A 144,179-nucleotide genomic window follows, 5' to 3' on the forward strand; every position below is an offset into this window, starting at 1 on the left:
AATGATCGGAGTGAACGACAGCAAGCCTGCTCGCAGAAAAACAAACCTGAGAACAACATAGAGTCAACTGAAGAGCAGGTGGCTGAGCTACTCGAACAGATAAATCTGTCAACTTATGACGATGAAGCATTGTCTCAGGATATCGAACTGTTGGAGTCCGTAAGGTCTAATGCAGAAATGGCAGAAGAAGAGTATTTCTCAGATGACGGGAAGATCAATCAAGAGGAACTGAAACCCCAAAATAATCAGCGCAGTTGTATAATTATTATGGAAGCCGATATCAGTGCCGTAATGGCAGTGGCTCACTCACCTACATTCTTAACAATGGAGGAAAAACGAAACAGGTTATCTAAACTCAGCACTGCTAAAAAAAATTACACGAAAATCGCCACGGAAACGGCCCACGAAAAACTACACACTGTCACCAATCCCCCTAAAATGACACCAAGCAGTAACAAGAAGAGATACGTGGGCCCCCGTAAGAATGCCCAGCAAGCTTCAGTGGACAAAACAGAATGGTTCAGCCCTCATAAAGTGATCCTGGAAAGAATTGAAAATGTAGACAACTTGATTTTAAACCGGCACAATGTGCTGTACTTGTTCCAACTAATTCCTAGCTTAAGAACGATTCAGTCTGAGGACTTAAAAATCGTGGAATTTTGTGATGAAAAAAGGAACGACAAAGTGATTCTACATACGCAATCAAAAATAATCTCTGAGATCATATTGGAAGCCAGCTCCACTTTACTATCACTGGGGTTTGATACTTACAGGACTTGCGAGCAAGGCGACGAGGAAATGCAACAGACTGTTCAAAGGTCTGCGCACAACAAGTCTATCTTTGAAAGAACCAATGTTAAAGGTAACAGCAAAGACGCACAAACAATCACCTCTGAGACTTACAACAAGGAAGAAGTACGTCTGAAACAAAATCGACAAATACAAATAACAATTGACGGGTCATCTATTGTTAAGGGTAATTTAGAGGTAAACCAAAAAAAGATTGATGAGAGGAATGAATGGGATTGGATGGCGGCTGCATTAAATGACAAGTCAAACTTATAATGCCAGGCGTGTGATAAAAAAGAGTCAATTAAACTAGGATCTTGGAACACAAGAGGTTTTAGTCACCTCTTTCATACACCCTGGACACATGACCTGGACCTGATTTGTCTGCAGGAAACGTGGCTATCCGACACCCCCATTATGCAGGATTTTGAAACTGTAATCAATCCCGCAATAAAACAAGACAAAGGAAGACCAATGGCTGGGTTGTTGATTGCGGTAAGAAAAGCAACGGGCCTGCAAATCGTCTCAACAACTAATGTTTCACCATTCATTCAGACAGCCAAGGTCTCATTCCGAAATGATACTAATAAAGAACCAGAAGTTCTGAACATCATCAATATCTACTGGAATCATGTTAGGATAGAAACACATCACTTTATCGATCAAATAACAACTATAATAGACGCCCTCTTTGAAGCTATAGAAACTCCAAATTTGATTATTTGTGGAGACTTTAACATAAACTGCATAAAGCAGGAAGATGAGAAAGAGGAAGAGAAAGTAATAACTAACGGTTGTAAAAAAATAGCGACAAAATGGTCGCAGGAGATGGAAGCGAGAAGCATGTTTATGCTGAATGGAAACACGACAGGTGACATTCCAGCGAATGCTACAAGGAATAGACTAAATCAACAATCCGTTTTGGATTACATGTTTGTGTCAGAGGCCCTTCACCTACGAACAACTAGATTTGAAGTTAAACCAATGGCCTACAGTGATCATGATATGGTGGTAATGAATTTAAAGGTATCACGTATGACACTGCCCGACCACTGGTCATGGCCCGTATTAGTTCGATCGAGTAGAATACGGCTCGAACTTGCAGACGCAGAGGTAAATAAAATTGTGTCTAATCTAAACTTGGCATTAAATGAGGTCGAATACTGCCACCTACTGACCGACTTTACAGAACACAAACAAGGTCTGAGGAATAAAAAATTTAAACATACACACAGCTTCGACCTAAAAATGCAACAGCGCAAAAGATTGATGCGTCATGACTTGCGAAACATAGCGACGGGGGATAAAGAGGCAATGGCCTTAAAGAAAAAAGCAATCAAACAAACTTATAAGAACTGGTGTAAGTCTCACAAAGCAACTATGCTTCAAAACGACTCAGAGGCTATGATGACAAATCTACGAAACAAAAATTCGGCGAACTTTTGGAAAACTATAAATAGCAAATTTGCCCCGCAGGATGCTATGCAGGCAAACTGTATATCAGAAGAAACTTGGACTTCCTTTTACACCAAAATGTTTAGTGCGAATGGGCTCGTGAAAGATGACGTCCACTCAGATTTAGTCATCTGGGACTTAAAGTTTGATCGACACGATATTTTAACTACAATAAAGCGAGCAAACGGATCGAGAGCACCTGGCCCTGATGGCCTCACGAACTATACGATCAAGCGTAACCCAGAAGCTTGGTCCAATTTTTGCATGACCCTGTTCCAAAGAATAGTCGATAAGCGACTATCTCCAACATCGTGGAAAAGTGCCATAGTGGTCCCAATATTTAAAAAAGGCAATAGAGCCAACCCTGGGGATTACAGACCTATCGCCTTGTTAGATGTAATTGGTAAAATCTACGCGACACAGCTACAGCAGATGCTAGTAAGGTGGGCAGGAGAAAACAACCACATTGATCAAAGGCAAGCCGGGTTTGTGAAGGGCGTGGGGTGTGGCCTAAATTTGTTAATATTGAATCTGTTTAAGATGGAAGCAATAAGACGAAACACAAAAATACACCTGGCTCTCATAGACTTTTCCCACGCCTTCGACAGTATTGATCGAGGAATTCTATGGAAAAAATTAAGAGCTTGGAAGTGTCCGGAAAGTTTGGTCGAAGCAATTAAGGAATTGCATTCTAACACAAACATCAGAATACGTTTGGACCGACAGGGGACTCTAACAAAGCCTATAGAAACCTTTAAGGGTGTGAAACAAGGATGTCCTCTGGCCGCAGCTATTTTTAATTTGTTTTTGTCCGACGTAGGAGAAGCCTTTAGCGAAATCTCCTCTTTTCCACCAAAGATGAACGGCACGCATGTGAGTTGGCTTGTATATGCGGACGATCTCATACTTTTATATATGACTTACATCGGTCTTCAACGAAAACTAGATGCCCTGGAAACATACGTACATCAAAACGGACTGGTGATTAACAAACAAAAGTGTGAGATAATAACACTTCAAAACTTAAGATCTGTGAAGAAAAAACAAAGTAAACAAAATTGGTATATAGAAAAGACAAAGCTAAACACTGTCGGTGACACACGATACTTGGGCATGAGAATAAGTTCCAAACTAGATGACGCACCTTGGGCAGAAGTAGCAAAATCAAAATGCAGACAATTAGCATGTCAAGCAGCTATCATTAACAAACAGTTTGGAAAATTTTCGCTAAAACCAACAATCGACTTCTATCGACAAAAAGCTATGCCAGCAATAATATATGGGGCTGAAAACGCCCTAGGATGCTCCCACAAGCTCTGGAACACTCTAGAAAATATTTTTTGGGTAAAAGTCTTACACTTACCCCGTGGCACGCCAACAGTCTGTATAAGATATGAACTGGGGTTAATATCTATCCATGCTAGGGTGTGTTGGAACATTCTATGCCTCCTTAGGAAATGCTCAATAAACACACCTGCGCTGCAGTACGAAATACTAAAAACAAAACAAGATCTTGGTTGCACCACCTTAGTACTATGGAAAAGTACTGTACTGAGATACTAGACCTGTATGACATTAAGTTATCAATGCTATTGGAAAATCTGATGTTAGCGAAGAAAAAAGTATGGAGCACAGACTGGCATTTAACATGCGAACAAAGACGGAATTGCAGAATGATGGCAGATGTACCAGGAGAGGCCAGAGCGCACGGGAATCTGCAAGCTTACTTGACGCTATTTCCTAATGCGTCATCAAGATCTATCTATCTAAGATTTAGACTAAACTTAATGGACACTAAAGAACGCCGCTACGCACACAACTCTACCACAGAGTTATTGTGTCGCATTTGTAAAACTGGAAATGAGACGTTGAAACACCTTACACTCTTTTGTTCTAATCTAAGTACACTGAGAACTCGCACGTTCGGCCCGGTGTTTGCAAAAATGCAGACACAGTGTGCGGATGAGTGGTGGAAAGGGATATTCGAAGGATCAAACTGTCCATTGATGTTTGCTTTAATAACATTTCTCGAGGAACTGAATAAACGTCTAAACACAGACTGGGTTTCAGTGGTCTCGGAACCCTATACTCAATGACACTTCAAGGAGAAATCACACCTATTTTCTGTGTAATGATGATAATTTTGTACCAGTAAATGACTTATCATAGGAGACCGAAGAATTCCATGGAGAGGGTTCAATTCGTGGCCAGCTGTGCTGTGTGTTGAGTGTTACTTCACTAGTCTTTCCTTGTGTTGTGTTGTAGCTATCATCCTCTTTTTAAAGGTTTGTATAAACCGTATAAAAATAAAAAAAAAATAAAAAAAGAAATCCATTTCAATGCCTCTCGTATACACACTCTTAGTCGGTCACCTGTCTGTCTTGATGACGATAAATATCGCTGCTGTATATATGGCTCTACCGCTTCAGTTCTGTCTCTCCTAATATCTCTACTCCTATATCCAGGTGTGGCAAACATTTCAGCATACTCATTATCAAGTTCATTCTTCAGTTCAAAAAGCCGATCTACATGTTCCCTCATCTCTTCATCTCTCCCTCTACAACGTGCCAATGCATTCAAATCTAACAATCGTTGTGGCGGTAACTTCCCAGTCAACTGTTTCCATCTAGCCACTAAATATTCACCCATGCATTCCAACACTACCTGTCTTTCGTTGCTCCTCCTGAAGTCAAATATTGAAGCCATCGCTGCCGTTTCATCATTCCCATCTATATACATTTTGGCCTGTTCTTGCATCTCTCGCTTCCTCTCCTTGCTAATCGCACTCCGAGTCACTCTCACACATCCACTCTGTCCAGCCCCTTCTTCTGTTTCAACAGCTTTAAGTGCAATCACGGGAGGGGCAGATGAGACAGAAACGATCTCTAGAGAGGGGCGTGCGGATGGGATCATGGGAACGGGCTGTATCTGTTGCGATGTTGATTGGCTACCAGGAGGCACTGCATGTGCAGTCTGTGGCTGTGCTAGGATATGAACAGATGGAAGGGGCTGAGCAAAAGGAGGGGGTTGAGCAATAGCCATTAACACTGTCTTTTGAGTCTCTCGCCTTGGACCTTGCTTCGTATCAGTCAATATTTTTTCTATCAATTCATCTGATGAATGCAATTCTCGTTGTGGATATATTTTTTCTATACTCAACTGGTAGCGTCTATTTGATCTTCTCAAACTATTACTCCACTCCTCCTCCTCTTTTTCTTCTGCCCTTTCTGACTTCGATTTATGCCTGCGCGCATGTTTCTCTCTGCTTCTGAAATGAAGTATAGCTTCCCTTCTCCAGTCCCTAAGGACATCAAATGCCACAGGGAGTGTTTTCTTTTTTATTAAAACCTTCTCCAAATTATCTATCCTCATCATCTCAAAACTCCCATGATTCGGCCTCTGAAGATCTTCCTGCTTTCTGGTTTGCCTATTACAAATCTCACAAAACATTATCGCTCCCACACCATATTTCACATACATCTCATATGCCGGCTTTCCCACCGGTGGCACGACCTGGCCAGTTTCCAAAGATTGTTCGCTGCAGCGGAAAAACCCTGCTAGGGTGGAAAATACCCCAGGCTTGTTTTAACCTTACCCTTGGCTAATCAAACTTACTCTGGGTATTTGATTTTGCAAAATCAACTCTCAACCAATATCAGGATTACTTACGAATCGGGCCACGACTCACCTGATCAATCAATGTGTCTTTTCAAGACACAATTCGTCTGTATACTGACGCAAACAATAACGTTGTGTCTGCGTATCTTGGCTCACTCTGCCTCGTTTCGGGACCTTGCCTCCTTGTTCTCTGGCCGGGCACGTCGATCAGGGATCAGATGTGTGCAGATCAGCATAGGAGTCTCATCGCTTACGCAGGGCACCCCGAACACCTCTTGATCCCGGCTCAATCGATCCCGTCCTCGCCGTTCTTTCCGCCTTCCTTATTTCACAACGTAGACGATGGAACAAGTGGGGGAGGGTCCCTATTCGGGCGCCATCTTGAAGGGGCCCAAACACCACACATGAACTGATACGCCAGACACAAGGTTGTATTCCCAAAATCTAGGGTTTATTGCAAAGTAAATAGTCTCAGTTGGCCAACTGGTCCCACGCCCCACGACGTGTGTCTATTAGACCTCAGGGGACGCAAGAGAGTGAAATTCAGACAACAGTTACATATATACAAAACAAGCCTCTAGTAATCAGTAGTGTCACAACTTATACCTCCCCTATTGCATTTCCTTTGAACTAGGCACAATGATTGACAATGGTGACGAGTTTGACACCTTCAAACATTCATTGTGTAACAGTTTGCAATTTTGTAAGCCCACAGACACTAAGTCTGTTTTTTAAAGAACACAATGCTTCTGTTTTATGCAAGCAAGCTGTGCGTAGGGAGAGACACATTCCTGGCCTTGCTATCTCCTAATTGCTATTCGTGTGCCAGGGGGTCAACTTGCTCTCCAGGGTTGTATCGGGCTCAGGGAGGGGGGGGGCGCAAAGGAGAGCATAATTCAAGTCATTTAATGTATGCTTCGGTGTTCCCACCTGCTTACCGAGACTAGCTGGCACCTGCTGTACTGATTAAAATGCCTTGTTGCTCTCTTTCCAAGGATATGCGAGGGAGGGGACCGGACATTTCTCTCTGAGTTACTGCATTATGTTTCAACATGCCACTCGCGGCCTTGCATTGTGCACCAGTGAAGCAGAATAACATTTCAGCAAAGCAGTTTTACATGAGGCAAAAGCAAATGTTAGAGAGAAAACAAAATGGCAATTTCAGTCGCTTCAAAATGGCCGCACCTCAGTCAAGCTTATGGCTATCTATTTCTAATACTAGATGCATGAGACGGTTGGTCTTCGGCCAACATAATAAATAGCCTTATGATCAAGGGGTGTTTATTTTTTCTAGATCGACAGAGTTAGTAATGTGCCCTTGGATGGAATTGGATGGCTGACTCAGTTACATTTATTTCCATGGTGGATACTACATGCCAGCAGGCGCTGACCTCCTGGGATGCATGCATTAATCAGACCTAGAAAAATATGGCATATCATGGCTGCTTCAGTGCATGTAGCTACGCATTTTCAGTTTACACCTCCGTGTGACGGCAAACATAAATAGTGTTGTCTGGCCTGTCAATTTCTTGTGCCTACAGTGGTGCAGACAGGTAAGGGTGTTTCAGTTCAAGTGAGTGAGCCTGACAAACAGCCACCACATCTAAGGAAGGCAGCAGGCATGATAATTGGCCATTCCCAATTTGGGGAGACAGTGATTTGAATAGATGTCACAGGATTCTTTCCATTCCCTGTGAATAAATGTGCTCAGTTCACATCCTGTAACAGGAACCATTGGTGAGAAAGTCTGGTGGCAGCAGCAATGTTGAGTCCATGTCCACATGCATATGTTACAGTTGCTGCACTTGTTATTGGCACTAGTTGGATGGTGTGATGGGGCTGGTGGTCTTGCACAAGGCACCTATATGCCTGTCCCAACCCTGGCTACCGACAACATGTTAATGGCCATCATGCTGCCATAAAGCGTAGCAAGCAGACTTAGAGATCAGTGCACCGGGAACACATTTGTTGTGAACCATGATGATCTTGTTGGACTCCCAAGTGTGGATGCTGAAAAGGGCATGGATCCATCTTGTCATGCGGACAGGATGGCTGGTGCTGCCTCCCCCCAGCCTCTCACGAACTAGCAGGTTTGCTGACAATTGGATGGATGTAAGCTGTCTGTAGTTCATGTTGGTGGATCACTCAGTTAATGCATCAATGAAAAGATGCAGCTAGCAGCAATTTGTATGTGTGATCTGTATAACACATTGACCATCTTGACTTCAACCTCACCTTGCAGCTCCATTTTCTTCCTGTGGCTATGCCGGTCTGAGTGTCAATGTAACATCAATGGCCCAAGGGCCCTCCCCGGGGTGCAACGGTGGCTGTCATAGGGTCCCTGTTGCGTTTGTCTCCCTAAACTCAGACCCAGATCAGCACCGTCACTGGATCCATGGACCTGGTGCAGTTACTTGTTTTGCAGGGACTCCTGCCCTCACAGTTTCACTCCTCGTGGAGTCAGGCGAGGCACGCCCAGAGCATGCAACTGGTGGGGTTGGTGGTGGGCTAGACCTCCCTATGTACATCCCGCTCCCCAAGGGCAGCCAGCTGTGACACATGTGGCTGTGTTGTTCCACAGCTTCCAGCATGGGATGTGTGTAGGGTGCAGCCCTTGTAACCACATCCATCAGGTGGTGTTTGTTGCAGATCAGGACAGCACCCACTTGACAATGCAAGAGGTACCATACACCCCAACAGAGCCAGGATCAAGCCCAGCCACCCATGTTTCTGCTCTCCCAGTATGGCTTCAGAACATATGTGGGTAGACACAGAATGTGACCATCTTGCTAAGCGGGGATGAAATAACTGACCAGGATTACCCAGTAACTGCACATGGGAAGGTAAGAGCCCAGCAGTGCATACACATCCAGCGACATGTGCAGGGAATGTGGTGTGCAGAGACTGACTCCACTGCATCACTCAGAGGGCCCAAGTCCTTTGGTTTAGGGCACACCACATGGATGCTCTTAAGCTGGATAGCATCCACTGGTACAGTGTTTTAACCACAAAGAGCAGGTGGGGTAGTAAGCACCAAGTGGGGCACAGACATGTTCCTTACACACTGTGTACTGTAATCCTGAGGAAGGTGAGTGAGCTTTCTTGTATCATATGTACCATGGGTGACTTTGGGGGAGTACTGGCCAGAAGCATCCTGCCTCTTTCTGGACCCACATTGAAATTGAATTTTTCAATTGACAGCCATCTGGAATTCCAGAAGAGGCCAGCCATCTGGTAGTGCAATGCATTCCAATGGTCCTGGGCAGGAAGGTCCATGTGGTCCACTGGCCAAGGGACATCAAGACCCACTAGGCAGGGGACACAGCAGACCTGTATGTGATTCAGGTGTACAAGGGTTAGGAGCTAGGAGTTGCAGCAGTGGTGCTCTGGCCAGGGAGCATTTGTGCTTTTTTCTCCATGAAGGGACAGGGACCCCAGCAGGATGCCCCAGGTCTGCTGCTGGCCAAGCAAACGGTCGACCCATGTTTGAAGCAGGATCTCAGGGGAGGAGGCAGCACACCCAGCCATCATCAAGCTCAGGGAAGGGCACAAGATCGATATTCCAATTAGCTGTATAAACAGGCACAGCTCCTGACATCCTGGCATAGAACAACCCCCTCTGCATGAGCCCAAGAGTGAATGCCCATGTGATTTTATGGTGCAGGGGGGTAGCTGCGGGTACCTTGGAGAGGCAGGCAGCTGCTAAACACATTGGAGCTTTGCAGGGCCAGTGGCACACCCAAGGGACACAGAGGGCATACCTAGATAAGCCTAGGCGTGTTGGCAGAGAGGTGTGACAAGCCATGCCCAGGCCTCTTCAGATGGCGTGGCTCAGATGTGTCGCAACCAGTGCCCTGGCCATCCAGGGGTGCTAAACCAGACATGCTTCTGATGCAGTGTGCCAGCAACTTTACACTGCAAAGATTCTCAGTTGGTACCCTGCCCATCTGGAAGGCAAAATTCAAAGGCATCAAGGGCAGTTCCCTGGACAGCCAGGGGTGCTACCCCACCCTTTGGTGCCACTGGTAGACTACAGATGTCAAGTTAGATTGTTCCATACGCGACACCTCAAGGCTGTCCAGTTGGTTTACTTTCACTCACTGCATGTCTATGCAAGCTGAGAAGGTGATTTATGGTGAAATGATGTGGATGGGAGCCAGGTGTGTACTGTGTGCATGTTGGTTCATGCCACTCAGAGGAGCACAGGGTATGATGACATTGATGGCCCGGGATGTGTTCAATGTTTTGGGTGTATTTTTGTGCGCTGACCAGAGGTTAGCAAGTACAGCTGCATGGCTGCAGCACTCAGGGGGGCACTCAGTGGTGGTGTTAAGGGTGAGGATGCTGTCATGGTGTGGGGTGTTTTTCAGTGTGTTGGCTTGAGGTGAGCAGGTCCAGGTGCATGGGTACAGAGGGAGACATGGAGCTGGGAGGCTGGCGAGTTATTTCTTGCAATTGTTCCATGGCACTCAGGGGGCTCACACAGTGGTGGTGTTGTGGGCAGGGATTATATCACTGTGTGGGTATTTTTCAGCGCATTGGCCTGAGGTGAGCAGGTCCAGGTGCATGGGTACAGAGGGAGACATGGAGATGGGAGGCTGGCGAGTCATTCCTTGCAAGTGTTGCATGGCACTCATGGGGCTTACACAGTGGTGGTGTTGTGGGCATGGATGATGTCACTGTGTGGAGTGTATTGCAATGTGTTGGCTTGAGTTCAGCATGTCCAGCTGCATGGTTGCAGAGGGGGACATGCAGATGGCAGGCTGTTGAGTCATTGCTTGCAGTTGTTGTATGGCACTCAGGGGGGCCCTGGGATCAGTGGTATTGGCAGCGGGTGCAGGGATGTGTTATCTGCTCGGACATTTCTTCTGAGGAATTCTGCTAGGGGAGATGATTACCGCAATTCAAGGACATGGGGCTGTGGAATGCCTGCCTTGGCAGTGTTGGCTGATTTGAACACCTACACAGAGAGGCATTTCTGAATAACTGGGGACAGCTGTAGCAGACTCTCAAGGGAAAAAGCTGAACTGAGATGGGCATCTTTCATTGACACTTTTCTCAGTCTGTACAACTATTTACATGCAGATGTGTTTTATGAGCTCTATTGTTGGCACTCCACCTGTAAATTGGATGAGACATGCCAAGGGTGGTCAGAACAGTCCTCACGAGTGTCTGTTCCTGCTTACATTATATGTTGTGCCTTTCTGCCTGTGTTCTTTTGTGTGTTGTTGGGTGTCTGAGTTCACAATTGTTGGTGCTGGCATGTGGAAGTGATTAAAGGTTTCAATGACTCTGTTGTGTGCTTTTGCGTGAGCTACATGGATACTGTTGTTTCCACTTGCTATGACTGTGCTAGAGGTCTGTGCACTTGAGTTGATGGCTATGGACAAACACAGTTTGCTTCTCCTAGACATACATTCTCAGGGTGTTTTGTGTGCAAGGGGGATTAGCCCCGATACATCAATGAAGGGCACCAAGGATCTGGCTTCACTGTGCTCCACTGGGGCTGGTACTCAGGTGAAGTAGGTTTGCACTACCTGATTGCATGCATCCTGTCCCTGTGCCGTTTGGCCTGCCAAGGGGATGAGTATTGCCTGTTGCTTAGAGTGATGTCCATCCTGCAGCTCTACTGGTATGCTACGCCCTGCGTCAACAAAGTGCAGGACACAAAATGTCACGATGATCTTGCATACTACTAGTGGCAAATACAGCAATACACTGTCAGAGTGGTCAATGGAGCGGAAGCGTGACTTAAGCACCACAAATGTGTTCACCACTATGCATCTAGTGGCTATGTGTGCTGTGTCGCGGATAGCACTGACCTTATCTCAGCTGGGCTGGCAGGATTCCTGAATGGCATGAGCAGGAATGGTGAGAGTGGGTAGGCACTTTCCCCTGAAAATGTGGAAATGGTTGTTATTGGTTTTGATTGTCATGGTCTGTTATTCTGTGTTTCATGTGACTGTTTGCATGTGCGTGATAGTTTATACTCACTGATGAGCTAGATGTTGCCAAAGGATCCCGATGCCAGGGCCTGGAATAGTGGTGAATGGCGGTAAATGAAGCTATCATCTGTGACTCTGTAGAAATTGGCATTCATATGCATTCTGACTCCCTTTGCATAGCAGATGATCTGTGCATTGATTGAATGCCAATGCTTTGGATTGCGGTACATGTTCTTGGTCGCTTGGGGTGGGAGGGCCTGCGCTGTAGCTCAACATGCGTGCAATCAACCACTTCCAGTACCTGTGGGAATTGTGCTATGCCATACTCCTGCCACACTCTCTGCCTTGTCTGCAATGTGCGTGGCATGTATATGGCCTGCGTTATGCACCAACAATGGCATAGGTGTGCTGGAATGAGCCCGTAGCCAAAACATGTAGGACTGTCAGCACCTTCTCCAGGGGTGTGAGTTCATGGGAGCAGATGGTGAGTGATGCAAGGTCTTCCTCAAACTCCTTGACTAGGGCCCTCATTACAACACCGGCGCTAAACCATGGCGCTATTAGCACCATGGTTTGTGCCGGTGTTGTAACGGGTCAGCCATGGTTCAATGGGGAATTACCACCCCATTCCAAGGTTGGCGGGGCGGTAATTCCCCATTGAACCATGGCCCTTCCCGATTCCCATTTTTGCCCCATAGGGCTCTATGGGAATGGGGAAGGCGCTAAGTACGGTACCGCAATTTGCAGTACCGTACTTAGCACCAAGGTCCCTTTGGGGGTCCCTACTTTAACAGTTGGTCTAGACCAGCCGTTCAGGTCGGGTCCCGCAAAGGGACCTCGTAGTAAGGCGCTAAGTGTTTAACGGTGCTGCAGCCTTTTACGGTGCCGTTAAACACTTAGCGCCAGGGTCCTAATCAGGCCCTAGGTCTAGGATGACATGGGGAGGGAATATGTACCTTGCACACGCCTTGTCAACTTTCATCCCAAAAGGTGTTGTACAAGGATGGAAATGATGTGCATTTCATGCTTATAAATGTATCCTTTGGGCTTTATACGTTGCGTTGCACATCATGTGGCGGTGAGATCATTGCATGTGTCTTTTTTGCTCTGGGAAGTTGTAGTTAGTGATCCATGAATTGGGTTATGATTGTGCTGGATTGGGCATGTTAGCTTTTTACGTGACTTGTCCCTTAACACACCAACGTTATTCCTCGTTCTTCCTCATTTTACGCATCGAATGGGGAATATGCATGCTCTGCCTTCTATTTATTTCTTTGTGCTGGCCCTTCCCACACTTCATGCAGTGTGTCGCGGAAAGCACCAACACCATGCAAATTAGGGAAGAACCAGCGCAAAGTGAATGCAAACCCCCGCAAAGTCCGATCCATGAAGCAGCAAAATGAGTTTTTCACACAGCGAAGTGCACTTTTCCAGTGCAAAGTGCCTTTGTGGCGTGCAAAACGTTCAATTAATTGAGCCCCATAGATCTGTAGGTGTTTTCCTCAGTTCTTCATATAGGCAATGATGCTTAGGTTGATCATGTTGGTGTCATTGTGCTGTAGCTGGCTGAAACTGGCTGACTTCTTTGTTCCTTACATTGGTCGTCTCTGCCATGCAGCTTGTGATTTTCTTAGGACGTTATGTTAGCCAACACTATCTTTGATGGCTGATACATCAAAATGGCTGATACGTCATAATGGTCATAATGGATGATACTTCATAATGTTTGCCCTGCTTCTGTGACTGGTGCCTGGTCCGTTATGAGTCTTAATGGAGCCAGGCCATCCTCAACCAGTCTACCTCAGCACACCATCAGTGCATGTGCCCTTGGGCACCCTGCCCAGACTAGCCTTCCGTAGTCCACCCCGTCCCTGCACTGGCTGTCCTATACCCCTTGTTTCCCCCTCACCTGCCATCCTTGGGCTACCCTCAGCAGTTGCCCAGTCCCTTGGGCACTGTTGGGAAGGAAATTAACCTCTCTCATCCTGGGGACTGTTTTCTGTAGCCATACAGTCCCCTACCAGCACTTATCTGCACTTACCCTGCACTTGGCGCCTTCTGGCCATTACTATCTTGTTATTCTACTATCCTATGTACTGCACTTCCCCTCTCCCCTCCCCCTTGCACTTTTCCCTTTCCCCCCTCCCACGCACTTGCGCGATCTGAATGACACTTGGCCTAGTAAGATCGCTGTCTGTCTTCCCCTCTTCCCCCTCCCTTGCCTCATCGCGCCTTGAAACACTTGTGTATAGGCGCGTTATAAATGCCATATCATATCATATCATATCATCCCCATAGGCGCTTTAGAGTGAGACAAATCCCATAGATAGACTTGCAATGTACCAGGGGGCGTGCTAAGAAACCTCGCACAAACTCAATATTACATGAAACACAGATGTATAGACCTAGTGCGCGCATATAAGTGCCATTTTTTGTATTGATGGTAGAAACAGTCGACCCACATGGCCAAACTGTAAACACAGGCCCAATGAAGAAACTGCAACCGACACAAGCACTAATGGTAGAAATACTTATGCTGCTAACTCCCATAGAAACTTCTCTTTCTTCTTTAACTGTTGCAAATACTTGTTATCCCAAGAAGGACTGTACCCTGCAAGGCCCCAAGACAACACCAGGCCTCTCCCAATTCACGTTTATCACAGCAGGCCAAAAGCAGTACTCCAACCCCCACCTAGGCAACCATGAGCTATAACAACCACAACTGCTCGAGTTGAAGACACCTAAATTTCACGGTAGTAGGTGACCCCAGACCACCAACCGTAAACCCAGTGGTCATAAAACATCTAAGATAACACAGCCATTCCACCTTATTTCATAATGAAATACTTTGTTATACGAGGTATAGGGAGGAAGAAATTATAGCCTGAAGCGAGAGTGGAAAACTTGGGTGTGGATAGTGCGATATGGAATGAGAGAAGAATGTCTGGGTCAGCATGATCTTAACCCTCTACCTGTGTCAGTCTCAGACCTTCCCAGGTGCCTGCCATAATGATAGAATAGCATTGTCTTGCAATAGTAACTGATGAGGAACGTGACCTTCATTCCCTGGAGACGTTGAGCCCAGCTGACCCCACGTGATGGAAGACAGACGGAAAAGGCTGGGACCAATAGCAGCCTGGCATCCCCTATGGAGCAGTTCTTTGATGGCCTACCTATTTTTTGTGTGATTAAAACTTGTTATCCTTGCAAGAATCTCTTGGTCTTTTGTCCCTAGCTAGTTGTATCTTTTTTTTCGTCCGTAAATTTTCAGGGTCGTGCCTTCAGCACCTCCCTCCGGCACTCCCCCATCCCGCTCTCACCTACCCCTGCCTTTCTGCCTTTCTGCCCTCTCTCCCCCCCTGCACTTTTATTGCTGCACTTGCATGGGCCGAATGTTGCATGGCAAAGTGTGACCGCTTATTGTTGTTTTTCTCCCACTGAACCCACGCCCCAACCTTTGTCTTGTGGCGTCTGGAAACACTTGTGTATAGGGTCCATATAACTGTCCAATAAATAAATAAAATAAATAAATAAGCGTGAACGTTGCTTTGTGGTATCTGGCAGAGGAGTGCAAAAGGAGATGGACAAACAGGTGTATGCAACAATCTCTAATGTCTCCAGGATGCATCCAAGATAGCAGAGTCCCCTAAAAATGGCATGTTGTTAACATAAGGGCAAGCAACCCTTGCAGTGTTAAAAATACGGTTCAAACAGTTAAAATAATGGTTGAAATACGCTGCATCAAATATCTTAAATAAATATCTTCGGGGAAGGGTGGATTTGCACCAAACATTAAAATACTCTCATTGTCTCGTGTGAGGTAACACATAGTTGGACGAGATGAAGCAATGGACAACTACTTTGTCAAATCAGATTTGAGTCAAATTCAAATTGATTCAATAGGAGAAAATGTGTCCCTTATCAAAATAAAACAATGTGAAGACAAATAAAAACAAGACAGAAACAAAGAACAGAAACGTTGACAAAGGTTTGAGCCACGCTGATTCAGCAGGTACTTATTCATTTATGCGCCTTGACTGTGGCTTCAACTCTTTCAAATCTTTTCAAGTTATACATCCAAATGGTTTGAACTATGATGAACCCCCATTTTTTAGATAGGCTCGAATGAGAATCAAGCTGGATCACACATCCCTAGCATACATCGAATCAAACATCTAATGAAGGGCAAACATGTTTGTTGATAACGAACCACCTGAATGTTAAGTGCTTTCTTTTCCTGCTGCTTTAAGACCTTTCCAGAGGTTTCAGGGGGTCCGGGAGGGGTTCGGGTGCTACAAAGTAGGGTCTTTGAAGGAAGGGCAGTCTCCCACCATCCCCCACTGGACACTAAGATAAAGAATGCGATTGAAAAATCTGCCTGCCGTTCTGCCTTATTGTGGCCTGGTGATGGGGTAGTTTAAACGTATTTCTCTTTCACTGGAAATAGAAGAAACAAAGTTAAATCATTTTTGGGTTGCTGCTGGGGAAGGGAGGCTATGGGAAACATTTATGGGTTGGAGTGAGGCATACATGTAGTTTTAGGAGGAGTAGGGGAGCAGGTGTGAAACTTCAAGATGGCGACCACTCATTGCAGTTTTGGCTCTGTGCCCTACGAATGTTTGCGAAGCATGTTTGCCGAGGTTTCGGTAAGTTCGTCCAGCATTAGCATTTACTAAATCGTCAGTAAAATAAACATGCAGTTGACAGCTGTCAATCAAATATCACAATGTTTTGTTTTTTTCTCCAGCTTTAACATTTTTCACATAAAGAAAAAGGCCTTGACATTGCTGGCTGCTTTGTTTGATCAGAATTCTCGACAGCTTGCCTGTGAATATTCCTCTTTTTGGATGATCAAAGCTCAGAGTCCGCCCAGTAAACACATATTTATCACGCAGAGTCAAGGGAGATTTGTATCCTCGACGAGAACATGTCGGCAGCTTGGATGGGAGGGAATCCCCAGCTTCACACATTTTTGAAATAAAAAAGGAGACTTGCTTTCTGCTCCTGCCTAAATTAGGAAGATAAATCTTCAAGGACAAGCAGACAGTTAAAAATCAGCTCACCAACGTTTTCCAGAGGTGTTTATTTTTGTTTTTAATTGAGCAAAATCTCTGCCAGCTGTGCAAAGTCATGATTATGTTAATTACTTATAATTTATCTCCCCACGACATGATTAATTTCGCCTGCTTCTAGGGGGCTATGCCAGAAGCCTGTTGGTTATGCAATTATTTTAACCCGCGTTTGTTTATTCTGGGCCCTGACAAAGGATGGTGCCATTTACTATAGCTAGCATTTTTGGGCTCATGTGGAAGAGGTTTATTAGAAATTGCCCAAAATCCAACCACTAGTTAAATCTAACATGTTAAGCTAAAAAGTGCATGCAGTCAAAAGTCTCTAACTGCGTGTTTGCTTAAGAAAGAGTTTGGTATATTTTTTCTTTATATTCCTGACAATTATAGGATTTCCTTAAGACTTTGAACGACTGTTTTGACATGTCTTTGCAATCAACTATTTGGCGCCTCAACAACATAAAAATATTCAAATTCGTGAAATCGTCTCCGCTATTTCTCCTCCACTGTTTTCTAGAGAGTTTGTAGCTTCTCTTTCAGAGGAACCCCTACTATGTAACATGTTACGTAGGTGCTGTGTCCGTGCAGAACAAGGACCCAGCTGAACTCGCAGGAATAATAAATACATCTTATAACACTGCATCGAGCCAGCTGGTCCACATGGTTTGGAGTCTGCAATTGAAAAGTTGCATTCCTGGCTGCCCTCAGACATATCCCTCAGCCCACACCGTTCGGCTGCCCTCTGGTCTATGCAGGCAACAAAGTGTCTTCAATCAATTAGAGATTTACCAAACAACCCACAAAGCCCTTTCATTAATGTGTGCACAACTTTAGGAGAGGGTGGGCCTCTAATATAAATGAATTTAGCAAAAGACGATTGCCTATAGAGACTTCTGGGAACCTGCAGGTGCTGTGCGCAGATAGTAAATGGTTTAGACACATATGTCAAAACGTAGCTACAATTTCGGGTTCTCAGTCCTGGTTTGTGGGAAATGGATTGAGTCGATATAACCCTCAGGGTCGGTTCTGCCATGCCGTTACTGTTGACGATCATACGGCCCCCAGTGTTATATCGCCATTACAACCCGTGTATTTGATATGTAAGTGCTAATGTTGTGTTTCAAAGAAAAAATAAATCTTCCCCTGCAAGATCGGCATGCAAGGTAATTCTCTAGTCCATTTTCCATATCGATGACTGTGATGTCATTCACATGGAAAGTGGACTGGAGAAGTAAAGTGCAACTTCGGCCAGCAAGTTAAGATTTGTTTACATGTTTTTTAAACACACCCTTATCACCCAGGTGTGATCTACAGGGGTGAGCGAGAAGAAGGGGGTAGTGGAAATTGCGGCAGACCAGCAGTGCTCAGGTTGCTCAGAACACAGTCGTATACCGGAGAATACAGCACACGTCCTGAGCTTCATGATTGGCCAACACACCCTTCCAGGGTGCTAATGTATATTAATTCTTGTCCATCCAATGACCCTTAAAGCATTGTTCTGAAATGTTGAACAAAAATAGTAAGACATATTTATCTCCAGTATATTGAGTAATAAATTATAATATTGTCCATGGTCATGGGTGGTGGATGTTGTCTAAATAGCTATATATATATATACATATATATATATAGGATTCATATACTGGAAGAAGTGTATTTCATACGTTAACTATTGTGATTTTAGTTTTAGGGCTATATCTATGATAATGAAGGGTATATTTTCTGGTGTGATCTTTTTATTGCTATTGTTTTCAGTCACTGAATCTGCCATGTATTTTGTTGATTGTTGTGATTTTTGTCCTGTTTTTATTTTCAAAGCGGGTGGTTGCTGGCATTCTGTTTCTTCTCTTTATCTGTTATAGGGTGTGACAACTTGTATTTTAGTTCTTAAGAGTTATTGCAATGGCTAATGAAATTCTTCTTTATTTCTACAGTGTGGGAAGGTCTATTTCCAGCTTGCATTGTACTTGTTCTTCCATGCCTTAAAGCTATAGCTTGCTAGCATTCCAGTCCACTCATTTTTTTATTATTTTTTGTTCACAGATTTTTTCTGTTGGCATTTTGCTTCTTTTATTTCAATGGTACTGGCAAGTGCTTGTGGTCTAGTGGGTAAGCGTCTGTACTTGGAAGATGACCACCACATTAAATTCCTGGTAGCCAAATACTTGAGCAAGCTTGCGGATCTCAAAAAAAAAAACAAGGGGCTGTGTCCACCCTCTGAAAAAAGTTACACTGTCCGCCCACATGTGTCCTTTATTTGTTCCCTTAAAAACAGCTACAATCATCATTTCCCCTCCTAACCCCAATGTCTGGCTTTCAATTAAACTCTGCTTTATAAAGATAACTTAAAAAGTGCACATACCATATTGTCACTCAAATATATAAAACCTTATAGAACTGTGTGAGGCAAACAGTGTACAATGGTGCCATTATTCCCCCGACCCCTCCTCCTTTACTGGGAGACTACAAATACCAGAATTCAGTTCAGTAAAAGGCAAACAATTAGATCCTCAGAGCTCACTGGGAACATAGATCTTGGGGCAAAATATATATAAATCCAATTAAAAACTTGGGGAACAATATCAAAGCATTCCAGACACTTGTGATCGAACATCTAAAGAAATTCAGGAGAAAGAAAAGATCGAGATATAAAGACAATTTATCAGTTGCGGACAGGGTGGCTCTGAAAGAATTACAGACCCTCGAGACCTGCATTATAAAGCCCTCAGAAAAAGGACGTAATATTGTCCTCATGGACAAAGAAGATTATATTAAGGGGGCATATAAGAAACTTAACGATAAGAATTGTTATGATAGAGTGCCAAACAACCCGAGTCAAGAATTGAAAAACACACTAAATAATTTTCTTACGAAATGGGAAGAGAAGGGCATCTTAACAGATGAAAATTGTAAATTCCTTTCAACCCCGAATGCAACAATTCCTACAATATATTTTCTCCCGAAGATGCATAAGGACATGAAAAAACCTCCAGGGAGGCCCATAGTCTCATCTATAGGTTCAACGTTTGAGAATATGTCAAGATGCATAGATGAGACCCTCTTTCCCTTCGTGTCATCTCTTCGCGCCTACTTAAAAGACACAACAGACTTTCTCACACACATTGAAAATATACCTTGGGACACAAACTATATACTGGCTACAATGGATGTTGTTTCTTTATACACATGCATAGGATACGAATATGGCATCAACGCATGTGAAAGCTTTTTAAACACCAGATCATTAAATTACCTGGAACACACATGAATGATTCTTGAAATTATCAATTTGTGCCTCACAAATAATGTTTTCTTATTCAACAATGAATATTTTAGACAGGTGCAAGGCACCGCAATGGGCACAACATTTGCCCCATCGTATGCGAACCTGACAATAGGGGCTTAGGAAGCAAAAGATGTATGGTCGGACAAGAACCAAATATCCACAGAGATGTTGTATTATGGCTAAGATACATTGATGACCTTTTATAATTTGGAAAGGGTCAGAAAAAGCCTGGGTAGACTTTGTGAAAACTCTCAACAATAATGAACATAATTTAAGGTTCACAGAGACACATAGTCGTACCATTCTAACCTTCCTAGATGTGAATTTAAGGATTTTGAACCAGACCCTAACAACTGAGCTGCACAGGAAACCTACTGGAACCAATACTCCTCTGCATACAAAAAGTGAACATTCCAAGAACTTGGTGTGGAGCATCCCGTATGGGGAGTTTATAAGAATTAGGCGGAACAGCTCTACCCTAGCGGCATATGATCAGGACAGTAAAAGTGCAGCATTCGGCTTCCTTGAACAATGCTACCCCAAAAAAGTTATAGAGAAGGCATACATAAAAGCAAGAAAACAAGAAAGATCGAAACTCCTCACAGGATCACACAAGCCAGCCAAACCAATAAATGAAAACAAAACTAAGAGAATCATTCTAACCTTCGATAATGAGGTAACAGAAGTAAAACGAATATTCCGTAGACATTGGAGGATCTTACTGGCAGATAAGGATTTGGCTGCAAATCTGAAAATGAATCCCAAAATAAGTTACAGACAGAATCGATCCCTGAAAGACAGTTTGGTACAAAGTTTCATGGATGGGCCATCCACAAAAGAAACATGGCTAAAAACACAGAAGCCAGGCTTCTGAAAGTGCACTTGATGCAACATTTGTAAATTTGCAAGAAACTGTGTGTCCTGTGAACATCCGGTGCTAGGCAATTCCATCACCATTCAGGAGAAGATCACATGCGAAACACATTTTGTGGTTTATGTACTGGCATGTGCATGTAATAAATGGTACATCGAGAGTACTAAGTGTAAATTAAAAATTCGGATTCAACAGCATGTGAGGGCCATTCAACACCAAGATCCGAATTACCCCATGGCCAAACACTTTAGTGATTATCATGAGGCTAAGATGGACAGCTTTTACTTCTTGGGATACACAAGATAGAGATCGATCCCAGAGGAGGTAACAGAGAGAAGAAACTTAGATAAAAAGAAACTTGTTGCATCCTAGATTTTGAAAGCAAAACACCCAGTGGGCACAATACAGATGAAGAACTATACACGTTACTGGGTTAATATTTGAATTGTTATGATGTAATGAGGCCGATATAATTTTAGCCGGAGTACTGGTGTGGACCATGATATGCAAGCGAACTTGCTCTCCCGAGTAGATTATATCCAGTATGAGAAGAAAGGATTTCCTATGTTATAATAAGTCCTTTTGCCCTTTTGGAGATGTTGTCTGCCGTGTTGGTCTTTTGTTTCCCACCTTCTCTCTTTTCCAATATCGGGTTAACAGTAGAGACTGTGTAATTTTAATTCACTTTTGGGATTTGATGGGTTTGGGTGATCCAATTCACAATGATATTTGTAGGGTTTTGATTAGATGTGACATGTGGCCGTTCATATTGAGATTTTAAAACTTTTTATGATTTTAATCTGTATATAGAAATTGGTACCTGTCCTTGGTAGAACTATAGGCACTTGCAATTTCTGGAGGGAGAGATGAATAGCACTTTTTTCAAAATTGCTGCAAGCACATTGCACTTTGGACCAAGGTACGAGTACCATGTGTATACATAAACCGAAGGCCATTCGGTGACGGTTTAGCTAAATAACTGCCAACTTTTAATATCAAGTATGGCAGGCTTTTTGAAGGACCATTTGGACTTAGCAAATAGGGGCACTATGCACTCTATGGCTATGTTGCTGACATTATGCACTTTACAGCTATGCTGCGAGCAATCTGCAATACTTTTTTGGATTAAGCAATATGTGCACTATGCACCTTATGGCTACGCTGATAGCACTATGCACTTAATATGATAGCATTGTATTCCTACCACCATTGGAATTACCAAAGAGTATCATCTGTACAGGGTTATGCAGCAGGTCATTTGATCTCCACCACATAATGAAGAGGCAACCACAAGCACTAAGCTGGGATACACAGACCTTATGTTAATAACTGGTACCTTCACCAAGCTTTATGACATGCTACTCAAAAGGAGGGCCAAGATATATATAATACGGGTTAGTAGCCTGGGTTTGGCAAAACCATATGATAGAACAGACTCGTTCCAATATGGCCGACACGTTTTTCCGACAGATAGATTGGGTAGTCCTCTCTCTATATCTGTCCAAATGTCACATGGGGTATTTTAACCCTCTACAATGTTTGGCTCATTAGTTGTGAACAAGCGGTCAGTGGACCATGAAACGTGAAGACTCGATCTACTATGCGCCAGCTATCTTGGGAGGGCCACAATGTGAGTGGCTTGTGAAAACTTTTTCTTGCCATGAGGATGTGCAATGATTTTATGGATTTTTCCTTTTTGATACCTAAATACCTAAATAAAGTTTTTGCATTTTGGTTTCCTGATTCTGTAAATGATTCTGTAAATTCTTTTGGGACCAAGGAGTGCTCCTCCACCAACTGCAGAAACGACAGCTGAAGTAAGATATATATATATATATATATATATATCCACGGTAGTGGCCATGTAGTTATGGTTTGGGCGGCTTATAACTTCACTCTTCACTCTCCCTGGACGAATCCTCACCAAACTTTGCAAAAAAAGTATTTGGGTCACTCTGAATTTTTTTTCCCATAGACTGAATGGGAAAACATTTTTGCTTGCATCTACAGCCCAAACCGCTGGACGGATTTTCACCAAATTTGGACCAGGAGCAGCGGCTTGGTTCCGTGCTTTTGCACATTTGGTGAAAATCCGTCCAGTAGTTTTTTTTAAAATGACCAAAAAGTAGGTAAAAAAAATTAGTGATATCTGTGTTCGGTCCGCGGACGGACTTCCCTGTTCACTCCGCGGACAGTGGCCTGATTGGCCAATCGGCTTGCGTGATGTTCGCGGACATGCAACGTGTTCGCTGATTGGACAGCGTGGAGCGTAACGCACGTCCGATTTTCAGTGGCGCCCGCCATCTTGGATTTGCGTTCGTCCACGGACAGCGCAGTGAAACTTTGTTAAAAATTTGTATTTAGTAGAGTGTGTTGGTGTGTAGGAGTGTTTGGGGAGGGTGGGAGTGTATGAGATAGGATGAAATTTGTGTTTTTTATGTGTTAGATGTTCTTTTTGTGTTCGATTTGTCTGCGGACATCACAGGTGTTCTCAAATGTTCTAAATAAACTGAATGGGGGGTGTTCTGAGGACTCAATATGTGTCCGTTTTGTTCGCAAGCAAACTGAAACTGTTCTAAGAACACTCGCAGTGTCCTGAAATGTTCGCAAATAAACAAAATGGGGGTGTCCTGAGGACACTGTCCGTATTGTTTGTTGTCAAGTTGAATATGTTCTAAGAACACTCGCGGTGTCCTGAATTGTTCGTAAATACACAAAATGGGGGTGTTCTGAAGACGTTGTCGAACATTCTCTGTGTCCTGAAATGTTCGCACATATGAATGGGGTTGCGGCTGACAAGTTGAATGTGTTCTAAGAAGACTCGCAGTGTCCTGAAATGTTCGCAAATAAACAAAATGGGGGTGTCCTGAGGACGCTGTCCGTATTGTTCTCTGTCAAGTTGAATGTGTTCTTAGAACACTCATGGTGTCCTGAAGTGTTCGCAAATAAACGAAATGGGGGTGTTCTGAGGACACTGTCCGTATTGTTCGTTGTCAAGTTGAATGTGTTCTAAGAACACTTGCGGTGTCCTGAAATGTTCGCAAATAAACAAGATGGGGGTGTTCTGAAGATGTTTCTAAGAACACTCCCGGTGTCCTGGAATGTTCATAGGGGATGTCCTGATGGCGTAGTCCGTATTGTTCGCTGGCAAGTTGAATGTGTTCTAAAAACACTCGCAGTGTCCTGAAATGTTCGCAAATAAACAAAATGGGGGTGTCCTGATGACGCTGTCCGTATTGTTCTCTGTAAAGTTGAATTTGTTCTTAGAACACTCATGGTGTCCTGAAATGTTCGCAAATAAACGAAATGGGGGTGTTCTGAGGACACTGTCCGTATTGTTCGTTGTCAAGTTGAATGTGTTCTAAGAACACTTGCGGTGTCCTGAAATGTTTGCAAATAAACAAAATGGGGGTGTTCTGAAGACGTTTCTAAGAACACTCGCGGTGTCCTGGAATGTTCGTAGGGGGTGTCCTGAAGGCGTAGTCCATATTGTTCGCTGGCAAGTTGAATGTGTTCTAAGAACACTCGCAGTGTCCTGAAATGTTTGCAAATAAACAAAATGGGGGTGTTCTGAGGACACTGTCCGTATTGTTCGTTGTCAAGTTGAAAGTGTTCTAAGAACTATCGCATTGTTCTGAAATGTTCGTAGGGGGTGTTCTGACAACGCTGTCTGTATTGTTCGCTGGCAAGTTGAAAGTGTTCTAAGAACACTTATAATGTCCGCGGACATTAAAAGTTTCCATAGACCATAGTTGAAATGTTTGACTCTATGCCCTGGCAACAACCACGGCAGCATATCACATTCATATTTGCTTATAACTTTGGGTGAAAAACAAATGTATAAGGAACAAAGGTATTAGATACTATGGATGTGATATGCTGCTATGGTTCTCCTTATTATTGTATACTTACTGTTTGGTCTAGTAACAGGAGTCCATGTTTTTCTTGTTAATATCTGTGATAAAAGAAAATAGCATGTTAGTATTAGTATTTTGTAATGACTTATTACATTGTATAATCAATATCCTTTTTTTTATGGACCCTTATATTTAGTAGATTACAAATCAGAGTACTGTGCAATTTTCTCAGTTTCTGTATTTGTTGCTAAAATCATTGGGTCTGTGGGAAAAAAAAAACATGTTGGATTAAAAAAAACCTTTTTCTGTTATGCTACAGTTTGTTTGTTTGTTTTCAGTGTTCACTTGTTGTTTCTGGCTAATGCTTTATACTTTGGCTTGTTGTATTTTTTTGGAGCAGTAACATATTATTTATTTGTTTTGATATCATAAAATTTTGGAGCAGTTAGATACCAATTGGCGTATTCTAACTGTCTATTTTTTTGATGTATTTTAGTGGTATTGATTTATCTATTTGGATATTGTTAATTTTGGGACAGTTAGATACCAATTGGCGTATTCTAACTGTGTATTTTTTGGTCTAATTTAGTGGTATTCATTTATCTGATTAGTTGTTGTAGAATCTTTGAGCAGTTAGATAGCTTTTGGAGTATTCTAACAGTTTATATTCTTTTAACACAAGTTTACTTAGGGTTTAAATACAGTTTAGTTATCACATTTTGGTTTTAAGAACATCAAATAAGCGTTTGTAAGATTTTCTGGTAATCTCTGCTTTAGAGTAATGGTACTATCATTACATTCAAACCATCCACATTTCTTTTTTATATATGCAGTGTAGTGCCCTGAATTGGTTGTGGCTCCTGCGTGGTAGATTATACCTATTGTTGTGAAGGTTTTCTTACCAAGTGATATTTGACCATGTGTGAATCCAGTCAGCTTGCAGTTGTTTTTGGTACCATCTGCATTGTAACGTAGAAGCATTAGTACTATGTATTTACTATGTGTTTGTATTACTAACGTGGAGCGATTATCTGAATTGCAGGTAGAGCATAATCTACCATGGTTTGCATTTTGTACAAGTTGCTGAAATGGAACGGATTCAAAATTAGGTATTGATATATACACAAAGCATTCATTGAGGATTTGTTGTTGTGTCACATTGTTGCAGAGAGTGCATGTATGTTTCCACATGTATGAAATATGGAAGATTTCATTTATAGTTATGTTTTTGTTTTCCAGTACTAATAGTAAGTACATTAGAAATTCTTGTGGATTTATAGTATAGGATTTATAGTGAATTTCACCATTCCAGCACAGTAGTCCAATTGTTGTCTTATTCCATGAACACTATACGGGTTGTCAGGATTGTTTGTTGCGTTTCTATGAAGTACAAACATTTGCAAACACAATGGGTCTGTACTGTGTAAGTAAATGTTGTCAACAATTGGTGGTAATTGAAATAGAATATTAATTGCTACATTTGCCTAGCAACTTACACCAACTAAATTTGAGAGTTTAAATGGACCAGGTAGTTCTGTATCTAACTGCTTTTTTTGGAGTTTGTCTTCCTTCTTTGAAGAAGTACCTGGTTTACTTTCCCTAATTGATTATTTTTAGCTTGTGGTATTTGATGAAGTATTACTTTCTTTTACTCTCTTTGGAGGATTTGCAGTGACATCCTGTTGCATTTCTGTTTGATTTATTTTTCTTTTATAACATTTTACTTTTTGTGGAACAGAATAATTGTTTAGATGGGGTATGTATAGTGAGCAAAGTCTATTGTATTCTAAAATGCAAGGAATATCAGCGTTTATTTTACTTGCATCAAAGTTGATTAGAAATAGACCGTCAAGTGTACGTAAGCGTGATAGTGCTACGTAGCTCATGCCTTCTTTAAAGACTGTGTTACCCATGTCTATCATTGCTTTGTCTAGGGTAAGACCTTGTGATTTATGAATGGTGACTGCGTATGCAAGAGTTAGAGAAAATTGTTCTCTGCCTACATACATGTCTTTGAAGAGAAGGAATCGAGCTGTTGAGCATCCTATTCTTTTTACTTCTGAAAGTTTGTCAAAGAGAAAATTGACAAACTGAATTTTGTTGTCACGTGGGTATGTTTGAAAGCCAACAACTGTACCCAGTGCTCCATTAACTAGTCCTTGGTCCACGTCAAGGTTACGTTTCAGCATTACTCTGCAATTTAAGGATAATATCTTTTCCAAGCCTGCTGTGTTTGAGATTGATTTTTCTAAACTATTTAGTCTTGTTGTGGCTTGGTCACACATGGGTAGTGTCATTCCATGTACATCTAGTTTGTCTGTGGCGCTAATTTCCATTATTGGTTGCATTTCTTTACTTAACAATATTTGTTTGAATTTGAAACAGCTTACAAGAGTTGGCATTAAGGCCATACAATTGACATTTTTGTGGGCTAATTGTTCCATAACATCTGTAGCACATGCATTATCACCATAAAGTGCATGAATGTGCTGGGTTTTCAATATTGCTTCTGCTTCTTTAGAAAGTATACCAACTCTGATACTTTTTAAGATGTTGTCATAAGTGAGATCTGCAGATTGGCGCATGTTTTCTGTTAATTCTCTGTATTGGAAATATTGCCAAAGGTTGACATTTCCAATGCGGCCAACAGTTTCATGGCAGAGTTTGTGTCCTAATGTTTTAAAAACAGGCTCACCTTTTACTGGTATCAATTGAAGAAGATCTCCGAAAACAATAATGTGTTTTCCTGCAAAGAGCTCTTCATAGTTTGTTTTGAGTACTTCTTATAATCTGAGGTGAATCAAAGCCAACATTAGCCACATGCTCACTTCATTTATTAGTAGCATTTTCATTTGCTTCAATTCTCTGCGTAGTTCCATTGCAGCTTCTGCAGAAAGTTTGTAATAATCTAATTGGTTTTGGTGTTCTACTGGCAAGAGTAGTAATCAGTGTAAAGTGACACCACCTATGTTGTAGGCAGCTAAACCTGTGGGAGCAGTGACAACAGCTGACAGTTTGTTGTTTGTCAATTGTTGAAGGAACGTACTGATGATTTTGATTAGGAATGTTTTGCCAGAACCAGCTTCACCACTGACATACACTAGTATAGGTTTGTCATTTTGACAGGTGCATTCTTTGTTTTCATGTTGTACACCATGTGCAATTTCTTCTGTTACTTCTTGAAAAATGCTATGTAGCTCATTGTTTAGCTTTGATTGTAGTATAGTTAAGTCTTCTTTATCTTCATACTGACACATGGTGTTTTCTACTTCTATCATAGCTAATTCTGCCTCATTTGTTATTAGTGGGTCTCCCAGTGGTTCTTGGCTTCCTGTGACTGAAGGTTGACTACTGTCAGAAGTATCCTTATCTAGTTGGGCCTGGAGTTCTTCTTCGTGTTGCTGTTCATTGTGCAACATTGTTTTGTACTGTGCAAAGTTTACATCAGTTATGCTGCTTTCATTTGCTTTGTAACCGTCTTCATATGAGTCATAGTTATCTAGTATTTGTTCTTCTTTTCTCCATGGTTTAAAGAGTTGTAGCAGGGGCATGTAATATATTTCTTTATGCTGAGGAGTCTTTAATGACAATTTGATATGATTAATTAAATTTGGTTTGGTGAGTTTTACTAAGCTGCCTTCACAGTTTGTCACTTTGTATTTACGGTTTTGTTCATCAGGTTTTATATTATTTTTGTATGTGTAGTTTTGGGCAATGCAGTATTGACACATGGTTTCCAAAGTGGTACTCCTGTTTGGGTAGTATGTGTCCAATAAATTGTTTTTTAAAATGCCTTGGCTGTTGGGATCATGTTTGGCTATTGTTTCTATATCTCCGTATGATTTTAGAACTCTTTTTCTAGATTTAGCTGGACCAAGACTTAGTCATACTATATTTTCAGATTTACCATACAATGAGTACCAGTTAATCGATCAGCTGCTTCATAGGATCCACATTCTCTATGGGACAGCATTTCTATGCCCAAGCTGTATAATTTCTGAGACACTGTTTTATCTGATGACAGGTCATTCCAGAGGTCTTAAAGCTCTGTCTTTTCTGATTTGGTTAAGTATGCTGTGACATATCGTGCAACTGCAGTAGAATTGTCTTCAATGTACTGCACATCTATGTTTGCATTCCATAAGTGGGCAATGATTGCATTGTAATCATTGATATATTTTTCTTCTTCTTTTCTTTTTATGCAATATGTATTTTTAGGTGACTTACCTTTAACACTATGTCTACCTGAAGACATGAGGTTGTTCACTTGACCTGTATTTGTAACTGGTCGAGGGAAACCAAATCGGCATTTGGTGTAGTATTTCCCTTTGTTTTTGTATTTGTGACAACAGTATTTGCCACATTTGTGTCTTTGGAATTGTAAAATGTTTGCATGAAGATCACTACTTGTGGATTCTGATGGAATTTCACAAGTGACATATTTTTCAATAAACTGTAAAACAGTGGCATCACTGTCTTGACCAAATTTAGGAACATTGTTAATCCATAAAAGCATGTGGACATGTGGTGCTCCACTGGCTTGGTATTCTTTTCTCCAAAAGAAGTGTTGCACTTCTCCAAGGGGAGGAACCGTTTTATTACAAATAAAGTGTAGCATAGCAATGAAGTGATGGTGAAAATATCTTGAAACATTAACAGGATCCTGAGAACAAAGTTCTCCAGGTGTTAGTATATCTATGTTTGTTTTGTTTTCATTTGATATGCGTAGGAAAGCATGTAAATCTTCCCATGCATATTCTGCACAAATTAATGTAACAAACCAAGTGGGTGGGCCAAGGTTTCTGATCATACAACGTACATCTCCATGACGTCGAAACCAGTACCCTTTAGTACCACGCATATTTGCTAATAGATTTGTAAGATTTGCTTGTAAAACCTCATCTTTTTGTTGAACTTTTTGTAATAATTGTGTAGCTGTCATATTTTGAAAGTATAATCCTGATTTTAATATGTGTGCAACTCCGTAACATAAAGTTGCTAGTTCACTTTCAAAGAGTAGGTGGAATATGTATTACACATTTTGTCGAAATCTGGAATCTTCAGAATACATTCTTAATGAGCGATATTCTGATGCTGATATTTGAATAGGTCTATCATCGTATCTTCCTCCTTTGCCAGTAGGAAAGAGTAGAGGAAAAGCACGTGCTTCTATACTTTTTTCCCATATGCTGCTTGGTGATCCTTTTGTTTGACCATTTGGTACGTTTCCAGTGCATCTTCTATGGTGTCATTAGAGTGCAATGGATGCATTGTATAATAGTCTAAAGTTTTTGATATTGTAGCAGGATCTAGGAGCTCAAATTGACCAGCTTTTTGTGTCTCTTGAATTATTTCAGTTGTATCTTTCAAGTTTTCTTCAATATTAATTTCTTTGTAATATTCATTATTCTCTTTAAGATATTGCAGGGCTTCTCTAACTTTATGTAAATCTACCAGTTGTTGCCAATTTTTTTTGTCTTTTGTAGGTACTCCATTCACCAAGATAATTAAAGATTGTTGCATTGGACGTTGCACTCCTAGAGTGTGCACATTTTGTTTTAGATCTAATGGTAAATACACTACTTTTCCACGAATACCTTTCACTAATTCAGAGGGAGGTAATTTTGCAGTTTTTGGTTGAAGGCGTATTATTGATTGTAATGGGTGCACTGTTTGAATTATGATGCTCTCATATATATTAAGTTGTTGAAGGGGTTTTGGTAGTGGATATAATTCCAAGACATTTGTGATAGCACGTGAAGGAGTTTGGTTGTTGTCAAGTTTTGTAGTGCAGTAACTGCAAAGTATTATGGGGTCAGTTATTTCGTATTTGTTTTCTGCTATAAGGTAGAGAGCTAATTCAAACCATTTAGAATCTTCATTGTCTTCTATTTTGTATGATAGGTCTACAGTTTTTGTGTTACTTTTCTAAAAAGTTCTGCGGCAACATACACACACGTGGTTTGGTACTTCAGCTGAAGTACATTCAAATTTTAGTATTTCTTTTTTGTATGTGTGTAGTGAAAGGTTGCCATGTGCAGAATTGTTACAAAGTTGGTTTACAGCTAATTCATCTTGTAAGTGGGTTTCACTTCGAAAATATTTTGTCTGGATATTGTCGATTTCTTCTAGTAGGTCTTTTGCTGTACCATGTAGAAGAATGTTATTTAAATTGGGTAGTGCCAAAGCAGGACTTTTAGCATAGTACAGTTTATAAACTAGATTTCTTATACTTGCATGATGTGTTGATATCCTTTTGATATCATGGAAGGTTGTTTTGTAAGTAGGTCCTCTAATGCAGGCCAATGAGTGTCCTTGTAGACCTGTGTACTTGCGTACTGGACAAGCATCCATATTTTGCAGTAGTTTAATTTTGATTTTGTCTTTGCTTTTCACATATTGATTGAGGAATTGGCGTAAAGACTTAAACATTTTTTTGGGAATGTTACACATTGACGTGCATGGCCATTTGTACACTAGATGTTCTGATTCAGTTGAATGGAGGGGTAAATCTACGTTTTCAGGGCATATTTTTGTAAGGAGTACTTTTTGTTCCATTATGGTATTATTCACTTTTTCATAACCTCGACCACTGCTATGTATGGCAATTGTATTTGTTTGCTTTTGTTTGTACGCTTCTTCATTAAAGTATGGTTCTGTGCTTGTAGTGTGACTCCATTCACCTCCACAGATATTGAAGAAGTTATTTCTGTTGACATTTCGTTTATTGAGAAGTCTTTTTTGTAATTTAGTTATTAGTTTTGTTTGTGGTTTCATTCTGTTTAACACTAAAATAAATAACTTTCTTTTGAGAAGAATTGCACTGTCTATCAACGCTTCTAAGATCACTTTCCTACGATAGGTTTGAATTGTTGAACCTGGTTTCTCTCCTGTTTTTATAAGATTTTGAAGGACTTTGTGATGGAACATTTTGGCTAAAATACTTTTCTTGCTATGCTTACTTTGTACAATATCAAGATTTGTAGAAGTTTTATTTGTAGTGATAGTTGATTTTCTGTTAATTGTTTTTTGGGTTGTTTTACTTTTTGATATAGGATGCAAAGTTTTTGTACTAGAAACTTCTTCTGTTTCACTACATGACTGTATTAGCTGTTGCGTTTCAACTTTTTTTTACAAATTCTGCTATAGATGGATGTTTATGTTGGAGACTTTTCTTTTCATTTGCTCTACTTCTGCGTTCCTTTCTACTGAGTTGCTTTTTGGTAGGCATTCTTTAGGGTCTGTTGAAAAAAATACAGAAGGTATGGGTTGGGGTGTTCTGCAATGCATGTTTGTTGTGTGCATGAGTGTTTGAGTAAGATGATAAAGATGTATGTAATGGTGTGTGATTGTGCATTGGGAAGTACAACTTCTAGGGATGGGTATTCTTGAATTAATGTGTTACTAAACTGGGGTTCAGATGACAGAAAGAAGTAAGCCAGTGGTGTGGAGAAGTATAAATAGTATGTCTGAAGCTATACAATTAAAACAGTTGTTTGTTCTACAACATCTCAATTCTAGCGGCTGAGTTGGGTAATTTGTGTGTCGAAAAATAGGAATTTGTCGGCCATTCTGCCAGTAAATCACTGTTTAAGACGGGGGGATTTTTGGTCAGAATGGTGCAGAATCTCTATTTTTAGGCACAGAAATAGCATGAATTAAACTTACAGTCTGTTTGAGTAATAATTCAAATATTATTGTAACATTCTACTTACTTTTTTTCTAAAATGAGCAGTTTGCTTCTTAGTTGTTCTTTGTACTTCAAATTCAGCTGCTTCTTTTCAGGAGAGTGGTCTTCACTGCAATTGCAAAAGAAAGAAATTAGTAATTTGGTTTGTATATAGCACTGTGTTTAATTTAGACATAGATTTTTTTTAATTGAAATGCTCATCACCTTCCTCAAAACCATTAAAACTATCTTATGACTAACTGTAGGAAAGAAAATATCTTTACTGTGGCTTGTGAAATTCGTAATGTACCACTATAACACTATTCCTGTAACTAAGCTTTTCCACGTAATAGTGAGTCAATGTCATAGCCTGCTTTTCCATGTAATAGTGAGTCAATGTCATAGCCTGCTTGTCCTATATAAATGTAAGTAATTAAATAAATTAAAAAATTAAAACCAATTATGTGTTTGTAAAAATATTATTGTTTGAGATTTGGTCATAGAGTGTGCTTGTAATTTTGTTTGATTATATGTAGTCTATATATTTTATTTCAAAAATGTTAGTTTAACATTATTTGCGTGTGTGTATGAAGAAATTAAACGGTATAAAGGTTTGTAAGTCACAGTTCATTTTAGGACAATAAAAAAATGATCCTAGATTTATTTTACAGATTATACAAGGGAAAAGTCGGTTAGAAAATGTGTTCATGTACTGTATAGAAAATATGCATACCTGTAGGTTGTGTTCATGCATATGGATATGGACGAAGCTGCAAGTAGAAATCTTGGAGACCTGTATAGTATTTATCGTACATCGTGCTTGCCAATGGTATGAGACTTGTACTCCGAGAGATTCACCGTACATTTGCAGTGCTGATCTACGATGATGTAGTTACATGTAGAGGTCTTGGATTTGATTGGTGGATGGTCTTGTGATTTCTTAGCTACATCCAATGAGGGAATGGCACAGAGAGTGAAGTGGAAATGGTAGAAGGGCTGTCCATGTTACGATATGTTTGCGGACATGGCGGTAGTTCTAGGACACCGCATATTACATCCGGGAATTTGGGGTGGGGAGGCATGAAAATGAGAATGAATGTAGCAAGGGATTGGTCAGTAAAGTTTAGTGAGTGTGTTGTGGTAGGAGAGGTTTTCTCAGATATTCTTTTTGCTGAGAGAAAAACAGATAGCTATGGCTGAGTGTTTCAAAAAACAGATTGTGTGGATTTTACTAGACTCGTGGATACATTGGTTGAAGGTGCATGCAGAAAGCTGTGGAGTATCTATAGATCTTGGATTCGCACATGTGGAAGTGCACTGGCATGGAGTGTGTGGAATTAAGTGGTTGGACTTGCAACCTCTCTGTGCAACTTTGAAGATAGAGGAACATCCATACATAATTGTAATTCATTGTGGAGGGAACAGTTTAGGACATGTGTCTGGAATTTCTTTGCAATTTTCAATGAAAGAAGGACTTCAGAAGATCATGGACATGTTCCCAAACTCCAAAGTAATTTTTTCACGGATTGCGCAGAGAGACAAATGTGGCTTCTTTCTTTCTCATGTGGTCCACAAATGGAGAAAGCAAGGCATAATGTTAATAAGGCTGTTTGTGCCTTCCTAAGAGATTTTGGCATGTCCTCTTTTCACCATGAAAATATTATGTTTCGTAGTACATACATTTTTCGCAGAGATGAAGTCCATCTTACTTATGCTGGCAATCAGATTTTTCTGAGAAATGTACAAAATGCATTGCAACCTTTTTTAGAAATACAGCATCCATTTTGAAGTAGGTGTTAAGTATTTATAATTTTTGACATACAAACACCTCCCAAAGGCTCTTTTCACAGCCACCACTTCCTCCCAGAGAAAAATGCAATGGTTACAATAGGGTAGCACCCCAATTTTTTTTATGTTTGCGAACTGTCCCTGGACTTTCAAGAAATACAAAGGGCCTGCTTTATTTATCTTCACTTCTATTTTTTAACTGTGAAAGGCGGCTCTGAAAGAGCCTTATTTTTTTTGGATTTTTGTTATTTTGTATTTTTTTTGTTTTTTATACACGACACACTAGGAGAGGAGTGAAAAGGAGGGTAAAGGGGGGACACCAACCAGAGGGATAAGAAAGGGCGAGCTGAGAGAGGAAGATGTAGAGTGGGTTTTATATGGGTAGTGAGCAGGTCTTCTCGTGCTGTGAGACGATACTCTCAAAAGCACTCCAAAGTCGCTCCCCCCTGCAGAGTACTGTGTCACAGTAGATACATACAACTGTGACCCTCGAAAGGTAAGGACCATCAGAATTCTGCATGGCCTGTGAGGCAGCTTGAGGAAGACGCTGTCTCACAGAGGTGTTCCTTGTGGTGACAGGATCAGAAACGGAGGATGAAGTAGAGGCAATCAACCTACTACGCTCTTCGCAAGGTACAACCTGGCAAATGGCCCCAGTGTGGAATGAGTTAAGGTGTCGCTTCATGGTAGTGGTCCCAAAGCTATACGAACCATGTCTCCCGCGGCTGAGTACCATTTTGCACTCATTGCAGGTGACACGGTTCGCACGAGCCTTAGGACCATTCCCATGAACGGTAAACAACCGCCACACCCAAGAATCCGCAAGACAGATCCAACACCAAAAAGCTTCAAAAAGTCACAAAAACTGTGGAAACTTAGGATTAGTATGTGGGATTTGTGGTATGGTGAGTTTTTAATGAGAAATGTTGTGGATTACTTGGAAATGTACTTTTAAACTGTTCTGGGACACAAACAGTGTCCGCATTCAGAACACGTGATCAGTGTGGGCGCGGTCACATGATTGCTTCGTGAGCATGTTCGCTAAGGAAGCAGCCGTCCGCAGGACACCCAATGTACGGACATTGTTTTGCGCATGCGCGTTGATGATCTACGGACAGTGTTCGGGTCCTGAACTAATTAAAAGTGCGTCACACGTAAAACAAACAGTTACGGACAGCCGTTTGTTCTTAGCACAGTTTAACTTACTTGTGAACAATACGGACAGAAATAGCGTCCCCAGCACACCTCCATTTTCGTTTATTTACGAACAATTCAGGACACCACGAGTGTTCTTAGAACAGTTTCAACTTGCTAGCGAACACTACGAACAGGCATAGTGTTCTTAAGGACACCTCCATTTTCGTTAATTTATGAACATTTCAGGACACTACGAATGTTCTTAGAACAGTTTCAACTTGCATGAGAACATTACGGACAGATATAGTGTCCTCAGGACACTTACATTTTTGTCTATTTACAAACATTTCTGAACAACCGCGCTGTCCGTGGACCCCTAAATTGGTTTTAACAAAAATAACTGAAACTAATTACAACACAATATAAAAAAGTAACTTTATTTGACATATATTAACAATTTATGACTGAGAAGGTGGGGTAGAAACGGAAACAAAAACAGGAGAATTAGGGATTTCAACATAATTGGGATCAGGTGAAGAAGGGATGGAAATGTCATCAAAACGTTTTGGTCCATGGAGAGGGTTTGGGGCTAAATGAGTGGGATATGGTGAGGGGGGTCAAGTACAGGTGGGACAATGGTATCTTGTTGTTAGTTTTAAGTGATCTTCCACAAAGTTTTTTAAATTGGTAAAATTCGCCATAAGTTGGTCAATTTTTTCGTTTATGTGTTCCAGAGTGTTATCCACCGCTTCTTTTTCTGTAGTAGTTTCAATTTTTGTATGGTCTGTACAAAATAAAATGTATATGTTAAATGTATACAAAATAATATTTATTAATTGGTTTATATAGTAAAGTGTGTACCATTAGGTGCACTATCTTCTGACATTTCCTCTCGTGGGAAATGCTCCTATAGCCACTCCAGAGTACTACACATTTCTGTGAGAAAAAAAAAAGTAATATATTTTTTTTATCTAATACAGAAAGTTTATAAATATATGAGTAAAATGAAGTACACTTACTATTTCAGGTAAGATATGTGATGAGTAGTCTGTACGTCTGGTCTTGCTCTTAGTTGTGGAGTGTCTGTGAGGTAATTATGTTGGAAGCCACTTTATCTTCTTTTGGTATATTCCATTTCAGAACATATTGTATTTAAATGAATGGTTAGTGTGTTACACATATGTGTTACATTTCTTAAGTATTAATACATATACTTTGTATGTGTGCTGCTTTGTGAATGTGTTAAATGTTCCTATGTTATGATATAACAATTACACATACCCCCCCAGAGTTTTTAGGTGGTGGTAATGTAGATTCAGATAAAGGGTTCAGTATGTTCCATATTACATGTACATAAAGTCAACGTTATTATTGTTAAGTTGTGCTACTAAAAAACTATGAAATTCAGTAAACAAACTTTGTTAAAGGGACGTTATGGTTCAGTTGCGCTACGAAAACCTATGAAATTCAGTAAAAAAACTTTTTTAAAGGGACATTATGGTTAAGTTGCGCTACTAAAAACCTATCAAATTCAGTAAAAAAACTTTGTTAAAGGGACGTTATGGTTCAGTTGCGCTACGAAAACCTATGAAATTCAGTAAAAAAACTTTTTTAAAGGGACATTATGGTTAAGTTGCGCTACTAAAAACCTATCAAATTCAGTAAAAAAACTTTGTTAAAGGGACGTTATGGTTAAGTTGCGCTACTAAAAACCTATCAGATTCAGTAAAAAAACTTTGTTAATGGGACGTTATGGTTCCAAGTAAAACCGAAAAACCCCTGAAAATCGCCAGTTATGGTAAGCTAAGCAACCATAACTCGCGCCACCACCGTTCACTGCTAAGACTAACACCCAGGACATCAAAGATGATATATATATATATTTCTTAGTGTGTTATCAGAAAACTTAGAAAACACATGGCATCGGGTCATCAGGACTGCGGGCTGTTTCTTGTGCAGTAATGGGGACTGACTCTGCTTAGCTTCATAGTGAGGAAATGGCCACCCCCCTCAGGCCATGTTGCACTAAGTGGTCTTGTAACTTGTGCTCATAATATAATACATTCACTTAAAAAAAACATGTGTTAAAATGTAGTTAAGTTACTCAGATTTAACACAACGCAATTCAGTGGAAGTGGGAAGTCATGAGCAGCTTAACTCGGTTCTATGTGATTCTATTGCAAACAATTACAGAGAGGGATTTTTTAACAAACCCAAAACAGTGGAAAAAACCATAGAATTTCTTTTTTATTTGTTGGGGTTCCACTCAGCCCCCATTTCCATATGAGTTTAAGCCCAGCACAACCCCCTCTCCATCCATGTTATCCTTTTACCACACCCATTATATATACTTTTGAAAAAATGTGCTTTTTTTGTTGCTGTTTAGGGTTCGATAAAAAACCCCTCTGTTTTTTTTTGTTATAATCACTGGATACCGCTTCACTCTGTGTGATCCTGTTACAAAGCCCATGAGCACATACATATTATTAGGGAAGAGAGTCACAATGAAAAGCAAAATGATATCATGGTTGACATAGCATTATGGGGGACATCAATGTGAATGCAGTGAGTAAAGCTGGTTATGACTTCCCACATCGACTGAATTTCAAGGCTTTTTTTCCGTTAAATCTTCTCAAATTAACTACACTTTAACTAGAGATTTTTCTGTGAATTTCAAGAGTTTTGTTATACCATATTTCTTTTCTTACAGGTCATTAGCCATGGCCTTTGGCCAAGTAAATTGAATATTTTCCCTCAATATCTTTCTGTTGGGCTCACTAATATACATTTCTTTCATGCCAACCAACCAGGGCCTTTGGCCCTGGCCAGTGAGTACGGCCATCAGTCGTGCCCACTGTATCTTTTAAAACACAACCTTTCTTTCCCACTCACTAGTCGAGGACTTTATCAATGACCATTGGCCCCAGCCTCTGGCTGAGGCCCCTTTACATGTTGCCCCAATAGCTTTCTTCTGGTCCCTTCCATGTCCAGTGCCCACTTGCTTCAGCCTTGGCTACTCCTAATATTGCTCCAATAGGTTTCCAAAACCAGCCCACTTACTGTGGCCTTTAGCCATGGCCAGTGGCCCAGTCCTTCGGCTGAGGCCACACCACTAGCATTTCTCTGTGGTCCCTTGACATGTTGCCCTGCTGTGTCCATTGTACATGTTCCACCGATATCTTTCTTTCAGACCCATTAGATGGCCTCAACTATACATGTCTTCCGGGCCACTGCTGAGGTCATATCTTTTAAAAAACAAACATTCTTTCCCACTCACTAGCCATGGCCTTTGCCATGACAATTGTCCCTGTCCTCGAAAGTGGCCCCTTTACATGTTGCCCCAATATCTTTCCTCCGGCCCTATTAGCATAACCTTCGGCTGTGGCTAAACCCTAGGTTTCTTTTGGGCACACTAGCCACAGCCTTTCGCTGTTTCCCCATGATTGTTGCCCTCTAAGTTTCATTTAGGCCCACTAGCCATGCCCTTTGGAAGTGGCCACTTTCCATATTGCAACATTCAGTTCCTTAAAGTAACCCAGTAGCCATAGTCTTCGGCCAAACCCATTACCACGCACATCACTGTAGCAGTAAAATAATTGTTTCGTCTTTAGCTCGCTTTCTCTCTCTTTTAAGAAATTCACCATATCCACGTTATCAATGTACTAAAGACAACCACAGTTATCCGTAAACATTCACAAATAATGGTAGCTATCTGTCAAAAGCGTACATTCACCAAGTACTCCTCTCCTCATGCCATGCTCCCCCACTCCCCTTCAGTTTTTTCCCTCCCTACCCCTCTCCCATTCCCCCAACACTTATCCATTCGTCAGACACACTTTCATTCCTGATCTAGTTTTCTACCATAACAGAGGTTATCCCGCCGGATAACCCCAGTTATGCAAAAACGTTTGACCTCTGAACTTGGTTCCCACTCTCCCCTCCCCTCAAGTGCCCAATTTCATATAGTTTGCTCTTTGCCCTTTCCCACCTCTAGTCTCGTGCTATTTCATTATATTTACTCCTCCAAATGGCATTTTTCTACTTTTCGTTTTGGGCTACCCATGTTTATACCTGTTATAACCACGGTTATGCCCATTATAACTGCGGTTATCTCTCTTGACGAGCACAAACAAATGGCAGCTTTTTAATTTCTGTAAAGCCTCACTGAGGCACCACCTTCTCCTTCAAACATTTTAACAACTACTGGACAGAATAACCACCGACTCCTACAGCAAATTGTATTAGCCTCTCTGCTGCAAAACACCAATATAAAGGCTTTAAGAAACAGGGGGCACCAGTTCTCTGTCGAATATTTTAAACACTACTGGATGGATTTACCCCAAACTAGGCAAGTAAATTAAGTCAACACTTTGTGCCCATATAGTTTCTTATTTGGTCGAAATCTGACAAGCATTTTTCACCCTAGAGCTGTTCGAAAAATGCACATTTTCTCTTTGGGGAAAGGAAAGGGAGTAGGCTGACAACTGTGTTTTTCAATTTTATTCATAGCTTTTTGACAAATTGTTCCCAAAATGTCAACTCCTTGGTTTAGAAAATGTCCTCAAATCCATCCCGCAAGTCAAAGGTTATTAGCCTCTCTGTAGCAAAGAACCAAGACTGATATAAAGGTTTTACAGGCCGATTCATGGCAAGCGTGCGAAAACGTGCGATTCGCAGTGAAAGAGCGAAAATCGCAGTGCAAGTGCGATTATCGCACAGAAAACAGCCCACATCTATTCATGGAAGTCCGTGCACGCGCAAAATGTGGGATGTGCGCTGAAAAAGTGCACGGCGCACGCTGGCGCACAGGTCATTGAACGCCGTGCGATAAGGCCACAGCGAATTCGCACATAGCGCGGCGCACATAACAAAAGAAGGCGTAATACGGGGCGTTACACGCAGAATGGGGAACAACTCGTGAACATGTGGGCATCACGGGGGAAGTACAGGAGGCAAGTGCGTGGAATGCCCACACGCTCGCCTACAACACGTATTCATGAAATGGAATAGGGAAAAACAACGCACGGCCAAAGAAGCGCACAGGCCCATACATGTCCACCACACGAAAGCAGGCGGTAGCGTCCCTGCGCAGGCAAAAAATGTGCGCCAAAGTTCTACACGCGCGAGAAGTTCCACACGCGATCGGGCCTGGGGGAGCGTGTGCGTGTATTTCAGGGGTGCGCGAGAAGTACCACACGCGATCGGGCCTGGGGGAGCGTGTGCGTGTATTTCAGAGGTGCGCGAGAAGTTCCACACGCCATTGGCCTGTGCGCGTGTATTTCACGGGTGCGCGAGAAGTTCCACACGCGATTGGCCTGGGCGCGTGTATCTCAGAGGTGCGTGAGAAGTTTCACACGCGATCGGGCCTGGGGGAGCGTGTGCGTGTATTTCAGGGGTGCGCGAGAAGTCCCACACGCGATCTGGCCTGGGGGAGTGTGTGCGTGTATTTCAGAGGTGCGCGAGAAGTTCCACACGCGATCGGGCCTGGGGGAGCGTGTGCGTGTAGTTCAGAGGTGCGCAAGAAGTTTCACACGCGATCGGGCCTGGGGGAGCGTGCGCGTGTATTTCAGAGGTGCGCGAGAAGTTACACATGCGATCGGGCCTGGGGGAGCATGTGCGTGTAGTTCAGAGGTGTGCGAGAAGTTCCACACGCGATCGGGCCTGGGGGAGCATGTGCGTGTATTTCAGAGGTGAGCGAGAAGTTCCACACGCTCCCCCAGGCCCGATCACGTGTGGAACTTCTCGCGCACCTCTGAAATACACGCGCCCAGGCCAATCGCGTGTGGTACTTCTCGCGCACCCCTGAAATACACGCACACGCTCCCCCAGGCCCGATCGCGTGTGGAACTTCTCGCGCACCTCTGGAATACACGCGCCCAGGCCAATCACATGTGGAACTTCTCGCGCACCCCTGAAATACACACGCCCAGACCAATCGCGTGTGGAACTTCTCGCGCACCCCTGAAATACACACACCCAGGCCATTTGCGCGTAACACTTCTCACGCACCTCTGGAATACATGCGCCCAGGACAATCGCGTGTGGAACTTCTCGCGCACCTCAGAAATACACGCACACGCTCCCCCAGGCCCGATCGTGTGTGGAACTTCTCGCGCACCCCTGAAATACACGCACACGCTCCCCCAGGCCCGATCGAATGTGGAACTTCTCGCGCACCCCTGAAATACACGCACACGCTCCCCCAGGCCCGATCGCGTGTGGAACTTCTCGCGTACCTCTGGAATACACGCGCCCAGGCCAATCGCGTGTGGAACTTCTCACGCACCCCTGAAATACACGCACACGCTCCCCCAGGCCCGATCACGTGTGGAACTTCTCGCGCACCTCTGGAATACACGCGCCCAGGCCAATCGCGTGTGGAACTTCTCGCGCACCCCTGAAATACACACGCCCAGGCCAATCGCGTGTGGAACTTCTCGCGCACCCCTGAAATACACGCACCCAGGCCATTCGCGCGTAACACTTCTCGCGCACCCCTGAAATACACGCACACGCTCCCCCAGGCCCGATCGCGTGTGGAACTTCTCGCGCACCTCTGAAATACACGCGCCCAGGCCAATCGCGTGTGGTACTTCTCGCGCACCCCTGAAATACACACACCCAGCTTGTTCGCGTGTGAAACTTCTCGCGCTCCTCTGAAATACACGCACACGCTCCCCCAGGCCAGATCGCGTGTGAGACTTCTCGCGCACGCGTGTTCCCGAAACCCGTAATACATGTTCCCCGCTTTGCATTTGCTGTTTGCCAGTCCGGTAAACTGGTACAGGGTTGGCGCAGCCCTTTGCGATGGTTTTGCAATCTTGATGGCTTTTCCTTGCGCGAGGGCGTTCTTGGGGCGTAACTGGCGCTGCTGCAGGGTCGCTGCGCCACTCTGCGCCACGTCTGCTTTTGGAGGCAGAATCCATGAATACGCTGTGCCCGGCAATTGATTTTATCACACGCGGCTGGCGCAGACATTCGCACGGACACGGTGTGCGCCAGCCGCGTGCAACACTTTTGTGCGAATTTCCATGAATTACCCTGTTAATGTGCAGGGGGCACCACATATTCTGATGAACATTTAAAAACTACTCGATGAATTTACCCCAAACCAGTCAAGGAAATTAAGTAAATGCATTGGGGTAACTCGCTGAATTAATCTGGTCATGACTTCCCACATCCACTAAATTTCAAGGGATTTGTTGCATTAAATCTGCTCAACTTCACTCCACTTTAACTGAAGTTTCTTCAGTGAGTATAAGTATATATACTCAAGGAAAAAAACTTTAGTTGAAATGCAGTAAAACTTAACGAAACAAAACCATTGAAATTCAATGCATGGGGAAACTCAGGGCCGTGCAAACTCGCTGTGTTCCTGTTGATTTCCCCTATATTGCCATATCCCACAATGCCATTTTGTATGGCATTGTGCATCCCTTCTCTTTTAATATATATTTGCTTTTGGGCTTTACAACTGGATCGACTTAAGCCGGTTCCAAGAGTTTTCCAATGATCTGAATTTCTATAGTTTTGTTGTGTTAAGTTTAGTCACCATAACTGCACTTCATCTAAAGTTTTTCCTTGAATTTCAAGGGTTTTGTTATACCATAGACTTTTTTATATGCCACTGGCCCTGGCCTTTGGCCATGGCAAGTGATCACGGCCTTAAGCCCACTGTATCCTTACACTAACAGGCCACTGCCCATGGACCTCGGGCCTGGCCAGTGGCAATGGCCTTCGCCCATGCCCACTTTATATTTTACAACACCGTCAGGCCTTCAGATGTTTAAAATGCCTTTAGCTATGGCCAGTGACACTTTCATCAGTCATGGCCGATATATATTGTACAGCACTAACTATCCATTAGCCATAGCCAAAACAAAGGCCACAAACTAAATTGTAATTTAGTTAATCAAAGCTTTTATTAGATAAATCATAAATGATGTTATGTCTGATGCCATCACAGATATAATCAGTGGTGTCAAACACTACCAGACACTAGCCGTGGCTTTCGGCCATGCCCACTGTCCATTTTAGAACACTATCAGACCACACCCATGGCCAGTGGGCACAGCCTCCGACCATGCCCATGGTATTTTTTAAATCACTACCAGACCATTAGCCATAGTCTTCACCCATGGCCAGTGGGCATGGTCTACGGCCATGGCCACTGTCCATTTTGGAAAACTACCAGACCACTAGCCATGGCCCCTGGCCATGCCCACAGTCCATTTTAGAAAACTACCAGACCACTAGCCATGCCCCCCGGCCATGCCCACTGTCCATTTTAGAATACAACCAGATCACTAGCATGGCGTTTGCTCATGGCAAGTGGGAACAGCCTCCAGCTGTGCCCACCATATTTTTAAATCACTGCAATGGGACTTGGTTAACAACTATACTCATCTGGCTACGATCAGAAGCCACAATGAGGTGTCTATGGTGGTATATACATATTTGAAACCTCAGAGATATCTGAGACAATGCCCAAACCTATCGGTACAGAGTTTCTGTTTAAGTCTGAGAACCAATCAGCTGCCTACACTGGTTGCACTGGGCATATCTTTGGGTATTCTGCTTGAGGATAGAATTTGTTGTCTATGTAAATTATCAGGGATGTTGGAGACGGCCAAACATCAGTTAACAGAGTGCCCAATCATATGTACGGAATATATGACTTCAATAGGTCATATGGTATCTTATTGTGATTTTATAAAGGAGGAAGCCTTTTGGACATACTGTCTGAATATGGAATCTGAAATTTCACGGTTTATAGTCATAAAGTTGAATGTCATAATGTCAAAAGTCAAAATGTCTAAAAATTAAAGTCGAAAAAAAAATGTAGAATTTCTTTTTTTGGTTGCTTTTTGTGCGAAATGGGGGGGTCCCCAAACCCCCTTTTTTCGAATTTTTTATTTTTTTTTACCCTTTTTTTTACCCCTGGAACCCAAAAAAAATGTAAATAAAAAAATTAAAAATTCGACATTTTTTTCCGACATTATATTTTAGACATTTTTGTAATTCGACATTATTTATTCGACATTATGACTGCACACCAAAGTTCTCATATTGCACTTTATCATTTGTGGTGTATAGTCTGACAGTGTTTAGTTTACCTCCTGATAACCCACAGTTAGGGTAATGAAAATAACCTATTGTATTATAGTGGAGGAGGCCCGCCCATACTTTGCTATATCAACCATGTATTTTAGAGGAATTTTAATGTGGATCTTATTTATTATTTTAAGGGAAGAAGTTTTATGTTAAGTGGTATATGATCAATTTGCATTTGCAATTTGTGATGACCTCCTGCAAACGGCCAATAGCCGCATGTAGAAACTGAAAAATGCTATTTGAGATTATTAATTAAGCCACTGTTGATGCACACCATTGTAGTATTTGTGATTTTATTAAGAAAAGTGTTTTACTATTCAAGATTTTAATGAGTATGAATTGTATGTAGTTGTATTGTGATTACATTTTTGTAAAAGTGCTTTTGGAATTTATATACAAATAAATAAATAAATCACTACCTGATCACTAGCCATGGTCTTCCACCATTGGCAATAGGCGCTGCCTCCGGCAACCCTGACTGTATTGTTTAAACCACTACCAGGCCACTAGCCATGGCCTTTGGCCATGTACAGTGGACAAGGCCTCTGGCCATGCCCACTGTATTTTTTAAATCACTACATGATCCTGAGACATGATAACTTGCCCAATGTCCATGTTAGAACATTACCAGGCCATTGCCAGTTAATACAGCCTTCGGCTGTGCCCACTGTACATTATAAAACACTACCAGACCACTGTGGCCATTGTATTTTGTAAGTCACTATCTGGTCACAAGCCACTGTTCATTATGACACACTACCAGATCATTAACCATGGCAAGTGACTTTTCAATGCCAACCTCACTGTATCATTAAAATGACTACAAAATGTTTGTTGTATTACTTTTTTGCCATAGCTGCAGGTATAATTATTATTAGGGTTTTCTGTAATCAGTGTTTTTTTGGGGGTGGGAGGCAAGAGAGGTTTTTCCAGTGTTTTTAAAAAAAATCAGAATCTGTGTTTATCAGTGTTTTCCCACCTGCCTCTTCAAAAAATCACAGATAACTGTTTCATCCAGTGTAATCGTACAAATACTATTTTATTGTTTCCATATAAACATGTCCATGTCCACGTGTCCATGACGCTGACACGTGGTCTAATGGCTCAATTAGTGCATGTTTGGACTACTGCTTTGTGGCAGGAAACACCCTGCAATGGAAAAAAGCTTTTGGAAGTAAAGAAACATCCCCCCAGTAATCATAACCTACTGGACATCGAAATGGACTGGATAATAAGAAAGGTTGAAAGGCCAAAAATAGCTGCCACAGAAGTAGCGTAGGGATGAAATAAATTAAGAATAAAACCCCAAGCCCTCCCAAAAGTAGTAGAACTATACGAAAATCATGTGGCGGAAAACCCAGAAGGAGTTGAATACAGATGGCTATTGAAAGAGTTTGCAGTGAAAAATTATCTCAACAAGAACATAATGATAACAAGGAAACACACCTATAATAAAGACTTGGTTGTATGAAGGAAGAAATATAGCACTGAGCTACTATGACTACGAAAGTTGGTGAGCCCCAATGAAGCATAGCTCATAAGAAAATGCAAACAATCCTATACGAACTGGTTAAGAACAACAAGGGCAAGACGGGCCCAGGACGACGATGAAAAAATGCTGGCGGCGGTCCATATGAGTAAAACAAGAAGTCTTTGGGAGATCATCAATAAGGGGGATGATTTTCAAACAACCCTTGCTACTAGTCTGTTTTCGTCGAATATTATACAAACCTATTCAAGAAGAAAGCAGATGTAATTACTCAAGTGAAGACGGAAAACTTGAAAGCATGGAGATTAAAATTTGATCGAGCAGAAATATCAGGAATGATCAAAAAATTCAACTCCTCAAGGGCAGCAGGGCCTGATGGCATCTCGAACTACATGCTTAAACAAAACAACGGGGAATGGACAGAGCTAATATACCTTCTTTTTAGGCAAATAAGGGAAATTAGGGCTGTACAAAGTTCCTGGAAGGAAGCCATAATAGTGCCTATATTTAAAAAGGGGGATCATGGTGACCCCAACAACTATATGCCTATAGCCCTGCTGGACTCTATTGGGAAGCTTTTCACTCCATACCTTTTACGAGATCTAAAAGAATGGGCAAAGTTGGTGGATGTGCTAGACAAATGTCAAACAGCCTTTGTAAGTGGTGTGGGTACCTCTCTGAATGTGTTCATCCTTAATCTACTGAAACAGCAAGCCCTGGAAACTAAGGGAAACATCTACCTAGGTTTTATAGACCTCAAACAAGCATTTGATGGGATTTGTCATGAATTTTTGTGGGCCAAGTTAAAAAAATGTAATTGTCCTGATGATCTCCTAGCAGCCATTCAAGCCCTATACACGGATATGACGATCCATGTACATTAACAAGAGATGGCAACATAACCAGGAACATCTGCTCTTTTAAGGGGATTAAACAAGGTTGTGCCCTGGCTCCTTTCTTGTTTGCCCTCTATTTGGCAGATATGATTGAATCACAAAGAAGTGTCAGGGCCTTTCAAACAAAAATTGGACAAGATACCATACCATGGATAATATACACTTACAATCTGGTGTTCATTGATCAGACTGCAATAGGTCTTCAGAGACAAATTGACGCTTTCAAAAACTATCTAGACGAGAATGGCATGAAGATGAACACAAAGAAATCCATGGTATTGGTAATTAAATCATCTTGTGGAAAGCAAAAAAAGAAGACAAGCTTCAATTGGACCATTGAAAATCAAATGCTTGAAGTGGTTGATTCCATAATCTATCTTGGAATAAGAATCAATAAAAATATTCACGAGCTATGACAATAATAGTAACCTTCTATAAGCAAAAGGTCGTAGCTGTACTAACGTATGGAGCTGGGCGCTTCTAAACCTCTCATGGAAAACATGGGGAGTATGTGAGGCAATTTATTTGGAGAAGGATTCGTAAATTGCCAACTTCACTTTCAATAAGTGTAATTAGATATGATCTAAGGCTTCAAACAATGGCCTTGGTGGTAATGTGGAAAACTATCTCCTTGTTCCGGAAATGTGTTCTTGATTCACAACCTGCAGCCTTTGAGATTTTGAGGACCTAAGGGCCGACAACGGATAAGAATCTTTTGAAGTGGAAACAACAATTTAAAGATTATCTCGTGACATATAATATAAAGATTAAGACATTAAAATTAAATCCGGACAAGGTTAAGAAAATCCTCAAAGAAAAGGATCGGGGGGAAACCCTAGAATTAAAAAGAGTGAACAAGCTATGTACTAACATCATATGGGAAAGAATAGAATTAAATGTATTACCATCATACTTGAGAGAATTCCCATTGGCACATTACAGAGACCTAATGATACGTTGTAGATTGAACCTTGTGCCTTCAAAAGACGTACAGATGATTAGAAGACGGATCAAACCAGAGGAAGCGGTATGCCACTTCTGTAAAAAACAGGAATCCCTGGAAACTATTAGGCACTTCATGTTGAATTGCCCCTTCTTAAAAGAACAAAGAGTAAGGGCTACGGGCAATTACTTCCATCTCTTTGGCCCGATTAACGAAGATGAATACTTGGAAAGACTATTAACGGCTGAGAGAGTGGGTCGAACTGTTGATGCCTTGAAATTTGTAGAGTCACTGTTGAAAGACAATTAAATTGGAGGACTCAAGTAAGGAATAGGCTAAAGGGTTTTTCTATGGGATGAAGGACATACATTCCCTCAGGGTCTATTGCTATATGTTATAGGTTGAAAAATGTGATTAACCAATAAAACATTATAAAAATAAAAAAAAATGTATTTCAATGTGTGCATAAGTGGGTTCATATCTATCATGACATGCTCAACAACAAAATATGCCCAGGTTTGAGAGGATCACTCTAATTAAACCATCACCTAAAGACCTTCATCAATCACAGACCGATGTTGACCTGTTTTGACAGTGTTATTTTTATGTTAACAGATATAGGTCTTTGAGAACTCACCATTTATTTAGGCAATGTGCAGTGCGATTACATTATTTGCCAAGGATCACAAACGTTGTTTAAGCAGCGTGCTACAAGCCCCTTGTTTTTTGGTCAGTCTCTTGGTGACTGTTGTGATACATCACACTACACCATCTAACCACATGCATTTAAACAGCACAGAAAAGGGGGACAATGAGCGGCTGCAAGAATAACATATGCCCAGGTACATTCGCCTGCATAGAAAAAATCAACAGCTGGCACCCATGAATATACACACAGTGAGTGAACATATATCTTAAAGTGAAACATACAAATGTAGCTCAATTTACCTTCCCCTTATAAGAAAGTGTGCAAGACAAAAAAGCATTGCACTTTAAAAAAAAGTAATGAACACCAGAAAAATATAATGAGAGAGGAAATGTTCCAATAAATATGATATCACAGTATAAAAGGTAACTGTAACAAGAAGAGGTGCTGCTACCAAAGGTTGAGGAAACCAAGGCATATTATTCAAGGCCTGTTATGATCACCCATTATTAGTAAATACATGATCAATCTCTTGAATAATAAAATGCCAAAAGCAAATACGCAGAAGGCTAAACAGGTAGAATCAATTGAGATGTATCCTTCTACAAAAATATTCAACATGTTGTGACAAGTTCAACAAAAAACATCTCAAACAATAAAGACTTAGTGAAAAAGCGATATTAGACAAAGAACAATCTCAAATAATTTAAGCTAAAGCAATCACAGAGGATACATACAAGAATAGTGAATGTAAACAGTGATAATGAATCAACAAAGAGAAAAGAACACATGAAATTATTCTGCTTGAAATTGAATAAACAAATATAAGTAAAAAGAAAAAAGAGAAATAAATGCTACCATGAAAGGAAAGAACCGTTGCATAATGTAGTCAAAGATCCTCTAGCAACCAGCTCTTCTAGCTGATCCAAAACAAACAATACCACTTATGCAAACATTTTCATTATGTAGCCAGTGGCCTATGGTCAACCAGTTTATTCTTCAGACTGGTTCAATTTAAACCTTGTGCATAAATCAAAGGTCTGTGCGCTAAAACAAGAGCAAATTCATGAGTCAGAAAAAAGGCAACTGCCCGAAAGATCTTCGAGCGGATAAAGGTTCCGCCTGACTCATAATATGAAAGCATCAAGAAATTAAGCCAAAAAGGATTGCCTGGAAATTCTTCAGGCCAATAGAGTTTGTGCCTGTCTCGTGAATCAAAGGCACCTGGAGTTAAAGCCAGTATAAAAGTATACTGGTACTCATCGTATAAACCCAGCAATATGTAGTGAAGTATTCCCCTGGAAAACAAAGCATTATTTGAAACATGTGCTTGTGATCTTGTGGGTAAGTGTCTGCAACGGGAACATGACACCCTGAGTAAAATCCTGATAGCCAAACACTTGACCAAGTTGCCAAACTAAAAGAAAAAAAAAGGGGTGCCATCCACCCTCTGAAAAAAGGACAATCAACTGCACTCATTGACATGAAATGAATCATGGGGCTGCCACCGTACCAACACACATGAACACTGCACACATCAAAACCTTGGACATCCATGCACCACTCAACACAAATGGCCACAGGATCACATTTACGGGAGACATGCATACATGTGGAGTAACAGTACATCAGCAGTGCATTGGGAAGATGTGTGAGGGCCATGTGCATGCCAAAATAGAGACACATGTAATGCCACTCATCAGCACCCACCACATGTAAGCCATGGACTAGCCTGCCTCCTTTTCCTTCCACTTCACAGCTGTGATTATGGAGGAAGGTGCCCCTGCAGAACGCTTTGAAAGCAGTGAGGAGGGGGGACAACACTTGGCTGTCCAGAGCAAACCCACCAAGGAGGCCACAGAGGAGGAGGAATGGGGTGACCATATCTCCCCACACAGAAGGAGCACCATGCAGAGTCACCAGCAGCACACAAATACGTAGGTCTCAAAATTGCTATGCCTGCAGAAGAGGTGATGCCAGATGTGTTGGCAGAGGACAGCATGCCCCTCATGCATTCAGAAGCATAAAATGGTGACACCAGCAGTGGGTACTCCACAAACATCATCTCCCCCAGCAACACTCCCACAATGTGCCTCACCTGTAATGTGCCCAAATGCCTGGGCCCAAGCCACTGCTTCTAACTGAGCCCACCCTCGGGCTGCACCACCACCACCAAGGCATCCTGTGGCACCATCAGGGGTGGAGCAATGCAAGTTGCTTCACGAGTTCCTGCAGCAGCATTGGCACATGGTAACTTGTGTAACCCCTGCAGGAGGAAGCCCCTCATCCTCGTCACTGTACCTTGGGTTCCTTGGAAGGCAAAGTGATGGAATCTCTCAGCCTTACTCAGCAATGCCCCTCGAGCATGGAACCCCTCTGGAAAAAGAAGTCGCTGAGTCTTGCTGTTGAGCAGGATAAGGGAACCAAGCAGTCCCTGAAAGGCAGCAGTGAAGGTCTGTCGCAGTAGTCTCCTTGGTCTGGTTACTACACCGGCTTTGGTTATCCCCGAATATGAAACTCACTATGTATCTCGACAAGGCTAGGGAGGTGAGGATGAGTCCCTTGGTTTCTGGCGATAACATTCGGTAGTGTCATGTGCAGTGACAGAAGTAGATGTTGGGTTTCATCGGTTCTCAGTTTTCCCTGGTTTAGGTCTTTGGTGCTGCAGCCACATAATGGATGACAGGATGACTTCAGGCAAGTAGGACTAGAGTACTGGACTGCCCTTCAGAACTCTACCAAGTCTGGACCTTCAGGAGTCATTCTTCGATGCAGACTGGTGGGAAACATACCAGCAAAAACTTCTCTGCAAGCGGTGACTCTAGACATCCTCAACCATGGAACAGTGGACAGATGTCGAGGTCGCAGTGCCACTTGAAGATTTCTTTGGTTGCTTGGCTCTTGGCAAGGTGCAGGCATAGAGTAGCATGATGCCTGTGTACCCCTTCTTCTGGACGATACACAGCAATCTGGCTTTCCAATGGTCACAGACAGCCTCCGGACCCTGGACGATTCTGATGGTTTTCTTAGGCACAAGATGTCGAGTCACTCTTCTTCAGGATGGAGAAAGGTACTTCTGCAGGATGGCAGGCACTCAGGAGGTGCTTTCAGGACACTTTGGGTGAAGAATAGCAGATGAACGATGTCCCCTTGTAGCTACGGGAAGAGTCTGTCTGTCTAGGTCCTTTCTGATCAGTCCCTGAATCAACACACCAGCCTTTCTTGAAGATTTCAAGCAGCAAAACGTGATTCCGGCAGCTGAATTCAGGATACAGGCTTCCAGGAAAACTTCAAGCTTCTGTCACAGAGGTAAGTGGGGGGTCTTCTGATGTGTACACATCCCCATTCACTCAGGCTGACATAGGCTCAGCCAGCCAATCACACACTAGTGCCTTCATGCAGCACCCCATCAGGCTCACAGGCAATCAGTCCATTGTCCCATAATCAGACACCCAAAACAGTGAATGTGTTTTCGAGACATGCACTGCATTCTATCAGTTTCAGCTCAGGCTGGCTCAGGCTGGACCCCAGGCAAAGCTAAAACCAGATATCCACAACACCGAATGTGAGATGACTCCTCCTTCCATTCAGTCAGGTCCCACCCCTAGGATGTACCTAAAACAAGTACTTTCTGGGGAAGGGCTCCTACCAATTAAGCAGTATGCAGCCCCAGAGCCGTATATCGTCCTTCTAGCCAAAGTCCAATCTGGGGAAGGCGGGAATAGAGCCAGGACTTCTCAGGACTTTGCGAAACAGGAGGGAAAGGCAGAAAACCATGAGGCTTACAGTGGCTATCTTGCCTTTGTTCAGGAATACATTGATTCCTATGGCAGGACCTGAGTGTCCCAAAAAATGAAAGAGACCCAGAGCCACTGCAGAATCAGCAAGTATATGCCACCAGGCCATATCTTGCTCTGTGGGGCAACACGCAGGTGTCCAAAAAACACACTAGAGGTACAAAGGGGGACCCCCACCCAGGGGTCCCACAGGGGTATCCCATTGGTCCTAGGAACCAAAGATAAATATAAAGAGCTACACTGCGAGGGGACCAATTTGGACATCTGTGCAGAAAGCATACAGAAAACACACACCAGAAGTAGGATAAGGACAGGGAGGAAATGTCCCCCTAAAGCATTTCCAGCATCACAGACACCGCAACTGAAGCACACCTGGGAGTGTTGGGAAGATTGGACCAGCTGCTGATGAGTCACAATGCACCAATGAGATAACTCGAGATGGTGGAGAGGCCTGTGCCGGCCAGTGGCAACACGCCTCGTGTGCCACAACCTGCATGCAGTCCAAACACTCACAGAGTTCAACTCAGCCAAAAGGCAGCCAAGCCATTGGGAAGGACAGCTTGGCCTCCACAGGATCGCAGCCTGAGCCAGTGGCCAAAAGATACGGAAGGCCCCCGAATCCCACCTCAGACTCAGCTCATTCCTCCCCTCCCCACCACCCTCCCCTTATACACGTGCAATCAAATCCTAATAACACCATCACATACACCAATGCACATACCCCACTATCCTTTGTACAGAACCACACATTTGCACCTAAGAAATGTATGTACAGCACAAAATAAAAGCTATTTAACCACCAACACTTGTCTGTAGTGACTTTCAAGGTGCACAGCCATGGCCTTTCCATGTGTGGAGGGAAGTTGTGGCTGTGTAAGTGGAGGCCTGGGGCTAGAGACATTGTGAGCATGTTGCCACTTCCACACAGGCACATTGAAGGTTTATAGTCATAAAATCGAATGACATTATGTCGAAAGTCATAATGTCGAGAAAAAAAAAGTTTTTAAAAAATCACATTTTTTTTTAAATTGATTTTTGTTCGAAATAGGGGGGTTCCTCCCCCAAACCTCCTTTTTTGTGTTTTACCTTTTTTCTTTACTCCCGGAGCCCAAAATAAACATACAATTTAAAAAAAAACATTCAATTTTTTTTGTTTTACTTTTTTTTTCCGACATTCTGTCTTTCGACATAATGTTTTCTACTTTTTGACTGCACACCCACATTGAACATACAATATTGCAACACACATCCACCTGCACAGAGGCACTGTATCCCACTCAGATGTTCCAGCATTTGGCATCCATCCAATAAACACATTCACACATCAGTCCAGTAACATTGAATGCTGAGCAGTATTATAGTCCCATAACAATGTGTTTGAACAATAGTATACCAATCCTCCACATACACACATAACTCACTACATGCACCACTCCTGGTACACAAGTATATGCCATGAAAGCACCCAGCCAGAAACGGATTGCCCGCCAACACATGGCATAACTTCTGCCTTAGTCTGGCACCATGGTGGCAGTGAATGTGCGCAGCAACCATAGGCCCCCCATGTCACATATGTTATGTTATGTTAAATTAGCTTATAAAGCACACATTCACCACAAGGGTATCATGGCGCTGACTGACACAGGGTGACCATGCCAGTGCACGTTGTCGATGGCTGACATGGAAAGGAGCAGGAAATTCTGTGTAGGCAGGCGTGCCACAGAAGCACATGAGGTACACTCAGGTCAGTGCAGAAGTGTCATAAAAAGCAGAGGCATGCAAGCCACTGCTGAGGACACTGGTGCATCCACCATCAAACGTGTCCAAGAGGAGGGTGCACCACGAGCTAGCAGCACAACATCAGGCCCATCGACACCGTGACCACTCCAACACATGAGCTCCCCCGAGTCCAGACGAGGAGGAAGGGGAGCATGATCACCTCCACCAATATGGCTCCCGTGGAGTACCCCATTGGGGAGTGCATGCCTGCCTCACCACCAGCCATGACAGCTCCCAACATGCAGGCAGACCTTCTACACCGACCCCTGCCACACCACAGAATGACTCTTCCCCTTCCCCTCCTTGGTTGCAAAACCCCAAATGTACCCAACTGGAGGTGGAGATCCTTGGCGCAGAGTTGCTCAGCAGGTATGGCCACCTCACCAGTCAGAGCTCGCTGCACAACGAGAAGTCAGCACAGGCCATGTCCTGGGCTAAGATAGCTAGGCACATCAGCACTCTTGTGGTCTATCTGCACAACAACAAGGAGGTGAAGATACACTGGGATGAACTTAGGTGTGTCACTGGCAACAAGGCATGGAAGCTGTAGGAGACAGGGGCCAGAGGATCCATCATTGCCCATGCTGCAGACTTGCATCTGCCCCCTGGAATGTATTTGCCTGGGGGAATGCCAGAGGGTAACACTCATCGACAGGCCTCTACATGTGTCTGGTAGGTGTTCTCTACCTCATCTGCCACTACGGGCCATTGATGACTATAGTGACAAGCCTTTAGTTCCATAAGTGTGCCTGCAACATGCATGTCTTCATGATACTCCACACTAAATATCGTCATCTTTGAATCCCCATGTGCCAATATGTCTCGTTTGTGTTGCACATGTAGACTTCATGTGTGTGCCACATGCCTGTGCTGTATATCCCTTGGTGTGGGCAGTGTCTCATTTTTCCCTTTCGCTTCTCTTGCAGCCTGTTACTAGTGACTCCATGCCACAGAATGACACCAGTGTGTCAGAGATGTGACCCGCCCATAGCATGCACACAAGAAGGAGAATGGCGGAGGTTAACATGTCAGAGGTGGAGGCCCAGGTGTGGCATGAGGAAGCATAGGAGCCACAGCAGATAGGGCATGCAGGGCCACGTTGCCCCCGCGGACCTACAGTGGCTCTGTCTGCTATGGAACATGGCCCTCCTCCTGCTCCTCCTAAGCCCCCAACCCATGTCCGTGTGACCCCCAATCAGCTCGAGGGACGCATACACTGGCCATTGCACCAAACAGACCATCAGTCCTTGCTGTAGCTTGCCCACCTATGGAGCACGCTGTCTCCAGCCCAGCTATAGCTAGGACTGCACATTCAGGGGACCAGTCACATGCCACCATGGCGCAGGTCTGCATGCCTGGAGGTGCAAGTGCCCACTTACACCAACAGTTGCTGTGGGTCATGCACGAAGTGACAAAGGAGGTGACACAATCAGCGGAGTGACAGTTGCAGGAAAAGAGGGCTCTGAGGGAGGAGGTAGCAGGGCTGAGGTTCAAGTTGTGGGTGGATAGAGGGGAACTGATGGCCATCAAGAATGCTGTCTCTGCCATTCAATGCCATTTATCGCTGACACATACATTACCCTCGCTGCACAGGTCCCCTGCACTGTCTGCCACTCTGAAACCTCCTAATCCCAGGGGTGGCCAGTGGTGACACACAGCTGGCCCCTCCTTTTCCTTTTACTCAGTCCCACCATTGGGAGTTGTAGGAAGAGGAGATTTAAGTTGTAATCGTGGTGGACAGTCATTCTGAGGTGTCAGAGGGCGAGCAGAGCAGTGAGTTGACAGCATTTACCCGATTGTGTCCATCCCATGTCACTGTCCTTGCATTGTGTGCCATTGCTCTTGTTCATTTGACTTCACGCTTCTATTGTGCACTTGGACCACTGACTCTCTCTGTGTCAGACACCTTAACTGTGTATGTTTTATTCCCCTACACTTCCCTTTCATTCATGTCCATGTAACTAAGCATCTTTTACACCACTGTTTTCCACAACATGCTGTACATTTCAAATATACTATTTCCATGCGCCATCCTCGAATCGTGTCCAATTTTTACATGAGTGTCACCTTTGTGGCTATTCAGGTTGTGATGTGTGAGAGAATGTCAAGCCTGACACTGCAACTGGTTGTGGCAGATGTGTCCATTGGCAAGGCATCATCAGTCATTCACATGGGTGGCCTGTATGCTCATTTCTTGATGTGTGCCCCTTCGCACGGCTCGTCTGTGCGATTGTGTCATGGTGCACATAGGAATCCATGTGCATCAAGTGAGTTGTCCTATGCCGGTGGAAGCGTGTCCACACCATTGATGGTGTGGCTGTCAGGTCATGCATCTGTTGCACGTGTAATGTGCAGGCACTGAGGTGTTTTGACCAGGGGAGTTGCTAGGTCTGGAAAAGACACGGGGCTAAACTGATGTTGGAAATTTTGGGACTGGGGGCTAGCTAGTCTTTTGGCTGTAGCTCCTGAGACTCTATCAGGGGCTAAAACCAAAAGATCAGGGGCTATATCCCCCTCAGCCCCCCCCCCCCTAGCAACGCCCCTGGTTTTGACGATGTTTGGGTCCATACATTGGGCGTATGTCCTCCTGTGTGACATCCACACATAGAAAAGACAGTACGTGCAGCAAAGGAATGGTCATGCACATTGTATTCCATTAGGGTGGCTGATGTGTGTGTGTGGGCATGACGTTGTTATGTGCCATGCATTGCTGTGTACATCGGGCAATGGCCTGCCTACATCCTCAGGGAACACACTGATGTTGTTCTTGCCTGCAATGTCGATAAGATGAATGGGGTCTTGTTCATGGCAACTGTATGCATTTTGGGTTGAAAGGCTCTTCTTCAACAGTGAAGAACATGCTATTTATTGTGGTCTACCTCAACCAATTAGTGGAGTGGGACTCGTACATTTTATGGCTGATCATAATTTGTGAGGGTCATGATTTCTTCACCATATGCATATGAATATGGGAGACCTGTTATGTCCTGCAAGTATTTTCTTCAAAGAGGGTCTGGAAGGGGTTTACATTGGACAACAGGCAGTTTCACTTCATGATACAGTCAGAGAACAGGTAGGTACTTTGTGAGTGTGCTTGTACCCATGTGTCCCACCATGAACGATTTTGTGCATTGTATGCCCTTGCATTAACATATGCCTGTAAGTGCTCAGTGCATGCATTGGACCTGTGAACAGGGCAGCGGTTGTCATGTGTCTATACTTCAGGAGCTCAACAGCTGATGTAAGCACACTTCTTTACTAGCATGGCTCCATGCATGTGCCTCGCTACAAGCTGTGGCAAGGGATGTAGTCTCATGTCCCCTGTTGGATTCTGGCTGTGTCCTGCCTCCCCTTGTCCCTACATTATCGAAGTCGGTCACATTGTAGAATGTTTGCCCCTGAAGATGGATTTTTCCAAGAAGTGACAGCGATTCCACTGCCATTTTGCGGCTCCGTGTTGATCATGTACAGTGACATTACCAGGCTGATTTGCCCGCATGTAGTGCTATGCATGGTTACCGACACACTACCACTACTCCTGTAATGTGTTTGATTTGCAATAAATTGTAAAATTGCTCCTAGTGCCATGGACATGGTTGCTTGTCATACATTGGGGTAGCTCCTCATGCATGTGCTCTGGAGCAAATGTGGCTACTTGCTGCTTATCTCACATGCATGCTGCATGTTTATGCAGGAGTAATGAGTGCATAGAGGTGTTTGGGGAGGTGTGCTATTCCTTGCTGTCCATGCAGGGGTCCTAGATCATTCTCCTGGTTGATGTGTCATGATGCTTTACTGCAGTTGTCAGGGGATGTTTCCATACATCTTGGGAGCAAGGTGCACAAATGTTCACACTTTTGCAGAGAGCTGTCTTCTGCTGTGGGTGGGTGTGGTACTGTACATTCTCATGTGGGTCAGGTTCAGTCGTTGCCATGGGGGTTCCCCTCTGACTTGTCAACATTGTTCTAAGTGATGTCCTCTCCCACAGACCTCGCAATCCAGGTTGTGCAGGCATGCAGTGTACATCAGCATTGGTACTAACTCTCACTATCAGTGCCTTCGATGGCAGTGTTGCAGTTTGATCATGAGTTGTGTGTACTCTGCTGTTGCATACGGTGATACTTACTGATGTTCAGCTTGTTGTGGCCTGCAGTTGCATGCTCTCATTTCATCTGCGTATCCCCTGGCTGTTCCTTTATGATACGTTTTGGTCCAATAATAATCATGACTTGTATCAACTCTGACAACTCCTCAAAAGAGTTGGTGGTACTAACTTCAATTTCTCGGCACCCTTGTCCTGGAACTCCCTCCCGCTTCCTATTAAAAACAGTGTGTCTCTGAATATTTTTAAGAAACAATTTAAGAGCTGGTTGTTTGATGAAGGAACAGTTTAACTAATTGGCAATCCCCTTTGACTCCAGGACATTAGAACCCAGCTGTACCAATGTTTTCTGTATGTTGTCTCTGTCTTTGTGAGCACTCTGAGGCCTGCGGGTGAACATCGCAATATAAAAGCTAATATAGATAGATAGGAATCCATATCTATTGCAGCCCTTTGCCCGCACTCCCACCCCTCTTTTGAGGATGATGTGTCTACCTCCCAAATTTGAACTTGGTGTGTTGACTGCACCTTGTGTGCTTGGTGTCACTTCACAAGGCTGTGTACTGTTGTGTACGCAATCCAACCACCACAGCAATGAATCACATAAACACTCACAGTGTGATGGCACATGTCCCGCTATAAAGGCACACATCATCACTACATGCCCTCATCCCATGAAATGTATCCCTGTGATTTGACGATAGAGCTCTACATGCAGCAATGTCATGATGTTGCAGTCGCAGCCACTGCCACACCCCAGCCAAGGAGGAGCAGATGGCAGGGGTGGGTTTTCCGCACCAGAGTCACCCTTTTGTCCTGTCCCATGTGGAGTTCCATGGAAGGTATTGCTTCCCTCTGCACGTCATCATGGTCATGTTCCAGGAGTGGGAGGGTGCTTTGCACCCCACCACTGCACAGTCGGATGCCATCGGAGCATGTGTAAAGCTCCTGTCCGGCTTGCACTTCTTCCTCACTGGGTCCTTCTCGAGGACCAGTGGTATCACTGAAGTAATCTCACAGGCCACACAGTCACACGCTGTGCACCAGGTCATGGCATGCATCATATCGCGCAGGCATCGCACATGCCCTGGACTCGGGACAAACAGAGACAGACGGTTCATACATTTTAAGCAGCGAGCCGATTCCCCCGGGTCCTCGGTTCCATTGACTTCACCCATGTCACACTGTGTGCCCCAAGACCAAGCAGACATGTTCTGAAACCAGAAACTGCTGGCACTCCATCACCACCCAACTTGTCTGAGATGCTGGTGGCCTGTTCATGGACATGTACACCAAGAAAGAAAGAAAGAAAGAAAGAAAGAAAGAAATAAAGAAAGAAAGAAAGAAAGAAAGAAAGAAAGAAAGAAAGAAAGAAAGAAAGAAAGAAAGAAAGAAAGAAAGAAAGAAAGAAATGGTCAGTCCTCCCAGTTTCAAAAGTCTTCGACGGCTGAAATGTAAAGATGTGAAGAGGGTCCGAGCTCAGCTGAGAGAGACCCTTATGAGAAGTGAAAGTTAAAGGCAAAGATGGTCCATCCCGAGAGGTTAAACCAGTGAACTTGTGACTCAGACGTGAATGGCCGAGAAGGCTCTGGAGGGCAGAGCCCGCCTCCTAACTGTGTTCGCAAGCCAAAGTGTGTTCATCCTTCAAGTGTTCCACCTAACCACGTGCAATACAATGTTGGGAAGAGAATTGCTACTGATTCATATTGCCATTCTGACATTATGTTTTACCACTGATTTTTCCTTTTTTAGATACATATCCCTATGTCACATTAGATTGTATTAGAGTGAAGGGCAGGCATTCGGTTTTTGTTAGTATAAGCCTTTATTGTTTGGCTAAGACTGACTAGGAATGTTTCTTTATTATTTGATGGTCGAGATTACTCCCGTCTTAGTTATAGGGCCAGACAGGAGTTTTTCCACCCGCCTTGAATCTAACAGTAAAGGTTTTGAAACGTGCAACTCTTGTGTCAGTGTCTACTTGTGATACCATGCCTCCCTCACAACAATGATGTGTTATCACAGACCAAGTCAATTGCAAAGATAGCAAGGCACAACACTGAGTGTGCGATGCCAAGGAGTGAAGAAGCGCTGGGATGACCTCAGGTGCGTCACTGTCATCAAGGCATGGAAGCTGATGGATTCAGGCAAAGACAGTCCATCCTGACTCATGCTACGGGCCTATGCCAGATTTGCCCGGAGCACTACAGGCCCCAGCACATGTCCAGTATGTGTTCCCTGCCTAATTGGCCACTTTGGCCTATCGATGATTACCGTCATATGCCCTTCGTTCTCCCGGTGTGATTGTCACATCCATCTCTACATGACAGCCCATCCTGGAAAGCATACTCTTTCTACCCAGATGTGCCAATGTGTCTGGTGTCTGTTACCTGTTTAGTCGTCTGTGCTGTCTTAGTGCAAGAATTGCCTCATGCGTCCCATCCTCCTCTCCCTGCTGCTGCTCCTGTGCTTCCTCCTGTTCCACCTGTCCTCCTATCAGCATGCTATCCCCACCCACCCAGCTACATGAGGCCACCTTAATTTTCTCATTGTGACATCTGCCCCACCCAACAGTGTTGGGCCAGAACGAGGGGGCAAGGAAAGTACCCAACCTACTGCCCTGATTGGGGCATGTACGTATTCTGTGACACCTGCAGGTGGGGGACACCCGCTGGCCATTGTACAAAAGTGACAATCAGTGCTGGCTGCAGCACGACCACCAATGGAAGATACTGTCTCTGCCCCAGCGACCACTACCCCTGCACCTTCAGGGTAGTGCTGCATGTAACTATAGCACAGGTCTCCATACCTGTAGGTGCCAGTGTGGACTTCAATGAACAGTTTCCAGAGGTTCTGCAGGAGTTGAGGTAAGCAGGGGAGAGACAGTTGCAGGAACAGAGTGCATTAAGGGAGGAGGTAACAGGGATGAGGGTCGAACTGCGCGCAAGTGGGGAATTGAGGTAGATCAAGGATGATGTGTCATCCAACATCATCTCTCACAAACAGCTCCTTTTCCTCACAGGTCCCTTTTGCTCTCAGCTGCTGCGATCCCTCCTGTTCCCAGACGTGGCCAGCGGGGATACACAGTAAGTACCTCCTTCTCATTTTCCTCCATCTCATCAGGTCAGTGGCCGCGGCATGGTGAGGTGAAGGAAGAGGAGGTGGAGGTGTTATTTTGGGGGGACAGTGATAGAGTGGTCATTTGGGGCCCAGTGAGGGTATTTGTTACTGCCTAATATGTTCATACCTTTTCACTCTCTCTGCAGAGTGTGCCTTGTGTATTGGTTGTTTTTCTCTGTGTTTCTGTTAACCTCTTGTTGACCACTTTTGCCACTGACTCCCTCCGTGTAATACGCCATAACTGTCAATGTCCCATTTACCTGCACTCCCCTTTCATCCATTCCTCCTCTGCCCATGTATGTATGCACCTTACTCCCCATTGTTTTATGCTCCATGATGTTGCTCACAATACACATGCATACGTGTGCTATCAGTGATGCAGGTCCAATTTGTAATGTGTGTGTGTGTGCCATGTGGCCAAGTGGGTTTTGGTGCGTTGAAAGTTGTAGGGCCCGACCTGGCACATGGTAATGGCAGTAGTGTCCATTAGTGTGGCTTTGTGAATCATTAATATGGGGGGCATGTATGTTTATTCCCTGATGTGTACACCTTCGCCTGGTTCGCCTGTGGCACTGTCTCATGGTTCACATGTGAATGCATGTGTATCAGGTGAGTAATCCTGTGCTGAAGCAGTGTGTCCACTCCATCAATAATGTGCCCTTCAGGCCATGCTGCCATTCAAAGTGCTGTGCGCAGGCATGGAGGCGTTGTGCCCATGAATGGGTATATACATTAGGTCTAGGTCTACATCTTATTGTGTGGCGTCCATGCATGGGTGATTCATTACATTCAGTGATGACGGGTCACCAAGTAGAGGATTCATGTGCAAGGTATTCCCGGTTGGTGATTGAGTGGTGTGTGGGCATGAGGTAGGTAGGTATCATACATTTCTATGCGCATCTGCCATGGCCTGTCTACATTCTGGGCATTTATACTGACCTTGTAATTGCCTGCTGTGTGTATGTGTTGAATGGGCCCTTGTTTCCTTCAACCTTCTGGGTTATAGGTTGAAAGGTTATTCTGCAACAGTGAAGGACATACTGTTCATTGAGGCCTAGAGCTACTGATTAGAGTAACTGGAGTTGTGCATTTGATGGCTCCTTGGAATGTGCATGGGTCATGGGTCCTTCGCCGGAAGCCTATGAATATGTGCAAACGGCCCCGTCCACCCAGATTTTTGCCCAGAGAGCGTCTGGAAGGTGTACACCATGAACATCAGGCTGTTCTGCTTCAGGATGCATTCATAGTGCAGGTGTGTACATTGCAAGTATCCATGTACGGGTGTGTCACATGGTGACAAACTGTGTACATCATGAGCCCTTGCATGAACATATGCCGGTATGTGTTACATTGCTAGCGTCAGACCCGTGCAGAGGGCAGGGATGTTGAAACAAGTCTATCCATTGGAATATCTGCATCTTATCTAAGCACACTTCTTTATTAGCATGGCTCCACGCATGTGTCATGCTGCAGGTTGTGGGAAGGGATGGCGTCTGACCTCCAATATACGATTCTGACTATACCTTCCCTCTCCTTTTCCCCAGATACATTATTACTCTCTGTCGCCGTTGCAAAATATTGCTCCCCGAAGATGGATTTTTCAGAGAATTGGAGGCCATTCATCTGCCGTTCAATTGCTCTCTGTTGATCATGTACAGTGACGTTAACGGGCTGATTTGCCCGCATGCTGTGCTATACATGGTAACCAACACACTTGGACTACTTCAGTGATGTGATGTGCAAGATTGATTTGCACTAATGTGTACTTTTGGCCCAGGCACCATGGAGTCGTCTGCTTATCGTACATGGTGTTTGTTGCTCATGCTGCTGCTCATGCGCACACATGGCTACTTTCTGCTACGATTGGTGCTCTCAATCTCCCCTATCTTCTCTAAATGCTATTCTATCACCTATACTACCCCTCGGTCAAAGTCCGGAAGGAAAATTTAAAGAAGGATCTCCTGGTGTCCAATCCAGGCCTGCTGATTGCTGACATCTATGGCAACGCTTCTCCAGGCAGACTTTCACTGACATCCTCTTTATCGTTCCCTCTCCGAACCTTTGTATTTCCCATATTTTCTCTGTGCTTTCCCCTTTCTCTTCCTCTTCCATTAATGGTGGCACCCATTGGGAAGTACTCTTGGCAGCCTTCCTGTCCTCTAGGACCATCATTAATGCGTACCTAAATGGCACTGTTATAGTCCAGGGCTCTCAGCCCAACCTCATACTTCTTGATAGGTGTCTCTCATCAACTTCCTCCCTTCTGCTGCCACTCCTCCTTCTGCCACCCATCTCGCCCCTCTGCCACCTCCTAACGGTGCACCACACTCCTGTAACACTCCTTGGAAGACATCCAAAAGTAGCTCCCTGCTCCACTTAGCTACTCTCATTTCTCACTCTGCTGTCAAACACTCCTCTTACATTTTTCACCTACTTGAATACCTCAAACTCGATCTCCTCGTTCTCACCGAGACGTGGTTCACTGCCAGCTCTGTCACAATTTCTGACACTCTCATCCCTGAGGGTTACATGATCCTCTTTAATCACAGGCCAAACCGGTCCGGGGGCGGAGTGGCACTAATGTTCCCTGAGTGGGTCGCTACTCAGGCCTACTCCTCTTTTGAATGCCTCTAATGCATGTTTGCTGTCTGTCCTGTCCTCACTCTGAATCTGGCCACTATTTACAGGCACCCTGGCCAGGTCTCCCTCTTCCTCTCACACTGAGCTGACCTCACATCTTACCTCCTGGCCTCCTCCTCCAAGCTTCTCCTTGTCAGAGACTTCAGTATTAACCTTGGCTCCTCTAATGCAGCCTCTGAACTCTTCCGCAACCTCTGGGACTCTCTTTCCTTTTCCATTCTTCCCTTCGGTCCAATGCACTCAGCCGGACACACGTTAGATGCTCGCATCTCTGCAGACATCCCCATCTCCAACCCTCTCATTACTCTATGAGAGTAAGGCCTTCCTAATTTGAGCCCTTTATAAACTGCATATTTTTTTTTTAAAGTTATTTTTTTTTTATAATCATGGTATGATAATGTTCTCCTGTCTTCTCACCTGGACGTTTGAGTCCCCCGACTATGCCCCCACCTGTGCTGCCAGTCTCCTTTGTCATTCGACCTATGAAACATGTACCAGTTGCTCCTTTGTCCACCACCTTCACTCCCCATGCGACTCCTGCCACTGATTCTCCCTCTGCCACATGCCTTACTAACTTTCCACTATCCATTTCCAAAACTATGGACATCCTTGACCCTGTCTTGAGGATCTGCAAGAAACCTGCCTCCAAGCACAACTCCTAGTATGACTCTGGCCTGGCCTCTATGAAAGTGTAGAGCAGCTTAGCAGAACTGACAGGCATCGGGCACATCCTATGACAAACTGGCCTGCCGACAGCTCTAAACGCAATACAGACTTTTCATCTACTCGAAGAAGAGGTCTTATATCCAAGCCTGCATCTTCGGGGCTACTAAGAATACGGTTGAACTTTTCAAAATCTACAAGGAACTCGCCAATCCTACAGCAGCCCCCATTTCTCCTCTGCCTTCCCTATACCTCTGCACTTCTCTGGCCTCTCACTTCATTACTAAAACTCAGGACATCCTGTTCTCACTCTCCAATACACCACACCATTCTCCCTCACACGCTTTTAGGTCTCGCTTCGCCCCCTTCCCTTTCCCTCCTACTCTCCTCCTTCTCTCCCATTTCACCTGATGTGGTTTTGGGACAAGTACGGTCAATGAAAGTCGCCTTCAAACAGGTGATCCCCTGCTTATCCAGAACTATCGAGACAACATTGACTCCCTTGCTTCAGCCTTGACTGATATCTACAATCACTCTTTTTCCACTGGATACTTCCCCTCATCTTCAAGCACTCCCTTTTGCACCCCTGCCCTAAAAAAGAATTCTGCCGACCATGGCTGTCTGCCTAACTACGCCCTAACTTCATTCCCCTCTTCCGGGGCAAACTCTTGGAGAAGCTATCCATCTCGCAGCTTATCCACCACACTGAATATGTTGGTTGTCTCCACGACCACCAGTCTGGCTTCAGAGTGGCCAGAGGCATGGAAATTGCATTCCTTAGCACCCGTGAAGACTTCCTCTCTAATCTTGATTCCAACTCTCCTGCCGTTCTCATGCTTCTTGAGCTTTCCTCTGCCTTTGATACTGTCATTCATGTCACCTTTATAAAATATTCTTGGCATCACAGACCTGGCTCTGGACTGGCTAGCCTCCTTCCTCTCTGAACGACCTTCCAAGATTCAACTGGCCCTTTTCAATCCTCCATCTCACTCTCCACCTGTGGAGTCCCTCGTGGCTCTAATCTCTTGCCTTGGAATTTAAACATCTTCCTTGCCCCCTAGCCCATTTGATCTCAGCCTTTTTCTCCTAACTTCAAGTGTTAAGCGGATGACACGCAACTCTCCTTTAAGCTTCCCTCCTCCCCCTCCTCTTCTTCCTCTCTCATTTCTGGCTGTCTGTCTGCTATTCAGGCATAGTGTGCTGGTGATGATCTCTGCCTCAATGCCGGTAAGACTCAGATCCTTCTCATTGGGGCCCCAGCTCCCTCCTTCCCTCCTACACTCTGGCCACCCACCATGGCCCCCCTTACCTCACCCTCCTGTGAGGCAAAAAACCTTGGTGTCATCATCGACTCCTCTCTCTCCTTCTCTCCTCACATCACAGACCTTGCCAAGAAGGACCACTTTCAGCTGCACTTCCTCAGAGACATTCTCACTTTCCCCACATTCCTCCAGACGCCCTATGTCTCCAGAGCTCTGGTCCGCTCCAGGTGGCTGGACTACAGGAACAGCCTCTTTCTCAACCTGCCTAACTCCTCCCTTCGCCCCCTTCAACTGATCCTGAATAGGACGGCAAGACTTTTCCTTGGCGTCAAGCCCAGGGACCGCATCTCTCCAGCCCTAAAATCTCTCCACTGGCTCCCAGTTGCTGTGATGATCATGTTCAAAACCCTCTGAATCATCAACCAGGCTTTCTGGTGGTGGGTCCCAGCTACATCCAACTTTCTCTCCCGAAATATCTCCCTTCTAGAGCCCTTAGGTCTTCTAGCTCCAACTCTCTGCAGATCAGACGCTTCTCCAAGTAGAGAGTGGGGGTAGATCTCTCTCCTTCTCAGGTGCCTCCCTCTGGAATGTCCTCATTGCTGCTCTCATCAATTAGACAGATATCCTTATGGTCTGGAAGCTTCTGAAGACCCTCTTGATCTCTTCCTCCTTCCATGTACCTCTCCCCTGCTAATTTCCCCCCTCTGCCTCTTGACTGGCTGCCTGGTTCCTTCAGATTCTACAGGGCACCTGGCCCTCCCCGCACTTGCCCTTCTGGGCTCCGTCCCCCTGCACTAGCCTGGCTTGGCCAGCACCCATGAGCCCTACCAGCCCCTTCCTCACTCTTTGCACATGGACCTTCTGTCTCTGCCCTCCGTTCTTCCTTAGATCTGTCCTCCGGCATATCCCCCCTCCCCTCTCCTCTGCACTGTTTAGTGCACATTCACGGTCCAAATGTCATCAGACTAGTAGGACCATTGTTTTGTCACCCTCGTGTCTTGTTGCACCTTGAAAAACCTGTGTATAGGCGCATTATAAAAACCCAATAAATAAAAACAACAACAAAAAATAGCAAATGTGTAATGAATGGCTATAAACGATTTACAAAATGTTCATACTATTGTCATAAAACCTTCTGATAAGAGTGGGAATGTTGTCATTTTGAACACATTAGACCACATTGCAGAGGCTCACAGACAACAAAAGGATAGCAAATGCTATAAAAAGTTAACTGCAAGTTATTAACGTGAATATAACAAAGAATTTGATGAAACTCTGCAGAAATGGTTGGAGTTTGATTTGTTGGAATGGGATGAAATTTGCTATTCAACCCATCATTTTCCTGTCACACCCATTATCTATGTTTTAACCAAAGTTCACAAGAAGGCCAGGAAACTAGCAGGGGGCTCATGGTGGCTTCTAGCATTTCACCTTTTGAAAAAATCTCAATTTGCGTAGATCATTATCTCTTTCCTTTGGTGGAAAAGCTTCCCTTGTATGTTCAGGATGCCACCGATTTCCTCAAAAAGATCGATGGGATTCCCTGGAATGAGGATTATTTATTGGTTAACCTGGATGTAATTTCACTTCATACGAGCATAGAGCATGATCATGGTTTATTGGAAGTCAAATACGTTTTGTCTATGAGAATTTTAAATGTTACATTCTAAATTATTCATAGAGATGTTAACATTCTCTTTAAGACACATTTCCTTTTTATTTAATGGTAAGTATTATAACCAGTTATGTGATACTGCCATGGAAATACTGTTTGCCCCTAAATATGTCAATGTATACATGGGCAAGTACGAGGAGGAGATACTTAATTCTGAAGATCTACAATGGGACATGGAAAAGGTGCTTTTCTGGAGTAGGTATATTGATTTGTTTATCATATGGGATGGTACCATCAAAGATTGGCTTGACTTCTATGCAGTATTGAATACAAATGGGTTACAAATATGATTTACTGAGCATCATAGTTTTCATGAGATTGTCTAATTAGACATCAAGATCTTAAACAGGCAAATCTCTACTAAGCTAAATCGTAAAGAAATGAGTACTAACTAAGTGTTGCATGCTGATAGCAGAGCATCCCATTTGGGGAACATTTGAGGATTAGACGTAACTGTAGTGAAGATATCACCCTTATGGAATGCCAAAACAGCTTCTGAGAGCTTTCTCGAGAGAGAATAATCAAAGCAAGTTATTAATTGAGCTTCTAACAAAGAACATGAATGGAGTAGAACTAGCACTCTGACTGCAGGAAAAGCGTGTTGCATTGGTTGATCCTGGAGTGCCATGTACGTTCAGATTTATAACCACTTTCATTGATGGTGAATTTATTATGAGAAAGCTGATTAACAAACATTGGCACCTTTTAATTAGAGACAAAGATATAAAACAACACATTGAGAGTCATGTCACCAGGACATTTAGAAAAGCACCCTCCATTTGATCTAAATGATCTCTCAGTCTATTTTCATCATCAGATTTTGTAGTGATTGGCCTATGAAGAAACCTGCTTTTTTTTTACATGTCTGAAATGTAAGGCTTGTATGTTATGAACATTCAGCAATATTGACACCCACGTGCAGGTCAAGGAGTCAGGATCAAAAAATGGTTGACATGCACCACCACGTATGCTATCTATGTACTTACTTGTGAATGCAATTTGTGATACACAGGGAACACTAAACTTGAGGCTAAAATGAGGATCTTACAACATATACGAGTGATCAAGAACAATGGTGCAGCGTATCCTATAGCTAAGAAAACACCACAAAGGTATGTCTTCTTTAAAGCATTTTGTGATTGATCCCATAATGCCTCATGTAAAGGGGGTATAGAGAGAAAAGGTTGGGACATAATGAGGCAAGATATATTATGGATTAGGACACTAAAGACCCCAATTGTACCAATAAGAATGAATAATTGAATGTCTTTGTTGGTGATTAAATGTTTTAGTCTGTGCAAGGTGGTGCTATGATATTTGAAATGGTGCAATGATTAAAATTCGATTCCCCTGATGTGGTGGTTTTCGGGGGGAGCAGTACATTATAAAGTGTAGTAGTGATGAGAGACTGAATTTAAAGATTCTTTTGACACATGTCATTTGTAGACTCTACGTCTGGTTTTATATAATTTGTTTTATATTATAGTTGTACACAGTGGTTATGATTGCACCTTTTATGATATCTGAATAGTCTGACATATCCCTATTGCTGCAAGTCTCTCTCATTGAATGATATCCTATTATTTTTTGATGAACTACCAAGTTCTTTATGAATACTGGTCCCAGGTTGATGAAATAGTTACTGTGCCATCGCATACATCCTATTTAAATTTAGGAGGCTTGCTTTAATAATATGATATAAAAAACTGGGACTTAAGGATTGGATATGCACTTGTACTTAATATTTATGATTCTTCAGTTGTACTTTTACAATTGGAAGACCATAGGATTATTTACTTGCAGTTGATATGTACTAGCAGTTTGATCAATTGTGTCAGATAATGGTAGAATGTTTTGTTTATAAGGATCCATTTAGACTTTACTTTAATTTCCCATGCTTAAGCTTTTTCTTGCATTTTGCACTTTATTATTACTGTACTTGTACATTCAGGCTTAATCAAGTCTTAGATGTATACGAATGTTTGCAAGTATACTTGCATTTTTAGTAACCTAGAATGAAGGAAGGAAGCTCCATTATTTGCTTAGTGTGCATAATAATCAGTGCATTTGCTTCTTACCTTTAAGTACCAATTGATGTATTTGCACTTTATGCATAATGTTTATATCAAACTAGTCTGCTTTACACTTAGCACATCTTTGTGTGATGTGATAGTATCGACTTGCGCATGTGTGCCATATGTGAAAACATTCAATTATGCATTTGCACTTTATTGATGAAAGGTTTACATATATTTTGTATGTTTGATGTTTAGCACATTTGTGCCTTATGTTCAAAGTATTTATCTATGCAATTGGAATTTATCAATTGTGCATTAGCATTGTATTATTATTTTGATTTAAAGAAAGCTTTACTTCAATATTTACACCTGTAAGCATTTTCAAACTTTGTGGATTTAATATCTGTTTAATTAACTAACTATTTTGTAAATTATGTTTAATATATTAGAACCTTGATGCATATTATATTGCGTTGCTTTATCATGCATCATAATGAAAGGTTGGGCATACAGATGTCTTAAGTGAGGTTTATACCATGTTATCATATACACTTTAAAGGGTACTCTGCTTCACCATATAGGATTTCATGGAAGTCAGGCATGATAAGAGGGACCAAATAAGGTAAATATGTTTCTTCAATCCAAAATGTTGCACATTCTGACTCAGCCCAAGTTTGGGAGTTTTTCTTGTTTCCACCTTTAAAGTTTAAAGGCTGATTATCTTTGCAGCACTATGGACTGGAGAGCCTGTTTTATATTTCTCTGGAGTACCGCCAGCTATTTAGCAGAGTTAGCCCTGCTGTGTTCACACAATACAATGATATGCACATCTGAATATGTCATTTTCCAAAATGTAAAAGTATTAAAACGTAAATTAAATGTACAATGTTAATGAATCTTAAAACAAACATATTTGTATAATACACACATACTATATAGTTAAAAACATACTATTAATATATACATATAATTCATATTCAACACTTCTATTAAAACATAAAATACAAAACACATATTTGAAAGCAGAAAAGTAACTTTAACATACAATTAAAAGATACTATATATAAACATTTCAATTGTATAATTTGCAGTACATAAATAAACAAACATTCCTAGATCAAAAGTCTTGGATCTAATCAAAAAAGAGATGGAAGGTGGGACGAACCAAATGTTATATAAATGGGAGCAGTCCACTCTGAACACATTAAAAGAACTGGACTCGTTTGTAGAAATGCTGAAATGTAAAGCAAACAAAGTCACAAAAAAACTCTTCTAGGGAGACTGGATCAACACCCTTGAAGTGGCTAACAACTACGCCTTGACCTCAAATTTTCCAACAACACCAATGAAAGTTAATAAAGTGAGAGGGTACCTAAAGCAATTTCTGGATAAAAAGTTGAGCAGAACATTTTTAAGATTCCGACTGAACCAGGTTAAAACAAACAAAATTTTAGCCATAAGAAAGCAGGCGCAAATGAACAACTGCCTCTTCTGTGAGGAAAACCCACAATTTGAGACCAGTCGGCATCTATTTCTAGAATGCGAAGGACTTAAAACAGAAAGATCTTGTTTCCTTGCTGATCTGATGAAAAACTGTGGAACGCTCGACACAGAGGATCTTTGGTCTGTCCTGACTAGTGGAAATGAAAGACGAGGTATAATCGGAGTGGCATTATTTCTTAAATACTTGAATTTAAAATAATATCTAACAGTGAAAACAGGAAACGTGATGAAAGAACCCACTCCTGCCCACCTCTGTCTAATTGAACTGGATTAAAGGGATTTGCTGTAGGTTTTAAATATTGCAATGCAATTAAATTAAAAAAAAACAAAAAAAAGAATAATAATAAAATAAAAAAATTACATTTTAATATTACACATATATAATGTAGAAAAACAAAACATAAAATTCAACATACAATACACAAAAGAAACATGCACTAAACAACAACAACAATTACAAAATAATAAACACTATTTAGTCACATGTATTTCATCAAATAGCAACAATACATAAACAACCTATACAATTTAGAAAGTTATTACAATTTAAATTAGTATAGTCATATTTTACACAAACAAAAATACAAATATACAATGTATACTGAAACGTACTTACTATAATGCAAAATGTAATATTAAAAAAACAGCCTAAATGTAAGACATTAAATACATAAATCAATTAACGTAGTTTGACTTCTTTTTTATTTTTTTTTTATTTAATTGTATGACAATTTTTACAAAAAAGAGAACAGAAAGCCATTTCTGGACTCCTGTCTACAAACTTCCATAAAACAAGTCCATGATTTGGCTTTAGCTTCCTGAGTCCCAGCATGCAGAACAAAGAAACCTTCAGTTGGATCACAGTTAGGCATTTTCAGTAACTTCTTCCGGAAGCAGATTTCTTCTACTATAATTTCAGAGATTTGAGAAACAAAGCCACTCCTATGACATATCACTTATTGTTCCCATTAGTCAACAGTGACCAGAGATTTTCCAAATCTAGGGTTGAGTAGTGCTTCAACGGGTCCATGAGAAACCGAGACCTTTCCGTTACCAAACTGGGACACTGCATTATCAAGTGCTTTGTACTTTCTGTGTTTTCCATTGAATTGCAGAAGCGGCATGTGTTCAATGTCACTTGTTTACGAATTGTGAGGATCTCATTGGTTTTCAATTGGTTTAGTTTAAATCTTAAGAACATCCTGCTAAGACTTTTGTCTGGAAATCTATGGAGGTAGCCTGCATTGCGTTAAGTTTCATCGGAGCAGATGGCAAATTGGCTGTCAAAGAATACGTATATGACACTTCTTGTGTATGGATCCAGTCTGCTTCAAACAGTTTTTTTGATACTCTATCAGGATTTTGAATTAGTGTCTCGATCGTCAGATCCAATTCTTTCAAGATCACTAGATTTGTTTGTTCCCATTTTGTGAGCATCCAGTTGTCACCGTCAACAATTTCTTTTTGTATGAGGTCCAACACTCGTGCTTCAGGGCTATTGATGACTTCGCGATAAAGCATCAAGGTGGCTCTCATTTTTGTTGCTAGCAATGATAATATGCAAAGTTCTCTCCTTATTAATGCAATTGGTGTAGATGTCGCCAGGCCTAAGACGTTTCGCCAGAAAAAACTTTCACGTTTCTCCCATATGGTGTTCGTAACCAATGGCATTGCGTCCATGCCATATATCAAGGCAGGAACCACCTTTGACTTGAAAAATCTCAAGATAGGGGTGATCGAGAAACGACCATGTTTCTTGTCCACAGCCTTTGCTTGGTCTGTGAGATTTTTTATCTTTAGCCAGAGTGTTTCTTGCATGGTCTTTTCGCCCTTGTCGTAGCTGATTGTAATTCCAAGATATTTAAAGGCATGGACCGTTTCTAGTTTCTTACCATCGCAGTGCCAGGAGAGTTTTTGTTTCTTCTTTGAGGGCCTGCCCAAAATGAGCACTTTTGTCTTCCCGTTGTTTAGTCCGAGATTATTTTCTGACATATAGGCTACCAAGTTATCCAGTTGGTGTTGAAGGCCTATGGGCGTCAAGTCCATCAGGATGATGTCATCAGCATACAGTAGACGATCGATCTTCTCACCTTCCAGTGAGGGTGGGAAATGCCTTACCATGTGGATTGATTCCCTGTAATCTGCAATATAGGAGTTATACAAAGAAGGAGCCAAAGGGCAGCCTTGTTTAACTCCTCGTGCTGTCCTGATCTCCTCAGATAGACGTCCGTCCGCAATGAGGCGAACTCGTATCGAGGTATCTTGATGTAGGGCCTTTATGGGGTTTAAGATTGAGTCTGGACAACCTTTTGCTTCTAGTTTCGCTCAGAGGCGCTGCCTGTTGACCTGGTCAAAGGCTTGGACCAGGTCAATGAAGACAACGTAGATCGGAAGGCCACCTTGTAGAACTTTTGCCTTCAGTGCGCTCATGAGCAAGATGTTGGTGGTTGTCCCTGAGTTTCTAATAAAACCATTCTGAAAGGGGTCCATTGCATTTGTGGAGCGAGACCAGTTTTGAAAAGCATCCAGTACAAGAGACGAAAAAACTTTACCCATGACATCTAATAGGGAAATAGGCCTGTACTGATTTGGATCATCAGTTGCGCCTCTTTTAAAGATAGGTACAATGTTTGCCTTTTTCCAGGTCGGTGGAATTTCCTTAGTCCGGTTACAGTTTGAGAAAAGCTTGCTCATGATATTGGCCCACAGCTCAGGATGTTTTTTAAGTTCCAGATTGCTGATACCATCAGGACCGGGAGCCCTTGAGTTATTCAATTTCTTGAGTTTGTTTAGGATTGAATCTTTGGCATCAGGGATGGTTCACAGGGTATTAATTTTGTGGCATTCTCTACTAGGAGATTTATTTTTATCTCATCCTTGATTGGTGCAAATAGTTTTGAAAAGTGTTCAATCTAGCGGGCCTCGCCCACATTGTGCTGGATGTTGTCATTGATGTTACTGTGTGTACCCTTAATCAGGTTCCAGAATTCCTTTGGCTTATTTCCACAGATGGCAGACAACATTTGTTGTGAGTCATTCAGGTATAGTTTATGACGATAGTGCAAGAGCCAGCTTCTGTAATCTCGCACTGCCTTTGACCAAATTGCCAGATTCTCGGAAGATAGCACCTTTTGATACAGTCTCTTTAGCCTTCTATGCTCCTTCCTTTTCTCTACCAGATCTTTTCTATAAGAATGTGGATGGTCTTTCTTTGAAGTAGATGTTTTTGCTGTAGTCATGAGGAATCTGGTTAATAAGGGTGTATAGTCCAGGTCGATCCCGTTTTTTCTTGCATTTGCTGTGGTCTTAATTCGGGATCGTGTCAGTTGGGTTTCTAGTTCAAGCAACCCTTTTTCAGAGATCTTAACTCGTTTGCCCCTCTCCGCTGTCTCAATTGACAGATGGCACGAGAACGTTTGAGATCTGGACGCCCAGCCTTCTATGATTAGGAGGTTGTGATCGCTAAAGATTGTAGGTCTGATTGCGAAGGAATGGATCTCCGGCAAGATGTCTCATGAGACAAATATATGATCTATCGTCCCTTTTTGATCACCTCTTTGCCATGACGGGATCTGCAGGTTTGCTTTGGAACGCTGCCAGTGAAGATTATACTTGTCCCTATCAGACATTATCTTTTCAAGAAGTTTCCCTCTATCCCTTGCTAGGGATTTTTTGATTTTGCTGTTTTGAACGGTTTCCAATCCCTTCACATATGGCATTGAAGTCACCATTTATAATCGTACTGTAAACATTCCTTTTTTGCTGGGCTTCATCCAGGACATTTTGAAGATCATTTGTGAAGTCTTCATTCGTTGTTGTCTCAGGGTTCCAATATATATTTATTAAGAGAACTGTGCTTTCTTTTTGGTCAGTAGAGAAAAGTTTTCTTTTAAGTATTGAGGCCTGGATCCAGTCCGGTGTCGGGAGGATTTCAGAAATGTCCACACCCGATCCGGCTCTGATCGCTGTGATATGACCAGCTGAAGGACGTCCTGTTAGACCTTTCTTGGCACTCGTAAATATTATTTCAAACCCGTCCAGCTGGGGTTTGGTGGTCAACCAGGTCTCCTGCAGGCACAGAACATCAAAGTTGCCCAGGTTGACATCGGTTTCCTTGGTGAGACGGGCAAAGCCCCTCGTATTCCAGCAGCCCAATTTTAGCAGTTTTAGCGGGGATGTTTGCTTCTCGGTGACCTTTTCCTGGCATATCTGTAGCTGGATCTTCTTTTCCGGGACTCGTTGCTAATGCTTTTTCCTTGAATTGGAGTCGGCTTTAGGCCAGGTTCAAGGTTCAACTTGGTTTGCCCCTGGTGTTCCCTGGCTGCTTCGACCTTGGTCATTTTGAGAGGTTTGCTGGGGCCTTTTGCTCCGGGTATCAATCTGTTTCCGCCTGCGTTCGGACCAGAGATTTTTCCCAGGTCCTTCTCTTTCCCCCTGATTGGGGCTGTGGGTTCCTGGTTTGCTTGTTAATTGAGCGGACTATGAAGGACGAGCGTGAGACATCCTGCTAACATAGCGGATGCGATTGTCCTTGGTCGTCTTCAGGGTGTCCTTTTGTTTACTTATTTCGCTTTCAGTTCTTTTAACTGAGTCTTCTTGTTTGTTAGAGCGTCTTATTTCCGATAGTTCGAAACCCACTGACAACAGTTTGTCAGATTCTCTCATTAGATGGAACTTGATCATTTCGGAATTTAGATGTATGTAGGAGTAGTCAGTTCTGCCTGACCTACTTGGCTCCACCATCCAGAGATCCTTATTTTGGATATTCTTCAGGCTTGGAATTTGGGTTAAGATTTTGAAGATATTAGTTCTGTTCATGATCAGGCCGTCCTGCATTGAGTTGATATTTTTCAGCCTTAGCGTATAGTCACTCACAATTTGCTTCGATTCCGTTTTCTGATCATGATCTGGGTCCGATCTGCTCTTTTCCTTTTGCTTCTTGTTCACCCGAGAGATATATTGCAGATATGAATCTGAGGCCTTTTTTCCTGTTTCGTTACTAGGCTTTCCAGTCTTTTTTTGGTCATCGTTTTCATCCCGTGTCCGAGAATGGACTGATGTATGGGAATATTTATTCCTTTTCCATATGTTTGTACTTACTCTGCGCACCCGATCAGGTCTTTTTTCCTCAGGGGCCCTGGCCCTTGGTTTTGTGGTGTCCACGGACTCCACTTTTTTAAGTCTTTGGGGATGCTCGGGGGACTTTGACCGCAAAACAGAGAGTTTGAGAATTTGTACTTTGTTTGGTGGTTCATTTTTAGGGGAGTCTGTAATCCCTTTGTTCGCCTTTCTCTTTGATGGTTTTTTTGGGTTATTTTCAAACCCAATCTCATCCACTGTCAGAATACTCCAGTCTGACTGCTCCTCAACAACAAGGACAGGGACAGTTTCCTTTATGCAGTGGTTTAGTTTTTCCAACGCACGATTCTGGTGCAAGCTGGCTAACTTCTTAGGTTTGGCACGGGGGCCTTCTCTCTTGGCAGCAGCCTTTGCCTGCCTCATCTGGATTTGCGAGCCCAATGTAGCTTGTGACATGTTGTCGTCCCTCTTGGGGTTTCGATTTTTTTACTTTTGCTTGGTAAATATGCCATATGTAAAGTTCTTAGGATTTGTGTCAAGGCCTTTATTAGTTCTTTGCGCACCTTCTGCAGACTTTATATAGGAAAAGGGATTTGGTGCTTGTTTTTCGACAGCTTCTATAACCATAGTTTGAGTGGACACTGGATGTTCATCTTCCTCCTCTAGTATGGCAATGATGGCGTCTAAAGGCTCAGCTCCTTGTTTGCATATTGGAATATCAAGGTCTCTGTACTGTTGAGATGACGGTCCAGTTATCTCGTGTATAGTGGCAGACAAAGCTGCCGGTGGAGCATTAGTGTGTTGCAATCGTCGGTTTGAACATTCATCCACAGATGGCTGAGATTCAGGCAGATGGTAGCAAGAGCCGGATTCGGCCGGCCTTTTCCTCTAGGCTCTTTTGACATCTTCAGATCCTTGGGACCCCATAATGTAGCCTTCAAGGTACTGCATTGAGGCCAGCATGGATATCTGGTCACGGAACGTGTCATTAATGCTCTCATAGAGCTTGGTAAATGGTGTCATTGCAATCGTTACTGTGGACATTATGGTTGTTAAGTCCAGCTTCTGTTGATCAGGGTTTTGCGGAGGGGACAGTTGAGATCCGCTAAGTCTCCGCATAGGTATTGTAGTGTAGATCGACGGCAGTATTTTTGTCAATTTATTGTCATTGTCTTTCTGAGAGTTGTTTTGATCAGGTTCCTTTGTCCACGCAGAATTTCTTGTCTTTGGAGATTGAACCAAGACTGCCTGCAACCCAGGGCTCTCCACGATCCTCGGCTCTTCATTTCGTGAATCTGGTGCATGGTAGCAGTGTTCAGGAGAGATTTCTTGCAGACTAGGACTTGACTTTTGTTTTGGGCACCACTCTTCAGTACTCTCAATTTCAGTTCTTGTTTCGCCAGGAAATTTTTCTTGGTTACTTTTTTCCCTAGTCCCTTCCTGAGGATCTACATTTTCAACCATCAGTGCGGGTTTATTTGAGTAATGCCATCTGAGTGGCGGTACAACAGCTGCCGGGGTCGCGGGTAAAGTGGTTTCTAAAGGTTCCGAGATTGTGGTGATTTCCTCTACGGGGCATATCATAGTTGGAGAATCAACCTCTGCATCGACCAGGCTCTCTAGGATTTTACAATCCGATAGCTCCTGCTGAGGATTTAGACAGATCTCCGTCTTTTTCCTGAAGAAGTCATTTAGAGCTGTCACTGTAAAGGGCTTGGTTGGTCCAATCTTTGGGCCCATTTTCTTGTTTGGGGGGACCTTGAGTCATGAGGTCAATCTTCTTCTCACCTTGTTGTGGTTGTAACGGTGAGTTTTCGAGGTCGTCGTTGGGAGTAGTTTATGTTGCTCCTCATTTTGGACTTCTTGTTTTTCTTTTTTCTTTTTTGGTAAAATTACCATTTGCATACAAGCAACTGCAAGGTTTTCTGGATTTTCACTAGAAGTGCCAGGTTCATTAGCAGATTTGATTTCATCATTGTGCTTGCAGAGAGCAGGATCATGTACAGCTGGATTTCGATGGCATCTTTTACAATTCTGTAGCTCTCCGTTATTTCTGTTGACGCCGGTTAGTGTTGTATGAACCTCCTCTGTGCAGCCCTCCCGGTCCTCTAATGTTAGAACACGGTGCACTTGAACAGCACAAACAGTTTCCACTGGGCCCTTCATTAGATGTATCATTTCATCCTGTTCAGTTCTCATGGGGCTCATGTGCTGAGGTGCTTTATTTTCCGTAGTGATAGTCGACTGTGGGCATAAAACAGTGGAGCTTTCGTCCCGATCGTAGTTTTCATCCAGCTTCTCTGTGATCAGTGTGCACACGGCTACATTCAGGTGGCCAGTCCGTTTGAGTATCGTATGAGGCTCCTCTCCTGAGGGGTGGATACACACAGACTGGGAAATCGAACCGGCCACCTCAGCGAGAGTCGTTGGCAAGATCTCTGCTTGCAGGTATTCGCTCTGCGTCCCCAGCAACGGTGCCATGCTGAGATCATTTCCAGCCTCAGAGATGAATTCCCCGAGGCTGTAGGTATTCATTGACAACCTCGCATTTTTTGGTTGGAAGTCTGTAGCGAGCTCGGGCGGGTCCGATGAGATAGTCCATTTCGGCACGCGCTTAGGCGCCAATGGCTTTTCTCCCCGCCTCTTAGTGTTTGTTTTTCCCGCTAGGGTTTCTTTCAACGGTCGGAGCACCCGTCGGGGGACTTTGGCCTCGGAGCTAGCGAGCGAGCAGATGAGGCTGGGAGGGGAGGGTGGGGGGAGTGGGGAAAAAGGGCAGGGCGAGGTTGCAGGAAGAAGGGATTGGGATGGGAAAGAGGAAAGCAAGGGAGGAAGGGGTAAGGAGGGTAAAGAGACAGGAACAGGGAGACACTTTACAGCGCCTACATCTTCCGGAAAGGGGGAGTGAAGGAACGCCATACCTGCATCCGCTTCGGGGCCGCTGGATGGAGGCAGTGATTGCTGCGGTTTTTCTCTTGCTGTTTGTCCCACAGAGGAAGGGCCCATCCTGTCGGTCTTGTCTATGCGAGGCTGTAAGTCCGTATTAACCATTTGTCCTCAAAGGCCGCGGTCACACCACGGTCTGCCACAGTCTGCAACTTCACTCAGCAGCTCACTCCGCGGCCGCTCCGCGGCTGGAGTGGTTATTTGAAGAGTCAGGTGCAGTTCAGGTGAGCTGTGAAAACGATGTCCACTGAAAAAAGACTCGGGGTCTGCCACAGTCTGCAACTTCACTCAGCAGCTCACTCCGCGGCCGCTCCGCGGCTGTAGTGGCTATTTGAAGAGTCAGGTGCAGTTCAGGTGAGCTGGGAAAACGATGTCCACTGAAAAAATACTCGGGGTCTGCCACAGTCTGCAACTTCACTCAGCAGCTCACTCCGCCGCACACAAAAAAGTTTGACATTTATATCGAACACAAACAAATATTCATGAAAAACAAATTGCATCACCTACACTGTAAAATAATTGTACACCCCAAGCTAAATATTATAAAACAAAAACAGGGTGGTTTAAGGTTACCATGATATTGAATTTTAATGTAATATTGTTATAAATGTATTGATAATATTTTTCATGTTGTTACATTAAGGTTATTATTTCTAATGTTTGTAATCTTTAAGTTTTTGTTGGGTTAGATGTTCCTATTTTGTATTTATTTTTCAAATAGTATGTATATGAATGTATGTCTGCGAAAAATAGGAACAGCAAAGGCCAAGCCCTGCACCAGATGCTCCAGGACACAATGAGGAGTGGAGGCACTGCCAGTGTGTTCTGATATTCCTTGGCCCTCTAATGTGATGTCCTTGTCACAGATTCAGTAGAGGAGCAAAATGGATAGGGTAGCATCCAGCTTTGCCCCTGACTCATAGGCCAGTCAAGGGCTGATCATATCTTAATAAAACGCAGTGTCATGCACATAGGCAAACATGTGAGCCCCACAGTATGACACATATAGTAGCCACATTCTCTGGGTGGGCCATGCAGGCAAATGTTCCAGCTCACAATTAATGATGGGTACTCATGCACATTCAAATATGGCTACAGTCCATTGAAACATTATTTGAGCCATGGCAACCCGCAAGAGGAGGTAGATGCATTTCAGTGATCAAGGGCAGTGGCTTAGCGTTGACCTCTGTTGTTAGAAGTCGCATACTTCCCCATCCACTTGTCACTGCAGACAAAAATAGAAAACATTGTTAGCACTTCTCTGTTTCAAATGTACTGTTCATATAAGGAAAGGCTAGTAGCCCCTCACTACAGATCCCTGTGAGGTCTTCCAGACATACTTTAGTTACTCAATTAGAGCAGAAAGGAAAACATATTGAACATGGTTAACAAGCTATATGAGATCAAGGAAAATAGAACTCTGGTAATACTTGAAGGACACTATTAAAACCAATAATCCACATACAGTTTGGTAAATGGTGATAAGCTGGGCCGTGGAGCTAGTGGTGGAGCGTCCAAGAACAAATGGGAACAAGGCATTAGTAGCACCATTGGTGCCAAACTGCATTCAGATGATGAAGTATATATATCAGGCTGTAGGTTGCAATATCTTGATGAGGTGGATGTGGTCAGGACTATCATCAGCACAGTTTTAAACTCAATAGTTCCAGGCCCTAAGTGAGTTTGTAATTCGCTATTGAAACTGACATGTCGAAGTACATTACATGACCTCTTTTTAACTATCAGCTCAATTGGAATCATTCCCAATTGCTTGGAAAAAAGCATAATTGTACCTGTATATCGGCATCTGCCAAGATATGTTCACAACAATTATAGGATATTTACCATGCTTGGTGTGCTTGTTAAGATCTTTAGCCGAACACTGCAACAAGAGCTTACCAACTGGATGGAGGGCAAGAATAGCCTACTAAACAACCAGACTGGTTTTAGAAAAGGTTCACACCGCCTGCTTAACATCATGGCATTGGTAGCCACCATAGAACTGGCACACATGTGAACAGTCTGTCTATGACACATTTGTAGATTTCAGACATAGGTGAGGTATTCCTTGAGGACTGTTGAAAATGATTATTGCTTCCCATAAATACACTACAGTGGAAGTGAGAATTTTCCAATCTGAAAGTTTTAGTAACTACAACTGATCTTAAGAATGGTTGTACACTGGCCCACACCCTATTTAATGTGTACTTAGCTGGTTTAACTAATGAACTTAATTTTAATGAAATACATTTCACAAGGTCTGGCCCAATTCAACTGCAATGGCTGAGATATGTGGGTGACGTGATCTAATGCTACAATCCTCCTAATGGCCTGCAGAATCAGCTAGTACTGCTCACGTCTTACACTGTGAAAGAATGCCTAGCTATTAATATGAAAAAGACCAAGATCATGTCTTTCACCCCAGCTCTTTTTGTAGAGAGAGTAGTTATAAATGGAAGTTAAATGAGTAGCCAGTTGAGGCAGTTTCAGACTGTAGATATTAAAATAGCACTGTCACAGGAGAATGTCAAGCGATGATGTATGGTGCTCGAATGTCAGGGTCTATTAAATTGGAAGAACTGAAAGGCTTAGAAAACTACTGTTCAAAACGTTTAACTCTTCTCACTACAAGTCTTCCTGTGGAAATGTTGTGGGTAGAATTGAGAATTATCTCAACAAAATCATTTAATCAATTAATCAATTAATAATCTATTGAAGGATTCATTTATATTAGAAATATATTAATCCCCCGTCAATTCCTTCATGTTTGATACTGCCAGGGTATTCCCAACTGAGAATACTTGTTATAAGGTAATCACAATATATCAGTTGATGATAGACAGCTTGACCTGGTGAAAACATATTCATATTGATCTGAGGCAGACTCCAAGTTTACTCTTCAAGAGCCATATGAAAAAGCTGATTGGAGAGGTTGATCATGAGCAAAATCAAATAGGTTTAGGCAGCAAGGCCCGCTGTTGGGAATGTTTCCCATGTTCTCACAAAATGAGCATATTTCCCAGATTCTTTAAATAATTGCCCACTAATAAAATTAACCAGAATTATATGAGAATTAAGTTTAATATTGTAAACACTCAGGAGGCAACAGGAGAATGACCAAAAGTCAATAGATGTACTAGGACATCAAACTCGAAAGTGTATCCCATGTACTTACTACCTGTAAGGCTTTGATTACAATTCCCAGCAACCATCTTTTGACAAAAGACAACTTGGACTCATGGTGGATCTGCTTTATGGGGGATACTTATATTAATGTAATCTATCATTTGACACATTGGTGGTAGTCATTGATATCTCATTGATTTGGATTGTCAATGATAACATCTGCTCTTACTTTTTATCTCATTTTTACTTCCTTTTTCCTTTGTCTGCATTTATATGATCTGTTTTGTATGTATAAAAAGTAATTTATTCCTGACTGCATCAGACTAATAAAAAAAAGAAATAAAGAATTTCTCAGTTGGTTATCCCAGGTCAAATTTGGCCTAATCCCGGCAACTGGAAGGGTCAGGGGGATTTGTCATGTAACCACAATTCCCATTCATTAAGTTCCTTCTATTATTTGCAGGTTGCTTGAAAACCTTTCAGTCGACAAAGGAAATGTATGATGGTACCTGATGCAAAACACAAGAGGGGATGTTTGGAAGGTTTAAAATAAATCCTAATCTCTGGCATTGCTCTGGGCAACCCCGTAGACCACCATTCTTCGCCTGCCAAGCCATTACAGAAGGGGGAAATCCATATGCAAATCAGGCTTGATCCCATCTCCAGAGGGGGAGTAGCTTGGTTATTTAGGCCCAGCAGGCACAGGACCCACGTCTGGGAGTACCTGTCCCACTCGGGGTGACTATAGCAAAACAAGAGGTGATGGCTGGAAGGTTTAGGATTCATTTTAACCTCTGGCATTGCTCTGGGCAACCCGCCAGACCATCATTCTTCGCCCCCCAAGCCATTCCACAAGGGGAAAGACCATCTGCAAATCAGGCTTGGTTGATTGAGGTCATGTCCATTAAAGGAGCTTTCAGTAAGTCTCTGAAGTCTTCATAGTCTCTTTGCATTTTCAGCACTAACTGTTGTGACATGAGAGAACACACAGGTCCTCACCTGCTAAAGTGACCACCAGATATCAACCAATGAGCTACTCTGAAAGACAGCAGAAGACTAAGCAGTCTATGCCATCTGGAACCATCATGATGCCTTCAGCCCCACATGATGCTACATCAGAGACTTTGAGAAATACTGTAAGAGATGTCATTCCCTTTCCCCTATCTGATTATTCTGCTGATGGCGGAAAGTCATATCAATCGAGGTGAATTATCAGTCAGTAAAACGCAAGTTGTGCATTATGGTGGTATCATAATTACCAGAAATGGAAAATGTTGGAACATCGGAATGCTGTGCTGGTCTACTTCCAATAGTGGTGGCATGCTGCACCAGCAACAGCAAGTGAGAGTGGAAAGTATTGGGGATTGGGTGTGAGCCTAGGTCAACCTCTAGACCAGAAGGAACAGACAGACGTTTAGTCCACTTACCAAAATGGAGGCCAACGATTTAAACCATGCCGGTGGCACACAGCAATCCCAGCATTGTGGTTCAAAACGCAGCAGAACAAACATAACAAGTATAACCCCACAGGTGTATGTCGTTGCTAGCACTTCCTATGATTCAAATACTAATTCCACTGTCTTGATCAAAACTAGTATCATCCAATGCTATTAATACATGTTTTAATTCAATTATCAAAAAACATCTACTTAAAAACAATTTAAAATTGATTAAAATTCACGATGATATCCCCTGATACATAGCTTATAGCAGTTTCATCCAAGTCCAGTATAGTTGTGCACTCTTATTCTTTCATCAATGGCGTCAGAATGGCATCAATCTCACTTGTTTTGCCAATTCATATGCTGACCGCTTTGTTGATTTGCAAACTTATCAGCAATATATGCTTTGCTAATTATTTTAATTATTCTTCGGAGGATGCAGTTGGCTGGAATCCCTGTTCTTGTATTCCTATTATCAGGGATGGGGATTGCTAGCTGACTGATGCTGTTGTTTGTAGGTCCACATCTGGCGAGTTGCATCACGCTAGTCTTAAATCGGTTTCTTCATTTACCACCAACGAATTCCAAACATTTCTAATTTGGGAGCATCTGACCAGCGTTAATTCACTGGTCAGGGAATTAGAGCTGACATCTGTAAGGGTAATTCATTGCTGCTGCTGGCATCACTGACCTGAGACGACTCAATATATCCCAAAAGTGACATGAAAAAACACAACATCCCAGCAAATAAGGAGGCCGCGTAAAGCCTCCTCTTTTCCCCTAAGCATGTGTTTGGAAAGGTCAGCATGGAGGAACCCTGGGATGTATTCCAACACCCGGTGTATTTATTTGAACAATTTCCTATGGCAACTCGAACATGCTTATGCGAAATACAAACTATTCTGTCCATCTCTCACCTACAAGCTTTGCTTAATTGAATTTGGGAGATTGAAGCAAGACATGAGATAAAACTAGAAATTGTCCAGCAGGGGTTGATGATAGAAATGGACAAACAATAGCTTAGATGGCAACGCTTATCTTGAGACACCCACACTTTAAATCCTGGCTGTCTGTGTGTGTTGTGTTAAGTCTTCCAGGAGCCCCGGCTTGAGACTTTGGACAGCACTTAGTGTCTGATGTTTATTCTATGCGAAAGACATTGCATGGGGACTAGCCAGAAGCTACGGCGCCCAGAGGAGCTTCAGCCAAAGTAAATGAGGAGACATATTTTTAGCGTGAACCAAAATTATTCATATTGCATGATAACTTGCATTGCCAGCACCAGTTCTATTTTTTGGGGGGCTATTTGAGGCGAGAAGACGCATTTGACTTCCACAGAATGCAGAGTGGTCACGATGCAAGAAAGATGCTGTAGTGTAAATGTGAAACGATTTTCTCAGATATACGGCTTGGCACGCTCTCATGCTTTCAATGTTGGCCTATTTGATTTTCTGCAAGCTCGGCACAAACCTCATTCTGCACAGATGAAGTGAGGCAATGCATATTCTATTCTGAATAAGCCCTAACGCAAGGTAAATGTGCTGGGCAAAGTGTGCATGCCATGTGTCAATAGATGACTCAAATCTACTTGACATTGTGCAGAATGCTCGATTCTTTCCACTAATTAGTTCATACTTTTTGCGCAGGCTTTATTAAGTATAGGTCGTGCATGGATTGTGTTTAGTACACACCATGTCGACCCCCTCCCAGGATACAGCCCCATTGATTTCCAATGTGTGCACCCACAAAAACGATGGATGGATTCTTGCTTCAAAAAAAAAGAGGTGATGGCTGGAAGGTTTAGAATAAATCCTAACCTCTGGCATTGCTCTGGGCAACCCTCCAGACCATCGTTTTTCACCTGCCAAGCCATTACAAAAGGTAAAAGACCATATGCAAATCAGGCTTGGTCCCACTCCCAAAGGGGTAGTCCAGCCCGAAATGCTAGGTCACATCCCTTCTGCATGAGAACACAAACATCCCCATACATGTTTCAGCCTTGTTGGGCATCATCAGTGAGGAGTAGCTTGGGTCTCTAGGCCCAGCAGGCACGGGACCCACGTCTGGGCATACCCGTCCCACTCGGGGTGACAAAAGCAAAACAAAAGAGGTGATGGCTGGAAGGTTTAGAATGAATCTTAACCTCTGGCATTGCTCTGGACAACCCTCCAGACCATCGTTCTTCGCCTGCCAAGCCATTACAAAAGGGAAAAGACCATATGCAAATCAGGCTTGGTCCCACCCCCAAAGGGGTAGTCCAGCCCGAACTGCTAGGTCACATCCCTTTTGCACGAGACCACAAGCCTTCCCAGACATGTTTCAGCCTTGTTGGGCATCATCAGTGAGGAGTAGCTTGGGCCTCTAGGCCCAGCAGGCACGGGACCCATGTCTGGGCATACCCGTCATACTCGGGGTGTCAAGAGCAGAACAAAAGAGGTGATGGCTGGAAGGTTTAGAATAAATCTTAACCTCTGGCATTGCTCTGGGCATCCCTCCAGACCATCGTTCTTCGCCTGCCAAGCCATTACAAAAGGGAAAAGACCATATGCAAATCAGGCTTGGTCCCACCCCCATTGGGGTAGTACAGCCCAAAATGCTAGGTCACATCCCTTCTGCACGAGACCACACGCATCCCCAGACATGTTTCAGCCTTGTTGGGCATCATCAGTGAGGAATAGCTTGGGTCTCTAGGCCCAGCAGGCACGGGACCTAGGTCTTGGCATACCCGCCCCACTCGAGGTGACAAAAGCAAAACAAAAGAGGTGATGGCTGGAAGGTTTAGAATAAATCTTAACCTCTGGCATTGCTCTGGGCAACCCTCCAGACCATCGTTCTTTGCCTGCCAAGCCATTACTACAGCCCGGAAGACCGCCCCCCCTCTTTCAGGAAGCATGATTCCAGGATCCCCAGATGAAGACGTAATTTGACCATAACCTGGACCTCTAAACATCCTGACATAAACACGATTGCAGAGACAGAGTGGGCAGGTGCGGGTCATTGGCAGAGGCAGCTCTTGGTGCCATGGGGGGAGATAGCTTCTGAACGGGCACCGGGATTGTAAACGATTCATTTGTGAACCCTCACGGGGGCTGGTGAATGTTTTCAGTCAAAGATTTGAAATGTTTCATAAAATCAGTGCAAGGCACAGAGAGTAGTGAGGGAGCCTTAAATAATTAAGGGTGTTTCATTGGATTTTCCCCACTGAGACATTTCTTTAAATAATGTGCTGAAATTATGCATTTTGGATAACATTTTTGAAGAAAAATTGGATGAAAGTCATACAATTTATAATTGTTTCTCTACAGAAACAGCAAACATATCCAGTACATTTTCAGTTTCATGGGCAGTCATGCCTGGTCAATATTTTGAGGGGAATTAGCGTGAGCGACTGAGCGTAGTGAGGAGCACAGAATAATTAAGTGGGAAAAATGTTTTATAATAATGTACTGAAATATTATGTTTGCAGTACAGTATTTGTCAAAAGAGGTAAACATCCAAACAATTTACAGTTGGTTCACATGACAAAATCCAGGAAATGTCATTTCAACAACAGTACACTAAATAGGAGCACTTTCACTTATCTGCCACCACTTATCTACGCCAGTAACAGTCACTTTAAATCAAATGCATGAAGCACTTCATGTATGAGATTTAAAGTGACCATTACTGGCAAAGTCTATAGCCGTAGCTATACCTGTACCAAACAAGGGGGTCAGGGATGGGAGTATAATATTGGGATACAATGTTGTGTTATACAACACACTTTCTGTGGAAAAACCTGGTAATAAGCTAAACAGTTTGCAATTGGTTTTATGGGGTAACTCCAATTCAAAACTGCAACAGTTGTAAACAACCAACAGTGCACAGGAACATTTAACAATGCCCACGATATATGCCAGTATAAACAACATTTTCACATTGGCTGTATCAATATATTTCCATGCCAGATGCACCAATATTTGCCAGAATTCCTATACAAGGACATACTCAAGTTTGCTTTTCACAAAATGCCAGTATTGATACTATAAGAAAACATGAGCACAATGGCTCTGCCAGTGTATAACAGTATCCCAACAATAGAACATACTCCTGTTGGATTTGACTTTAAATAATACCAGGTCACAATGGAAAAATATGTCTAAACTGGCTATACATTGCATTCCAGTCTAGACATGTAATAACAATCATATTTGCTTTATTCTTGATACACAGTAAAGAAATGTCATGGCGCATACATAAAGGGCTAACTGGCTGTCCTGAAATGCAAGTCTAGCCAAGTTACAACTCATACCATGCTTTGATCATCATAGATGCACAGTAAAAAAAAAAGTCTTGCCACAGTAAGAACGGGCTAGATTGGCTGCCCACAAAATGCCAGTCTAGCCAAATAATAACACTTATCTTGCTTGTTTTATCAGATGCTGAGTAAAATAAAATCATGCCACAATAAGAAAGGGCTAGACTGGCTGGCCCAAAATGCCATTCTAGCCAAGTAATAACACTTAACATGCTTGTATTATCACATGCCCGATACAGAAAATATCCTCATAAAATGTCTCAATGCAAATCCTGTCAGCGGACTTCTAGAGTACTCCCATGCCAATGGTTCTGATGCTGAAATCAAGCTTGTGGACCAGTCCGGACCACTCCAGGACCCTAAGTAAGTATTGTACCTGTTGCACGTTTCCTCAAGTTGTGAACCCAAAGTATCAGTTTATTTCAAATGTTTAATTGATTGTCTCATAACCCTTTTCAGCAAAAGTAAGTTAAACGCCTCTAACTCTCACTTACCTCGGTTTGCTGATAAAGAATAACAAAAGATACTAAATTAGTCACACAGCACAACCAACCTTATGCACAACGTATAGATAAGTGTTATGCTACCCTATCTTGGCACATCTGCTTCCATGTTTGTGCTTTAATGCCCAGTTATGCTGTTAATGTGATCTTGCACTGTTTCGACCAAACAATTCACAATCATCCCATGATGACTGAAAAGGTAAAACCTATTTCTCTGTGTCGTGATGTTTATGGGTTGTTGGGTGTTTCTGTTTCCCAGCATCTGTGATTCATGTCCTCGAGGATTGTGTGCAAACAACGTCCTTGCCGTTATGTCTCTTTTCTGATGCCTTTGTCTTGACTACTTCTGTGCTGTTATGCATGAATTTGTGTATGTGCAGTCTCTTGATTGTCCTGGGTCTTTATTATGATGGTGAGCCATCTGAGCTGGAAATCCATTCCGAGTCCTTTCCTACATCCATCTCCTCTCGGGTCTGTCTTGACCCTGGGGCTCCTCTTGGGTCTATCTTGACCCTGGGGTCTGAACCCCTCAGCTCGATTTCCTGAATCTGAACGTTGGACTTGCCCTGGGCGAAGCAGCCTTCTATATGCTGCCCAGTACCTTTGACGGTGCTCCAACTATTTTTCGCTTAATCTTTTGGGAAACCCGACAGCATCCCATGGCTTGATCCCAGGGTAAACAACCGCATGTCTTTCCACAGAAATTTGTAATTATGCTCTGGCCCGAACTTAAATGCTATGTTCTCCTTTTGGCCTTTGCATTTGACACATACTTATGTAGACGGTGGACAAACAAAAACTAAGTATTCTCTAGGCCTTGACCACTGTTAAAAAGTATATCCCCCACCCCGCCCAACTCTCCCTAATGTACACCTGTAGTTTTTGTGGTTGAATTGCTATGATGTATTTGTTCCTTCTTGATGTTGTTTGGAAGTGCTCTACACTGACTAAGCAATCTCACAATGAGCGGCGTAGATCGCTTACTGTGTTTTCATTGATGGCATTGTACACATTGTCGTTTTAATTGTGTAGTTTTCACTGCACCATCATTGGTGAAAACAACCATGGTGGGAACTACACGGTTAAGATGACAGCAGCAAAAAAAATGTCTGCAATGAAAACACATGGAACTTCATGGGTAATGGTTCTTCTTGGAACATGTTTGGCTTGGGTGAAAAAGTACACATAGCATCCACATGGATAATTGTTCTCCTTGGAACATGTTTGGCTTTTGGGGAAAAATACATTTTGGATAGGGATATTGTAATAGGAATTCCCCTGTTGATGCCTAGTTTTTGAATTCGAAAAAATATGTAATTCTCAAAGCCAACCACTAGATACTGCATGTGCAGGAAATCCCTCCTCTTCCAGCCTCTTCCAATCTCTTCCAACTTAACTGTCCTGCCATGTACTGTTGACATCAGGTAGACAGAGTCAGAGTAGACCATTACCACCTTTTCTTCATGCACTTCAAGTGCCTAAATCACCACTATCAAATCTGCTGTTTGTGCTGAAAAATGTGCGAGCAATCTCACACTTGTTACAGTCTGAAAGCTTTCATTCTGTTTTCTTTTCACTACTCTTGTCCCACTGTGCCATTCACCACTGCTCTGGTCTATTGACAATGACCCATCAATGAAGAGAATTATGCCCCCTCCAAGGGCATTTTCCTTGACATATGGTATTTCATCATGGCAGTCAATCATGCACATTATCTCCTTCATTTAATGGTTCTGCTATGAATCTGGCTTGTTTTACCACTTGGCAGCTGACAATTTTTATCAAGGGGTTTGATATAATTACTTCATAATCAGAGGCTCTCTGCCTGTTCAATGTGCTTTTGGGCTTTTCAAGTATGGCAAATAGGGCATGCTCAACATATAATGTAACTGTACATCCCATAGTTATGCTGGCAGATTTTTCATTTGCAAAGGGCGCTGCCACCAATGCTTGCTTGCAGGGATAATTGTAACGCTCACCTGATTCTCGCAGAGGCGCCGGTCTTGACTGGGCGACTACCGTATCTTCAAAGGTGATGTGCAGCACCCGGTTGGCTCTTTGGGCTGGACCTCTGTGCACTGTATGCCTGACGTGTAGAGTAAGATGTCTGCAGATAGAAAATATGGGGGTTAATGAACTGGGGTTATTGGGGTGTCCCTATCTCTTTCCTCTTCTCCTCTCCTGTAGACCCCCAAAGGTTAACGCTCTCACCTTAGGTAAGTGAATGCCGAGCTCTCCATCTGCCTCGGGGCAGGGTGCTGTAACCAGTTTCCTCACTGGATAGGTAGCGCAGGCCTCTTGACTTCAGAGGACTGCTGTCCGTCGTTTACTGCACGAACGGTAAGTTTCGAGTAACTCAAATGTCTTTAAAGTCTTTAATAATGATGTCTCTTGTTTTGCAGGGTTCCGGCGATGGCGGATGACGGGCTGAAGTGAGTTGAAGATGGAGCCCGTGTGAGGAATAGAAGCGCCTGGAAGCACGTAAGTAAGCGCTTGTTGCCAGCTTCACGATGCGCTCTAACTGTCTTTTTATTTTGCAGGTACAAGTTCGGAGCGGCTGCAGGGTGCCGGAATACCCACTGGGTTAGATGTGGAAAGGAGTATTGGCACGTGAGTATTAAAGTTCCCCAATGTCTTTAAACACACCTTGTTTTGTCTTTCAGATGCGGGATGCAGCGCCGACGGCCTCCGGAGCGTGCGAAGAGTTGGTAAGCTTTTGTCTTTCAGATGCCGGAATGCAGTGTGAAGACCTCCGGAGCGCACGAAGAGTAGGTAAGCCTTTGCCTTTCAGATGCCGGAATGCTAACCTGTTCTTTCTTGTCTTTATAGGTGTTGCTGAAGACTGGATTCAGGATGGTAAGCCTTTTCCTTTCAGATGCCGGAATGCTAACCTGTTCTTTCTTGTCTTTATAGGTGTTGCTGAAGACTGGAGTCAGGATGGTAAGCCTTTTTCCTTAGGCCCAGGACCGGATGCAGAAGACACGATGAGCGTTCTGCTGCAGAGGGTGCAGAATAACGCAAAGCAAGATTCATCCACCGGGTGTGGTTTAAATAGCCTCCTGTAGTGCTTAGGTGTCTCCTTCCACAGCCACGCCTAGGTAAGAAAAGAGTTCCTGGTAAGAAAAGAGTTCCTGCCTTCCAGAAGAGTTCCAGTGTTCTGAATCTAGGGAGTGGCTCCAGCCCCACCCAACAGGAAAAGTAGTTCCAAACAGAAGAGGATCAGAGGCTCAACTGGCAGGCAAGTAAGCAGCATGGTCTGCTGCAGGTAAGTCCACCCAAGCATTATGAGCCCGGCGCTTCCAGCGCTGGGACTGGGCATATTTATGAGCCTGGTGCCACTGGCGCCAGGACTGGGTCCAAAAGGTCCCAATTGGGACTGGTTTGCACTCGGAACCTGGGTTATGGATCTGCTTCCAAGGGAGTTGGGAAAACCCTGACCTTTTGGAAGCAGAGATCATGACAGTACCCCCCCTCAAGGCCCCTCCCAAACCGGGCTTCTCCGGGGGTTTTGGCTTGTCAGGAAATGTTCAGTGAAATCTTTTGATTAGGCGAGGAGCGTGGACATATTCAGCAGGTTCCCAGGATCTCTCTTGGGGGCCGTAGCCTTTCCGGTCAATTAGGTAGAATAGTTTAGATTTGGAGATCTTGGAGTCCAGAATGCTTTTGACTTCAAACTCGAGTTCTCCATCAACTAGGATAGGTTTTGGAGATTTGGTTAGTCGGGTTTGAGGTTGCACGGGTTTTAATAGAGAGACGTGGAAGACCGGATGTATCTTCATGTGCGGGGGCAAGTCCAACTTGACCGCTACTGGATTTACTATGGTAGTGATGGAATAGGGACCAAGGTATCTTGGGTTGAATGTACGTGGCCCTTTTAGAGATAAATATTTAGTGGATAACCAGACTTGATCCCCTACTTGATAGTGAGGGGCTTCCTTCCGATGTTGATCTGCTCCTTTCTTGTATTGTTCTTTAGCCCTTTGAAGGTGAGAACCAGCTTCCTTAAAGGCTTGGGTGATTGTAGAATGCAGGTAGTCTACTGCTGGTGTTTCAAGATCTTGGAGGGGATCCAACTCCGAGGTTCGAGGGTGACTGCCGTACAAAAGAAAAAACGGGGTTTTCCCAGTTCCCGAATGGACAGTTATTGTAGGCATATTCGGCTATCCAAAGGATATCTTTCCAAGTTTTTTCAGTTTGTTGCAGCATGCAGCGTAAATACTGTTCCAGAGTTTGATTGGTCCTCTCGGTTTGTCCATCGGTCTGAGGGTGGTGACTGGTCGATAGTCTCACATCAATTTGAGCCGACCGACAGCAACTTCGCCAAAAATGAGAAATAAATTGACTACCTCGATCCGAAATTAGAACCGAAGGAAAACCGTGCAGTCGGACGATGTTTTCGAGAAATTCTCGGGCCAGAGTTGCTGCTGTTGGCAAGCCTTTGAGCGGAATGAAATGCGCCATCTTGGAGAATAAGTCCACGATTACTAGAATCGTATTGTATCCGGAGCATGGAGGTAGATCGGTGATGAAGTCCATAGAAAGTGTATGCCAAGGGCGAGGTGGGATGTCAATAGGGCGTAAGAGGCCTGCTGGTCTTTCCTTTTGACTCTTGTTTTGGGCGCATACTCCACAGGACATTATAAAGTCTCTGATATCTTTTTTCCAAGACGGCTACCAGAAGTAGCGCTTGATCTTTTCTGAGGTCTTGGCTATACCAGGATGACCTTCCATTAAAGAGTCGTGATAACAAGAGATTACTTTTTTCTGTAAATCTGTGCTGGGTAGGTATAATCGTTCTTGGAAATACAATAAGTTGTCCTTTACTGCAAAGTCCTTTCCCTGCAGATGCCAATTCTGTATGTCTGCTGGAGTTACAAGTTGCCTGGCTTTATCCTTAACTTCCTCTATGGATTCTGTGGCGATTACACCCAGAATTCTTTGTTCGGGAATGATTGGTACAGGTTTTGGGTTAATCAAGTGTTCTTCCACTCCCATCCGAGAAAGGGCATCAGCTTTACCGTTCTTTGTACCAGGTCGATAGGTAATTATGAAGTCAAACTCGGCAAAGAATAATGCCCAACGGAGTTGTCTAGAGGATTGGGCTTTTGCGGTTTTCAAATATTGCAGGTTTCGGTGATCCGTAATCACAGTAACGGTGTGTCGGGCCCCCAGCAGATAATGCCGCCAAGCCTTAAAGGCAGACTTGATAGCCAGAAGTTCCTTGTCAGTAATCGTGTAATTGATTTCCGGAGGCGAGAATTTGCGGGACCAAAATGCCACGGGATGCAACTGATTGGTTACCGGGTCCTTTTGTGATAGAACTGCCCCCATGGCAAGGCTTGAAGCATCAGTTTCCACGATGTAGGGGAGTTCGGGGCGAGGGTGTTTTAAGATTGGTGCAGAGATAAATTTAGTCTTCAAATCCTGGAAAGCTTGTTCCGCCTCGGTAGACCATTCAAAACGTTTGTTTTTCTTTAACAAGGCAGTGATGGGCTGGACTATTCGAGAGAACTCGGGGATAAACCTGCGGTAAAAGTTAGCGAAGCCTAACATGCTTTGCACACCTTTTACGGAGGATGGTGATGGCCATTTGAGAACTGCATCGACCTTTTTTGAATCCATAGGCACTCCGCCAGGTGATAATATGAATCCCAAGAATTCAACTTCAGTCACGTTGAAAACACATTTTTCCAACTTAGCGAAAAGTTTGTGTTGACGCAATCTTTCGAGGACCATTTTCACGTGTTTCCGATGTTCAGATTCCGATGAATAATAAACGAGAATGTCGTCAATGTAAACAACAACACACACATCTATGAGTTCTCTGAGGACATCGTTCATAAAATATTGAAAGGCGGCCGGGGCATTGCAAAGTCCGAAGGGCATGACCTGATATTCAAATAGCCCATACTTGGTGCGGAAGGCCGTCTTCCATTCATCACCCTCTTTTACTCGTACCAAGTGGTAAGCTCCTCTAAGATCCAGCTTTGTATATATGCATGCTTTTCTGACTTGGTCCAGGAGTTCAGGGATCAAAGGTAACGGATATCTATTCTTAACAGTGATCTGGTTCAGGGAGCGATAATCGATACAAGTTCTAAGGTCTCCTTCCTTTTTTGGAACAAAGAACAAAGCTGAAGAAGCAGGGGACTTGGAAGGACCAATAAACCCATTTGCCAGGTATTGATCCAGGTATTGTCGAAGGTGAAGGTTCTCAGGCTCGGTGAGGGCATAAATTCTACTACAAGGAGGAGTAGATCCAGGTATCAGGTCTATCTGGCAGTCATAAGACCTATGAGGAGGTAGAGAGTTAGCCTGCTCCTTCCGGAAAACATCTTGGTATTCTAGGTATTCGGGAGGTAACTGGAGAGTCTCTGAAGAAATTGCTGCCAGTGCAACACCAGGTGGAGGGTGACAAGTAGAGACACATTCTGGAAACTGGACCGTTCTTGCTCGCCAATCGATCAGAGGATTGTGTTTCTCTAACCAAGGTATTCCTAGAATAATCTGGAATTGAGGGGCCTTGATCACATCGATCACGATCTTCTCATGGTGTCCATCTTGACTTACTAGCGTCACCTCTTGAGTGGTATGTGTTACTGGCCCGGAGGCTATCTCCGTACCATCCACCGTAGTAATGACGTCCTTTACAGCCTTGGGACAAAGAGTTAGATTCATCCTCAAAACCATTTCATGATCCACATAATTGCCGATGGCACCGCTGTCAACGTAAGCTTCAATTGCATGTAATCGATCCGGATTATCAGGGCTAATGAGGACCATAGGTATCACCAAATGCGAGGTCACGGAACTGGTTTTCACGCTCGGCAAGAGGACCTCTATTCTTGTCGGGCGAGGTCGTTTCCCTGCTCAGAGTTTGTAACTGTGGTAACTGCAGCTCCTACTGCCTTCTTGGCAGGTTTCACCGGACAGTCTCGAAGAAAGTGCCCTGAGTTTCCGCAATATAGGCATAATTGCAACTGTTTTCTCCTTTCCCGCTCCCTTTGTGTTAGAGGGCCTTTCAGACCCCCTATTTGCATGGGTTCCCCGGAGTCTACTCCTTTGGAAGGAGTTGGCGGTTTGGAAAATACTCGAGCCTCAAACTTGGAACGATCGGCCTTCCTGTTCTGCAGTCTGTGATCTATTTGAACGACCAAGTCTATATAATCCGAACAGTCTTGTGGGGGATTCACTACTTGGGCTAAAACGTCTTTGAGCTCTCCACGTAGACCTCTATAAAACAGCGTAATCCTTTTGTCCTCAGGCCATTGAGTTTCCACTATTAGTCTATTGAAAGATGCAATATAAGCCAAAAGGTCTTGATTACCCTGTCGCAACGAAAGAAGCTCATTGTCCAAGGCCTGCCCCTGTGCATGTCTTGCGAACAGTTTTTCCATACTAAGCTGAAAGGCTTGAAAATCTTGGAGAATCGGATCATCTTGATTAACTAGAGGGATCGACCAGTCTGCCGCATTGCCACTAAGGTACGAAAGTACAAAAGCTACTTTAGCTTGATCAGTTGGAAAGGCTGCTGGCCGGCATAAGAAGTGCAACCGGCACTGATTGATAAATACCGCAAACCTCTTTGGGTCACCAGAAAATCGTTCGGGCGGAGCCAGAGGTACATTCCCAGGTAGGTTGATCTGCACTGGATTCATAGAGGATGTTGAAGGAAGATTTGCCCCTGATGCGGGTAGCGGGGTCTGTCCGGCTTGTGACTGTAGCAATTGTCTAGCAAGATCATCTGTTCTCTCCTTGGAAATAATTAGTTTCCTTCTTAGAGCATTCGTTTCCTGACGAGCTGCATGCACTTCTGCCCTTAGTTCCCCAAGTAACCGGGCTGGTGGTCAGTATCCGAGGTTTCCATAGCGCCTGGGCGAGAGTTTTGTGGTAGGCTTTGCGTTCTGTAACGCTCACCTGATTCTCGCAGAGGCGCCGGTCTTGACTGGGCGACTACCGTATCTTCAAAGGTGATGTGCAGCACCCGGTTGGCTCTTTGGGCTGGACCTCTGTGCACTGTATGCCTGACGTGTAGAGTAAGATGTCTGCAGATAGAAAATATGGGGGTTAATGAACTGGGGTTATTGGGGTGTCCCTATCTCTTTCCTCTTCTCCTCTCCTGTAGACTCCCAAAGGTTAACGCTCTCACCTTAGGTAAGTGAATGCCGAGCTCTCCATCTGCCTCGGGGCAGGGTGCTGTAACCAGTTTCCTCACTGGATAGGTAGCGCAGGCCTCTTGACTTCAGAGGACTGCTGTCCGTCGTTTACTGCACGAACGGTAAGTTTCGAGTAACTCAAATGTCTTTAAAGTCTTTAATAATGATGTCTCTTGTTTTGCAGGGTTCCGGCGATGGCGGATGACGGGCTGAAGTGAGTTGAAGATGGAGCCCGAGTGAGGAATAGAAGCGCCTGGAAGCACGTAAGTAAGCGCTTGTTGCCAGCTTCACGATGCGCTCTAACTGTCTTTTTATTTTGCAGGTACAAGTTCGGAGCGGCTGCAGGGTGCTGGAATACCCACTGGGTTAGATGTGGAAAGGAGTATTGGCACGTGAGTATTAAAGTTCCCCAATGTCTTTAAACGCACCTTGTTTTGTCTTTCAGATGCGGGATGCAGCGCCGACGGCCTCCGGAGCGTGCGAAGAGTTGGTAAGCTTTTGTCTTTCAGATGCCGGAATGCAGTGTGAAGACCTCCCGAGCGCACGAAGAGTAGGTAAGCCTTTGCCTTTCAGATGCCGGAATGCTAACCTGTTCTTTCTTGTCTTTATAGGTGTTGCTGAAGACTGGATTCAGGATGGTAAGCCTTTTCCTTTCAGATGCCGGAATGCTAACCTGTTCTTTCTTGTCTTTATAGGTGTTGCTGAAGACTGGAGTCAGGATGGTAAGCCTTTTTCCTTAGGCCCAGGACCGGATGCAGAAGACACGATGAGCGTTCTGCTGCAGAGGGTGCAGAATATTGCAAAGCAAGATTCATCCACCGGGTGTGGTTTAAATAGCCTCCTGTAGTGCTTAGGTGTCTCCTTCCACAGCCACGCCTAGGTAAGAAAAGAGTTCCTGGTAAGAAAAGAGTTCCTGCCTTCCAGAAGAGTTCCAGTGTTCTGAATCTAGGGAGTGGCTCCAGCCCCACCCAACAGGAAAAGTAGTTCCAAACAGAAGAGGATCAGAGGCTCAACTGGCAGGCAAGTAAGCAGCATGGTCTGCTGCAGGTAAGTCCACCCAAGCATTATGAGCCCGGCGCTTCCAGCGCTGGGACTGGGCATATTTATGAGCCTGGTGCCACTGGCGCCAGGACTGGGTCCAAAAGGTCCCAATTGGGACTGGTTGGCACTCGGAACCTGGGTTATGGATCTGCTTCCAAGGGAGTTGGGAAAACCCTGACCTTTTGGAAGCAGAGATCATGACAATAATGACCCCTCATGACTCGATCTAAAATCCCACTGTAGAATTCTAATGATTTGTATACCATGGTAGTTTTCTTTGCAAGGACAGCTGTCATTACTGCTCAGTTTGAATTGGAGAATAAAAATAAATATTCATTATAATCAGAGATTCCTAATACAGGTGCTGTGGTAATTGCTAGCTTCAATTTGCTGAAGGCATCTATCATCTCGCCTGTATGGGCTACATCAATATTGTCTTTCTGTGCTTCCTTGAGTCCTTTTAAAAGCGTCCTGACATACGTTCTGTAGTCAAAAACCGACACCCTGCAATAATTTCAAAGACCTAGATATTACTGTAATGATTTCACTGACTCTGGATTGCGTGTCTTCATGATTGCTTCTGCTCTTTCAGGTGTCACCTTCCTTCTTTTGATATTAACCTAAATATATAGGATTTCTTTTTGACAATATTGCATTTTCTGTTTGACATCTTTGTACCGTTTTTCTGTGAAAACTGTCATCAGCTTTATTTCCTACATTCTTCCTCTTTGTTTCTGCATACTAAGATGTCATCTACATATTGTATTACTGTGCTGTCAAGTTGTACTTTTCCCAAGTCCATCTGCAGCGCTCGGTTAAAGACTGAGGGGGATTCACAATACCCCTGGGATAACCAAGTATGTTTTAATTTATCCTGTGGTAAGTGAATGAGGTTAAATACTCTTCATTCAGTGGGATTGAAACAAAAGAAACTTTTTAAATAAACAATGTAAAATATTTAGTTTTGGATGGGATGTTACACAATATTGTGGCTGTGGTTGGATCCAACAGGAACTCTGCCTCAACAATTTTGCTCAGAGGGTGTAAGTCCTGAATCAATCTTTATGATCCCCCATCTTACGTTCTTCACAGGGTACACAGCTGTGTTACATGAAGATTCTTAAGGCACTAATATCCCATCTTACATTAAGCCAGCAATCATCTCATAGATACCTTTGTCAGCTTATTTTGACATGGGATATTGACTTACTCATGGTAAAATAGCTCCTTGCTTGGATTTAATTTTGACTGCCACCACTCCTTTCAATAGACCACTGTCATATTGACTGCTGGTACACAATGTACTGGGTACGTATGCCATATCTTCCTGGGGAAAGGATGGTACCTTTTTACTAGTGGCATTCTCTGAGAAATCTCAATATTTTCATTATAATAAATATCACTTAATCATCTGAGTGGTCATGTGTGAACACATTTTCATCTGTTTAGTCAGTCAATCTGTGACCTTCGTCAAGAGCTATCACTGTTCTCCAGTTTGCCCCATCCTCATCAAGTCCATGTACAATTGCTCTGTCTTCCCTCACTATTGCTGCGTCTAACTAAACTGTAATTATCTGCCCTTCCTCCTAGTCTGTGGGTACTTCTGTTTAAACAAAAATGATGTGGGTAACCGTAATAGTCTGTACTGTATTCTTGGAATCCATGCTATCAATATGTATACCCCATAAAGGCATACATCTGGGGTTACTTGCACTCCGGTTTGTGCTTCCTGACCATAAAATGCTGTTATGAATACATGTGCATTCACGTAATGAATCTCTGGGGTAGAACATATTATCCACTAGTCAGTAAATTATATTTTCATGTTTAATATGCTCATCAAGTCTCTCCCTAATATGTTAACTGGTGTCTTGCAGAAATATAATAATGGCATGGACATTAATCTCCTGTAGGAACCATAGTTGTCGCCCCAGAACATCCTTGTGCATTCATGGTAATGCCTGACATTGGTTATGTTTCCTCTTTAACACAAGATGGAGTCACACCCGTATTAATTAAATAGAAAATGTTTTGTCTCCTATGGTCACCCAACCCACAGTTCCTCTAGTGGGCCTGGTGTAATTGATTGGAAGGAACACATCAAGTCTTTCTGTGGGCTGTCCTATTGTGGGTACATGTCAAGTCCTGTGCCGGTGAAAGGCTTCCCTCCAATATGATATGATATGATATGATATTTTATTTATCTCTCGCTTGTACCCAAGTGTTTCAGTGTGCAACTAGACAAGGGACGGCAAACAAGGGAGAACAAAACAACGATCTGACTTGGCCCGGTGACATTGAGAACGAGCAAGTGCACGGGAGAGGGGAGAGGTGCATGGGAGACGGGTAGAAGTGGAAAGTGCGCAGCAAAGAAGAAATCAGATAAATAATAATAAATAAAACAAATAAAAGACATCAAACAGTGGTAGTGCAGCCAGCAAGCAACAAGTGCTCGGTTTAAGGCAGCAGGCAGGATATGTCTGATAAGTGCGTGAAAAAAGGGGGGACTGTATGGTTACAGATACAGACCACTGTGCAAATGGTGGCCCAGAGGCAGTGTGGCAGGGTGAGCAGGTACCTGGGCCCAGAAGACAGAGGGTAGGCCAAGTTCACAATGCCAAGAGAGAACAGATCAGCAGGGGAGGGGCGAAGCTAGAAGCAAAGAGGAAGGTCTTGAGGCACTTCCGGGAACCAGAGATGGGTTTCCTCAAGTTTCATAGTGGCAAGGAGGCTGTTCCAGTAGGAAACCCCAGCCAAAGACAGATAATTTCCCCAAGCTCGTTTCTTTGAAAAACAACTGACCCTGAGGGAGTTAGAGGAGCGAAGAGCTCAAGAGGGTTAGGATTAAAGGTTAGGGTTTTGGATAGGGTTACTTTAAGGTTTAGACTAGGGTTAGGGTTTGGGTTAGGGGGTAGCATTGGGGCTAGGGTTAGAATAAGGGTGGGGTTAGGGTTAGGGTTTGGGTTAGTGTTAGGGTTAGGGTTAGGGCTAGGGTTAGATTAAGGGTTACATTAGAGTTTGGGTTAGGGTCAGGTTGGGGGTAATGTTGGGGCTAGGCTTAGATTAAAGGTTATATTAGGGTTAGGTTTAGGGTTAGGGTTAGAGTAAGGGGGTAGGGTTGGGGCTAGGGTTAGATTAAGGGTTACATTAGGGTTAGGTTTTGGGTTAGGGTTAGGGTTAAGGTTAGGGTTAGGGTTAGGGCTAGGGTTATATTAAGGGTTACATTAGGGTTAGGATTTGGGTTACTGTTAGGGTTAAGGTTAGGGTTGGGGCTAGGGCTAGATTAAGGTTAACATTAGGGAAAGGGTTAGGGTGTGGGTTTGGCTTAGTGTTAGGGTTAGGGCTAGGATTAGGGTTAGGGTTGGGGGGTGGGCATAGGAGTTGAGGGGTGCTGGGGAACCCCCCAGATATACAGAAATACTTAAAAACATTACAAGGAGCTGGCCAGTGCTGAAATGTCAGCACTGGACAGCGCCATGTAACATTTTAAAGTTACAAAAAAAGCATGGAAATGCGACTTTTTACATGTAAACGTGCATTTCCATTGAAACCAGTCCATGTATATTGTCAATGGACTGGTTTCGATGGAATTGCACTTTTAACATGTAAAATATAGGTTGTTAATGCTTTGGTATGCAATTGTTTGTATTTGATGGTTTTGCATGTCAACCCTTTTTTTTGACGTAATCACCATAAACCGAGGAGGTGCAGTACGAAGTTTGACTTTTTAGAGACATCAGAGATGTGGGCAGGGAAGGAAAGTGTGGAGTCAAAGATGACCCCGGGGTTCTGTGCCTTGGAGTTGGGGGTAGGAGGAGGGCCAAAGGAGGCCGGCTAGAGAGTGAGTGGAAAGGCGGGTGAAGGTGTGCCAATGAGGAGGATCTCCATCTTACTGGTATTCAGACAAAGATTGTTGGTGGCACACCAATCTTGAATGGCAGTTAGGCAATCAGAGATGAGAGAAGGAGAGGAGGTGACCAAGGGCAGCCTGAAAATGAGTTGAGTGTCATAAGCATAGCACTGGAAATTGGAGCAAAAAATTCAATGCAGTGGGCAAGAGTTGCCAGGTATTGGTTAAAAGTCAGGGCGAGAGTAGTTAGACCCCTGGGCAACACCACAGGTAGAGAGGGAGATACATGATAGGAAGGACCCAAGTTGGACCTGGTAGGGTTGATTCGAGAGGAAAGAAGTCAGCCAGGTCAGAGCCTGATCATTGGTACCCAGCTCATCACAGAGACGGTTGAGCAGGATTGTATGGTTGACTGTGTCGAAGGCTGAAGAGAGATCGAGAAGGATGAGGACAGAAGGAATGTTAGAGTCAAGGTTGGATAGCATATCTTCATGGATGTTCAGGGGAGCAGATTTCGTTCTTCTGGCAGCTCTGAAGCCAGACTGGTGGTCGTGAAAATAGCCAACAGAATTAGAATGAAGGTTAAGCTGAGAGATGGCCAGCTTTTCCAAGAGTTTGCCAAGAAAAGGAGTAATGGAAATTGGGCGATAGTTAGCCGGACAAGAAGGACCATCTATGGGTTTCTTGAGAAGAGGACACACAAGGGAGTGCTTCAGAGGGAAATGAGAGGATCCAGAGGCAAAGGAGTGGTTGCAGATATCGTCAAGGTCTGGAACAAGTGTATCAATGTGGTCCTTGATGGTTTTAGAGAACAGGGACAAACCTGTTTTGTCAAGGCTTTCATAGATCAGACATGTCTAGCGACCTCATCAGGGGAGAAAAGAGGAAAGGATGAGAAAGAGGGTGGGGCAGTGCCTAAAAGAGGGTCAGCAAGCACAGACGGAGAGGGGAGAAGAGGGGGAGGGAGGAGAGGGGGGACAGGATGTCCTGAGTTTTTGAGATAAAGTGAAAAGCAAGGGCATTGCAAAGAACTTGGGAGGCAACAGTATGGGTAGTGACCGCAGCAGGGTTGGCCAGCTCCTTGCAGATTTTAAAGAGTTTGGCCGAGTTGTTTGATGCTGCAGAGACACAGGCTTGAATGTGGACTCTCTTCTTGATGAGGACGGAGAGTCAGTATTGCCTTTGGAGCAGGCGACAGGCAGTTTGCCAGAGGATGAACAAGAAGCCCTCCATGTTCTCTCAGCTACCCTACACAAACGTTTAAGTGTAGCAAGTTCGAAGTCATACCAGGAATTGCACTTGGCTTTGGACATCAAACGGATCCTCATGACAGGGCAAGAGCATCAAGAGTAACGGAAATAGAGGATTAGAGCAGAGACAGGGCTGTGTGAGGATGTGAGTCAGCCAGAGGTGGATGGGGGGGAGAAGTTGGCAGCGAAAGCCTCAACTGACACATGCTTCATGGGCTAGATGTCCGAGAAGGTAGGTGGCAATGTTGGGGTAGGCTTGGCCTGGGGGATGAGAGGGATAGATGTGAGGAGAGGAGGGCATGATAACTCCAGGAGAGAAGAGTGGTCAGAGGGATGGAGAAGGGGAGGTCAGAGGAGATCAAGACATCAAGTGTGTGCCCTACAGAATGAGTGAGGCCAGAGTGGAGGATGGACAGGGAGAGGGAGTCGCAGAGGTCATGAAGCGTAAAGAGGAGGAACAAGGAGAGTCTAGATGGATATTGAGCTCACTGAGTAGGAGAAGTTGAGTGGAAGAGGCCGGGAGGGAGAAGGAGAAGTCCACCCACTCATAGAGAAATGAGGTGATTAGACCAGGAGGCCAGTAGATAGTAGCCATGGTAAGAGAGTGGCTAGGAGAGAGAGACATAGCCTACAGACAAGGCATTCAAAAGAGGATACTGTCACACGCCCTATTCTAGGTATAGGTGGCAGTGGCAATATGTTTGCATTTCACTCTGTCACAGGTTTCTGTTGTGCTGGTGCCTGTGTCTGGATTGGTGTTTACTGTATCCGTATTGGAGCTTGCTGAGTTTGGGGTGGTTTCCCTTGTTCCATTGGTTGTATTTGTGGCGCTTGTGCCTGAACCTGCGTGTGATCTTGTGCATAATATTCAGGTGGCTATGTGCTATCTGGTGGGGGTATACTGTTACCCCTCTTGAATCTGCTGCGTGCAAGTTCTTTTGCATCCCTCCCCTTCTTCTGCATATGCATGAAATGTGCCCTATCTTCCCATATGTCCATCATTGCTGGAGCTCTCCTCCCAATCTAGGTTGATCTCCATTAAATTCTCCTCCTTGTGGAGCGTGAAATCTGAACCCTCTGCCTCTGGGTGCAAACCCTCATCCTTGTGGAAAATAATTGTACTCTCCCATTCTTGTGAATATTTTGTTTGCTTCTGGCTGTACCTGCTGTGTCCCTTGAATATTAAAGCATTCTCCCCGCTTATTAATTCAGCCCTTTCCACAGACAACTTTGACAATTTCTTTTGGACTCACTTTGCTTCTTCCATTTTCTTGTCCTCAAATTTGTTTCTGTCTTTCTCTTGTTTTATCCAACAATGGTGAACAATTGTCAATTGAATCTCTGCTTATGGCTTTGCTTCCTTACCCGCATTCTTTCTCAATTGTCTTTGCACCTCATCAGGCAGTCCCTGATGTGATGAAAGATAGTTATGTTTTTGTTCCATGGTTCTCTAGTCTCTAGCCGCCATTTCTCCTGACTATCCATCAGATCTTCATCTGCTCTTATTTTACGAGTCATAATTGTTAGAGAATTCTCATTTATGGCTAATTTCCCTCAACTAGTGAGTGCCTCAGCAGCTTTGCTGGATTTCTGGGGTTTATTTTTTCCACCTGGTAAGAGTGTGAGCCTTTTTCCCACTCTTACATGTGTTTTGCCGTGTGTATTTCTACTGTTTGTGTGATCTTGGGCTCTGAAGCACACCACTCCATGAGCCCCACTGTTTGATTGTGTTACACAGCACCTTCAGTGCAGTGACACAGGGTTGTCTTTTAGACTACCCACTGACTCCATTTTTCTGGGGCTGCCTACTGTCCCCGGAAACCTGTAAAGTTGCCTGTTAACTTTATGTAGTCTCTTTTAAACTACAGACCCAATACACCCCATCTTACATGGAGTATTGGAAAGGGTTAATGCCTACCCCTTTTTGTCTGTCCCTCTCTGAGACTTGTTTTGCTCTTTTAACATTTAGACTGGCTGGTGGCAGTGGTATCTACCCTAACTTTTCTACCACGATTATACTACATAAACGTGTTATTGTTCCAGGCTATTGTGGTAGCCTCGAACTTAAACCTGCTTACCCAAATACTTTTTATTTCGGCTCCGGTCGGGTTTAGTCACCATTTCTTTTTGTTAAAGTCCTTCTTGTGTCTTACTTTGCGCGGCAAACCAGGTTAGCCTTCTTTGTTCACTGTCTTTTGGCGGGCTTCTACAGAGAAGCCCTCCTCTTGGCGCCTGGGTGTCTAGGTGGGCTGAATGTGAGGGAGGGGTGTAGTCACCCCATGCACAGGGTCTCCATGGAGACCCAAGTCGCACTTTGTGATGATTGGCTGAGGTGGTTGTCCGGGCCGGACAACCCCCCTGTTGAGTGATTGACAGACAGGCTGTGAAAATGGGGGATATTCACATAAAAGGCAGGACTCTTGGGCTGGAAGTCAGAGTCGCCACTGGAACTGCAAGGAACCGAAGAGAAGCGGAGAAGAAGATGGCTGCTGCAACCCCGATTCCCTGTGAAGCCCTGCTGCAGTCCTGAGCTATCTACCCTTCAACAACCAGAGGAGACCCAGTCTCAAGTCTTCTTTCCTTGAGCCTGGTGGGGTCAAACAGCTCATCTTCCACAGCCAGAGGAACCTCTTTGTGGTCGAAATCGCTGCACGCTGCTGTAGTGGTCTGGATACCCATCTGAAGAGCCTCTCCTGTTTCAAAGGAGCACACCTTTTATTCACTGTCGCTGCTGCTGGCCTCAACCCTGGGTAGTGCAGATTCCTCCAGATGTCCTCCTTCTTGTCCCCACAACTGAAGCTCCAGGAACTGTGAGTCTGCAGGAAACTACCAGGAACAATTGCCGTGGCACCAGCTTCTTCAAAGAATAAGGTACTGTGTCTGACTTCGATGAACTAGGGTGAACCCCTTTTTCCTCACTAAAGGCTTGCCCTTTTCTTCCTTCCCTCTTATAACTTTTGCCTCCTCTTCTGATAATATCCAAGTACTCCTGGCCACCTTGAATCATGAACTGTCTGACTGTGTGATCCTCGACAACAGGAACCGTGTTCCACTTAACACTGGCGCAGGCCTATTGACTTTTATCTTCTTGTTAGAAAGTGTTCTCTGATTCTGTCTGCCTTGACAAAAGTATTGCCTATGATTTTTATCCCCAACTTCTTGTGTTAACTCAGGTTCTAAGTGTGTTTTAACTCCGGTAACATTTCTTCCCGCGGGTACGCATATCTTTAGTAAGACCGAACTGTCATTACTGTCAAAAAGTGATCGCATATGTATTCCCGGTAACGTCTTTGTTTCATAACACCGGTCTGTCAAATCCTAAGTTACTTACCTTGAGTTGTTCTGCACAAGGGGAATCGTTTGTGTGTAGTGTATTTGAAGTGTGGTTTTATTTTTCGAGAAGTGAAGTGTTTTGTGAACAGATGGTTTAAAAATAAATGTAATTATATTTTTTAACCAGAAACCTTGAGTCAGTGCTTGAGTGATTGTAATTGTAGTCCTTTGCGTAATCTCTACTACTGCTCATTTGCTCTTGAGATAAGTCTGGCTGCTCAGTCACTGCTACCACTCTCTCTGTGTAGTACAGGTTTGTACCAAAGGTGAACTTGTATTACCACTTGTAGTCTTAACTCTGTGCAGTGGTCCCTAAGGGCACTGCATGGTATTCTGCCTAACACTGGTGTACAGCGGTGGGATTTTTAAGTATAGTGATTACACTTAGAGTGCTGCTTTTACCTTGGGTCAACTAACCACAAGGCTAAACACCACTATATGTAATAACTGAAAAATCATGTCAGCAAATGTGGATAATGATGTTTCTGATTCTGAGAGTGTTGGTTTAGATGAAGTAGAGGAATCTTTTTTAGGAGATCCTACCACTCCCTTACCTGCTCAGAAACCACAACCTCTGACCACCGGGACCCCCATATGTCCTACACTCACTCCTGAATGTATTGCCCTTGAGAAAATGAGACTTGAATTGGAAGTGAAATGTATTGAGGCGCAAACTGCCATGAAACATCAAGAGTTCAGGCTCAGGGAAATGGAGATGGCTCATGCTTTAGAGATGAAGAAATTGTCTTTGGAAAATGCTTCTCTCCCAGAATCTACTAGGTCTTCCAGCCCTAAGAGATCCCATATGCCAAAAGAAATGATTGGTATACATGAGACTAAACTTGATGTTTTGGATTGGTTAGCATTGTTTGAGTATAATCATGGGATTCAAAGTATCACAGGGAATCAGTTGATTCCTTGGCTTTTCTCTAGGCTTCCCCCTGTTCCAAGTGATGCTTTAATGGAGTTGGGGGAGGAGGATAAACAGGATTATGAGTGTGTGAAGCTAGCTTTAATAGCTAGATTTGGCAACACCCCTTACCAGTACCTTATGAGGTTTAGGACCCTCAAAAGGCATGATGGTACCCCTTGGGCTACCTTGGTGTGTGAATGTTTGAGAAACTTAGATGGTTGGGTTAAGGGTTACAAAGTGAACACTTATGAAGGTTTGAGGAATCTTGTTATGTTTGAGTCTATTTATGATGCCTGCTCTCCTGAGCTTAGACAGCACTTGGCTGATTCAAAGGAGATAGATCACAAGAAACTAGCTAAGGCTGCTGACTTATGGGTTGCCAACAGGGCCACTCCCAAGGATTTTGGGGCAACTCAGAAGAAGGATGAGGGAAAGCAGCCAAAGAAAGATAACAAGGAGAATTACAATAATTCCAATCCAAAAGAGGGCCTGAAACGTAAACAGGGTAAGCCACAAAGGAAACCAAATCAGGCTAGTTTACCATCTGGTGCCAAACCAGAGGGAGGTCAGAACAAACCCCCATTCAATAAAGCATTTGGGAAATGTTTTGTTTGTGGGTCAACTGACCATGTGAAAGGAGATCCCAGATCTAAGGGTAAACCTTCAGGGGTCCACACTGTCTCCTTAGCCTTCTCCCAGGTGGAAGAATTGCCTATAGCCAGTGGAAACTTTCAGTTACTAGCTGATGAGCCCATGAGAGTCTCAGCTAGTGTTTCTTTAGTGTCCTTGGGTCTTTGAGTTATAGAACTTAGATGTCTATAACTCAATCCCAGATAATACTAAAGAGTATTATAAAGATAGTGTTCTTGTGAATGGTCAGGAGACACCTGCCATCAGAGACAATGGAGCCAGCATAACTGTGGTTGATGAATGTTTTTTCAAGGTGTAGGATGTTGCTAAGGCACCCAAACACCTAACCAAGTTAGCTGGAGGCCCTGTGCAAATGGTTCCCCAGTTACCAGCTCTCATTCAGTGTAATTACATGACTGTCACAATACCTGTTAGTGTGCAACGTGACGTAGCAGGGTGGGTGCTGGTGGGTAATGACCTGAAAACTCTTGGAGTTGTGTCTAGTACCCCAAGACCTCCCAGCAAAAGGAAGCAGGAGCTCACAAGGTCTGCTAGGGAGAGAAGCTTGAGAGGCTCTCCTGGCGATTTGATAGAAGAAACTATCACCCCAAGTCCACAGGACTTACTTACTGCTATTGCAAGTAAAAAGGAGACAAAGGGGAAACCCAAGTCTGCCAGTAAGAAACCAGCAAGCACTCGTGTGCCCACAAGGTCATCACCAAGACCCTCCAAAGTCACACCTGTGACTCCTCCACCAGCTGAGGCTGAGTGTGAGGTTCAACCCTGTTTGGTTCAACTAGATACAGAGGAATCCGATCTAGAAGAATATCCTACTCTGGTTGGAGATCTTGACCCCGTTGAGTATCCTGAGCTGCAGTCTTTACTGGCAGAAGGTGGAACCAACAGGGAAGACTTCAGCAGAGGACAAATAACGTGTCCTACAGGCAGCTTCTCAGCTCAATGGGGAAGAGCCTGGGAAGTATAGGTTGCACTGGGAAGATGGCCTCTACTAAAGTGAACCAAATGAGTCAACCCCTGGGGACTGCAAAAGACTTGTAGTACCTCTAGAGAACTGACTCCAGTTCCTACAGTTAGCCCACGAGATACCTTTGGCTGGTCACTTAAGTTTTAAGAAGACCAAGGAAAGGCTCTCTCTTTACTTCTACTGGCCTAAAATGGGTTCAGAAGTAGACAAATTCTGTAGGAGCTTTCACACTTGCCAAACCTCTAGCCAAGAATGTGGCACCATTGGTGCCTCTCCCAGTGGTGGGAGTCCCTTTTGAGAGGGTTGGGATTGACATTATTGGTCCTCTTGACCCTCCCACATCTTCAGGTAACAGGTTTATCCTGGTTGTAGTAGACCATGCTACTAGGTATCCTGAAGCAATACCTTTGAGAACTGTTACGGCTCAGGCTGTGGCTAAGGCCCTACTTGGTATTTTTACCAGAGTAGGTTTTCCTAAGGAAGTGATATCTGACAGGGGATCAAATGTTATGTCCCACTACATGCAAGCCATGTGGAAAACCTGTGGAGTCACTTACAAGTTCTCTACTGCCTACCATCCACAAACAAATGGACTGGTGGAGAGGTTTAACATAACTCTGAAGAGCATGATAGGTGCTTTAGAAGAACCCCTTAAAAGAAAGTGGGACCTTCTACTGCCATGCCTTCTCTTTGCATATAGAGAAGTCCCTCAGGCATTCTGTAGCAGCAAGGAAGTGAAACGCTCACTTCCCAACAGCCTACCCCATCGATATTGTGAGACTCTTCGTATCCCGTGCTCGCTTCCTGGAGGAGGCGGAGCCTTGCGGGAGTCACGTGAGCTGTCACGTGACGGAACCAGCGCTGAAGACCAGCCTCATCCGCCCAAGCGGCGCATTCTGTAGCAGCAAGGAAGTGAAACGCTCACTTCCCAACAGCCTACCCCATCGATATCGTGAGACTCTTTGCATCCCGTGCTCGCTTCCTGGAGGAGGCGGAGCCTTGCGGGAGTCACGTGAGCTGTCACGTGACGGAACCAGCGCTGAAGACCAGCCTCATCCACCCTTGCGGCGTTAAGCCCGTCAGGGGTAAAGGCCAGTGACTGGTGTGCGACTGTTTGGCGCACTGGGGGCGCATCAAGAGGCAATTCGACAGTCAACCCACTACTAAACCACCGCACTGTGCGGTGTGAGTCTGGTGCTCGGGGCCAGGGGGCCGGTCACTGATTCCACTGTGAGACCCACAGTGCATCGAAAACCTTCAACATCATTCCGGCTCATTCACTTCCCCAGCGTGCAAATATGGCACCTACGTCGCCCACGGAAGACGACATTAGTCGCCGGCTCAGGAGCAGCAAAGTATCACAAGAGCTGGGAGAAAAACAAGACCACCATGACCCTAAGGAGGTGATAAAACAAAAAGCAGGGAAAGTCCCTGCGCCCCCTCCTCCTGAATCAGCGACTGGCGGTAACAACATGGACCTGCCATCTTCCCAGCCTCACCGAAGTCCGTCTTCTCTAATTCCAACGAGAGCTTCAGCCGAAGGGCCGCCTCACAGCTTCTTGGTCGTTTCTGGTCACGACCTCACAGTGGCCTGGGACAAGGAAGCAGAATTAATAGACCGGAAGAGTGAGCCCGCAACAGTAGCTCTGAGCCCGCTTCACCACCAATCGGGCGCTGTGCCTAGCCGTTCCACCGCAAGTGCGAGTGACACCCAGCTCGAATCTGCCGTAGGGCGGACTCGGCAGGCGTCTCAAGGGCGGGGCACAGCCAGACCGTCGGAAATTTCCGACGCAGGCTCATCAAAACATCTTTTCTCCCCAGGAGTACGTTTCCACGCAACAATCCGTGACCCCCGTGTTGGAGAAAAAATGTTGCTGCAAATGACTCTGGCCCCTAAAGAATCACAACATCTAGTCCAGATTCACTGTGACAGGACCATAAGTCAGAATCCATCTAAGCGCACAAAGTTCACAAAACAGAGGGCTCCACCCAGTTCAAACATTAGGAACGAGTCTGGGTCCACGGACTCCGGCGGTGAACTGTCTCCTCAAAACAGACGCTCCCCAGATGACTCAGTCTTTCAAACATCAGCAAAGGAAAAGCAGTCACCTGTGCTATTGACTCAAGCTGAGCCCCTCATCAGTTCACCAACAAGCGCTGCAGAAGCTCCGTGCCAACCCCTTGCCATAGCACCATTGGTCCCACATCAGGCGGAAACACTATTACCGAAAGAAAACGCCAAAAGTAAACTCAAGCAAAAGTATATGGGGGCAGGGAAACCTCGTAAATTGCAGCAGAAATTTCAGAGACCCACAAAAGGCCTGTCGGCGCCGCTGCTCTCTTCGTCTCTAAAGGAGTATTTCATTAGACAACATAAAAGGAAACTGGACCAGGACCCCGAACTATCAGACGCCGAAATTCTGGAAGCGATTAATGAATCTTCGCCCAGAACGAATCTACCAAAGCAAAGTGCTTCTGTCCTAGAGTCACTTCTACCTCAACAGCCGTCGACCAAACAGATGTCACTGCAGGGGTCAAAAGAAGATTCAAATCAAGATCTGTCCAGTTCGGCCACTCCTGGACCATTGGACAAGCTGGGGAGAACTCCCCCTCCGCCTCTGATAGGGCTCGAAATGAGTCCATTAACAACATCTCTTCATCAGAGGACACAAGCATTATGGCACCTAAAGGAAATAGCACCGTGGCAGGTCATAGAAAATCTCAGCCTCCAAAATACTATGCGTGGATTCCCCCTCACATCCAAGGCCAGTCTATTAGACTTCTAGGCGACACCGACCAGTCTCAGCAAGATTCAACCCATCCACCTGAGAGAAGGACCTCTGATAGATGGATTCCTAATCCTTCTGAGGGAACCCAAAACACCTCCCTTAAAAACAGGAGGCTGAGCGAAATTACAAGCTCGTCAGACAAAGGATCTCCGGCACGGAAAAAAACAGATTTACTCTCCATTATGTCAGCACTTACGATTGCATTGAGCCCATTTGCAAAACTTTATGAATCCATGCATGAAGCACTTAAAGACAATACCACTATGATAAGCAGCATGAAGGACAAACTCACCTTTATGGAGGGGTTCATATCTGCCGTGGAGCTAAACTCGAACAGGTCAGAAGCGCTCTTGGAAGAAAAATTGAAAAAAATGGAAAAAAAAATGGAGAGCATCTTTTGCACGCACCTAAGAGCAGCAAGTGACCCCCCCAAAGGAACAGATTCTAGATACACGCAGACTTTGCCTAATGGAAAGTACCATGACATGGCTCCAATTTTTGAGAAACGGCCGTCAAAGCCAATTACACTGTCTTCAAATTCCAGCCCTTTAGCGCAAACAAATGGGTGTGTGGAACACTCCAAAGAATCAGACACTGTAAGCATATGGACAGTCCCAAAAGATCCGAAAGATACTAGGCCGGTACAGGGTTGTACCAAGGCAGTAGAAACCCCCGTGAGCCATCCACCGAAGCTGAGTGCCACAATTCCACCATGCGACGAGAAAGCCATTAAACCCACCAATCCGGATGGAACTGCGGCGGCTTATCTGTCTCAAGATCTCCTAGAAATTTCCCAGCACGTAGAGGCTGAAACGCTGCGCCCTGGATCCACATCTAGTCAAGAAGATTTGACCGGCGTTACACCTTGCCCAAATCTCTCTCAGGAAAAATCGCAAAGTGGTAGTGTGGAAGGCCAAAGTAAAAGCGGCAACCGGTGGCGTAGTTCACGATCGAACTCGCCAACTATAGCCCTCGGAGCTCTTAAGGATCTTGAGACAAAAGAAAAGGCTTCAGCCCGGAAATCAGCTAGAGGCTCCAGCGCAAGACGCAGAGAAGGACAAAGACAGGGCAGGCCCCGAATCCCTTCGCACAAGGAAAGGAACAGATGGCATAGGACTGACCATAAGGACCGAATTAATCTGGAAAATTCAACAATCTACAAGTTAGAGCAAATAACAGCCAAAGACAGCTACCTAGTTCTCAACCGCAGGGCAGTTCTAAAAATCTTGACCAAAATTGAAAAAGTGCGACAACTAACGTCAGACGATATAATTCTTGTTGAACCCTACCATAGAGAACACAAAGCAAAAGCATTTCTCCATGTTAAAAACAAGGCAGCAAAAGAACTCACGGCTGAAACGGAAAGGGACTTGCGCCGCGTAGGCCTGAAATGTCAACAGATACCGAAGCATCCAACACTCAAATCATCTAGCGACAGACCGCAGGGGTACATGGTGAATACTCCATCTAAAAAAAACATTCATGCGGCTCGGCCAGGCGAGGATACCGGAAGGAAAATCATGAGGAACCAGCGCACTGAGGAGCAGACGGAAAGCCGACGATCGCTCAAAAAGAAAGGGGTGCAATACACCGACACAGAAATCGACGTGACAAACACAAAAGAGACAGATAGCGAAAAACGCTACCAAAGGAAGCCCGAAGTGTCCCCTCGGAAGAGAGAGAACAACGTCCACTCAGCAACTAACCCATGGAAGTGGTTTTCAGAGACTTTCTCTCGCCAACACAAGAGATAGCAACGATTGCCGTGTGCCATGAGAAACATGTTTTGCCAAGAGATTGATGTACAGCAACCTAAATTCAGCACTCTTCAAATGGCATCATGGAACACGCGGGGCTTCCGCCATTTAACCACCCCGAATGACGCCAACCTGAGTTCCTTTGATCTTGTATGTCTCCAGGAAACCTGGCTTCTAAACAAACCCATATTCGATGGATATGAGATTGAAGTATCTCCAGCAACAAAGTCTATTGCAGGCCGACCCTCAGCGGGCATATTGACTGCCATCCGCCTGGGTTCGGGTCTTACCCCGTTGGGAAAGATTGCTGAAGGCTACGGCATCCTTGCAACACTGGCATCTTGGCACCACTACGACCAATATCACAACTGCTGGGCGAAGGCCGGAATAGCCATAACAAATCTTTACTGGAATCCTGAGCGTACCAGCTGCAAAGACTTCTGTAACTCCATAACTTCAATCATTGACGAGTCCAGTCGACCGAGGGGTCGTAAATCTGATCATATGCGGAGATCTAAATACCAAATGTGGGCCCGGCATTGTGACCACCAAAAACACCCTCCTACGCCCGTTGCAGGAAGACCGAGGCTGCGCGTGGTCTAAACTAATGAAGTCTCGAAATCTGCATAATACGGCAGCTCTTCAAAAAAACAAAAGCCAAATTCCTACATGGGAAAGACCAGGGGCATCAGCAACCATCGACCACATCTACATCAGTGAAGGTCTAATCCCATTCTTTATTGACTTTAACGTGGTAAAAACCACAAACAGCGATCATAGTCTTCTTAAATTGTCATGGGGTGGAGCTACACAAAATAAATCTCACTACCACCACAACATTGAAGCAAATAACCAACAAAACCGTTTGAGATTGTCCTCGGACAACATAAGAAGTTTCGCGAAAAATCTAAGATCGAAATACGATGTCGCAAGCAAAGTCTCAGCATGCGAAAGGCCTGAATACACTTCGCTTCTAGCCCCGCACATAGTAAAATTCTCCAGTAAATCTCAAGTCTCAGTGAATCACATCCACTCTTTCAATCAAATGATCACGGAAAGGCGACAAGTAGTACGGAAACTTAAAAGACTGGCCATTAAGGAGGGGTCTAGTGAATCCTGGACATCGTTCAAAATGGGACAGAAGCTCTACAAAGGGTGGATAAAACAATATCGTGCCACCTTATACCAGAAGGACGCAGAAGTAATGCAAACTACGCTGTTATCAAGAAGCTCTAAAGACTTCTGGGCCCTGCTGAAGAGCGCAAATGGCCTGAAACCGCCTCCAATTTCCAACTCGGTGTCAGAGCAAAAATGGATCGCGCATTTCTCAGAGTTATACCGACCACTGCCAGCTACAGTCCCTGAGTCGACAGGGCATCCTCCTGAGGCATGGATGGATCTTTCAAATCCACAAGAAATCTCCAGGGTTATCAACAACCTGAAAGTCTCCAGGGCCCCAGGCCCAGATGGGCTGACGAACTTGGATATCAAAGAACACCCGGACATTTGGTCCAAGACAATCAGCAACCTCTTTTCCATCTGCCAGCGCCGGAAACAGATCCCTACAACCTGGACCGAAGGCGTCTTGGTCCCAATTTTTAAAATGGGAGACTCAAGTCTACCAGCAAACTACAGACCGATAGTCCTCCTGGACATAATTGGCAAAATCTTCGCTTCTCTCCTGCTGTCCCACTTCAAGGAATGGGCTAGGATCTCTCCAGCAGCGGAGACACCTTCCAGACGGGCTTCTTAAAGGGTGCAGGCACGACAATCAATCTCCTAATTTTGAACATCATCAAGGCAAAGGTTAAGAACGGAGCTCCGAAAGTCTTCATGGCTATGATAGACCTCTCCCAAGCATTTGACATGGTTGACAGAGCCAAGCTATGGGCCAAACTAACAGCATGGAATTGCCCAAACCGTCTCTTGGAACCTATAAAGGCCCTACATACAGCTACATCATTCCGGGTACGGCTCAGTCGTCAAGGCACCTTATCAGACCAAATCTTTACTGGACGGGGAGTGAAACAGGGATGCCCCTTGCTCCTGCTTTATTCATACCTTTCATCTGAGATTTCCAGGTGTCAGAGAAAACAGTGAGAAGCTTCCCCCCAAATGTAGGAGCGAATCAAGTATCAAGGTTGTGGTATGCGGACGACTTAGTCCTTATGGACCACTCTGCAATAGGTCTCCAAAGACAGATTTCCAATCTGGCTGAATATATGGAAAAAAATAACCTGCAAATCAACATCGCCAAAACCAAAATCCTAACAATATCCAAAACAGTGGGAAGGAAAAAAAACTGGTTTCTGGAGAAAGCAAAGATTGAAGAAGTGACGGAATTTAAGTACTTGGGCTTAATGCTAGACAACACCCTGAGAGACAGATCACTACAAAATGCCCTTTGGAGCAAGGCAAGAAATTTAGCAGCTCAGCTACATGTGATCGATAAAAAGTTTGGCAAATTTTCCTGGAATACAGCTCTGCAATTCTATAAAGCAAAAGTTGTGCCGGCACTAACTTATGGCACGGCGGCAAACATAAACCTACCCACTGAGCTTTGGACCCAGTAAGAAGGTTTCATCTGGAAATCAGTTCTAGGTCTGCCTAAGTCGGCTCCAACACCAGCAATCCGGCGTGATTTAGGGCTACAGTCCCTTGCCTCCATGGTGACTCAAAGCACGTCCCAATTATATGGAAAAATCCAGGCACCAAACACCATGCCCATCTACGGAATTATCCTCTCTGAAATTCGAAAAGGGTCCTGCAAACCGCTCACTACCTGGGTCGATAAGATTAAAACTAGTCTTGAAGAAATATCATGCACTGAAGACCTTCTTATCTCAAATCCAGGCCGTGTCAAAAAAAAAACTACAGCAACAAGACTGGATCAACACGCTGGAGCTAGTACAGCAATATAAGTCTCTAAAGCATCTTCCACCGACCCATAACAAACTAAAAGAACCCCTGAATTACTGCGAGAAATTCCCGGAGAATAATTTAAGAATGATCTATCTCCACGCGCGCCTAAACTTACTACACACTAGGGAAATTCTAGCAGCAAGATCTTCAGCGCTGAATTCGGACTGCCGCTTATGCGGCGTCCCAAATCAAGTGGAAATGGTCCGCCACCTTCTCATGAACTGTCTGCGCTATCAAATGAGAGACAAGCATTTATGACACCACTTATCAGTGACCCACTAGCCATCGACGAAGAAACCTGTTGGTCCCGTCTGATGGCAGGTGATTCAGCCAGATGGTCAAGAACTGCAGCTAGATTTCTGCGCTGGCCCTGTCCAAAGCCAACGTAGTTGCTAGTGGTCCCTAGTCAGCTATGTCTAGGAGGCTTGAGACTTTCAGGTGGGACTGTTCGGCAGACCCCATTTATGCCCGCTATACCTGATTACTCGTCTCTTGACCCCCTAAATGGTGTGATAATGCGTCTCTTTTCTAATTGAAATTCAAGCAACGCATTAAAGAGAGAAACAGAAGCAGACTTTTTTACACTTTTGTAAAAACCAATAGGTTAAAACAAATAAAAATAAAAAAATTAAAAAAAAAGAAGTCCCTCAGGAGGGAGTAGGTTACAGTCCCTTTGGACTTCTCCATGGCCATCCAGTCAGAGGTCCATTGGCCCTGATTAAGGAGGGGTTGAAGAGTGCTCCTTCCCCCAAGCCTGTCAGAGTGACTGACTATGTGATAGGTTTCCGGAGGAGAATGTCACACATGACGGCAGAGGCAAGTGATAACTTGAGGGCTGGTCAAGCTCTGGTCAAACATTGGCATGACCACAAGGCTAACATGGATGAGTTTACTCAAGACCCAAAACCAGCTTGTTCTTGTTATGCTGCCCACAAGGCAGAGGGGCTTGCAGGACAAGTGGATAGGACCCTTCAAAGTTGTGGGTAAACCTGGAGAGGTACACTATCTGGTAGACTTAGGCAATCCTAAGGAGGCTCCTAGAGTCTTTTACACCAACCGTTTAAAAGCGTATGTCTCTAGACCTGACATGGGAGCTTTGCTTCTAGCTTCAGATCAAGAGGAGGAGGAGAGTGAACTTCTGCCTGACCTCCTCAGAGGCTTACCTTTAGATGAGCAAGTGGAAAGAGTTAATCTCTCTTCCAGTCTCACTTCTGACCAGCAGGATGAGTGCATGTTACTGTTACATCAGTTTGCCTCCCTGTTTTCACTTTCACCAGGCTTAACCCCTTCGGGCCAGCATGATATCCTCACTGGTGACTGTTTGCCTTTGAAAAGCAGGGGTGCAGAATGTCAGACAATTTAAGAACCCACATAAGGAATGAGGTCAACAAGATGCTTGATCTCGGGGTAATATAACCCTCTACTAGCCCATGGTCTAGCCCAGTTGTACTTGTACCAAAGGCAGGATCCAAAGAAATGAGATTCTGTGTGGACTATAGAGCTCTAAATGCAGTCACAAAGACTGATGCCCATCCTTTACCTAGGACAGATGAGCTGGTGGATAAACTTGGTGCAGCCAAGTACCTCAGCACATTTGACCTAACGTCAGGCTATTGGCAAATAGCCCTGACAGACCATGCCAAGGAGAAGACTAAATTCTCCACCCCAGGTGGCCTCTACCAATTTAAGGTAATGCCTTTTGGACTAAAGAATGGACCTGCTACATTTCAGAGGATGGTCAATCAGGTTCTGAATGGGACTTCTGCATGGTATACTTGGATGACATTGCAGTGTTCCGCCCTACATGGAAAGAACATATTTATCACCTAGGATATGTTTTGCGGGCTGTTGAACAGGCCCATCTGACCATAAAGGCAAGCAAATGTCAAATTGGTCAGAGTAAAGTGGTCTACCTTGGATATGAGATAGGAGGGGGTGAGATTAGGCCATTGCCTAGCAAAGTACAAGCTGTACAGAACTGGGCCACCCCTACTACTCAAACCCAAGTGAGAGCCTTCTTAGGTCTCACTGGGTATTACAGGAACTTCACAGAGAACTATGGGACCATAACTTCTCCCTTGAATGTGATCTTCTCTCCAAAATTCCCTAAAAAGGTTACATGGAATGAGGAGTGCACTCAAGCCTTTGAAGGCCTGAAGAAAGCCCTTTGTTAAGCTCCAGTCCTAAGAGCTCCTGACTACCACCAACCCTTCATTGTACAAACTGATGCTTCTAATGCAGGTATAGCTGCAGTCCTTAGTCAACTGGATGAGAAAACTAGGGAACATTCCATTTGTTTCATCAGCAGGAAGTTAAAGGATCCTGAGACAAGGTGGGCAACAATAGAACGTGAATCTTCTGCTATTGTGTGGTCACTGAAGACGTTTAGACCATACTTGTATGGATCTACTTTTGTTATTCAGACTGACCACCAACCCTTGAGATGGCTGATGCAAATGAAAGGGGAAAAGCCTAAACAACTAAGATGTTCAATCTGCCTACAAGGATTTTATTTTACCACTGAGCACAGAGCAGGAAGTCACCACCAAAATGCTGATGGTCTCTCTAGGATGTTCACAACCCACTAGAGGTATGAGATCCATCCGGGAGGGGATTAAATCCTCCTGTCCCTTAGTCTGGGGGTGGGGGGCGAGTGTTAGGGAGAATTCTAATTTATGGCTAATTTTCGTCACCTAGTGAGTCCCTCAGCAGCTTTGCTGGATTTCTGGGGTTTATGTTTTCCACCTGGTAAGAGTGTGAGCCTTTTTCCCACTCTTACATGTGTTTTGCCGTGTGTATTTCTACTGTTTGTGTGATTTTAGGCTCTGGAGCACACCACTCCATGAGCACCACTTTTTGTGTGTGTTACACAGCACCTTCAGTGCAGTGACACAGGGTTGTCTTTTAGACTTCCCACTGACTCCATTTTTCTGGGGCTGACTACTGTCCCTCAGAAACCTGTAAAGTTGCCATTAACTTTATGTAGTCACTTTTAAACTACAGACCCAGTACACCCCATCTTACATGGAGTATTGGAAAGGATGAATTCCTACCCCTTTTTGCCTTCGCCGCTCTCAGCTTTGTTTTGCTCTTTTAACATTTAGACTTGGCTGGTGGCAGTGGTATCTACCCTAACTTTTCTACCGCGGTTATACTACATAAACGTGGTATTGTTCCAGGCTATTTTGGCAGCCTCGAACTTAAACCTGCTTGCCCAAATACTTTTTATTTCGGCTACGGTCGGGTTTAGTCGCCATTTCTTTTTGTTAAAGACCTGTCTTACTTTGCGCGGCAAACCAGGTTTGCCTTCTTTGTTCACTGTCTTTTGGCGGGCTTCTACAGAGAAGCCCTCCTCTTGGAGCCTGGGTGTCTAGGTGGGCTGAATGTGAGGGATGGGTGTAGTCACCCCCTGCACAGGGTCTCCATGGAGACCCAGGTCGCACTTTGTGATAATTTGATGAGGTGGTTGTCCGGGCCGGACAACCCCCCTGCTGAGTGATTGACAGACAGGCTGTCAGAATGGGGGATATTCACATAAAAGGCAGGACTCTTGGGCTGTAAGTCAGAGTCGCCACTGGAACTACAAGGAACCGAAGAGAAGCGGAGAAGAAGAAGGCTGCTGCAACCGCGAGTCCCGGTGAAGCCCTCCTGCAGAGCCTGGTGGGGTCAAACAGCTCATCTTCCACAGCCAGAGGAACTTCTTCATGGTCGAAATCGCTGCACACTGCTGTAGTGGTCCAGATAGCCACCTGAAGAGCCTCTCCTGTTTTAAAGGAGCACAACTTTTATTCACTGTCACTGCTGCTAGCCTCATCCCTGGGTAGTGCAGATCCCTCCAGACGTCCTCCTTCTTGTACCCACAACTGAAGCTCCAGGAACCGTGAGTCTGCAGGAAACTACCAGGAACAACTTCCATGGCACCAGCTTCTTCAAAGAATAAGGTACTGTGTCCGACTTTGAGGAACTAGGGTGAACCTTTTTCCTCACTAAAGGCTTGCCCTTTTCTTCCTTCCCTCTTATAACTTTTGCCTCCTCTTCTGACAATATCCAAGTCCTCCTGGCAACCTTGAATCGTGAACTGTCTGACTGTGTGATCCTCGACAACAGGAACCCTTTTCTACTTGACACTGACGCAGGCCTATTGACTTTTATCTTCTTGTTAGAAAGTGTTCTCTGATTCTGTCTGCCTTCACAAAAGTATTGCCCATGATTTTTATCTCCATCTCTCTTGTGTTAACTCAGGTGCTAAGTGTGTATTAACTCCGGTAACATTTCTTCCCGCGGGTACGCGTATCTTTAGTAAGACCGAACTGTCATTACTGTCAAACAGTGATAGCATATGTATTCCCGGTAACGTCTTTGTTTCATAACACCGGTCTGTCAAATTCTAAGGTACTTACCTTGAGATGTTCAGCAGATCGGGAATTGGTTGTGTGTAGTGTATTTGAAGTGTGTTTTTTTTTTTCGAGAAGTGAAGTGTTTTGTGAACAGATGGTTTAAAAATAAATGTACTTATATTTCTTAACCAGAAACCTTGAATCAGTGTTTGCTTGAGTCACAGTAATTGGAGTCCTTTGTGTAATCTCTACTACTGTTCATTTGCTCTTGAGATAAGTCTAGCTGCTCAGTCACTGCTACCACTCTCTCTGTATAGTACAGGCTTGTACCAAAGCTGAACTTGTATTACCACTTGTAGTCTTAACTCTGTGCAGTGGTCCCTAAGGGCACTGCATAGGATTCTGCCTAACAATAATTATGCTAATTTCTGACAAGTCTGGGTACTGTACCATAAGTGCTCTCCATACCTCAGCTTAACAATTATTAAACAGAGCTCCATCATGGTTAGTATTCTGTGCCATCACCCCTTGATATCCCCCCTACTTCCAGATGTTCTCAGAGTATTCCCTGAATTTGGCAGCAAGTAAGCTTTTATATGTCACCTACTGCTAAGGTAATCCCAGCTGTCATTCTCTCTAATTCATAAATCCATTAGCCCGCCCCAGGTGTAAGTGATAGTAATTTACTAATTAAGTTGTTTTTGTGTATTTGTGGCCATGGAATATATTGTGGCAGTCCTCCCCCTTTCTTCAATAAGGGACATAGTATAAATCCTGCAGCCTGTCCGAGTGGAGCTGCACCCTTTGTCTTTCTTCATGTGTCTGTCAAACTAAGTATTTTCCACCCTGGTAAGTTCCCTAGTCTATTCATATATGATGTTCTCTCCTATAAACTATTTGATTACACCTTTGGGAGTCTGGGATATTGAACGGGCTCTGGCCTTATCACTGGTTCTTCTATATCTGTGTATGCTTGGGGGTGGGAGGATTGTGCTGCCTCCTCTTCACTTTCAGTGGCTTCTTCATCTTCAAACATGGTACCATCACTATGTTCATCCACTTCATTCTCTCTATTCTGAAAATATAGTCGTCCCAGGGGATGCCTCCTGTATGTCCCAATCATCACTTCTTCCAATATAAGCCTGTCTTCCTAATGCTTGGCTGTTCTCCAACTTCCTATTGCTCCAATGTCATCCCCACTTTCCCCATCTGGGCTATAAATTCTTCTTCTCATAATTCCTTCATCTTCGTTGCGACAATGCATTTCTTTCATAACGTCATCCACTTTTTTGCAGCATCTCTCTAAACTCAACTTTATTGCTTTCTGTTCCACCTTCGTGTCTCTTTCTCTGTATGGGAGCGTATGCCCTCTAATAACATCATCAACCTATCTGTGTCTCCTTTTCATGCTTCTTTCCACATTTCATTGTCTATCCCTTTCCCTTGCTTCCTCTCTTTCCTTTCTCTTTCACTCTTCTCCCTTCTTTGTTTCTTATTTTTCATTTCTTATTCTCTCCTCTTGTCATTTTCTCTTTTTGCCTCCCGCTTCCTTTACCTCTCTCTTTCTTCTTCATTCTGTCTATCTTTTCTCTCTCTCCTCTCTTTTTCATTCTCTGTATTTCTCTTCCTGTCCCCTCTTCATGTCCTCTTATTTCCTCTGTCTTTCTCTAACTTCCCTTTTCATTTCCTTAAAATTGTTCATGCTCTTTTCATCGAATTTGAGGATTATTTGTCCTCCTACCCATTCATTTGATACAATCGCTGTTTCAACCCTCTTACCCTACCTGCCTCTCTCTCTCTGAATCTCCTCCTCAGCTTCTGTCAATTTTGCTTGTAAGTCGCTACGATTGTCATACTCCAAATATATGGACACTATTTTTCGTTTACCTATTTTTTCTCCACTTATAATGTCTTCACTACTGTACGCGGGGTGCATATGTGGGATAAAAGTACCCTGCCACTGATGTTAATGCCCATAATGGATATCATCCCTGTGCTTCTGTGGACAGATCACTGGTGTGGTGACGAGGAGGAGGAGCCATGGGGATCATACCTCCCTCAAAATTCTGATTGAGAATCCCTTCTTTAGACGGTGGCTCCTCCACCTCCTCCCCATACATTTCCCACAGTTCCAAAATGGCTAGTTGCTTCTGCAACTGTTTTCCATTATACAAAAGTGTTGCAGTATTGTGTTCGATTGAGTGCTCTCCTGCGACCAGGGCATGAACATTTTGGCCATAGTGTCCCGCACCCAATGCATGTGGTTTTATCCTTATATCGGGTAGAATGTTTTGAACACTTGAATAATGGGAGTCTCTCCGGTGATAATACGTCACAGTTTAACTTGCCAATACTTACCACATTTTTATTTCACTTCTCACTCACCCTTTTTACTTCCCTTTTCCTTCTTTCCCAATAATACTTGTCTTGTACTTACTGCTTTTGCGTCTCTCTCTGAGACCATGCCTCTTGTGTATCCCAATGTTTCAGAGCTGCACCACAAACGTCACTCATGCTGCAAACAGCTCAATTTAGCTGTTCCCTCCAAACATTCTTAGTGACACCTCAACCAGCACTCACACTCTAAGCAGCCCCACCTCGCTTCTCCCACACCAGACCACACTCATCGGTCCACACAACAACTTCATGTCCATCACAAAATATGCCAATATACACAAAAAATCAATTTTCACAAAGCTTAAGATATCTTACAACATAAGGCTGACATTAGCAATTACTACACAAATAAATACACTTTGGCTATCTTCCCAACTCTTGGTGAGGTATGTGCCTGTTCTTATTGTTACCCCATAACAGGGTTTACCATGAGATCTTTCATGACACTTGTCAGAAGCTATCTTCTGTATTCGTTCCCTCTTTATTTCCTCACAATCCCATTTTATGCAAATAATTCCCTTCCCTTGTTTTGCCAGGTCTATGCCATACTTACATCCATGGATCTGTTGAAGGTCTTCAGTCTCGAGTCTCCCCTAATAGCCAGCTGCCCTTCGTCCTATGGAGTGCCCTGTGGGGATCTGACAGGACTTTTTCCAAAGGGGCTCCTATTGATTTCTCTGTTACGCGTACTCCCATTCTCCACAGGCACCCTCTGTAGTTTTCAGGCCATGGCAGGGACACTCGACAATCTTATGACTCTTAGCAAACCATCACCTCTACTACCATCTGTTAAAATGGCCTGGGAAGTCCAAAATTAAACAGTGGTTCTGGAGCCAATTGAAACAGGACTCAATAATGGAAATAGACAAAGTGCAAGGCAACCAAGCTTTAATATGATCAAAATGAAGCAGAGGTAGCATACAAATATAGCATTCTTGGTGCTCTCAAGTAAAAACAATGGTATATATTCAACATTTTGTCATAAGTGATGACATACTTTAATCTTAGTTATGAAAAGCCTATTGGGTACGGGGACTGGTTAATAGTGGTGACAACATATACATTATATAGGGGTTGCATTTCTAATTGGGAGACACTTGTCTGATGGCTCCTCCTGAGACCACCTCTAAATTGATAAAGGTAAAACAAAAACATCTCTACAATGAGCTATTGGTTGGCATACTACGTAATGGGTGGCCTAACATCAGGGGATTTGATTGTTTGGCTTTCTGCTAACCAGCCTTGGACAACTGACAGGTCGGCAAAACATGAGCCAGAGAGGAGCAGGGGGAGTGAGGTCCAGGGACTGTTTTCCTTTCAATTAAAGAAGACACCATCTCTCATTTCGAGGCCATAATCCAGGGTGATCTCTTTGTATTTGGCCTAGTGTAGCGTTGTGTGTCTGGGAAAACGTGTAACAAGTAAGGCGGGTGTCCTATGTGTGTTTGTTGCTAATGAATAGACAGCATTCTTCAATGATGGGTCATGTGCAATGGGACCATGTTTGGAATCATTTCACCCTGCATTTATTAGGATTCTAGCTAATATTAAGGCGATTATAATTATTTCTTTTACCACTGGGGACTAACCTGATTTATTCTTCATGGAGTCTTTTGGCTTATAGTTGTCCTGCACCTGGCACACAATGGCTGGTTGTATTCTTAATTGTTCTAAGCATATATGGCTTGTGTCTTGGGAATTGTTATCTTGTACTTTTCTCTGTTCCGTTCTTATACTCCCTTATTCATTGTAACCTCGGCTTGGGATGCAAGCTACTATTTGAGCTCTGCACAGATTAGTAGTTCTGTGGTTTCAGCATTTTGTGTTCTCACGAAGCCTTGAGGCCTTTGTCTATTTAAAATCGTGTTGCAGCTTACATTTTGGAAAGGATGGCTACCCATTAAAGTAGTGTTTCTATCTTAGTGAGCTAAATTTGCATATCGTTCATGTTGCATTCAGCTTATACATTGCTTATGTTAGTATTCTTCATATCTTGTGGATGCCATGTTAATATTTTTCATGTATAAATGTATATATTAACAAGTGTGCATATTCTTCATGTCGAGTGCCCATTTGATTAATGTGTAATGCATGCACATGTATTGTTGTAACGTTAGTTTTATTACTCTTAGCATTTTTAGCTCAGATTGTCCATATCTTGCTGTACCTGCCTGGGATAGTGGTGGTATGGTTGCTTTAGTGAGTAACATTGCTCGCCTGTGCAGTATTGAGCTGGGGAGGGACAGAAGCTATAGATGAAGTATTCATCTGAATCTCAAAAGAAGGCAGTCGCTCATACATGACCTTTCAATGGCCCCAGGTGTCTCAATGGTGCTCCTAATGCACTGTACCCAAATCTTTGGGTTTTTCCAATGTTGGATCAAACCACGATAAAGAGACCAAGTGCATGGATGATTTCCTGTTAAGATACTAGCTAATCTCCCAGTCTCCCACAATGATGGTACTAGTATCAGCAGTTGGCATCTGTCTGGCTTTCCGATCTCAAACTGCTCAAACAGCAGTGCTGTCTGGTGTGTTCTGAAACGGTGCACTGGCTTTTTTTCATCCACTAATCCTAGTGCACCCTCCATTAGGTCTGTCTCCAAATTCCACTCATCCCTGTCGCAAGCACAGCTTATAATGTGATGGTATTTTAAAAACAAAAGGTATTAAAATTACCACATCTTTACTTCTGCCACCATACTCCTAAAGTGCATTTGAGTATACTAGTGTGTGATATGGATTGTAACTCACTGCCTAATGTTTATAGCTCGTGTGTCTGATATAGAACGCATTTTTCAATGGGATTGCACCATTGTAAAACGCTTTTGTGAATAAGGTCCTATGTGCTCTGACTGGTTACTGCAGGAGAAGCGCACCTGAATCCGCGAACAAGAAAGGGAATGTGACATTGAAGAATTGCGTTCCTATTCTTTGAGCTGCTGATGCACTTCGAAGACTTCAGTTTTGCCAGAGACAGCCAGTTAGAGGAAAACAGGACCAAAACAAAGCATGCAATAACTAGTAAGCAGTGTCTTTCATGTGCGCCTTGCTATTAACATTCCATGGCTGTCTCGGGCTTATTCTTGGAACTGCATGTGCAGTGCTTGTTAAATTACGTGACTTGTCACTCAGCACTTGCCTTTGAAAATGTCCAACATGAAAGCAAGAAACTCCCGAAGAGTGAGAGGTAATAATGGGAGAGGATTCTGAGAACTATTTTCGCGTATTTCTTCTTTCAATCGTTGGGTGATGTTTACAGAGAAAGAAGGAGATGCTGAGATAGAGGTAGCTGGGAATCAGGAGAGAACTATGTGGGTAAGGAGAGCGGTGGCTAGAGAGAACGAGAGATGAGCACAGTTTTGAGTTTGGGAGAGAGATATCCATATTAAGAGATATGAGAGGATGGGAAAGAGGGGAAGAGACAGAAAATATGTTGATGTGAATGGAGGGTAAGAAAAACTGTGCACATATGCTCCATTTTAAACCGATATGTAGGTAGATGCAAACATAAACAACTTTGCAAGAACCCAGTCACTGAACATGTTTCTTGCACAGGAGGAGATGCTGGACTAACCCTCGCATAGTGGCACGTTCTTATGTTTCATTGTGTTTTTGTTTAATGAGGTATTGCCCTGGGTGTGACAAAGTAGGCATCCGGCTGCATAGAGACCGACGAGACAGATGGAAAACAGAACTGGAGAATATGTGGATGGAAAAGAGTCGGGGAAAGAGATTCAGGGCCTGATCTGCAAATCTTTTTTTCTTTTTTTTTTGTCCATGGCACTTTCAAATTGAAAAGCGATTTTCTATGTCAGGCCCTTAGAAGGGGAAAGGGGGACAGAGATCAAGAGAGTTCAAGAAGGAGAACTGACATGTTTGGAGATAAATAGCTGGAGACCTAAAGTCAGAGGTGGAAAAATAGAGGTGTTCATGTAGCAGGGAGAATAGCTCAAGCGCTCTGTGCCATGGGTTCAATAGCCCTGTCAGACCGACCCGGACAGATGAGTACAGCACAAAACACTAAACAAATGGCTTTATTATTATTAACTAATTTGGTATATATCCTTCAATAAATGGATAATAATAATACTAATATTAATATTAATATTATTAGTATTATTATTATCCATTTATTGAAGGATATATACCAAATTAGTGCACATTAGTTGAACACAGTACAGCATATATGAAACGATACAATTTGTCAAGTCAGAACCGCAAACTTAAGTTCAATTCGGGGCGAATGTTAGCAAGAGTCAGAAATGACACCGAGGCCGATTTGCAAGTAGAAAAACGCACAGAAAGATTTCATTGTGCAAAGAAAATAGTCTTTTGAGAAGGCCATGCATGCAAGTGAACAGATGAAATGTTTACTTGAAGTCTTTTCACATGTTCGCAACCATTCTTTTGCTCCATCACCTGCACAGCAATGTGTTGCTCCTGAGCCAAGCTACTGCAATACACATAGGCAATTACAATGGAAAGAACTGACTTGCCTGCTTTTAATTGAAGCATAATGAATGGGAGTTCAAGCAGGAATTGATGGCTGGTAGTTAGAGACACGTGAAAGGAATGGTGAACGACAGACGTGAAATGGGAAAAGGACGGCAAGATCTGAGGTTCATTAGAGTAAAAGTAGGGAGGGAGGCAAAAAAGTGAGGTAACAAGTGGAAGTGAATTAGTAGAGCCATAATGAAAGGGTGGTGCAGGTTAAACACATTTCAGCCCAGGTAAAATAATAGAAGTGGTAGCTTGATAATTTATAAAGAACAGATCACATATGGAGTAGGATAGTCAGGAAAAGGATAACTTGAGAGATCAAATATTCACAGCAACCTAAATCCTGAGAGGTTTCCGAGAATGATAACTTGACATAATGGATCACACAATGATGGCGGACTAGATTGGTACTGGGTAGTAGGAACCCAGGAGCAAGTTAGCCATAAATATGTCCGTCGGGTAAATAGCACTTGTCTTAGCAGCTGGACTTCTAGTAGCTGTCTATGTAAAGCTTCGGCCGGAACGGAGAAGTTCGGGCTGTCCATAAAAGCATTTGGTACTGCAACTCCACAAATCTGTTCATTTACACACAGTAACAATAGATGGCAATGCAGTGGGCTGCAGTGCGGGGTCGATGTGTTACTGAAGACAGCTGTGCCGCTGGAACTGGCTGAGAGATCCTCTATCCGTCGTTTATGTCAGTGGGCTAAAATGCTGCTGAGGCTTGAAGTTATGCTTGTTTCTCACTCACTTGCTGGATTCCATGTTTTGTCTTTGCATGTACTAATGGTTTATCAACTGGCCTCTGTCATGTTGGGCTAAGAGAGGAAGTGGATGTTTTGGATCAAGCTACAGGTTCTTTCTTTCCTTTCCTTTCTTTCAAATTATCGAATGCGTGGGCGGACCCACGCAGGCGCTTCCCCATCCAAAAGGATGATGTGCACCTACCCCACCAATCTTACACACAGCCCTCACATTCTCATAACTCCACCCACTGCCCCGTCTGCTCCACAAAATTTAGCAGCACACTGCTTCTCTCCCTGCATCTCACCCAGACTCCTCCCAGCAAAGCCTTCCCACTCAGTTCAGCCTCTCCCAGCGCAACCGAACCCTCATCAACTCTCTCTCCTCAACATGCCTCTCACACGCAAGCAAAACATGTCCCACAGTCTCAGGCACCCCACACACCGCACAGTCCCTCGACTCATGCTTCCCCACTCGAAACAGACTGTCATTCAGCCCCACATGCCCTATCCTCAACCGGTTCAGCATCACCTCCTCCCGCCTCCTCCATTCCAGTTTCCCTGCATCCACCTTCACAGACACTTTCTCACGAACACCAAACATCCACCTGCACTTCACCCCACTCTCCCACCTCTCCTGCCACTCAGCCATAACCCGCTTCACCACCACAGCCTTCACCTCATCCACACTCAAAGGTATCCTCACATCAACCGCTCCTCTCCTCATACCCGCACCCGCCGCCAAATCCACCAACTCATTACCCAAAATGCCACTGTGACTGAGGACCCACGCCAACTCCAGATCCAAAATCACATCCTTCCTATCACCATCCCCTGCCACAATCTAGGGATATGCTGTAAAACGTATACCAGGTTGTGGGAGAAAATCCATTTCACAGTCAGAGCTGTAGCCACAAAGCCGCCAAAGCTAGAATGCTTGCAACAAGCAGAGGAACAGCCTGAAGCAGTGCTAGGGATAAGGTAGCCGTGCATTGGTCAAATACCCTAGTCCCAGAAATTGGATCAGCAAACAAGATGATTTTAAAGTTAAGCATGAGAAGGACTCCAATCGTGGTGGAGGCAAATCATGAGATACAGTGACACCGACGAATACTTCAAATATCTTCCAATCAACCCCATCTAGGACACGGATGCCATCTTCATGGATGGCAGGTCTGCACATTTTATATATCTCAATAATGGGGTTTTCAAAGTGCTTGCATGGATTTTTGGCTTCTTCAGAGAACTAGAGTATGTTGGGGGGAATGCAGGAGTAATCAATGATACAAGGTCCAAATGTAAGTGGGACATAACGTGTATACCAGCAGTAGCGTCACTTACGTATACCCTCTGTTGTCGGAGCACCGTAGACGTGAGACCAAATTGTTATAGGAAAGGGAAGCATGGCTTTCATGCAAACTGCACATTCAATGGAACGCGTCTTTAAGCCTGAAGAACAGCGGTAGGGTCTAACAATTTCTGAGCATCAAACCAATTGAGGACGTCCAGTGGAAGAGAACGTCTGTGGTGTCAATTGCGGTTAGTAATAACACCTCATTTTTGATGGTTGAAGTTCCATCTTTGGTTATCCATCATTCATCATGGATAAAGCAGCTACCTATCTGGTCTCGGTCACTCGAAGTTTTGTGGGGTTTTGCAGTTGGATGTTGTCAGTGTATGTAGTGGGATTGTATAACATGAGCTACGTGGACCATGTCAATTATTGGAATTAGTGCTCTGCAGGGAATAATCCACATGCGATGATGGCAGAGTGTGAGACAGGGAAGGTGAACTTTTTCTGAAAGGTACAAGGAAGATGCATAATGATAATGATAATGAAGCGTTTATTTATATAGCACCTTAATCCAAAGTACTTTACAGAGCACATATGTACATACAATATCACCCAACCCAAATTGGTACATCATACATGCCTTTGCAATGCATGATGATGTGATGATAAAGTGAGGTCAGGAACCGTGGCAGCAGTGGATAACTGGAGGCATGCACACACAGAAGGTAGACCTACATAGTTAAATGTTAAATGTTAAAGGTATTTGTACCACTAATCTTCTTGTGTTATAAGGGACTACCATTGAGGAGTCTTACACTGTGACCTTTTATTCAATGTGTAGTAATACATCGGAACAAATAGAAAAACATTCGAGTGAGTGGTGTGCCTTTTGTGCTTTTATTAAAAGTATTAAAATATCTCTGCTGTAAAGACTTCACCTATGCTTTGAAACACCTGTGGTGGTTCACTGGCCATCTGTTTATACATTAACAAGTCACGTGTGCTTTATATATCCCACAAGTGATGAGTTTTGAAGGAAACATAATCACTGGTATTTCTCTGGTCAACACTCATTGCAGAAAGGGAATTAACACATGCAAATCAGACTTGCTATGCAACAGGTCTTACACACTAGGCTACAAGCAACCCAAACACGTGTCATCCTCACCGGAAGCCATTAGTGAGGTTTTGCCTCTCAAAGCATAGCAATTTGGAGCCTATGCCTGGTAATAGCCGTCTGACGTGACCTATGCAGAACCGTTTGTTCTGAGCATATTTCACCCTCTGCATGTCGTTTGAGGTGTTTTCTTAGTCTATCGTAGTGCATGCTGCGTTGCATGGCCTGATAGTGTGTCAGAATGTGTGTAAAATAAGAAGCTCTGCGACCTAGATGCCATGGTCTACACTGGTGTTTTGTCTCTATGATTTAGATGGATGCTTGTTAGGGAGAATTCTCTCTTTAGGCTGAATTTCCTAACCTAGTGAGTCCCCCAGCAGCTTTGCTGGATTTCTGGAGTTTGTTTTTTTCCTCCTGCCAAGACTGAGACTCTTTTCCTCCCACTCTTGGACATGATTAATGGTATTCCTTTCACTGGTAATGTGTTTTATGAGCTATGGGGTCCTTTACTCCATAGGGTCTCATGTGTTTCTCCTATGTGTGTTACACATCACCCTCTGTGCAGTAACACCAGGGTACTCCATACCCTGGGACTGACTACTGTCTCCCAGGGCATGTAAGGTCACCATTGGCTTTCCTAGTCCCAAATTATTAACAGAAACCAGTACAAACCATCATATTGTGGACGTACTGGTCGGGGCAATTTGATTGCCCCGGGGTCTGTTAGTCGAGGGGGCATGTCTCCGTCCCCCCTGATCGAGTTTTGGCTGGTGGCAGTGGAAACTACTTTTTATATTCAACCGCAAATATTTTCCTATGGGATTTTCCCATTGTTCGAGGCTACCAACTTTAATTATTTAATTCTCATAGCCCCGAACATACCGCCGGTTTATTTAATTAATATTAATTCTCCGGTAGGTATTTTTTACCAAGACTCGATTCTAAAATGGCATTTGTGTTCTCTTCTGTGACTCCAAACCAAGTCGAGCCCTTTGTTCCACTTTTCTGGCAGGCTTCTCCACAGAAGCCTCCAAAAGTGGTGCCACTCTGTCTGTGTACCACCGGGGGTGTGGGAGGGGGTTTAGGCACCCTGGACCGAGTTACCTTGGTAACTCAGGTCACACTCTTGTGTGATTGGCCCAAGTGGTGAGCCAGCCGGCTCACCACTTAGCATGTTTGAGTGACAGCTAGGCTGAGTGAATGGGGGTTTTCTGCATAAAAGCAAGGCTTTGGGGACTGGAACTTCAGAAGTCGCCACAGGACCTGAGAATCCGACGAGGGAGAAGCTGAGCCGACCTACATTCAATGACACCACCGGTGGAGCCCTGCAGAACCGACTCACCACTTCCCGACGACAGAGAAGATCTCCCGGCTGGAGAGGCTTCTTCCCCTGACTGGTGGGCACAACCAGTTTTCCTTTCTTTCTTTGTACCCCAGACCGGTTTGTGGTTGAACTGCCTGTGCCAAGCACCCTGGCGGCCGGATAGCCACTCACCACTGAACCCGAATCACCGGACCGCTCCTTGTACCTGAGAAACTCTGCGGCTGGTTTCTTCCCTGGCAGTGCAACGGACTCCTGTCTTCCTCCACGACCAGATCCTCTCTTCCCACAAATGAAGCACTGACTTGCACCCGCTGCCAGGAACAACTGCCACCGCTGGAGCGTTCTCACCACTTTAAGGTACTGTGTCCGCCAGGCCTCCCTTTCTAAAGATTGCTACAAGGTAATAATAACCCCTTAACCTTCTGGACTGGGCTGGCCGCCTTGACCCTCTAACTGGTCTCTTTCTTTGGTCCAACTCCTTTTTGAACCTTTACAAGACTCTTGTGCGCTGCAACCGTGTGACCTTGGACACATTTCGTTTCATCCTCTTAGAGCGGATCCGGCCTACTGACTCTGAATTCACGGTGTTACTTTGCCTTCCTCTCTTGTGTCTTCATGAAAATGTTTTGGGATCTGTTTCAGTTTATTCTCTGTTTTTCTCTCTCTTTTTAAAACGAGTTATTAGAGTGGTATCTACGTTAAGCGCTCACCGGTGTCTGAAAATAAGTGGGGCTTTACTTAAGACTTGTCTAATATTCTTTTAAGGGAATGTATATCTTTTAGTGACCGTGTTTTCGAATTGCTTACTATTAGTGCCTGTGTGTTTTTCTAGATGTGGTTTTAAATAAATAATTATATCTCTTTTACACCAAGCCCTGGTCAGTGTTTACTTGTTCTACTGTGTTCTCTTGACCTATTGTGAATACTCTGTATACTGCCTAACTCTTCTTGATGGAAGTCTGACTTCTCAGCCACAGCTACCAAGTGAATCTGTGTGGTACAGACTGCTACCAAGTGGGTTTACTGCCAAACACCCGTAGTCCTAAATCTTTTGCAGTGGTCCCAGAGGGAACTGCACAGGTTTCTGCCTAACACTGGTGTACAGCGGTGGGATTTTTATTGAGTATACACTTTAGAGTGCTTGTTGAACACTTTAGGACAACTAACCACAGAGCTTAGCACTACAAAGCTGATTTTCTAACTATGGGCCTCATTACGACCCAGGCGGATTTCGCGGTGCTAAATGCACCGCGAAGCATGGCGGAAAGCCGCCGATAGCGCCATGGGGGTTGGCGGATTTACCGCCCCATTCCGACCTTGGCGGGGCGGTAAATCCCCAATCCCCATTCTGCCCTTCCCCATTCCCATTTTTGCCCCATAGGGTATAATGGGAGTGGGGAAGGAGTTAATTACGCCACCGTAAAATACGGTGGCGTAATTAACAACGAGGTCCCGTAGCGCCATGGTTTTCTCCGCCTGGTAAAACCAGGCGGAAAAGGCCGCCATGGCGCTACGGGAACTCGTAGTATGGCGGAGAGGTACGCCATGCACTACGCTGGCGTAAAACCCTCTCCGCCAGGGTCCTAATGAGGCCCTATGTCTGCTATGGAGAGTTATACCCTAGAATCATTGTCTGCCAAAACTGCTGATTGCTTAAAAGTATTGTGTAGACATAAGAATCTCTCCGAGAAGGGCAAGAAAATGGAACTTATAGAAAGATTGTTAGAAAACCAAAGTCTGGGTGGTGCAGAGGAATCTACCCCCCGCAGCAAATGTAGAAAACAGTGATGGTATTGATCTGAATCAAAGTCTTGATAATGTGTCAGAAGAGGAAAGTGAACCTAATGAAGTTAGCCACTCTGAGCCTCTGTCTGCCTTACCTACTGTACCTACTGGGCCTATACCAGGTCCTACATGTAACCCTGCTTATTTTGAACTTGAAAAAATGAAGCTTGAATTAGAGTACAAACGTTTTATAGCTCAATCTGAAATAAACCAAGAGCTAGAGTTCAGAAGAATGAATGCCCAGGCTGAGCAGAAGCAAGCTGAGTTAAGACTCAGAGAAATAGAGCTTAATCATGAGTTAGAAATGAAAAAGTTGTCTGTAGAAAATGCTTCTCTCTCCTCTGGTTCTTCTAGGAGTTCCAGTACCAAAAGACCCCGCATGCCTAAGGAATTAGTGGGTATGTTTGAACCTAGATTGGATGTGTTGGATTGGTTGAAAATGTTTGAGTATAATCATGGGCTCCAGGACATCACAGGGAATGAGTTACTTCCCTGGTTGTTATCTAGGCTTCCCCCTGTTGTAACTGATGTGGTAATGGAGTTGGGGGAGGTGGATTATGAATGTGTGAAACTAGCTTTGATAGCTAGATTTGGGAAGACCCCTTCCCAGTACCTTAAGAGGTTTAGGACCCTCAAAAAGAATGATGGTACCCCTTAGGCTACCTGGGTGAGTGAGTGTTTGGAAAACCTAGAGGGATGGATTAAGGGTTACAAGGTGAACACTTATGAGGGAATGAGAAATCTTGTTCTGTTGGAGTCAATTTATGATGCCTGCTCTCCTGAGCTCAGACAGCACTTGGCAGATTCAAAGGAATTAGATTCCAGGAAGCTAGCTAAGGCTGCTGACTTGTGGGTTGCCAACAGGGCCACTCACAAGGATTCAGGGGTCACTCAGAAAACGGATGAGGGAAAGCAGCCACCAAAAGGGACCCAAGAGATTTCTAATACCTCCCAACCCAAAGAGGGCCCCAAGCAACAAAATAACCAGGGTAAGCCCCAGGGTAAACCACAACAGACGAGTGTACCTTCTGGTCACAAACCAGAAGGAGGTTAGGCCAAGCCACCCTTCCAGAGAGCATTTGGAACATGCTATCTCTGTGGGGCAACTGACCACCTCAAAGGAGATCCCAGATGTAAGGGGAAACCTACAGGGATCGGCACAGTCTCCTTAGCCTTCTCTCCTGAGGAGGATGTCCAAATGGCTAGTGCTCACTTTGAAGTCTTTGCTGAAGAACCTTTGGGTCTTCAAGCAAGTGTAACAGTAGAGTCCATGGGTCTGGTTAGTGATCAGAATAGGAGTGTGTACAACTCCATACCAGAAAACTCTAAAGTTTATTATATGGACAGTGTTCTTGTCAATGGCTAGGATACACCTGCCAGGCGAGACTCTGGGGGCAGCGGAACAGTAGTGGATGAAAGCTTTTTCAGACCTGAGGATGTTGCTAAGGCACCCAAAGGTCCCACTAAGATGTCTGGAGGCACTGTCCAAATTCCAGTCCAATTCTACCAGCCCTCATTCAGTGTAATGAGATGACAGTGTTGATTCCTGTCAGTGTCCAGACTGAGGTGCCTGGGACAGTCCTGTTGGGGAATGATCTAAGAACTCTAGGAGTAGTATCCAGTACCCCCAGGCCTCCCAGTATGGAGACCCAAACCAAACCAAATTGGCTAGAGAGGCCACCTTAAGGAACCACTCTAAGCCTGTGGGAACCTCTACTGAGAACCCCACTACAAGCCCTGGTGTTGGTGAATTGACCTCTGACCCAGGCAAATTTCAGGCTAACATTTAGGGAAATGGGAGCCCCAACCAAGCTCCATCATTGTTCCCCCAGTTATAGAGTCTGTGACTCCCCCTGCTTCTGAGGAAGAGGTGGATAGACCTATTGGAACCCTAACTAGGCCTAAGAGAACTGGTAATTATCAGTGCTGGTGGAAAACCAGAAAAGAAAAGTCTAAGGCCAAAAACCTTCAGACTGTTGGACCTTCCACAGAAGACTCCAACCCAAATCCTAGACTTAAAGTGGAAACTCCTAAAGTAGGTAAAGGTAGATCTAAGAGGAAGGAGAAGCATGTACCTTGCTTATCTCCATCCCCTCCAACCAAGAGGCCTAAAACCCAACCTTCTCCCAACAGAGAGGTGGTGAGGACCTCTGAAGGCCCCTCTAGATCTAAGGGAATCCTTTATAAGGACCCCTTGAAAAAGCCTAACACAGGTTCAGAAGTTGTAACAACTTCTGAGGGACTGGTCAACCAGATCCCCTATAACTTTAAAAAGACTGATGTTTCTCAAAGGGTTTGTAGGTCATATAGCTTACAAAGGAAAACCTTTGATTTGACCATAGAACATAGGTCATGGTGTCACCATCAAAATGCTGATGGACTCTCTAGGATGTACGTCATCGACTAGATGTATGAGGTTCATCCAGGAGTGGATTAAATCCTCCTGTCCCTTAGTCTGGGGGGGGGCGAGTGTTAGGGAGAATTCTCTCTTTAGGCTGAATTTCCTAACCTAGTGAGTCCCCCAGCAGCTTTGCTGGATTTCCGGAGTTTGTTTTTTTCCTCCTACCAAGAGTGAGACTCTTTTCCTCCCACTCTTGGACATGATTAATGGTATTCCTTTCACTGGTAATGTGTTTTATGGGCTATGGGGTCCTTTACTCCATAGGGTCTCATGTGTTTTTCATATGTGTGTTACACAGCACCCTCCGTGCAGTAACACCGGGGTGTCATAGTGACACCCCACCATAGACACCATGCCCTGGGACTGACTACTGTCTCCCAGGGCATGTAAAGTCACCGTTGGCTTTACTAGTCCCAAATTATTAACAGAAACCAGTACAAACCATCATATTGTGGACGTACTGGTTGGGGCAATTCGATTGCCCCGGGGTCTGTTAGTCGAGGGGGCACGTCTCCGTCCCCCCTGATCGAGTTTTGGCTGGTGGCAGTGGAAACTACTTTTTATATTCGACCGCGAATATTTTCCTATGGGATTTTCCCATTGTTCGAGGCTACCAACTTTAATTATTTAATTCTCATAGCCTCGAACATACCGCCGGTTTATTTAATTAATATTCATTCTCCGGTTGGTATTTTTTGCCAAGACTCGATTCTAAAATTGTGTTTGTGTTCTCTTCTGTGACTCCAAACCAAGTCGAGCCCTTTGTTCCACTTTTATGGCGGGCTTCTCCACAGAAGCCTCTAAAAGTGGTGCAACTCTGTCTGGGTACCACAGGGGGTGTGGGAGGGGGTTTAGGCACCCTGGACCGAGTTACCTTGGTAACTCAGGTCGCACTCTTGTGTGATTGGCCCAAGTGGTGAGCCGGCCGGCTCACCACTGAGCATGTTTGAGTGACAGCTAGTCTGAGTGAATGGGGGTTTTCTGCATAAAAGCAGGGCTTTGGGGACTGGAACTTCAGAAGTCGCCACAGGACCTGAGACGAGGGAGAAGCTGAGCTGACCTACCACGACGACACCACCGGTGGAGCCCTGCAGAACCGACTCACCACTTCCCGACGACAGAGAAGATCTCCCGGCTGGAGAGGCTTCTTCCCCTGACTGGTGGGCACAATCAGTTTTCCTTTCTTTCTTCGCACCCCAGCCCGGTTTGTGGTCGAACTGCCCGTGCCAAGCACCCCGGCGGCCAGATAGCCACTCAGCACTGAACCGCGAATCACCGGACCGCTCCTTGTACCTGAGAAACTCTGCGGCTGGTTTCTTCCCTGGCAGTGCAACGGACTCCTGTCTTCCTCCACGACGAGATCCTCTCTTCCCACGGACGAAGCACCGACTTGCACCCACTGCCAGGAACAACTGCCCCCGCTGGAGCGTTCTCACCACTTTAAGGTACCGTGTCCACCAGGCCTCCCTTTCTAAAGATTGCTACAAGGTAATAATAACCCCTTAACCTTCTGGACTGGGCTGGCCGCCTTGACCCTCTAACTGGTCTCTTTCTTTGGTCCAACTCCTTTTTGAACCTTTACAAGACTCTTGTGCACTGCAACCTTGTGACCTTGGACACATTTCGTTTGATCCTCTTAAAGCGGATCCGGCCTACTGACTCTGAATTCCCGGTATTACTTTGCCTTCCTCTCTTGTGTGTTCGTGAAAAAGTGTTGGGATCTGTTTCAGTTTATTCTCTGTTTTTCTCTCCCTTTTTAAAACAAGTTATTAGAGTGCCATCTACGTTAAGCGCTCACGGCTGTCTGAAAATAAGTGGGGCTTTACTTAAGACTTGTCTAATATTCTTTTAAGGGAATGTATATCTTTTAGTGACCGTGTTTTTGAATTGCTTACTATTAGTGCCCGTGTGTTTTTCTAGTTGGGTTTTAAATAAATAATTATATCTCTTTTACACCAAGCCCTGGTCAGCGTTTACTTGTTCTACTGTGTTCTCTTGACCTATTGTGAATACTCTGTATACTGTCTACCTCTTCTTGAGGGAAGTCTGACTGCTCAGCCACAGCTACCAAGTGAATCTGTGTGGTTCAGACTGCTACCAAGTGGGTTTACTGCCAAACACCTGTGGTCCTAAATCTTTTCCAGTGGTCCCAGAAGCAACTGCACAAGTTTCTGCCTAACAATGCTACATAAGTTATAACATCACTGCATAATGTGAATCCCAGCAAGGAATCCGTACGATGTGTAGTGGAGAGGTCTGAATCACACGTTCTTTGTCCATTAGCATATTTATTTTCCTATACACATGATACATTACTTCTAGTGGTTAGTCTGTGTAGACTTAAATGCAAAAGAGATTTAGAAACCCCCACAACGCATTACATTTTGCTGTGACAACACTGATATTCCTAAATAGGACACCTAGCTAGCGTATTTATTATTATTATTATTATTATTATTATTATTATTATTATTATTATTATTATTATTATTATTATTATTATTAATATTATTAATATTATTATTATTGTATTTATTGAGCACAGACCTAACTTCGAGAAGCAAGAGAGCACTGAAAATAGGTATACAACTATGCAGCTACACAACAGAGCGCTTTACAGGGGTATACAACAGTACAGATGCATAACAGAGTGCATTCCAGAGTTAACAACAGATCAGATATCTAGTGGGGGATAGAATACACAGGGGCACAGAAAATGGTACAGCTGTACAGGGTGGCGGGGAGGAGAGGGGTGGATGGGCCGATGGGTGCATGGGCAATGTGATGGACTGGGTGGTGAGGAGGAGAGACTCCTTGAAGAGGTGGGTCTTGAGTTCTTTTCTGAATTGTAGGAGCGTGGGGCGAGTCTGATGCTGTCAGGGAGGAGATTGCATAGTCTTGGGTTGTAGGCAGAAGAGGTTTGTTTTCTGTTGTATTCCTTTTGGCAGCGGCAGATTTCAAGTCTGCACGTGTCCTGGGTTCTGGTGGTGCATTGTCTGCCGGAATGTATCTGTGAGGTAGCTGGGTGAATTGCGGGCCACTGCCTTGTAGATAATGCAGCAAGACTTAAAGGTGATTCATACATGCAGTGGCAGCCAGTGATGGTCTAAGAGTGCCAGGGTGATGTGGTCATATTTGCGTAGACCCTTCATGAGGCGGGCAGCTGCGTGAAGGCAGTGGTCAAGTGTACGAAAATAAGTAGTGGAACTATGGAGACCCTGCTGGTCTGCTCTTAGTACCCCACCGCCACACATCCTCCAACATGCAATCCAAACCCCAAAACAAACACACCTGCTTTTTATTTAAGAGAATGTCCAGAGCTGTGCACAGAAGTGCCATTTTCAACTTCTTCCTACACTTTTCTTTTGAAATGAAACCATTCCGGAACAGATTATTTTTAAAATATAAGTATAGAAACAGTAAAACTTAAAAACAAAAGTAGAGGAGCACCACTCCCATCCACTCCCTCCCTGGACCACTGCATCTAGGACACTGCTCACGGGCACAACGGCGGGCGTATTTGAAAGAAAGTGGCCTAGGAATGCCATTTTGCATACTTGAAGTATTGAAAATGATCTTGTACTAAAATGCCAGTTTAGTGGAAGCTTAAGGAATGTGTGTGTGTGACCATATTATCAGTAATGTTTGGCTCGTCCCTAGATGTCTGCTACGATGGTGTTAATTGAATGCATTTCCAAGCGAATAAGCGGCCCGATTTACAAATCGTTTTTTCAATGGGGTTGCACTATTGTAAAGCACATTTGTAAACCAGTCCCAATAACTCTTCTGCATCCATTCCCCTCCTAGACTGATGTTTTGCAAAGCCTTGATCTTTCTAATGCTGTTCCTCCTTCTCCCCATGCTGGAAAGCACATAGCAGCGGGACTTCATGTAGGCAAGTTTTAATCCGTGTACTGCTGCTTCTAGCATTGTAATGTGCATGCGTTTTCAAGATCACCTTTATGCCATGTTTTTCCTTGTATGACTTGCCCGGTAATATGCATTCTTTGTATAGATTGGTAATGCCGTGTCGGATTACGGTTCATCCTTGCAAACTCAGGCCGCCTAAAGGAGTTCAAAGCCATGCTAATGGGAGAGAAGTGCTTTACACAAGATGGCTCCCGAGGCATATGGTAATCGCCCGGTAGCTAACAGCGCACAAGCTAAAGGTGCTCAGTTGCCTTTTGCATCTGCAGAATCCATTTTCGAATGTGGCTGCGTGCTATAGATGAGGGTGAAAGAGGAATAGAGAAAAGGAAAGATAGATGAAAGTGCGTGTGGGGAGTGAGAGAGCAAAGCTAAAAGATGAAATAACAAGGACACAGTCAGAAAGCGAGAAGAACAATGAGGGTGATGGGCGGGCAGGCCGAGCAGTGGAGGTTGTGCCATGGCTGTGTACCTATGGCAGGTCTTTCTCATCGACCCCTTCCATTGAAGTGGCATGTGTTCTCTCTCTCTAGTGCACATCTATCTTCAATACATTCAGATGCTCTGAGCTCTCCCGCACTGTTTTGTGTGGGGGAGCGATCCTTCATGATGTTGGAGACTAGATGTGTGTTGCTACTTTATCCTGCTTGCAAACGATAAACTTACAAATCTGTCTCTTCCGGTACAGCCTGCCTGTAATCATCAAATTATGAGAAACCCCGATTCCAGAGGACTTTCCTCCCAGCCAACATGTACACTAGTTAAAAAATCAAAAATTCAAGAATTCACACCTTCTGTTCTCCAGTCTAACTTCGGGAGGATTAGAATTCAACAGGAAAATAAACAGCTAAGGTAAACCACTTGCCTTCGAACCCATTAGCTCTTTCTAGACCCCTTCCAGGGCACCCCCTCTGACCCCCCCATCCTTCTAAGCTGTCTCCTTTCCTAGCAGTTTCTTCCACTAATCCGACACAGCTTCCCTTTTCCCGAAGCACTTAATGGACTTTGTGGTGAAATTATGCAGGTATTTTCATGTATTGGGTGATTCATGATGTCTTTCTGAAAAATGAAAACCGAAGAGGCCCATCCATAAAAACGATGCTGTGTCTTTGAATCCCTTCCAGGTGGGTTTTTCTTGGCAGGTTCTTGGCTTCCTGAGCTGGGCTGACCAAAACCATGAATAATGGCCTGAAATTGCACAATATACAGAAACCATCTGTTAGATAGGAGCAGCGCAGTGATGTCATGTGGCCCCGTCTAATCGGAATCGAATGTCCTGCCAACGGTGATGTCACTGGCTTGGCAAGCGAGAGCTTGGACAGGATGGCTAGATAAAGAGCTGGGCAAGAAGCCTTTCGTGTGCTATAAGATCAAATACTTAGAACGGATATCTACTTAAGCACCATGGTTAGCGATTCGAGACTCCAATGATCCGAATCTTCCCCCTGCGGAAGCAGCACTTTTGCCTTTCGGTTCTTTCTACTATCTCTTTGTGAACACGTGCTCTACGTCACTGATGTGGGAGTAGGTACATGGAGCTAGATATCACAAATATCACTCCATTTGATATGAACAGCTGAAAACACTAGATGGTTCATTTACAAATCCACCTGAATGGGTTCCATGTAATAACGTCCCTGCAAAAATGTCCTCTGAAATAAAGTGATAGGGGGTCATTACGAGGTTGGCGGTAGTCGTGCCGGTATACACTGGCACGGCTGTCTCCAGATTCACGAATTTTCCGGCACCCAGGAATGGGCAATAACCGGGGCGTTATAGCCCCGGCAGACCCGGTAATTGCCCCTTCCCGGGCGTCGTAAAATATGACTCCACATTCCGATTTGAGTCCCATTGGACTCAATAGGAATGGGGAGGACGGATGCACCGGCACCATTCATGAATGGTGCCGGTGCATCCTTCGAGGTCTGCAAGCGGGTGCCGTTACGACCGCCAGGTCAGACCGGGCAGGCTAAAATGCACTCGCTCGCAGAACTCGTTGTTTCCAGAGCAGCAAACTTGTAATGAGGCCCATCGTTTTTTGCAGAGACATTATTACATTGAACATTCTGGGGACAACCACACAACCCCCATTTTTTTTTTTTAAAATGGGAGCATGGGACATCCCTGCAACCCGTCCTATTCATAATATCAGCATATATAATGTCGCCAATGGCTTTTCCCGGCAACATTATGTATGGGGACATTATTACCTGATGCCCCTTCAATGGTACAATAACTGTTAAAAACCTGCATGCAGAGCATGTCCTTTTTAACACGCACTTTACCACTTGGAGGATTTTCTGGGTTTTGGCAGGCGAACTGGAGCCACTGAATGGGATTATACTCCGTTTGCCTGTAATTCCCACTGCACCTGTCAAAACGGAATGGTTTTCTGCCGGCATGTCATGTGTATACAGGAAGCAACGATTGAATTCCTTCGGAAGCAGGTGCATTCTATACAAATCAAGTGTAAAGGCCTCTTACAAGTGTGTATTATGGAATGCCTTTATACTTCTTGCAATACAAAATGCAAAATATGTGTGGTAACCTGGATCTACCAGGATGTACACCTATGTTTTACACTTTGCTGTACAAGTGACGCCATTTTCATAGACGGTACTGAAAGGCACAGCAATGCACACACTGTGGTCCCGTCCGTGCAATTCACCACTTTCAAACAAAATAACCCACCCCCCCTCTTCTGCCTCCCATTTGGAACATACGAAATCTGCTGTAGCTGAGAACTGATAAGTCAAGCTACACATGGAGAAAAGCCTGGTTGTGTTGCAGTTACGCATTCCTGGGAGCCTTCCTTAATCTTCAATAGTTAGGGCATCCATTTAACAGCAATTCCGAGGTCACAAAAAACATGCTGAAATATTTCCAAAATGCAACTAAAAGGTGAACAATGCAATTCTGTACATCTGGCACTCATATTAAATAGCATGCAGCCCAAATCAATAGCAATGTCTGATCTCTAATACCCGTAAGAGCTTTGCTGCCGAACCTCATGCATCTTTTTAATGCAGGGACTCTTCACGACTGAACTAGGTTTCAATCACAAGTCACAATAACAACAACACCAAAGGAATTGTGACTATTCATTAGCTCATTCTACGATTTTAATGAAGCAATATGACCCGAGCAGCGGGGGCATTACCGACTCAGGTAAAGCCCCGGGGCCCATAGTGCGTGACCGGGGCACTAAAAGCATTTTTTTCTGTCCTGAAACGCTGCGGCGTTTCGGGACAGAAAAAAAATAAAAATAAAAATGACCAAAAAAATGGCCGCCATGCAAAGGGAAAACGGAGTCCGTTTTCCCTTTCCATGGCGGCCATCGGGAGCGGACGCGCTGGGAACACCAGTGATCCCAGCGCGTCCGCTCCCAAAAAAGAAAAAAAAGCAGAAGGTACGTGGGATTGGGAGGGAGGGGAAAAAAATCAAATAAAAAAAAATACGTACCTGCGTCCCCGGCGGGGGATGATAGCTTCCAACCGTGTGGAGGCGCGGAGCGGGGATGGCCCTGCTCCGAGTCTCCACACTTCTGGAGGCTATCATCCCCCACCGGGGACGCAGGAGCAAGCAGGTAAGTGGGGTGGGGAGGGCAGGGAGGAGGGAGGGAAGGGAAGAAAAAAAAAAAGAATCTTACCTGAGTCCCCCGTGGGGGACGAAGGCAGCCTCTCAGCCGTGTGGAGGCTCGGAGCGGGGATGGGCCGCTTCGAGCCTCCTCATTGGCTGAGGGGCTGCCACGCCTCCTGCCGAGGACAAGGCAGCTGGAATCCCGGCTGTGAATCGATGGATTCTCAGCCGGGTAATGATCCAGGTAAGGATCCAGCGAGAGCCAATCAGAATGTGTGTTGCATTCTGCTTCGCTCTCGCCGGGTACTAATTAAGCAATAGAACCCGAGCGTCGGGGGCATTACCATCCCAGGTAATGCCCCGGGGCCCATAGGTTAGGACCCGAGCGAAGTGAGGGCGTTACCGAAGGCCCCGGGGCATTACCTGGGACGGTAATGCCCCCGATGCGAGGGTTCTATTGCCATTAATAACCCAGCCCGCAAAAATTGCGTGACCGTGGCACTAAAAGCTTTTTTTTTTTCCCGAAACGCTGCAGCGTTTCAGCGCTGCAGCATTTCGGTAGAAAAAAAAAGAAAAAGAAAATGGCTGCCGCCATGGAAAGGGAAAACGGAGTCCATTTTCC

Source organism: Ambystoma mexicanum, chromosome 3q, assembly GCF_040938575.1.
Source record: "Ambystoma mexicanum isolate Mex_15411 chromosome 3q, UKY_AmexF1_1, whole genome shotgun sequence".
Classification (NCBI taxonomy): domain Eukaryota; kingdom Metazoa; phylum Chordata; class Amphibia; order Caudata; family Ambystomatidae; genus Ambystoma; species Ambystoma mexicanum.